Here is a 144,179-nt window from a genome sequence, read left to right as displayed (position 1 = left end):
TTGAGAGTGATTTTCTTTAGTTCATTTTAATAAATATCTGTTGAAATCTCTTGCTTACTCCTAGAAAATGCATTAATTAGCACATATATTAACTACCCAACAACAGAATACAGTAAAATTTGGTGAATTGTATATATTTATAACATTTATCCAAGATGTATTTTCTAAACATTATATCCACATTTCATCTGTAATTAAAAAAATCCCATTTTTCCTAATCTGCAAAATCAGTCCAGTTCCATATAAATATAAGCATATAAATATGAATTCTTTAAAAGTTCATTTTTCTTTGTAGAATATCTCTTCATTGGCTAAGAATGTACTCTTGTACTAACCAGTTCTTTCAGTGGGGAAAAAAATTCCTGCAATTAATCCTTTCATATATACTATGGTTACTGTCATCAAAATTATTTGTCATATGGCTCTCTTCAAACTTTAAAAAGGCAAATTTAAATAATGAATTTCTGTTCTCAAATCATATGCAGTTATTAGTAATCACATTGTCGAACATAAAAAAGACTTTTGCCCAAAGAATTTGTAATCTAAATTTACCAAATAGGTGAGATTCAAACTTTAGAAAAGGATGGAGCCACAGTTTTGATTTGTCTGAGTAAGAAAACCAAGATGGCCACAACACCTGTACTTGCTTAGTCCCATAAGTACTTCCCTAGATAACTGAACTTAAGAGGAAGTTCTACTTGTCTATATTCAGTCATTTTTAAGTGGTTCCTACTGAACAGTTGTATGCTGGCATAATTGGAAAGATTTAAATGCATATCAACAGAGTAAAAGAGTTTTATAAATAATTGCTTCTAGGGGATCAGTTGACATTAAGATTAAAAGATGAAGCGATGCTACACAATACATTCAACTTGTTTACTTTCAAAAAGAGTCAAAAAACAACAACAATCCCAGAAACATTTAATTTTGGAAAAAGTTAGCACTGTCCTTGAACCTTAGGAGTCTTCCCAAAATGCCAGGTCACAATTTAAATTGATGTTCTATTAGATCAGAGCAATTACTTGGTTTGTAAGAGGGGACAGAATGTATTATTGTTATTTCAGAAGACAAAGGAGCCCATGATAGTTTTTTTTTTTTTTAAGTGCTGTTGTGGAGCTGTGCGTCAGAGGATATTTCTATAATCTCTAAAGAATTGAAAATGAAAATAATTCAAAGAACACTGGAGAGGCATATACTAAATACAAACAGGCAGCAATACCTTAAAAGTAAAAAATTAGGAAGGAGTAGGAAGTCATCAAAGAAATGTCTAAATGAGCAAAAAGATGTCCTGTGGCAAGAATAAAAGATAACCAACTTTGTGATCTTTTGCTATGTCTACAATGATGTGAAGTGAGGAAAACTCCAAAACTTTGGGTGAATTTCCTTTACCTCACACCCATCAAACACCCTTAAGGAAGGAAATAGACATCAGTTTTAGAAAATGTATTATAATCTACATGTCATTTCCTGAAAGTAGCAGTTTTGTTTTTGTCTTCCTAGCCTAATGTCTAGCATATTGTAGGAACTTAATAAGTACTTCTTGACTGTTTTAATAAATGGGAAGGGGCAAAGGACAGACACATTAATGAGATTATAGATCTGATTCTAAAAGTTTTTGTGCTTTAGCTTTTCACTCCCCTCAATAAGCATAAACAGTGAGAATGTCAACTAAACTCTCTGTCTCTCTGTCTCTGTCTCTGTCTCTGTTTCTGTCTGTCTGCTAGGATTTCAAGGAAATGGAATGACTGGAAACTTCTAAGAATATATTAGAACCCTGAGAAGAAGAGTGAGAGAATGTTAGGAAAGGAAATTTTTCAAGAGGATAAAATTTATCAAAAAAGTTAATGACAGTAAATGTTTAAACTTAGTTCTAAAAATTCAAAGAATTCTAATTGCAAAATGACTGGTAAATTGGGTATACGGTATCTGAGGTTTTTTTTTTTTTTTTTTTAAAGCATATCCTCAAAAGAAGATTAGACTTATATGTTAATTATATACTTTAACCATGATTTACATTTATATTACATCTATAGACATTATTTATATTCTACTACACTTAGAATACTTCCTCCCATTAAGTAGGTGAATAGATTTCTCTCAAAGAAGTCTTTGCTATACAAAAGAACAAAAGGATATACAAAATTAGATAGTAAAGGAGAGGATATTAATTAACAAATTTAAAATAAAATACTACAGTTTAAGAAATTTGGAAAGCAAGAGGCCAACCATTAATAATGGTTTCTATCTATAAAGCCAGTTTCAATGATGAGATTCTCATTATTATATTAACTATAAAACTATTTTTAATGTTATGTTTTAATAAGCATGATACATGCTGCACATGTTAAAGATGTGTACATTAGTTGTTTAAATGTGGCTTGTGATGAGGTTTGGATCTAATGATGATAGCTGGGGAATTGGGAAGAGGTTGAGACAGGGAAGCCCCAGGCACTATTAGGCATTCAACTCTACTCTCTGAGGGGGCATTGGACTGGAATTGTATTTATCTGCCACTTTAAATATTGCTGATTTAGGAGTTAATAGATTCTGAACAAAACTGCTTTCTTTTTCATTATTGTTTAAAGGGATGTAGGTAGCTCCTAGTTTAGTCTCACTAGTTTCATTCTTTCTCACCAAATGCTAGTATAAAAGAGCATCACAAATATCAGATAGTGAATGAAAACCCATTTATCAAGTAAATATATATATAATTTTATGTTAGAATTCTTACAAGGTGCTGTCAGTGGAATTGATAGAGACAATGGTTGTTTAGCAGGGTGCTTAACAATTCTCTAGTTCATTAATATACTTAGTACTTATTAGAGTTCCACAAGATTCACACCTTTAAGAGAGCATATATAAGGAGAAGCTCCCACAAGCCCATAAAAGAGCACAAGCCCACTCTCAGAGGCAGAGTCAATTTCATTCCAATTTCCACCTTTGTGTTGGCTGGAGACTTTCGAAGGAGAGAGGCTGAAGCTGGCAGAGGCAAAGAATTAGCGGCAGGAGCTCTTGGAACTAAGGAGAGAGATAGGCCTCTAAGAAAGTTAACCAGGCCCAAGGAAGGACAAGACTTAGATGGATACAATAAAGGATTTGGACTTTAATCCCTGGCTACATTTGAGATGATTATTATTCTGAACTGAAATGAAGGCTGTCTCCAGAAGCCCCCCAAAAAAACCTGCTCCCAGAGAAGATTACACTTTAGAGAATATTATTACAGTTTTATATGTATATGTATGTATATATACATTTATTTATTATATAGTTTGCTATATAGTTTGGTGTTATATAGAAATGGAAAAGCACCTCAGTACTTTTGTTAAGAAAAAAAAAGGATTAAAAAGAGTTGGACATAACTGAAACAACTGAACAATAACAAAATAATGTGGATATGAATACACATACACATATGTATGTATGTATGTATATATGTTTGTGTGTGTATATATGTATATCAAATACCTGGCTATTTATATGTTTTACTTCTATTGACAGTCTGTGGCAAAGAAAAACACATCATAAGAAAAATACTTTCCTTCTCTTGAATCACCTGTACTTGGTATACTTGTGGGATTACTGAAAACATATTTCCCAATAGAACCACTACTAATTATACAGATATTTAAATTTTCCAGTGAAAACAAAGCCCAGTGAGGTCATTGCTGCTACAAGCTGTTTCAGGTGTCTTGACAAAGCAGTTTGAGAAATTTCTTAGATGGAGTAAAAGGCTCTAACTTGGCAGGAATAGCCAAATTACTGAAGGCACAGACAATCTCACCTATCTGCCTAATCGGGGCCAGCTTCGGGTGGGGCATACAAACCTTAGCACTAGAAACCTAAGCTTTAAATTGGAAAGAGTGACAACTCCTGCAGACTCAATGAAATTTGACATTCTAATTTAAGTATTCACATATGTCTGAATTTTTCACTGTTAACCAGTTCACCTGCTTGTCTCAAACCTGTGGATCCTGGCACTTCAAAGAAATTCCAATTACTGACCCAGCCTATCTTTTTGGATGACATCTGTTTTCCTTTTAACTCCTCCTAGCTTTGCCTCTCCTGCCCAAGGTGAAGATTATCCTTCACTTTACCCTAACCCTTCTCTGGGGAGGGGTGTGAAAAAGCCCTCTAATGAAGCTTCTTGACTAAAGTAAATTTTATTTTAAGAATAGTTTAAGACTAGCTCCTGGCCATTGGGATTGTATCACTATGTGTCACAAAGGCACCATCAAGTTCTTGCCAACTGGGTTGGTAACTATAGGAATTGTCTTCTCCAAAAGAGCTACAGATCATTTTAGGCACAGCAATATGCCAATACTGTTATGTGACAGTCTCTTTGAACTGTTCTACCTCAGTTTCCCTGCACTAGTTTCCCTGAATTGTTCTATCTCAGTTCTGTTTCAACCCCCTTAGTCGTAAAACCCCGATCTGGTCCATTAAGACTGAGGACCATTTGCTCTAAGGTTATAAATTGCTAGTAAGAATCAAGGTAAGGGGGAGTTCAGACTTCCTGACTCCTTTGGTCCTCAAGAATTTACTTCTGTTTATTCAGACATCCTGACTCTGGCTTTTAGTAGGAATTTATAGCCTCCCCCCATCTTGACAGAGCCAAATGGGTCTGTGAAGAAGTTTCCTGCTTCTGTCCCCTTCTTTGTCTGTAAAAGGTATTTAAGGATTTGGGATTCTCCCATTGTGCTGGATTCTTTGAGATGACAGTCTTGTCCAGCCCTGGGACGAACATGGATCCATTGGTCCCAGTATATCTCTCCATTGAATTTGAGACAAGAATCCTGTTCAGTCAATTATGTTCTCCAATTAATAAAATATTAAATAAACTCTCTAATCGCTCTCCTGCCTCAATTTCTCCAGCATTACAATATCTGCTCAGATTGGGAAGAATTACACTTAAAGATTCCAGGAAGCAGAAAATAGATTTTTGTAACAACAGTCATCTTGAGGAAAGCATACCATTTGCTATCAAAGCAATTCATATCACCTGGCATTGGAGTGATCTGATTTATAGCTAGTTCTCAGATTAGTATGAATAGTAGATCCCTTAGAGTGGTGGCATGTATTCTAATTTGCATTATTCAAAGTTATAATTACCTAAAATATGGTCACTGGTTCCAGCCCACTAGAAATATGCAGTGTGATAATGAGTCAGGACTTAGCTGTAATTAATTGAAAAGCTTGAAAGTTGTGTTGTGCACATATGGTCAATGGCAAGATGCTTCAGAACATTGGAATATTTTAAAAAGTTCTCACAAATGACTAGGAACACAGAACAGAAGCCAATTCTGGTTATGAGGTATCAATAACCATTAAAGATATATATCCCACAAAACTTTCACTATGTCTATTGCAAAGTTGGAGAAGCTCTTATATGACCTTCAAGATTTTAACATTAACTGATATAACAAATCATTTTTTTATTTAATAAATATAACATTTTGAAGGAAAATGGAGAAAAAACAAGGCCTAACAAGTCTTTTTAATGCACAGAATATCAGCAGATGTTACAGTTGGCTGGTTCCCCACTTTTCTCCTTTGTGCAGGTGAAGGTGGAGTTTCAAATCTATGTCAGCTCATAGGCTTCTGACTTGCCATTGTTTCTCCTCACATGACACTATTTAAGTGCCACCAAATCCTGAAAGCTCACAAAGAACCACAGGGCACCAAAAATAAACTTTCACTTCCATGGCATATGAATGGTTAATTGAGCCAGTGAAGGAAGCCTGATGGTGGCACATGCCAATCACAGGCAAGAGAAGGAGGGAGTCTCATCACATATCCAGAATTTGGGTAATTCAAGTAATGTTATCTTGTAATTATAACAGATTCCAGATTGATTGTGTGCAGGACAAGAGAAGGAGGGAATCTTATCACATCTCCAGTATTTGGGTAATTCAGATAAAGCTATCACAATCAATCTGGATTCCATACTTCATGTTGTTTAACTTCAAGAAACAGAAAGAGGAATGATTAAAAAAAAACCTCTTAAGTGCTGTTGGATGGAAGTCTTTCTATTAGCTTTCATAGAATCCATTCTTAGATGAATGCATTTGTATTTCTAGCACCTGTTACAAGACCTGGAACACAATAGGTACTTAAAGATATTTGTTGGTTTATTAGGCACCTACTACTTTATTCCTTGATTACAACTCTGCTGAAGTCTTATGAAAGTAAGAAATGAATGGGGATGGAAGAGAAGAGGAGAGTTTCAAAAGTGAGAACTCACTGACCTGGAGCATAAGTATTGCCTAATCAATCAACTAACAAGTATTTATTAAGCACCCAATATATACTAGGATTGTACTAGGAACTGAGGAGGTGCTTATAAGAATGAGATAGTCCTTGGCTCAAAGAGCATACATCCAAGGCTTGTAAACAAAATTGTTGCTTCCTGCTATCTAAGTGATTTTGATTCTTTGGATTTCAATTTCCTCATTTGTAGATTGAAGAGGCAAAATTAAATCTTCTCTAAAATTCTTTCTAATTTTAAAGTTCTAATTCTACAACCCTATGGCCTAGCAAGCTGTGGAGATAGCTCATAAGTTAATTTATTTGGTAACTTGACATCTCAAAACACAACTTCAGTGAAGTTAAGCAGAAAGAAAAGCATGGTTGAATGACTGCATATTTCAGCATGAATAAGCTTCGCAGTGAAAATGAAATCCACCAATCATCAGTTCTGGCAGTTGTGATTCTGTGGAATCCCTTCCTACCTGTTTCTGGCCCACAAAGCCTATTGACATTTCTGGAACTCACTTCTCTTTTTTAAAAATTGGAACATTTGCTTTTCCTAGGCCTGTAGCTTTTACTTTTAGAAGTCATTGACCAAGCCTGCTAAAACTTCAATAATAATGAAGGCTAAGTGGACCTTGAAATCATCTAAGACAATTAAATACTTTCTTCTTATGTTGGGTTTCAACTTCCTATTATACTGTTTCACATATAAAAATTATTCTCTCTGGCAGAGAAAGAAGAAAAGTAAATGTAATTGTTAAGGATTTTTGAAGGGGCAGGTCAATTCTCCAAGAGCCTCTACAGCTGTGAATCATAACATCTGAAGGAGTTGCAAAGCAGCCTTTACTGACATGGGTGTTGCTTGTGGATTGGGAATGAAATAAATTGGAGGCAGAGGGAAGAGGAGAGAGGTCAGACATCTCAATTGCCTCTCAAGAAAAAGTCAGACAACACAACTGCCTCTCAGTCTCCATCATCTACTCACATGAAAAGATTCATTCTATAGGTCTGAATTAGATTTCCAGCAGCCACTGGCAGTCTCTATATCACAATATGTAATAATTCTTCCTTCTCTCTTCAATCTTTTATCACAGTCCTATCTATTTGCGTTATAGTGCAATTATTTCTTTAGTTCTTCTCCCCCCACCCCCAACACTTATTAAATTCTATGATTCTGGTGAATATAGTCTAGTCCACATCACCCCAGATTGTGATGGCTTCTCCCATCTTTCCCTTCTCCCACTTGATTCTCAAAATCCATAAATGCTTCTTCACTTTTCAAGTACTCACTTCTCAATGATCTCTTCCTTGTGCTCTTTCTGATGACTCATTGTCCACTCCCAGTGAGTCATTCCATCAATTTGTGTTGTCAACCACTTAATGCCTATGCAGAAATCATTATGCCTATTTGATGTCCTGTGGGTGGGTCTCTAGGCCCTGAGAAGGTGAACTCTTCCCATAAGATCTCACTTCTCTGCTTCTAAGAATAGCTTATTTATGCTTCTAAATGCCTTGAGGCTAAAAAATAACCTTGTTGCTGCTTTACCAGCTGCTAGGTGGATGGATAGGCAGTCTTGTTTTTTTGCACTTAGATCTGCAGCAACTACATTCATGCTGAACAAGCTGGACCTCCTGGTTAGGGGTCACTTTTGTTTTTTCTTGCTAAGGAACACAGATTTCCTGGCAATCCTTGACTTCAACATCCAATGTATATAACTCATCAATGAAAGATATTATTCTGTTCCACATAAAGTGTATAAAAAGATCACTAGTATCTTTTTTAAGGGGGGTGTATTATTTTTCTGACAATGACACTATGCTAGGTCTGCTTATTAAAAAAAAAGTAATTACAAATTCATGGCCCAGTTTTTGTAGACTTATAAGCTACCCCCAACCTTTTGCTTTAAAAATCTCTCAGTAATTCTTGATGCCAACTTGGAAGGAAATTTGTAAAGTAAAACTATAGTGTATGTCTATTGAGCATGCAACAACTTCTTGGAGCTGCAGATGAGAATTGGGTGAGAAGTGGACATCAAAGAGGAAGAGTAGCACTGAAGAGGGCTCAGCAGCCCTCACATCCAGAAGAGCTAGTCCTCCTTGAATATCTCATGCACACCCCTTATACCTTATTCCTCAACATATATTCTTTCACTCTCCTGCTTACTTTCTGACTACAGACTACTTTAGCTTTCTTCATATTCCAATTAAAACCTTACCTCTAGAAGAAGCCATATCCAATACCTTTTAATTCCAGTGTTTCCCCTCTCTTAATCAATTATTTAGTTTAATAATTTAATAATATATTCTGCCTATGGCTTGCTTTGTTCATGTCTATTTGCATATTGCCTCCTTTATTAATTTGTAAGAAACAGTCTTTTGCTTTTTTTTTTTTTTGTTGTTGTTGTTGTATCACCAGTACTTAGCACAGTTCCTGACATATAGTAGGCTCTTAATAAACATTTATATGAATTGAAACCAGTGGCTTTTTCTGGATGCTAGCCACATCATGGTATGATGGTTACCATGACTTCTTAAAGGATATATAAGCAGTGCAGAAATTATCGAATCTGGAAAGTCTTTGATTATGAGCCTGTTGATGAACCATATGTCTGTCATGCAAGGGTTAGCCAGATACGTATGAGAAGCTTATTCTAGGGCTGGCTAAGGAGAAATTAATTTTTCAGTCACAGCAAATTTTAAAACTAATCTGCAAATTCATAGAAGTATCATGGTATACATGGATGGAGAGAGTACAAAGTTATCCAGATCCTTGAACTTGAATCATTATACTTTAAAGGTTATTAAGGTGTATAGAGCTGTTTGTATTGAAAGTCAATAAATTTTGATTATTAATGTGTGTGTGTGTATGTGTGTGTGTGTGTGTGTGTGTGTGTGTGTGTGTTTAATATAGTTCTCCTAGATTCTTTCATCTACTTTAGGAATCTTGCCATCTGTTTTCCTTCTGTACCCACTAACTCAGTTGGAACAGCACTCCCTGACCTGGACTCATAGAGACCACTATTCTCTTCCCTTTCCTAGGGGAAATATTTTGCTATGCTTTGGAACTCCTTCCTGAGGCTGAGCAGTCCTAATTAGTTAAGGAGGGAAGGCAAATTGATCTAGTTCACTCAATCTAGTTGGGCCCATGACAATGTTTCCCTATCCAATCACTGGGTCATCCATGGACCTTGCTTGATGTGTGAGATAATTTACTTTCCATTTCTTTTTTTGAAAATGGTTATCAAATCATTAGGTATCTAGGTGGTACAATAGGTAGAACACTGGATATAGGGTCAGAAAGTTCAGATCTGATCTCAGACACTTACTAGCTGTATGGCCAATCATTTTACCTTAGTTAATCTCACTTTCCTCAGTTGTATAATGAGCTGGAGAAGGAATTGCAAGTTACTCCAGAATCTTTGCCACAAAAATTTTCAGAAGGATCATGATGAGTAAGACATGTCTCCTTTTTAAATCATAGTTTTTTTTTTTCTTTCAGGTTCCTGCAATGTAACTTTTCTTATAATAAATTAAAATATGTAAGCAAAGTCAATGAACCCTAATAGCATATATAACTTTCTATAATCATAGTCCCTCACCTCTCTACTGAGAGAAAGAAGGCCATACCCATTACTTCTATTCTGTTTCTATTATGATCTAGGAAAATCTAAATGCTGAGGAGAGGATAATCTTCATTTTATACATAATTCTAAAATATAAAATTAATAACAAAAAACAAAAGGCATTTGTGTAGTGCTTTAAGGTTTGCAAATGCTTTACAAATATTATTTAATTTAATCCTCATAACAACACTGGAAGACAGAAGCTACTATTGATTACATTTTATAATTGAGGAAATTGAGGTAGGCAGAAGTTAAAAGCCTTGCCTAGTGCCATGCAGATAATAAATGTCTGAGTCTGTATTTGAACTCAGCTCTTCCTGACTCCAGACCTAACATTCTCATCTTTCTATGTAATGAACTTGAGAGTGATTCCTGACCCATTCTCCTTACAGAATAGAGGCATAAGCTAAATAACAATTTTCTTCAAAGACTTTCTCCCACTGACTTCAAGATTAATCTATTAAACATAAAGAATTTAAAGAAAAATCTGAAAACTACATAGGCAATTCAATTTTATACTCAAAAGTGGCTTAAATCAAACACAGGAAAACTTTTCATTAGCATTTAATAGCAACCGCAGCAATCCCAGCAACTTTGTCTCATTCTATGAGTATATAATCAAAAACATCAGTTATAGTTTCAGTAATATTCATTCTACTTTGTAGCTCCTGGATGTTGTTCATGTTGAGTTTAATATTATTTTCCATTTCCTCCCCTTAGATTAACTTCAATCATATGTGCTTTAGTGAAATCTGATTTAATGCTAGCATATTGGTCACAAAATCCATTCATGGAATCTACAAACATTACCTCATTGAAAAGAGATGGTAGGGAAAAAATAAAATTAGATTTCTCATTTTTTCCTACATTGACATATGAATGAGACAATGCCTACTTGCTCTAGTAGAACCATCTAAGAACCAGGTTTGGAAGTCAATCCCATTAGCTTTGGATGGACTGTGTGATAGGCAAAGAATCAGGAGCCAAAGCTGTCATGTAGGCAAAGATTGACAGTTAGTCAGGAAGTTACTACACAGTGATATGTAACTGTTCTACTATTGAATGGACAGAGGTAGCCAAAGTTAGCTTTACTGTCTTCCAGAAGCATTTTAAAATGATACTTAAGCTCAGGAACTGTTCTGTTATTCTGTTGACTTCAGCTATAAGGTTCTTTGCTGAACCTTTTTCCTTCTTCCACCTCCTTGCTATACACATAGACACACATAGAATTTTTTTTTTCCCAGTAAAACAGATAAGAACCAACTAATTCAGGGAACACAATGTAACATTCTGCATAGGTAGTCTCCTACTTCTCTTCTTAGAGGTGGGGAGTATTTTTCATTATTTGTTTTGAGACTGAGATCCATTGTTACAAACAACCAGAATTTTCAGTCATAACTTTGGACAAAACTAACTCCCACAGTCAAATATCAGAGATGGGAAAGCATAGGTTACTGTGATTATATGGTCCAATCCAAAATAAGTTATACTGAGATTTAAAAGTTGAGTTCATGTAGCACTTTATATGCATTATCATATTTGAGTTTCACAACAATCTTGCAAGGTAGATATTATAGGTAATAATGATATAAATTATTATTAGTTTACAAATGAAGATGCTAAAGCTGAAAGAGAGAGAGGCTATATGTTCATCATAACCCAATTAGTACATGTTTAGTACGTGTTAAAAGTCCAATTCTTTCTGGACTTTAGGTCAAATATTCTTCTACATAGAGAAGTTTAGAGAGATTAAGTCCAGTCACTGAGATGTACCAAATACACAATTCAGTAACCCCAGAGTATTAGTGCTGTTTTAAGCTTTAATAAGTTTAGTTGATTAAATATTTTTATTAAATATTATATATTATATATATATTATATAATCTAATGAAATATTATATAATCTAATGAAAAGAAATATTTTATTAATATTTTGTTTAAAAGAAATATTTTATTTAAAAGAAATACTAGTAACATACTTTATTTAAGACAAATATTATTAGATATTATGGTTATTAATGCTTAAAACTGCTTTAAAATTTTTGAGTCACCCTGTATATCTAAAGAGTAAAAGTATTTCCAATCTGATAGAAGTATTATGTGAGCTTCATACTTCAGAATATTTCAAAAGAACATTGGTTATGGGAATGGAACCTCAAACTCTTTATTTTTAAGTCACCCATCTACTGGATTAAAAGATTTGGTTATTAATAGAAGTAAAGTAGCCCTAATTCCCATTTCCCCATTTTCCCCCTACATAGTGAAGTCTCTCTGACTTCACATCTAGTCAATATTTCTATTTAATATAAATCCAATGTTTAAAAAAATCTCTTGGATGCTAGGAAATGATAATTACAGTATGACAGTATAATCATGTTTAATCATTTCTACCTTCCCCCCCAAATTATGTTGTAGCCTATAAAATAATGAAATATTTAAGTATAAACACAGTATACATAGATAACAACTAGCTAGCTAGACATTTTATGAATATAAAGCATTCTATATACAAGATATCCCAGAAGTCTCAATGAAGTTTTAAACTTAAGCTTAAAGCTTAAAACAATAAGACTTTTGGGAAATTTTCTATATTAATCTGAGTCTCACCCCAACCATGTGATGTAAGGAATACACCTATCATTGTCTCCATTTTATGGTAGGTGAATGGAATTTTAAAAGGTTATATTCCTATTTATAATTGACAGTTGAAAGAAGTAGCAAGGTAAAGAACTAAATGGTTAAGTTAGAAGGGATGTTAGTAGTCTGACCTCTTAAAATGGAGATACTAAGTTCTAGAAAGATAAAGTGATTTTTTAAAAAAAAATTCCACTTCTAGTTGAAATCAGACAAAAAATTTCAGATTTAAAACTGCTAACTGTGAAAATAACAAGATTAATTCTTGGTAATATTGTTAATGAAGTATCCCAGCATCACTGTAGCAAGCAAATCATCTCTTTAGGTAGGGATGAGGAGGGAATTTGTGGGACAGAGATGCTGTTGAGAATTTTGATTTGGGATTATTTTTTAAACAGATACAGAATAAAGTATACACATTTTTTGAGAATTGGGGGAGGGGGACAAATGCTAATTAGCAGACACATCACATTTAATTTAAGGTGGTTCAATGAAAATCATTTTAAAAGGTGATTATGACAATAGTTGCTATTTCTACATTTCCTAAAATTCCAATACAACAAAGCAATTTCATATCTCTGCCACAAGCCCCACAGAAAATCTATTGTATAATTTTCTTGTTAATTTCCCATTGAATTTTATAGGTTGCTTATAAGATTTACTTACCCTATCTCTCCCATAATAAAAATTATTCTTCATAGGATAGAATACAGATTCTTCTGTGCCTTCTGAAAATATTGATTTCATTTTCTCTCCTTGAATTATGGAAACAGTTGCTTTAAAAACAAAATGCCTGAGAACAGGAATGAGAGGGTACTCAGTTATATACTGTCTTCTGTTAACTCTAAAGGGATTGGGGGGGATCCCACAAAAAAGAAGATGCCAGCCAGAATCTGCAAGTAGTTTATTTTCATGCTTTCTTTTTTTTTTGCTCCTAGTTAGAGAAAAAGAAAACATTTTCATTCCAAGCAAGAAGTTCTGAAGATTAATACCAACCATAATTGAATAAGAGACGTAAATACTTAGAAATAACTTTAATTAAAAACTAGTAAATACTGCATTTTAAGGCACTATTAGAAAAGTCTACAGTGCCTAGACTGAGGCTTATCATGGTTTGGACTCTCTGCAGCTGAATGTGGAGGATGGGTGCACCGAATGACAATGGAGATACTGTTTTTACAACTTGAAATTGTGAGCAAAAACTAAGTGGTTTCAGAGAGCAAAAAACAAACAAACAAAAAAACCTCTTATCATGAGGTAAGCAGTGTTATCTGTTGTATTTCCACAGCAAAAATGAAAAAGAGGGAAATAAATGGAAGACAAATTCCCCAAGAGATGGTAAAATCATAAGTACTAGGAAAAGAACTCTTTGCAAAGGAAATCTAACATACCTCAGATGACAAGATAGGCACACAAATAACTTGAAGATATACACTTTGCTAAATGGTCTGGAAAATAGAGAAAGCGATTCATTGTTGGAGCCATGATGGCAGAGCACACAATGTCCAGTATTCTATTGCTTCATTCATCTGAAGCCAGGTCAGACTTGTATCACTGAAGATTACGTAGTTATTAAAGCGCGCGCACACACACACACACACACACACACACACACACACATATCCCAGAACTGGTGGTAAGCCAAGGAGAAAGGGAAATGTTAACAACATTCTTTGTCTAATGTATCCAGGATTTATTGAACTATAATGACATCAGATGCTTATAGCAAGCAGTATACATTTAAAAAACTTCTTGTATTTATAAAAAAAACTGTTTTTTCCCCCCAAATCATACCATGTGTTAAATATCAATCAAAGACAACTCTTCCAATTGGCACATGGCTATTTATAAAATATACATATGTTAGGTCTTAAGGAAATGTAAATATTTTGCCATTTTCCATTGGCAAAAATATCATATTATACGCACAGCCTTTTAATTGCTCATCTCCTTACAGCTGTTTTGCTTAAAATGTCTGAATCCATGCAATTTTTTTTTCAGAATATATGTCCCTCATATATGTGAAAGTGTGTTTTCTTAGTTTTCCTTCAGGATCCAAGCTCCTATAATCATGTCAGATTCACAGTGGATACTCAAGATTAGATTTGGCACATAGTTCAAGTTATTTTATGTCACTGATGATGGACTACTATTGATCTAGCCACTCTTTACTACCTCTTCTCTCTCTTTTTGTGACCAATGAGATGTTCAATTGTTAAAGGGCTAGATGGGATTAGCTAAAGATAGCCTATGGACATGGAATATAAAGAAACCTTAGTTTTATGAGCATATTATTCTAAGTGGTCTCTAATTCTTTTGATCATGAATCCTTATCAATAAAAATTTTGAAAATCATCCTTAATATGTACATATTTACTTTTTTTTTTTTTTTTGCTGAAGCAATTGGGTTTAAGTGACTTGCCCAGGGTCACACAGTTAGGAAGTATTAAGTGTCCAAGGTCAGATTTGCACACAGGTCCTCCTGACTTTAGGGCTGGTGCTCTATCTACTACCTAGCTACCTCTGTATATTTACTTAAAAAAAAATTCTGTGTGTACTACTATACTAATAAGTAGGTATAATGTAAAATAAACAAAAGAGATATTTTTAAAAAGATAAGATACAGCTAAGTTAACAATTGCTTATAGACTCAATAGGAAGTCACTGAAATTTACTGAGTAGGGGAGTGATATGTCAGATCTGTCATTTAATAAAGTTGTTTCTATGGAGAATAAATTGAAGAGGGAAGATACTTGAGTTAGGGAAGATCAATTAAGATGGTATTATATTAGTGCAGAGGAATGATTATGAAAATTTGAACTTGAATACCAAATGTGTGCTGAGAGAGAAGGGGACAGATATGACAATATTAGGCAACTGAAGTGGAGTGAAGAAGAGCGAAGAGTCAAAGATGAAACCTTGGTGATGAGAAGGATGATTGTGCCTTTCATAATACTTGGCATAATACTTGAGAGGATATTTTGTGAGAAAGATAATATGATTTGGGATGAAGAATACAAATATTTATCATGCCTGCTCATCCTATGAAATTTATGCTATTCCACCTTTTAAACACCCAAAATAATAGTGGAAATGAGATGTTTATTCATTGGCAAGAGCACAACTTCTGCCTCTGAAGACTTTTACCCTTTAAGAAGTGTTTATTTTAGCCACAAGGTAAACTGAGTGGCAGGGCATGGTTATACTGGGGGTGAGGAGAAGGGGAGTTGGATTTTCCCAACACATAGACATCATTGTTGCTAAGTGCTTGATAGCAGTTAGATTACAACTGTACCAGAAGATTGTCTGACTGACAGAGTTGGAAGTTGAGAGCTTTCACAGCAGAATGATGAGTGTGAGAATTATATGGTATGAGGGTAGATTTGACTGTGGTAGAAAAAAGACCTTTGACTGACTATTTTGGAGAAGGTGGAAAGTAATTCATTTTCTTACCCTCTAATTGATTGATTACATACACCATGGAGTAAAATCACTATACCTGAGATCCAAGAAATAAAGGCCTCTGGATATATCAATCTCAAAAAAAAAAAAGTTAACTACATTATTGTTCTGACTTGTGATAGAACAGACATGCACCAAAATACTTCAGGAATTATGAAAATAGTTGCATGTTTTCTCTATTTTATTATACTTCCATAAAGTTTTGATGAGAAATTTTGTTTGTAGACAGATTTTTGATGTTTTTTTTTTATTTTTTTCAGTTATGTCTGATTATTTCTGACACTTCTTGGGAATTTCCTTGGCAAAAATACTTGACAAAAATCAAAGGCTATAGTGGTTTGCCTTTTCACTTTCTAAATAATTTTTATGGATGAGGAAACTGAGGCAGTTAAAAAGACTTTCCCAGAATCATATATCTAGCACATGTCTGAAGTTGTATTATGAATATAGATAAAATGAATCTTTTTGACTTTAGATTACACTCTATCCACTATGTCATTTAGATGTCCATATAGGTCATATATACTAGATGTTACAATTAAATGATTTTATGACCAAAAACTTCAGCAAATACATGACTTTATTTGAAGAAAGAAAGTAACTAATTAAAGTGGGTAAAGATATGAGTTATGTGAAAGTTTAAAAAATATTAATTTTCTGCATTTCCCAATCTACTGTTTCTCTTTTCTCTAAAGGACACATCCCTTATAACAAAGGATAAAAAAGAAGGGGGGAAAGTTTAGCAAAACTAACCAACATATCTAAAAGTTTAACATTAGAGTTCCATACTTATAGTTCCCTCCTCCTGCAAAGAAGTGAAGAAGGTATCTTATATTAAGCATTTTTCATTATTTCACAAACATTTGCTTTTAATTGTTTTGTTGTTCTTTATATTCACATTGTTGTGCAAGAGAATTTTTTTTCTAGTTCTGCCTATTTCACTTTATATTCTCATGTAAGTCTTCCCTTGATTCGGTGTATTCATTATTTCTCATGTAGAAATAATTTAACATATGCATGGACTACAGTATGTTTTGCCATTTTCCAATTTTTGTACATTAACTCCCCCCAGTTCTATACTACTAAAAATATTTTGCTACAAATATTTTGTTATATATAAGGTTTTTTTTATTGTTGATCTTCATGAGATGCTTAATAGTAGAATCTTTGGGTCAAAGGCTATAGACATCTTACTCACTTTCTTGGCATAATTCTAAATTGCTTCCCAGAATTGTTGGACCAATTTGTAACTCCACCAGCATTGTCCTCATGTGCTCACATTTCTATAAGGCCTCCATTATTGATGCTTCCCTTTTTTGTCAATTGCTGGGAATGAGGCAAAACTTCAGAGCTGTTTTGGTTGTATTTTGCTTATTATTGATGATTGTGAAAAGTTTTTCTTGTGGAAGTTAATAGTTTGTAATCATTTTTTCTTGGATTTGAACAGATATTATTGTCATTTTTTTGAGATCATAATCCAGGATTACTTTTCTCACCTTTTTATTCTCTTTCTTCCAAGAGATGCTTGCTCACAACAGTATGTGTAGAGATCATATGAATTAAATTTACCCATTCCCATTCATTTAAATTCACTGATATCCAAGATGTCAATGCTTAATTTTTCCATCTCCTGTGTGACCACCTGGTTCATAGATTTTACATTCTAGGTTCCTATTCAATACTGAGTTTTATAGCATTAGATTTTTCTTTGATCACCAGATGCATCTACAGCTTTCTTTGGGCCAGAGCCCAAACAACTCAGTAATACTGGCGCTACTTGTAGTTATCCTTTACTCTTCCCAGTAGCATATTGGATACCTTCCTGAGGGACTTATCATCTGATGTCATCTCTTTTATCATTTTAGTATTGAACATGAAGTTCCTTGGCAAAGATACTGGAGTGGTTTGCCATTTCCTTCTCCAGTGGATCACTGTTAGAACTCTCTGATTGGTTTAATGTTAGAAAAGGAGTACAACAAGATTGAATACTGTTTCCTCATTTATTTAGCTTATATGTAGAATATATCATGTGAAATGCCAGGCTAGATGAATCAAAAGTTGGAATTCAGTTAGCTGGGAGAAATATCAGCAATCTTAAGACATGCTGATGATATTACTCTGATGACAGAAAGTGAAGAGAAATTAAGTAGCCTCATGATGAGGATGAAAGAGTATAAAAGCTGACATAAAAACATCCCCAAATAAACAAACAAACAAAAAACCCCTAAGAACTTGGCAACTGTTCCCATTACTTCTTGGCAAATAGAGAAAGAGAATAAATGGGAGAAACGATGAATTTCATATTCTTGGGTTCAAAGATCACTGCAAATGGAAACTGCAGCCAAAAAATTAAAAAATGCTGGCTCTTTGGAAGAAAATTATGGTAAATTTGGATAAAGCAGAGACCTTTCCTTGTTGACAAAGGTTCATATAAACAAAGCTATGATTTTCCAATAGCAATGTATGGCTATGAGAATTGGAATATGAGGAAAGCTGTACATTGCAGAATTGACTTTCAAATTATGGTGTTGGAGAGGACTTTGGAGAGTCCCTTGGATGTCAAGGAAATTAAATTAGTCAATGGTTAAAGAAATTAATTCAGACTATTTATTGGAACATTAAATACTGAAGCTGAAGCTTAAATACTTTGGCCACATAATGAGAAAATGGGATTCATTAGAAAAGATCCTAATATTGGTAAAGATTGGAGGCAAAAGGAAAAGGGGACGACAGAGGATGAGACAGAGTGTCATGGAAACAACAACTGTGAACTTGGACAGACTTAGGGAGATAGTGGAGGATAAAAGGTCTTGGCTTCTATAATTCAAGGAATCACAAAGAAGTGGAGGTGAATGAAAGACTGAACAACAAAGACAACAACAAAAGACAAAAACAATTTCTTTTGAAAATCATTTGTTCACATTCTTCACTACTTACCAGATAGGAAATGGGTTTTGATCATAGATATTTTGAGTAGTTACTTATATATCTTGGTTATTGACCTATAGCAAAAAATATCTGATAACAAGATTTTATGCCCATCCACTTTACTTTAATATCCTAATGGCATTAATTTTGTTCATACAAAAGCTATTAATTTCATGTAATCAAAATTGCCATTTCTTGTTTGGTTATGAATCTAGCTGCTTGCAATAGATATAAAAAGTACATGATCTTCTACACTGCTAACTTTTTTATTCTATGATCTTTAATAATCATTTTCAGATTATTTTATCACATAAAATATTGATTTAAAACCTAATTTCTAATAGATTTTATCTTCAGTTTTCTCATCAATTTCTGTCAAATAGAGACTTGTTTCATAGATAATTCATGTTTCAAAGTTTATGTGTAATATTCTTCTCTAAAATGTAATGTTCTTTGGGAGCAAGTTTCTTGGGGGCTTCTGGAGGCAGCCTTTGTTTCAGTTCATTAATCCCCCAAATGCAGCCAGGAGTTAAAGTCCAAATCCTTTATTGTCTCCTTCAAAGTCTTGTCTCCTTCGCTTGGAGTTTTTCTGCAAGCCTTCTGTAGTCTTGGTTCCGAGAGCTTAAGCTGCCTTCTCTGATTTCTGAATCTCCTGGACTGAATCCTGGCTGAGGGTCCAAGAGCTTCAAGTGAGCTTGCCCTTTCTGGCCCTGAGAACTCCTCCTTATATGTTCCACACTGAGTATACATCAATCATTATAACATTAGGAAACCATTATTTGTTGTAGGATTAAATCAATGCTAAACTAGATTTAACCATTGTCTCCTCAATTCCACTTAGCACCTTGATTCAAGTTCTGGCCCATAACATTTATGGAACATTAGGTTATTGAATTAAATTATTTCTGATTTTTTCTTTTCTTGTTTGTTTTACTGATAAACTTTTAGGGTTTTTTGGTTTTGTTTTAACCACTACCAAATGATTTTTATGATTATTGCCTGATAGCACAGTTTGACATCTGGTAATACTATTTTCTCTTTATTCCTACTTTTTTCATTATTTCTTCTGGTATTCTAGATCTTTTCTTTCACCAAAAGAATTTTGTTGTCATTTTTATTATTTGCATAAACTACTCATGAGTACTGAATATCCCTATAGTTATTTAATATATATATTCTTTATTTCTTTGAGGAGCATATTGTAATTGTACCAATATATGCTTTGATAAATAAACTTCCTGATAGTTCATGAATTTTGTAGTTCATTTGTTGTTTGTTTTTAGTGGGACTTCCCTTTTTATTTTTTCCCCAGTGGATTTTGTTATTGATATTGATTTGGTGAAGAAAAAAGAGGCAGCTTTTTTGGAAACTGATATTACTTCTGACATACTGATTATATGATCTTAGAAAACTATGATTATAAAAGCAGAAAATGCAATCTGTACTATTAAAGGCAGTTTCCTTATGCTGGAGCTCTCTATATTAATGAAATATAGATCAAGACTCTGTTAAAGAAATAGAAAGAATTAAAAGAGACAATTTCCTAGGCTTTTACAAGTAAATCATTACATCAGAAAATAATGATAATTTTGTTTCCTCCTTGCTTATCTATATGTATTTCTGTTTCTTCTCTTATTGCTATTGATAGAATTTCTAGAAGTACAACCAATAACAGCAGGGAAAGAAAGCATTCCTGCGTTACTATTCCTGCATTTATTTTATAAATACACACTGCCTACCATCTTTAGAAGAGGGGAGGGAAAGGAAGAGAGGAAGACAGAAAAATTTGGAACTCAAAATCTTATAAAAATTAATGCTGATTTTTCTTGACATGTAACTGGGAAAAAATAAAATACCATTAAAAAACAGAAATTTAAAAATATGTTTTCCATAGTTGTTTTTTTTTTTTTTTTTTTTTTTTTTTTTTTGCTGAGGCAATTGGGGTTAAGTGACTTGCCCAGGGTCACACAGCTAGACAGTGTCTGAGATCAGATTTGAACTCAGGTCCTCCTGACTTCAGGGCTGGTGCTCTATCTACTGCGCCACCTAACTGCCCCTTCCATAGTTTTTTTTGGCCCAACTCTCATATGCAGAAGTATCATACTTATTTGTAATAAGTACTTCTTTCTAGACAAACCTATAAATCACCTTATCCAGCAAATATTTGATCTCCTTGCCAAACTCTTTTCTCCAGGGATTACAATGGAACCAACATATCTGAATTCTAATTTGACATACCCAAATGTGCTGCTTGAGGAAGCAGAAATGGCTTTGACCAAAAACAAAGATGAAAAGAGTTATAAAATCATTTTGAGGATCGTGTAAAGTAGCATATGATCATTCTAGTAATTGCTTTAATTGTTTTCAGGGAATGTACTTTGTGGTTGGTTGATTTGATAGCCATAGAATAGTGTCTATTATGTCAAAATAGGTCAACAAAAATAATTATAAAAATAAACAATCAGTTTAGGTCTACTATGACTATTAATCTTTTATTAGATTTAGTACTTTCTGTTATTTAATTGGCCAAATTCTCTACTATGTTATTTCTTATCTAATTCCTTCTGTTGCTGAGAATTTTGAAGAGATTTAACTTTTTTTTTTTTGACATATTGAGGAGTGTTCTCTATTAATATCTTTTAACATACTTTCCTCCTACTTTAAATGGTTAATGGCTTATCAATTTTATTAGTTTTTTTCAAAGAACCAGCTTTTACTTTTGTTTATTAATTGTAATTTTTTCAGTTTCCAATTTATTTTTCTTCCAATTTTTAAGATTTACTATTTTTAAAATATATTTTATTTTGCTCATATGCTAAGTTGTTGATTTTCTATTTTTTTCAGCCACATATTCAATTTATAACCCTCTCTTTTTATATTTTCTTAATGCATATTTTTCCTCTGTGGACTTCTTTAGTTTATAGTATATTCTGATGGACATAGAAAACAAATCAAAATTAAATATACAAACATTTGCTAAGCAGCATGATTTACCAATCTTGGATAAGCCAATTAACTCCCAGAACTTCAATTTATTCTTCTATAAAATTAAGGGTTTTGTCTAAGTGATTTTCAATTTGTTTTTAATACAAATTTTTTGTGACTTGGAATTTTTGAGAGTGTTTGCAATAGCAGACCTGAATTGATTGTTTATTTCTTATAATTATTTTTGTTGACCTATTGTTGACATATTAGACACTATTTCAATTACTAAATTAACCAATTACAAATGTTTCTCTGAAAACAATTGAAGCAATTAATAGAATGATCACATGCTACTTTACATGATCCTCAAAGTGATCTTATAACTCTTTTAATCTCTGTTTTTGTTCAAGGTCATTTCTATGTCCTCAAGCAGCACATTTGGGAATGTCATATTAGAGCTCAGATATATTGGCTTTATTGTAATCCATGGAGAAGAGTTTGACAAGGAGGTCAAATATTTGCTGCATAAGGTGATTTAAAGATTTGTCTAAAAAAAGTATTTATTATAAATAGGTATGATACATCTGTATAATCTATAAACCTTTGATATCTCGTATTTTTGCACTCCTAAAATGTTTTCTAACTTGTACAAACTGATGTGAAGTGAACTGAGCAGAACAAGAAAAACATTGTTCACAGTATTAGCAACATTGTATGATGATCAACAACTGACCCAGTGCTTTTCAGCCACATAGTGATTTAACAAGTACAATGGACTCAAGAAGAAAAATGCCATCCATAACTAGGTAAAGAACTGATAGATTTCGAATTAAGATTGAAATTTTTTTTTCCACTTACTTGTGGGTTTTTTCTCTCCTAAACCATTTCTTCTTTTATAATTGTGATTAATTTGGTAATATGTTTTACATGATAGCTCATGTATAAACTATATCACACTGCTTACCATCTTTAGAAGAAGGGAGGTAAAGGAAGGGAGGAACAGAGAAAAATTTGAAACTCAAAATCTTAAGGGAGAAAAATATTATTTAAAAAAAGAAATAAAAAAAAATGTTTTCCTTAGTTTTTTTTTTGTCCCAACTCTCTCACATGCATCTTTACACTGAAGATATCAGTTATCAATTTATATTGATATATAAACTATGCTTATTTTCTTGGTAGTTGTGGAAATGCTTATAATGAGCACAACAACAAAAAAGAATCAAATATCCCATGGAATGGTTTTTCTTGTGGCCTGTAGGTGCACAATAAAACCAGCTGTGCTAACTCCTTTATTTGCCTCTAAAACAGAATCTGTCAGTCACCTTACCATTTATTTGCAACCACTATTTGTCTTTTGGGTTTACTTACAGAGAGAATGCCAAGATTAATAACATTTTCTTCATTTTCTTCAATAATATTTTACTAATTGATCACTGAAATAGAACCTCACATTGATAATGCCAATAGCTAATATTATAATAGATAATGCCTAGATGGTCTAAAAATTGTCTGAATCTTAGATTCTCTCTCTCTTTTTCCACCACTGATACCTTTACTAAAGAAGTTAAAGGAGCTATACAGGAGAATCATTTTTCATTTACTTTGTCTGATTGCTTGAGATAATCAATGACTTTATTTCTAAGCTGCAAGACAACTAGATAGCACAGTGAATAGGGCCGGAAGTCCTCATTCTCAATTCAAATTCAGACTCAAATGCATACTAATTGTATGCCAATCAAGTCACTTTATCTCAGTTTTCTCACTGCAAAATGGGATAATAACTCCTACTTCAACATGAGAGGATTGAATGAAATAATATTTTTCAAAATACCTAACACAAAATAATTGCTTTATAAATGCTCATTTCCTTTCCAGGCTGGTCCTTAAAAAGTACTTAGAGAAAATCTTTTCAGGAATCTCTCTGGAAGCTTTTCTGAAGTGGTAGAACAAATTGAAAGTGTTTAGATTTTGCTGCCATATTCTTGAAAAACACAGGGTATACTCCATGTCTCTATGAGGTATATAAGTAGAACTGTGTGGACTTTCTCTCTTTGTTAAGTTTAAAGAAAAAGGCTTTAAAAAGTGAATTGAGCATCTACCTAAAAGTACTAGAAGAACAGATATATTCCAAAGGAAAGTGAAAACAAAGATTATAAGATTAATAACAGAAGTAAATATAATATAATGAAAGAGTTACTCTGTCATTTAGTTGCCCCATGGAACATAGCAGCCAGGCTCTTCTATTTTCCACTATTTCCCAAAAGTCTGTCCAAATTCATGTTTATCGTTTTCATGATACTATCTATCCATCTCATCCTCCAACTTTCCCTTCTCCATTTGTCTTTGGTATTTCCCAACATCAAGATCTTTTCCAGAGTCTTATTTTCTCATTATATGACCAAAATATTTAAGCTTCAGCTTTAGTATTTGACTTTCCATTGAATAGAATGAATAAATTTCTTTAAATATTGACTGATTTTATTTCTTTTCTGTCCAAGGGATTCTCAAAAGTCTTCTTCAGCACCACAATTTTAAAGCTTCAATTCTGCAGCACTCAGCTTTTTTTTAATAGTTCAACTCTCACATATGAATCACTACTGGAAAGAATAGCTGAACTGATAAAACAAAACTCAAACAAACAAACAAACAAACAAAACAAACCAGGGGATTTTAAAAGATCAGTAGAATTATATACTAGCACATAATAAAAATGGAAAAGATATAAATTACAAAATTACAAATTATTAGTTAAAAATAGGCACAAATGAACATAAATGAACAAATGGACCATTCTCAGAATTGGATAAGTCATCAATGAATTATCCTGTCATATAAATAATGTCAAATAAACATGGACAAGATGGACTTAAAACCTTCCTATAATAATTAATTCCTAAAGGCTAGTGGGGAATTGTGTTACAGATTTGAATAGGTGATGTCTAAGGTCCCTTACTTTTCTAAAATTTTTGTATTGCACAAATAATTAATAAGTATAGAGAAATTCAATTCAATAATGTTTGCCCATATTTTAACTTTTTTATAGTATTAATTTTAAAAAAGAAATTAGCAAAGATCGGGCTAAATAAGAAAATTACATTCCATTTTCAATAAGGAACATGGATACAAAATTATTAAATAAAATACTAAGAAAATACAGTATTGCCCTTTAAAAAGTATTCATTGTCATTGAGATTTCTGCTAAGTATACCAGAATAATTCAGCATTAGAAAAACTATCAATATAATGTGATTCACATGGAACAAGACTTGTGATTTCATTGGAAAAGGGAACTCTTCAATGAGGAATCACTTCCTATTAATTCATTTCAGCATGTTTTCTTGGGCTTATGGTTTTAGAATATTATCAAGAATATTGAGAGGTTAAGTGACTTGCTCAAGGTCACACAATCTGTAACACAGGTTATATTCGAACCTTAGTCTTCTTGTATCTGAGATCTCTCTCTCTCTCTACCACACCATGGCTATCACTCAAACAAACAAACAAAAAAATTAAATAATTATGTCAATAGATGCCGAAAAAGTCTTTGATAAAAATTCAACATAAGTTTTAAAAAAATGTCATTTTGATGTAATTTGTTTTTATGTAGCCTGTCATTTCTGAAAATAACTCTTAACCTCTCATTTTGAATCTTCCTTTGTAACAAAGAAAAATGGTTGAGTTAAACCAGTACCAAATTGATGTAGTTGTATGATATTGTAGGTAATATTTTGTACCCACACTTCATTCTCCTTATTCTTCCAATTTAACCCACACATATTTGTCTACTTAGAGGAAAGGATATGTATTTCATTCTTTGGGACCAAGACTAGTCATTAAAATTATTCAGAATAAACATGCTTTTCATATTATTTATATGATTTTAGTTACAGGTATCTATTTTTTTAAATTCAGTAATATTTTATTTTTCCAAGTACACATAGTTTTCAATATTCATTTTTGTAAGAGTTTGAGTTGCAAATTTTTTCTCTCTCCCTCCATTACTTCTCCTCTAAACAAGAGAGCAAGCAATCTGATACAGATCATACATGTACAAACACTTAAAAAATATTTCCATATTAGTCATTTTGCAAAAGAAAATCAGAACAAAAGGTAAAAACTATAAGAAAAAGCAAACAAAAAATAGTGAAAATACTTTGCTTCAATCTTCAGTTAATATCTCTTTAATATATATTTAAATATTTTGATGTAATAACAATATAATTAAGTTAACCTTGGTCTTTTTTATTTTTATTCAGGCTCCATGGTTCTCTTTCTGGATGAAGAGGGCGCTGTCCATCCCAAGTCAATTGGAATTGCCTTGGAGCACTATATTACTGAAAAGATCCCAGTCTATCATAGTTAATCATTGTGAAGACCACATTGGCATGATACGAATGGAATGATGGTACGAAGTGAGAGCAATTGTGACATGAATCTGCCAGGAGTGACTGGTTTTCTCACTTCACAATCCTCCTCAATCTCTCTATACGCCAAACAGAGTAGTGGGCAGGGCCATTCTTTCTTCAAGCATATGCTAAGAGTATTGTCCAATTGGTAATTAGCCTTAAGTGCTTGGCCCTCAGTGCATTAACTCAGTTTCAGCCCATTACATCTCCTGCTTTCTTTTGTTTTAGAACACAAGTGGTCACACCATCCCTAACCTCTCAGAAAGGTGAGAACCCCCAAGAGGAGGTGATCACGACCCCTCCCCCCCCCCCCCCCCCCCCGACTTCTCAGGAAGGAAGGTGAAAGCACTAAAAAGGAGATGATCACGCTCTCCCTGACATCTCAGGAAAGGAGATGAAAAGCACCAAAGGGAAGTGGGGGTTGCTAGTGGGTTTCTGGGCTGAAGGGTCTTATTAGAAACAGGTATGCACAAACCCATCAGCATGGGAGGTATTACATAAGCACATACCAATAATGCACAGGCTATTAGTGATGACTCTCCCCATAGTCAGTGCAGGCTCAATGTGATGTAACAAACATGAATTGTACATGCAAGTAGTGATATAACAAAGAATGAATTAACATGGTGTTATAAAAGATTTCCAGAAATCCTAGAAGGAGGGTATGTAAACAACAGTCATACATACGCCTTCTTCAGCAGCCAAGGGATAGTCCAAAACCAATCTATTGTCCATTGCTTCATGTATCAGAGAATCCAATGGTCCCTGCAAGTTTCTGAAGTCCTGCAACAGTCTTATCATTTCTCAGAAAATCCAATGATTCCTGAGAGTTTTCAAGTCCTACAACAATCTTATCATGTCTCAGAGAATCCAATGATTCCTGAGGGTTTTGAAGTCCAACAAATCATCACATAGCCTTGCTATTACTGTATACAGTGTTCTCTTGATTCTACTTACTTCATTCAGCATAAGTTTATGCAAGTCTTTCCAGGCTTTTCTGAAAACAGCCCACTCATCATTTAATATAGAACAATAATTCTATTACATTCATATATCATAATTTATTCAGCAATTCCCTAATTGGTGTATATTTACTCCTTTTTCATTTTGTTGTCATCACAAAAATACCTCTCCAATACTTTTGCATATATGGATACTTTTCCCTCTTTTATGATCTCTTTAGGATACAGACCATGGTGTCTATTCTTCTAGTTCTATTTCACTCAGCATCTATTCATAAAAGTCTTTACATTAAATATTCACATGTGAAAAAAACAACTACAAACCACAAAAATGTTCAAATAAGAATAGAATTTCACCACAACAAGTTTCTACTTTAGACTAAGAACTAATATAATCTGAAATGAAGACATATTAGTAGCATTCTCACTAACAGAAAATGTACTGAACAGTGTTAGTAACTATTTCTATTTGACAAAATATCAGAAATAATAGCAATTGTTACAAAATGTTTAAAGATATTAAGGGCCTTAATATAAAAAATGATAAAATCATAATTTGCAGATAATATGATAGTTCATATTGACAATCCAAATATCTCAAACAAAAAATTGAAATAATGACTGTAAGATATATATATATATATATATATATATATATATATATATATATATATATATGTATTTACCTGAGGCAATTGGGGTTAAGTGACTTGTCCAGGGTTACACAACTAGGAAGTGTTAAGTGTCTGAAACCAGATTTCAACTCACATCCTCCTGGCTTTAGGGCTGATGCTGTATCTACTACACTACTCGGCTGCCCTATAGAATATATATTTTAACAGATAAACATTCTTCTCTAAAATACTATTTATTATAATTAGGAGCTATTTTGCCCAATTGTATGCCAATAAATCTGATAATCTAAGTAAAATGGATAAATGCACATAAAATATAGATTGTCCAGATTAACAGATGAGGAAGTAAATTACTTAAATAGTCCCATTTAGAAAAAGAAATTGAACAAGCCATTAATGAACTCCCTAAGAAAAAATACTCCAGGCCAGATGTATTTACAAGTGAATTCTACCAAACATTTAATGAACAATTAATTCCAATATTATATAAACTATTTGAAAAAAATAGGGAAAGAAGGAGTTTTACCAAATTCCTTTTTTGACACAGATATGATGCTGATACCTAAACCAGGAAGTGCCAAAATAGAGAAAGAAAATTATAGACCAATTTCTCTAATAAATATTGATACAAAAATCTTAAATAAAATATTAGTAAAGTGATTACAGCAACTCATCTACAAAATAATACACAATGACCAAGTAAGATTTATATCAGGAATGCAGGGCTGGTTCCATGTCAGGAAAACCATTGGCATAGTTTACCATATCAATAACCAAACTAACAGAAATCATATGATTATCTCAACTGATGCAAGAAAAGTGTTTGACAAAATATAACATCTATTCCTATTAAATACACTAGAGAACATGTGAATAAATGGAATTTTCCTTAAAATGATAAATAGTATCTATCTAAAATCATCAGCAAATATTATATATAATGGATATAAAGTAGAGGCATTCCCAGTTAAGAGCAAGAATGAAATAAGGAAGCTCACTATATCTACTACTATTCAATATTGTACTAGAAATTTTAGTTTTAGCAATAAAAGAAGAAAAAGTAATTGAGGAATTAGGATAAAGAGGAAACAAAATTATATGAGAATCCTAAAGAATCAACTAAAGCAGTACTAGAAACAATTAACTTCAGCAAAGTTGCAGGATATAAAATAATCCCACATAAATCATTAGCATTTCTATATATTATCAACAAAGCTCAGCAGCAAGAATTAGTAAGAGAAATCCTATTTAAAATAAATGTAGATAATATAAAATATTTTGGAGTCTACCTGCTAAGACAAAGCCAAGAATTATAATAACACAGTTACAAAACACTTTTCACACAAATAAAGTCATATCTAAATAACTAGAAGAATCTCAAGAGCTCATAGGTAGGCCAAACTAATATAATAAAAATTACAATTCCTCCTAAATTAACCTACTTATGCAATGCCATACCAATCAAACTGCCAAGAAATTACTTTATAGAGGTAGAAAAAATAATAAAATTCATCTGGAAGAAATAAAAGGTTAAGAATTTCAAGATAATTAATGAAAAAAAATAGAAAGGAAGGTGGACTAAATAGGCTATACTTAAAATTGTATTATATAGCAGCAATCATCAAAACCATTTGGTCCTGGCTAAGAATTATTAGCATTCTGTATATAATCAACAAAATTCAGCAGCAAAATCTAGATACAGAAATTTCAATTTAAGTAATTAGAGGAGTTATACAAAATTTGATAATGTATCTACTAAGAGTCACTCAGGTACTTGATGGAAAAATATCAATTGTTTATGAGTGGGGTGAACTAATATAATAAAAATTACAATTCTACCTAAATTGGTCTTCTTGTTCAATGCCATACCAATAAACTGCCAAAATATTATGTTACAGAGCAAGGAAAAATAATAACAAATTTATCTGGAAGAACAAAAAGGTCAAGAATATCAAGGGAGTTAATGAAAAAAATACAAAGCATGGTAGTCTAGCAGTACCAGCCCTAAAACTATATTATAAAACAGCAGTCATCAAAACCATTTGTTACTTGCTAAGAAACAATAGTGGATCAGTGGAATAGGTTAGGCACACACAACATAAATATCAACGACTATAGTAATCTGGTATTTGATAAATCCCCCAACTCCAGCTTCTGGGACAAGAAACCATTATTTCACAAAAATGATAGGAAAACTGGAAATTATGTCAGACACTCAGTTAGACCTACATTCATACCTCATACCAAAATAAGATCAAAATGGGTATAGGATTTGGTCATAAAGAGTGATACCATAAGCAAATTAGGAGAACAAGGGATAGTTTACCTCTCAAATCTTTGGAGAAGGGAGGAATTTATGACTAAAGAAGAACTAGAGAACATTATAAAATGCAAAATGGACAATTTTAATTATATTAAATTAAGAAAATTTTGTATAAACAAAACCAACAGACACAAGATTAAAAAGGAAGTACAAAATTGGGGAAAATTCTTTACAGTCAGTGTTTCTGATAAAGGTCTCATTTCTAAATATATAAAGAACTATTTCAAATTTATAAGAATAAAGGTCATTTTCCAATCGATAAATGGTCAAAAGATCAGATAATTTTCAGATGAAGAAATTAAAGTCATCCATAATCTTATGAAAAAATGCTCTAAATCACTATTGATTAGGAAATTGCAAATTCAAACAACTCTGAGGTACCACCTCATACCTCTCAGATTGCACGATGACAGGAAAGGATAATGATAAATGTTGTAAGGGATGTGGGAAAACACTAATACATTGTTGGTGGAGTTGTGAAATGATCTAAACATTCTGGAGAGCAATGTGGAATTATGCCCAAAGGGCTATCAAACTGTGCATGTGCTTTGACTCAATAATGCCATTACTGGGTCTGTATCTCAAGGAAATCATAAAAGAGGCAAAAAGACTTACATATGCAAAAATGTTTGTAGCAGCTCTTTTTGTGGCTGCTAAGATTTGGAGAATAAGTAGATGCCCATAAATTGGGGAATGGCTGAATAAGTCGTGATATATGAAGGTAATGGAATATTATTGTTCTATAAAAAATGTTGAACAAGCAGATTTTAGAAAGATTTGGAAAGATTTACATGAACTGATGCTAAGTGAAACAAGCAGAACCTGGAATACATCATACACAGTAACAGCAAGAATGTGTAATGATTGACTATGAAAGACTTGGTTCTTCTCAGCAGTTTGATGATCCAAGGCAATCCCAATGAACCTTGGATAGAAAATGCTATCTGCATGCAGAAAAAGAACTATGGAGATTGAATATAAATCAACATATGCTATGGTCAAAAAAAAAAAAAAAGAAAAGAAAAAAAAATTTAAATTTAGTTCATTTACTTTGGTGTAATAGGAATTTGCTTTGAATATACCCAGACTACTTAACATAGAGGCAGCAACACAGGATATGGCAGGGACCTGCTTCTGAGAAATGATATTCTGTGTTCCTTGAAGGAATGGTCTTTTTCCATTGACTGCATAGCCAGAACTGTGGCTATATCTTTAAAACTACCAGATTTGGACCTACACACACATACACACACCCTATATTAAAATTTGCCATGATGATCCAGCAGATAGGATTCTAGGCTGAATATTGCTTCTAATCCTGTAGAAAAGTCTTGAAAAGCCAGGTTATCCAGGCCTTGAATTGAAGGAACAGTTTAGACTTGGAAATTGGTGAGACTATTCTATATGGGAACTAAACTAAAGTATGAACCTAATTTCCCTCTTCTTCCCATAGACTGAGATTATATAAGTGGGGAGGATAATATCCTTGGAAGGGATGTATTTGCTGATTCTTGCTATAGCTATGAAATAACTACTCCTGTCAAAACTACTTTGGTTGTTAAGTGGAACTGGGAGAAAGAAGAGGAAATATGTATTTATATAGCACATAATATATATCAGACATACTGCTCAACAATTTACAAATATTATCTCAAAGAATTTAATCTAAATCCTCTAAAATATTTATAGCAGCTCTCTTCGTGGTGATAAAGACCTAGAAATCGCAAGAATGGCTATCATTGGGAAATGGCTGAACAAATTGTGGAATATAATTGTGATGGAATACTACTGTATAAGAAATGATGAGCTTAATGATTTTAAAAAACATGGATAGATTTGCATGAAATAATGAAGAGTGAAATAAGCAGAAGCAAGAGAATGTTGTATATAGTAACAACATTGTTTTAAGAACAATTTTGAGTGACTGTCATTTTGACTATTATAAATATCCAAATTAATTACAAAGGACACATAAAGGAATATACTATCTACATCCAGAGAAAGAACTGACATATAGAAGACATATGAAATGATTTTTCATATCTATCTATCTATCTATCTATCAATCTATCTATCTATCTGTGTGTGTGTGTGTGTGTGTGTATGTATGTATGTATGTGAAATGTGGAGATGACTTAAGAAGCCCCTGTGATAATCTAGGTGAGTGGCGATGAGCTGCATTAATATGATAGCTGTGTAAAAAAAAAAAGAACGGAATTCAAAAGATGTGAAGGCAAAAACAGCAAGATTTGGGAAATAAATTGTATATACTTGGTGAGGAACAGTGAGAATTCAAGGATGATGCCAAGGTTATAACTCTGTGAAACTGGAAGGACAATATTGCCTCTACATAAATAGAGTAGTTTAGAAGAGAAGAGGATTTCAGCTCAAGGATAATGAATTCAATTTTGTACATATTATATTTAAGATGTCTCCAGGTCACCCATTTGAAAGATTCAATTGATAATTGGTGTTGAGAACTGAAATCAATGGAAAGATGGACTCAATATAAAAAATTGAGAGTCAGCTGTATGGAAATGACAGTTATACCCATGGGACCTGATGAGGTTACCAAGAGCTAAGGGAAAAGGAATGCTTAGTATAGATCTTTGGGGAACACCTACAGTTAGCAGGAAAGCTGTAGATCATGAACTAGCTAAGAAGTCTGAAAAGAAGAACTTATGACAAGTAGGAGGCAAACTAGGAGGAAGTGATGTCATTAAAACCCAGAAAGAGAAAACATTCAGGAGGAAAAGATGATCAATAGTGTCAAATGGAGAAATAGGTCTAGGCACATTACAAGGATGGTAGGATCTAGTGAACCTTTTTTGCACTTATTTGATGATTATAAAAAATGATTTGGCTGAACAAAATGTTACTTACAAGATCTTACAAAAAAGGTTTCCCACCCATCATCAAAAACATTCAAGATTGATTAATGACTATAAAAACAAAGATAATCATGCTTAATGTTCCTCTGGCTTCAAGTACCAATCATCATAAAACAAAGACATGTGTACTCCAGAAGTGTTTGTTGATGTGATAGAAGAGATATGGAGCAGAGTCTAAAGTGAAGAAAGGCTCCTGCTGGATGGAGAGGTTCTCCAAGAGCTCCAAATTGTGGATAAAATTGTGATGATTGCATCAAGCTTCAAAACACTGTAATTTCCTGGAACAGATCTGTAACTACTCAAAAGAGTTTGGGCTGATCACCTACTGAGGAAAAAAATAAATGGAGGTCTCTTGTCCAAATGATTGCATGCAGGATGAATACAGAGAGGACTGGTGAGACTTACATGAACTGATGCTAAGTGAAATGAACAGAACCAGCAAATCATTATATACCTCAACAATGATACTGTTTGAGGATGCATTCTGATGGAAGTGGATCTCTTCAATAAAGAGAGCTAATTCAGTTTCAATTGATCAAAAATGGGCAGAAACAGCTACACCCAAAGAAAGAACACTGGGAGATGAATATAAACTGCTTGCATTCTTGTTTTTCTTCCCGGATTATTTATACCTTCTGAATTCAATTCTCCCTGTGCAACAAGAAAACTGTTCGGTTCTGCACACGTATATTGTATCCAGGATATACTGTAACCTATTCAACATGTAAAGGATTGCTTGCCATCTGGGGGAAGGGGTGGAAGAAGGGAGGGGAAAAATCGGAACAGAAGTGAATGCAAGGGATAACGTTGTAAAAAATTACCCTGGCATGAATTCTATCAATAAAAAGTTATTAAAAACAAACAAACAAACAAAACAAACAAACAAACAAACAAAAACCAAATGATTACATGCAGTTAGATGGACAACCTATAGATCTTGTCTATCATTATTCCCACAACACATAATACAAAAAAAAGTTGAGCCTAGAATTAAATAGGAGAAAGAGATGGGGTTGGATTGCCTGAAGGATACTGTAAAGCTTTTGAAATGATCACACGTTTTCCCCCAAAACAAAGACCCATCTTTTTAATAGTAAATTTTTATCAATGTTATGACAAGGCTGTGATTCATGGAATAGAGCTCTCTAAAACAGTGAAAATGAATTTTACACTAAGTCATGGAAAGTGCATGCTGCTTATAGGCTGCTTTATACTCAAGTTGAGGACCTAAAAAGAAAAATGATAATAAAAGATGTCATCAGGAAAATATATGACAGAAAACAGAGGATTGGTGAGATATTGAGGATGAGGGATGACAATAGCCCAAGTGCTTTAATGGTATCTTCTTGTGATGTGAAGAAAGTCCCCCTGCATTTTGGTTAGATTCTCTATTGCAAGCTTATGAAAAGGCATAAATAAATTTGAGTCATACAGAATGGCAGGCATGAATGACTTGTAATATGTTGATTATAGGGAAAATTCAAATTTATAAATTCACAGATAGACCTGAGCATTTCGGTAAAATGGGGTCATATTACTTTTCCCCCCAAAATATTGGGTCATATGATCAAATACGTGTTGGCCACTGGAACATAATTAGGAAGTTAATTATATTTAACTTCAACCACAATGACTGATTGTCAGTTTTCTGCATGACATCTGGTAGCAATCAATTAAACTGTTACAGAACAAAGGGCAGGTGGTTAGGTTCTACTGATCTATTATTTTCTACTAGTCTGTGCTAATTATATAAATTATTATGCTTTTTTTGTCATTATCACCACAATCACCACCAACACTATCATCATCATCTAAAAATCTCAGGTAGATTATACTGTTGGTTCTTGGACAACATATTAAGATTCTTTCTGTCTAATGTGCCTTCTCGATTTAAGACTCTTAAGACTTTTTATTTTTATATAAATTCTACTTGTTACATTATTACACATTTGTTGTTTTTTGCTCCCCTGTGTCTATGCATCAATATCCTTATTGTATAATTTTGGTATATCCAGTCACTAGCTTCAGGAATTGCAAAGAGATTTCTTGCTTTTCATGTGAAGTTTGGAGGAAAAACATTAGAGTATATATATATTTTTAAATAGGTAGCTTATTTCTAATTAGTAAGCATGCTGCTTGAGTACCACTGATCCCTGGTTGAACAAATTTCAGCCATGCTGTACCTAAGGAGAAAAACATGCCCTTCTGGCTCCTGTTGCTATAGTAACTGATACTTAGCACTCCTTTCAAGTTCCATCGAAGAGTATTAACTGTCTTTTGGAATTTTGGAAAAGTCGGTTTCATGGAAGAAACAATACCAAAAAGGGAGCATTTTATGAATGTTCCCCAATATTATGGATATAGGAAGCTTCTACTGTTAGATCTTATATAATTGACTTCCTTTTAATATATCTGTGTATGTTTTAAGGTTTGAAAAAAACTGTGTGAAGATCCAATATGATTAGGGAAGGATGAAGCTATTTGTGTGCTATCCTTTGCTAAAATCTACTCATATTAGGAAGGCATCCCTGCCTGAAAACAGAATCAGCTCCACTCTCTACATCCACAAAGGAAGAAGACTAAGAGACCGGTTGCTAGGCAACATCACACTGAAGATTGGAGCTCTTTGAAATTAACACAACTGACCTCTCCAACATCTCTAGAGCTCTCCTATTCAAAACAACTCTTTGAAGCAGTGAGATGAATATATAGCATATAAATAGTATATGAAACATACATATATAATATATTATTACATAGTATTATGCTAGAGTATAATAGGAAATACTATTGATACATAAGTAATATTATTGTTACACAGTATCTTATTACCTTATTGTACTATATATAATATTTACTGTTATATGTAACATATGTAACACAATAGCATTACACATATATAATCATGTGTGATATGCATATTAAAAAGTATTTATAGTATTATTTATATATATTTTACACATGCAGCAATAAGATGTAAGGGGGGAAACTATTATTTTCAAGAAAAAAGCTAGGAAACAGTTAAAGGAAGAGAAAAAAAGTAATTTGAAAATATAGTTGTGTAATGGAAAAGGTTACTATTTATTATAAATTAGAATTCTATTTTAATAATAATCGGGGATGAAATATTTCTTCAACAAAATAACTATTAAGGATATTGTATAGTACCTATGCAAACTAAAGTCAGACAAGAGTTTGGGGGAAACAAATTAATTTGAAGCTAAAAAAAATTAGGATTCCTGAAAATAAATTTTTAAAAATTCCTTTATCTGAACCTACAATAGTCAGCATGTTATATCATACTTGAACTATTGGTCTTGAAAACTTTTGCATCTTTTCTATAACATTGGTTAGTTTAAAAAGGAAAGGGAAATATTTGGAAGTTGAGGGATTTTTTTAGATTTGTCAATAAGAATGGTCAAAAATGGATAGGCTATTTTACTATTTAGTAAGAATAAATTAATATTTAAAAAATTATTGGTTTTTTAAAAAGAATTCTATTATTTTGCAACAACTTTTGACCACAATTGTCCTAACTAAAAATTGTTCATATTTAAAAAAAAGAATTATTGCTACTTTCCAATAATTTCTGACTACATCCCTCCCAATGAAGTACAGGGACTAGACTTGTGAGCTTATGAATATAGGACATTCTATAATGAGGAAATTCCTCCTATCAGTGTAGGTCAAGATCTGTTATGCAATTTATCGTCTTAAAAGAATGGCTGGGGGCATTGAAATAGAAATTGATTTGCTTATATTCACAAAGTATGTATATGTCAGATGTAGCCTTTTAACCCAGGTTTTCCTGGCCTCTAGGGAAGCTGACTATTAAACCATGTTGTAAGCAACACATTCCTCATATTTGAAAATGTATGCTTCCCTCTGCACTTTGCTTGAGAGGAAGATGGCATGTTTCACTGTCAGACAGCTGAAGACAAGCTTAATTACTTTATTGATCAGAATTCTGATGGCTTTCAATTGTGTTGTCCTTAATATTATGGCCATTTTGTACATTATTCTCTTGGTTTCTGCATACTTGCTCTGTGTCAGGTTACAAAAACCTTAAAAATTCTTTATATTTGCCATTTATTTAAATGATGCAATAATATTCTATTATATTCTTTAACAAAAATTTTCCAGATATTCCCCAACTATTCATTGCCCCCATAGTTTGTGCTACCATAAGAAATACACTATAAATATTTTTACAATTATTTTCCTCTGGCATATAGACTCAGTAATATTGGGTCAAAGGATATGTTTATTTTAATGTCTTTTCTAGTATAGTTATAAGTTGTTTTCCAGAATGTTTGTACCAGTTCACAGTTTTATCATCAGTGAGTCTTTGTCTTCTTACAGCCCTGTTAACATTGACCATTTTTATCCTTTGCCACCTTTGCCAATTTGATGCGTGTCAGATAAAACTTCAAATTTGTTTTATTTTTAAGTATTGTATTAATAGAAACTCAGAACATTTTTTCCTGGGGTCAATGATGGTATGCATTTCATTTGAAAAGTTATGGATTAACTCATTTGACTATTATCTGTTAGAGAGTGACCCTTGTCCTTTCTAGAGTTATTTGGTTTTTAAATAAAGACACAGTCAAAATCCAGTAATATATAATAGCACTAGGAGAAGCAATTAAATAAGGAAGCTAGGTAGTACAGTAGATAGAGTCCTGGAGTCAGGAAGAATTAAGTTCAAATCTGGCTTCAGATATTTACTAGCTATATGACTGGGCAAGTCACTTAATCTTATTTGTCTCAGTTTTCTCATTTGTAAAATGAGCTGAAAAAGGAAATGTCAAAATACTCCAATATCTGTCAAAAAAAACCCTAAATGGGGTCACAGTCAGGAATGACTGAAAAATGATTGAACAACAACAAAGTGGTTAAATGATTCAATATCTAAAAATCAACTAAGAAAGCAATCTATTTTTCACATGATTTGATAAAACAAAATAGTTTCATTAGAACTGGATTACTGAATATCTACCATTTTAAGCAGACCTATGAATGCGTCTTTAAACAGACCTAAGGGTCTTGATTTTCAGATACACTTCCCCTCTTATCAAAAGGGGATATACTCCCCTTCCACAATAACTATGGCTCTAGAACTTTGCCTTGCAGTCCTCTACCAGGGTATTAAGGCCATGACATTTCTCTTAGATCTACCTTTCTTCCAAGTCTCTTTAAAGTCATTTTTATACCTTCCTACCATAACCACTTTAATTGTGGGACTTCTTTTTGCATTGCTATTACCACTCCCCTAACTGAATTTCTCTGAGGTTTTGAGAGTCCTAATAATAAGAGCTTAGAGCTTGGAAGCTATAGAAAAGAGTTGTGGTTCATTTTTACAATTTCCTAGGACAGAGAGAGAATATGTAGGCAATTTATACTTGAATTTTGAAATTAGCCATCATGGTAACCATGACTTGTACCAAGAGAGAGCCTTCATAATTTTTCTTTCTGGCCTTGTTTAAAAGAAAAGCTGCTCCTCCAGAAGAGGATGGGCTGAGGACATAACTATGGAGGCAACTAAAAGTGACCAACAGCCATGTTTTCATTTCAGCATTACACTACCACACTAATGTTAGACATCACTAATGATGATGATGATGATAACAGCTAACATTTACAAAGTACTTAATATGTACTAGGCACTGGGCTAAGTGCTTTACAAATATCTCATTTGAACCATACAACCACCATAGAAGGTAAGTGAAATTATTATGCCAATTTTGCAAATGAGGAAACTGAGGCAGATACAGGTTAAGTGACTTTCCCAGCGTCCCATACCTAGTAAATCCAATCTGAAGCTGGATATGAATTCAGGCCTTTCTGACTCCTGACAGATACTACATCCATTGTGCCACCTAACTGCCCTGGAAACAAAGTTTTTGCTTTGCTTTATAGTTGTTTTTTTCTTTCCTTCTTACTAGATTATAACTTTTTTCAAGGTAGATACAAGATATTATGTCTTTTGATTTTTCCATAGTGTGATAAATTTTGTAAGCACCTAATGTTTTTTGAATAAATATTGAATAAAATTGACTTTAACTCTGAAATATATAATGGGATTCATTTTTAAGCAAGAAGAAAAGTCGCCATTTCACAATTTTCTCTTACTATTTTTAAAGTTTACATATTTAACCATTAAAAATGAAACTAAACTCTATTTGGAGGAAACTGAGATAGTAATTGACTTCTTCAGATGATACTATTTTTTTTTTAAAGTTTCCTTTCCAGTATAAAAGAAATTTGAGGAAGATTAATACTTATGCTATTTGAAGACAGAATGGTCTAAAAATTACCCTATATTCCAGGGCTGTACCACTCAAAAGGAAGACATTTAGAGTCTACTCATTACTCAGCTTTCCTCATTTATGGGATAAAATTGCCTTTATGGGCATTCTGCCAGTACCATTTATGTACAGTGTAAGGCAGATTGCTAGAAGAAAGTACTCTGCTACAAAAACATCTGTTCCTCATGAAGAATGTTAGACTATGTATCACCCATTATTTTGTCCATGACTATTATATACTTCATTACAGTGCTGCCTCATTTGTTTAGTGGTCAGACTTCCGGTGATCTTAACCACTGAACCACAGGCGCAAAAGTGGAAGGAAGTGAAAAAATCCCTCAGCAGCAGGAAAACAAATACCATAATTTTTAGGCACAAAGAGAGGCAGTATGGTCTTTCAGGATAAAGATTATTGATTTAGAAATTTTGTAAAAGACTCAGCCTGATGAATAGAACATTGCATTAGGATATGTTAATTCTAGTACCATCTCTACCGCTAACAAGCTGGATTATATTAAGCAAGATATTTCATCTCTTTGGGTTTCTCTTTCTCTGTAATAATAAATAGTATTTCTATAATACCCATGATACACCCAGATGCTGTGCTAAATTCTTTTCAAATACTTTTATTTGATCCTGATAACAAACTTGTGAGTTAGGTACTATTATCATCCCCATTTTACAATCGAAGAAACTGAAGCAAATATAGATTTGTCTTTATGACTTGCCTAGAGTCACATAGCTAATAAATGTCCAAGGCAGGCTTTGGATTTATATATATATTTATATATTGACTCCAGGCCCAGAACTCTATTCACTGTGCCTTCTAGCTTACCATTGTAAAAATTAAAAGATTGGATATGGCCTCCAGGATTTTCTAGGATTAGGATTCCATTATTCTATCAAAGTGCTTAATTGAATAAACTAGACTAGTTAATTTTTTCCGAACGCCTCTAGTTTTTTTCTGAGTTATAACTAATTTCTTAAGTATTTGTATTAGTGTATGTGTGTGTGTGGTATATAGGAGAGAATTCACTAGAAGATAAAACATTAGTGGTTAATATGGAAAAAAGGAAAGTGTAGTAGAACTGACAAAGAAACATAGGTGAGGGTTAGTAGAAATGTTGGTGGTTTGGTAAAAAATTAAGCCAAAGTAGATGTTGAATTAACTCAGAGGGCAATATCGCATCTAGCCACTAGGCGGAGTTCTATTTGAGCTATATTTCCTGGGATCATGCAGCAAAGGAGCAAGGCTGTGAAGCTTTAGTATCTCTGCTGGCCAGTAGAGAGAGATCAAAACCTTCAAATACCTTAATTGCCTCCTACCACAATGGCATGATTTTCTACATTCAGCTCAGAAGCAGATTTATGCCTTGTTAAATGCTATTAATTTTACAAGTAATGTAGGAGAGGAAATTAAATGAAATTGTATGAAATTTTGGCTCTACTCTCTACCCCTTGGAAGAATTCATCACCTCTCAGTTTTCTTGCTGTGATATCCACAGATTTAAATATAGGGCAGAAAAGTTGTCTGAAACTTTCTTGTACATAGGATCTTCACAAAAACACTGAAAAAAGACAAAATTCTCCCAGTCTATAAAATCATAAATTAATCTGGGGCTATCTTACTAGATGGGTAAACACTTCAAAAATTCTTGAAGGTATTATTGTACTCAGTAAGAGATACACATAATTTTGATCCCAAATTGTTAAGTCAAATTATGTTCAAAGTCTTCTGTTTAAGGAAGTGAAATGTGTAAAATGCATGATTTCCATTTTTTAAACGGACCTGTGATTTTTCTTAGGGTAAGGAATTCTCTAGCACAGTTTTCTGGGAGCAAAAGAGGTTAAATGACTGAGTGTTGGCAGCCATTATGTGTCAAAGATAGATTGTGAACTCTGATTATATTGACTTTTGAGTCTAGGCTTCCAACCACTAAGCACTATGGCCTCTTTATTAAACATTAGAAGAAAAAAAGTTTCTTTTGCTATAATTTTCCTCTTCATAGTGCCCCTTCTTCTTCCTAAAGTACCCAGCATGGTGTTCGATGCTAGTGTTAGCAGGCCTAGTGATTGCTTGTCAAATTAAGTATTGTTACTAATATTACCTATAATAACACATAGATTGAAAACTGGAAGGGATCTCCAAGTCTCAGAGGAAACCAAGCAAAGATTGGTTAAGTGACCAATACTCAACTGATAAACCAGGTAATCAAATCACAATAGATGGAGTTTTATAGCTGGACTTTTGATCATTAGGATGAAAGCTCCTTCAGGGTAGGGACTGCCCTTCTTTTTGCTTTCATTTTTATTCCTAGCATTTAGCACAGTGCATGGCATATAGCAAACACATAATAAATGTTTGATTTTTGAAGTCACAGACCAATTATAGTATTTCTGTAGTCTTTGCAGAGGTCCTGAGGTCTTGGTGGTGCCAGAGTGAGGGAGAGTAGATGTAAGATTAGATGAAAGAACAACTAGGTCCTGATTATTTTGAATAATGAATCCTGTGAGGTAGTCATATTATTCATATTCATACTCCATACAATGATTGGGCTGAAACCAATGATTTTTAAATGTAACTTCAAAAAATTTGAATTCTAATGTATATGCCTACTTTCATTCATTATTCACATTAATTGGAACTTATCTATAGGAGAATCTAGGAGACCTCACCCAGCATCTTTAATTTCATGGATATTTAGAAAAACTCAGGGCCATATTCCTGTGTACACATTTATCCTACCACTAAATAATTTTTCCCCATATAGCAGATACATAACTTTGTTTTTTTTTAAGTCCTTAATAACCAAAGGCATATTTTCTTTGTACACTGTACTGACATACTTCCCTTTAAACAATATTTGAGAAAGGATTTAGTTAATATGTTCAAACAATGTTATAAAATAAAAGCTGAAAGTGAAAACTGAATATAGTACCAGAAATTTCTCTTAAATAATAAAACTCACATTTTATTCCCACAATACAAGTAGAAACGTGTAAAACTCTAGTTATGTGGCTACATTTTGTTAACTAGTTTACAATTGTCTTAACACTTCTAATTTGAGATCTGAAGTGATTCTTTGTACTTTTCCATCAGCTAAACTTATTATTAGTCTCTATTCAGCCTTGGTATATTGTTATGGTGTTTTTGAGGACGGACATCAAGTCATATAAAGGTAAGTAGTATAACCTACATTTCATTTTTTTTGTTTAGTACTTCAAAAACAAGTAAAACTAAATGATTTTTAGGTGCCCTTCCATCTTCTAAAATACAAACAACTGGCAAGGTTTCCATTGGTGATTTATAAATTTATACTCTGATTTACTGGATTATTATGCAGTTTACTGCATCTGAAGTTTTGATGCAGTAATCTTTTAATGATTCTAAGATGGCAAATTCTTATGGAAGATATATAGCTGTCTTCAAGTATTTGAAGGGCTTCTATGTGGGGAAGGTTTTGGTTCCTTTTCCTTGGCCTTATGGGTCAGAACTAGGAGTAGTAGATGCAGGGGCAGATTTAGTAGGATGTAAAAAAAAAAAAAAGTCTGTTATAATATTACCACCACTACTGCTATTACTACTAAATGCTTTACATATATTCTTATTTGGCCCTTACATCATCCCTGAAAGTTAGGCACTTTTATTATCTCATTTTACATATAAGGCAGAAATCTCATGTAGGCTCATATAGCTAGTGAGGGTATGAGACTGCATTTGAATTCATGAAGAATGGACCTGACAGACTTGGTACTCTACCCACTGTACCATCTACTTCTCTTGGGAAAATTAGGCAAGTTACTTTCTTAGTAGAGATTAAGCAGAAGTTGATATGCCTTTTAGGGGATTCTTGTTTAAGATGGCATCTGAAGTCCGAGATTCTGTAATTCTATTTTTAAGTGTGGAAGTGCACATAGACAAAAAGATATGGTTACATTAGAATGAACAATTCCTTTTTAGCATATCTTGTTTCTTAGAAGACTAAAGAAAAATGCAGTGAAGATGAACACGATATTTGAATTAAAAATTTTATTACAACAAATTTATTTACAAATTACATTTGGATTTATGCCAACAATTGAAACTGCTTAAAAATATTAACAGAAAAGAAATCTCATTGTCTTAAGTGCATTTTCATGAAATAGACAAAAATATTACATTAAAAATTTTGGCATTAAGTTTGTTTTAACTTGATTGTCAAGAAATTTTAAAGAGAAAGGAAACAGCTCTTCAAATTGTGGAAGGTTATAGTTTTGGAGACAGTTTTTAATCAAAGATAGTCAGTAAAAGATTTCAATTAATTTCCTCTATGCTTGAATATATCTAGTTGAATGTTTCTTTTCCTATACAACAGCAGCCTCTGCTGGAGAATAATAACTATCAACGCTGAAAAAAATTTTCTTTGTAAAACAAATGAGTCAAATCTTAATAATAATAGAATTTAAAATCATATTTCTTTTTTAGTGTCTGTTTCAATTTAGTAATCTAGGGAGAATAAGGTTCAAGTTCTTAGAGCTGCACGTGCTTTGTCAAGTATATCTTTTCGGATTTTCGGATAAGTTGGATGTGTTTTGAGAACCTGTAAAGTTAAAAAAAAAATGAAAATAATTGCCAAGTGTATAGAAGAACTAAGAAATCAAGTGAGCTTTCTGATTATTCATTTTTACAAAAAAAGTTATGATTTTCTGGTGGATATCTTTCAAAAGATTTTGAAACCTAAGCATATTTGGAATCTAAAGAAAGCTCAGAGTTATTGAATATGAAGAAATTTCATGTCAGGGTAATAACAAAGGGATTCTACTGCATATTTTATGAAAAAGGGATAAAAATTTTCTCATACTACAACTATTTAGTCTTACATTAATTTTACATTTAACCAACCATAATTAAGGTTTCATAAAACCAAGATTAAATTAATGAAGTCATCTCAAGTCATAAGTGAAAAAGGTCAGTTCATACAACTTTGAATGTCCTTCAAATATATCATTACTTTATTCCTGACTCTGAAACTACAATAATCAAAACAATTTTTAATGTAGTAAAAACTTAATCAAACAAATTTTAAACAGAACTTTTTATTCTCCATTATATTTTCCCCACATTTAGAAGAATCAAATCCTAAGAAAATAATGTCAAAAGTTCATTTAAAAAAAATAACACAAAACTTTCTAGGCCATATCCTGGGAGCAGTATATATTGTACTTTTTTCTCTTATACATTCAACAACTATAGAACTGAATTACAAGGACTGTTATGAATAATCACCCTGGGCACTGAAAAGACCTCAGTTATTAAAAAGGAATTAATTATATTCATTATGCTGTACTTGTTAAAGAATGAAAATAAACTAATATTTTTAAAAAGTTTTAACAACAAGAATTGAAATAAAAACATTTGCCTTCAAATAAACATGTCAATTTGCTCAGATACTGTGATCCAACTTTTATTTTTCTATTGCATACTGTTATCATGTTTTTTTCCTTAGGAACAAAGCAGCATATTTAATAAGACAAGTTATTAGTAGTGTTAGTTATTATATGAGTCTAAGGGCATTAATGAGATAAAATAAGTGAAGGAATCACCATAAAATATCAGTCATTATGTCTCAATTTCATGATCTTAGGAATTTTTTTATATGAAAAAGATGAGTGATTTAGAAGTGTCAAATTCCTCCAGAGCCTGGATAACACAGCAAAAATGATAAACACTATTTATTTGTCATAATTACATTTCAGTACCACAAAGAGGAGTAATTTAATTTCAATCCAAAATATTACTAAAATGAAGCAAACTTTATCACCCAGAATTCTGTTCATCTGAACTTTGTTAACATTTAAGCACCTCAACAACAAAAGTGAAGAGCTTGAGATTCTACAATACGTTAATGATATACCTTTTGAATCTTCAAAGATTTATAAAACTGTGCTTAAGATACTTTTAGTGTTAAGTGCATTTTATCATATCCTAATCTTTGTGAAAATTTGTATTAGGTATTTAGGGAATATTGAGTATTTACGATGATGAGAATGTTCCATTTCCCAGCAATGATGGATAACAGTGTTTTACTGTGCTTACTTATGATAGTTATAATATAGTTAAAGAATGTAGCTAAAGTCTATCCTGAGGTTCACAAAAAAAGGTTACTGCTACTACACCAATGTTTCAATACATTAAACTGTAGGTAAAAATTATTTTTATTTTAAAAATAATTACCTTGTGACATATATCAATGGCATCAACATATCTTTTCCCTTTTAAATAATTAAATGCAAGTTTGTAGCCTATAAAGAAAAAAATGATAACAAATAAATATTAATAAATATGTCCCTTTTTAAAAAACTTGTTCTACCAGTTTAATTTTGTGGTATTTAAGGAACTACATTGAAATGAGCAAGAATGAAGTAACAAATAATACAATAGAGGAGGAAAACAATGAGAAAATCACAGCAGAGAGTATTTGCCATGGAGATAGAAGACTATCAGTCAGGCAAAAGGCATTTGTAAAGTGCTCATAATGTGTTAGGTACTGTCCTAGGATACAAAGAAAGGTAAAACCAGTCTCTGCTCTTAGGGATCTCTCAGTCTAATAGGGAGGTAGGAGCAAACAACTATGCATAAATAATACACACACACACACACACACACACACACGATAACCTGAGTCAAGGTTATTAGCTTCAAGGGAGGACCAGAAAAGTGAAGAAGGTAAGATTTTCACAGAGACTTGAAGGATACCAAAGAAGCCAGGAAAGGAGGGAGGAGGGTACTACAGGCATGGAGAAAACCTTGGAAATGTATGGAATTTGAGATGAAGTGTCTTGTGCAAGGAACAGGAGAAGGCCAGTCAGTGGACTACGGAATATGTGCAATAAATCTGGAAAGTTGGAAAAGGGCAGTTTATGAAAGGTTTAAAAAAGCAAACAAAGGCTTTTATTTTTTATGTTGGAGGTGAGAAGGAGCCTTTGGAGTTTACAGGCTAGGGGAGAGATATGGTTATTAGACTTTCACTTTGGGAAGATCACTTTGATATCTGAGCAAAGGATGGAATTAAGTGAAGGGAGAGTTGGAACGTGAAACTAGCAAGAGCAAATGGGCTCATGCATTAAATTGTTGCCACTATTGGAGAGATTTTTTGAGATTTCAAACTTCTCCTTTTGTGACAACCTTTTCAAGAACCTCCAACTTCTATTCTGGGAAATACTATATTATATAGGGAAAATTCATCTCAATTTAGAAAAATCTTAAGGTATATTATAAAGCACCAAAGAATTTTAGGATAAATCTACTATGCATCTTAATCACTAAATGCTTCCACAAATAGTGTCATATTAAGATACCACCTCTACTTAAGCAAAATTGAGGAATCTATCTCAAAGTGCCAAATTTCTACACAAAATTAAATGTAGATCAGAAGGAGACCATTCTGAGGTTTTTTTTTTTTTTTTTGGATGATGATGAATAATAAAATAAATGTTGACTTGACCAATGATTTTAAATGAAGACAAAATTTAATAGGAAAAGATGTAAAGTCTTACATTTAGTTTAAAAAAAAAAAACACATATAAAAGCAACATGAAAAATGCTTAAACAAGTAGCACTTTAAGTACAAAATACCTGGAAGTTTTAAACACAAGTTTAGTATAATTTGATCTGATATGGTTACTAAAAAGGGGGCAGTACAATAATGTGCTGCATCAATTCATTAAACATGTATTCAATGACCATAAGGTGCGAGGTGCTACAGATGAGTCAAAGGACAAGCCACAATTACTATTTTTATGAAGCTTAGTCTAAGAGTGCCTAGATCTGCAAACTGTGTTGATCAGAGTAAGAGTGAGTATTATGTTCAGTTCCGGGAGCTATATTTCAAAAGACACACAGACATAAGAGAATATTTATACAAGTAGTAAGAATAATGAGTATTCTGGAAAATATATCATAGAATAAATGACTGAAGAAATTGGGGATGGTTGCCTTTTATAAAAATGAGGACATGCTAGATGTTCTAAAGCACCTGAAGACCTACTGTCTGATAGAAAGATTAGGCATGTTCAGGATACTGCACAGGGAAAGAACTAGGATAAAAACCTAGGTGCTTGTGTATTGGGAAATTTTTTTTTTTTTTTTACTGAAGAGCTTTTTTAATGGCCATTATCAGCTTTAAGATTTTATGAACATATAACATGTTAAGACAGAAAGATGAAAGTTTTTAAAGAATTGTTCCTTGTAAGCATAAGCAGTTAAAAGATTAGTTAGGATATCAAAACATTCCCTTTTCAGGAGAGCTCTCAAAAGAGAGTTCTTTAACTTCATACTATAGCTTCTGCCATGGATAACAAAAATAAACGAAAAACTCCAAACTTATTTAAGTAAAGATTTAGGAATAAAATGTAACCAATCATAATCCCTTTACCCCACTCACCCACTGCTGGACTTATCTGATTGCCATATTTCCATGCCATTTCATAATTCACAGAGGCATCCTTATAAGCTTGTTCTTTCTCCATTATATATCCCATATATTCATAGGCTTTGCAGCAAGACTGAAGAAAAAGTTTAGAAAGATATATCTACCTATATCTATTTGTCTATAGTTCCAACATTTTATTCACAAGGTGTGAAACTACATATTTACAAGAAATAATTTTCAAAACTCCTATTTACTTTTGTTAATGCAGTCAATGACTTAAAGATTCCAAAGTATTAAAAAATGTTATAGTATAATAATTATAAAACAATTTTTTCTTTTCTAACCTCTTGGAAGGTTCCAATCTTCTATCAATTAATAAATGTATTGTTTTTGAGCTATTTTATTACAATCAGTACAAAAGTACATTCAAATGAGAGTAAGAGAAAATGTGAAGTTTTGAAGCTATAGGTTCTTGTTTCCAAATTTCGCTTTTTCTGAATCTATAAACATAAGAAACCAGTGAGCACAAATGCCATCTTAGGAAAAAACCACCATATCCAGACATATTCTGCCAACAGGATATCAAACTAAATTTTGGTGTGCCCCACATCTCTCATTGCTAAGCAGATTGTTCTTCTTGTACTATGTTACAGTAGGGACATGACCAGACTATATATTTCAACAGTTTTTTGGATTTTTCAAAGTTATATTTGTTAAGTCTATTTAAAATGCAGTATACCTCATCATTTGGGAAAGATAACAAACTGATAAATGATTCATTTTTAACTTCCCTAAGAACTTAGTAAAACAGTCTTCATTTGAAGATTTCACTTATAACTTTCTAGGAAAAGTACTTAATATGTTTCTCAGAAACTAGAAATGTAGTTTAGATTAGTGTAACAGAAATTCTGAAATAATTTATATAAAATTATAAAAACAAGTATCTCCAAAAAACCAAGGTAAATTCAAGGCACTCTTAGAGTAATTAGATAAATTAATTATGAATGAATCACATATCTAAAGTAATTTTGTCCCTTATAAGAGAATTCCATGTTTAAAAATAACTTTGTTAAAAGGGGCTTTATATTGTAAAAATCTATACTACATTTTGCAATTAAATATTAACATGGTGATTAAACAATCCAAATTAAAATCTGAAAAGGAATTTTTACAAAATTTATTTTGCATAGATTATTCTAATACATGGGAATGGCATCCAGCTGCAGTAAATTCAGTCAGTGTTTCTTTTAGCAAATGAGGCAGAAACCCACAATTGATATTTTTCTGCAATTTTCATTAGTTCTGGATAGGCTAGATAATCACAGGAAAACACTTGACATTCCACAAACACCTTTAGTAAGTAGTACATACTCACAGCTGAAACTTGAAACATGCATAAATTACTTATATGAATGAAAATGACTAAGTAGCATCTGGAGTTATTTATTTTTTAACTCTCAAAGATAAATTATTTCCTGTTTTTCTTGTTTATTTATTGATCATGACAAGAATAAGTATTCTATTTCCCACTTCATGCCTATTCTTACCAAAGAACACAAAAAAAACTTGAAAATGAACAGAATATGAACAGTACAGATTATTATAAAAACAATATATTTCATAGAGAGAAGCAGAATTATTTTTATTACTTACCCTATTATGACGCAGACACCGTCTTAGCAATTCACCTGCCATATCATATTTTGCTGACTGAATATAAATATCAGCAAGCAGCAGCCAACTCTTTTCAAATTCCTCAGCATCAATGGGATTCCAATTCATTTTTGAAATTCGTTTCAGTTGGTTTCTGGCTCGTGGTATCTGTTTCAAGATCATATATGCTGTTGCCATCCCCAAAAGTGCTGGAATGTGATCTTTCTGTAATTAAAGTTCTGAAATTGAGACTCTGTAGATACACATACAGATTATTCATTTTTAAGAAATTTGCTCATATGTTACTTGGTTATATGCAATATAAAATTAGAATTTGACAGAAAGATCTTATTTTGTTTTCTATCACTTCTCAAATATATGACTATTTGAAATGGTGATCCTTAAATGACACTTCATATTCAAAGGATAACACTAGATGCTGGATGAAGAAACTTTGGCACATATAATACAGAAATGTGCAACTAATCATGCTAGTACCATATCCTGATGCCAGATAATTAAACTGACTTTATTTTTGATATATTTTTTTTGTACAATTAAAAACAAGCATTTTAAGCATAGTCCATATTTTTCAAGTGTTTATGTTAAAAACATTTGTGTAAGTATTCTTAAAATATGGATTATAGCAAGAAATGGATTTGTGTACATGTAATTGTACACAATTCTCTCTTTTTAAATTAATCTCCCCTTGCTCTTTTTTCCTCATCTTTAATTTTGTTCATCTCTTATCCAGAGCATTTGACCAAAAGCTAAAATTGGTGCAGATTACCTTTTCTTTAAGTTGTTATGAGAAAATGCATAAGATTATAGGAATTTCAGAGTGCAAAGGGATCTTAGAGACCTAATCCAGTACTATTTTTTTCTGAGAAGGAATCTAAGTTTTAGATTTAGTAAGAATTCTAGAGAATTCAAATGACTTGGTTACATAAGTAGTGGTCAAGCAAGGCTTCAAACTCAGGTTTCTGTATGCCAAATTATAGGTTCTTTTCGACTATATTTCCTTTTTGAAATAAAAGTGAGAAATAATAAAGATAATTATTTATAATGAAGATAATTATTTATAATAATAAAGATAAAGTTTACCCATGAATAAATACACTTGCATTTTCTTGAAACATGGGCCAAAATAACAGACCATACAGAGGAACAGTAAATGTGTGTTTACCAGAAACACTGTTTTTGCACTATAATTTAATTTTGTGAAAGTGGCATATACTATATGGGTAAGCAGTTATAGGAAAAGATATGGAGAATAATTATTCAATTGTGATAAGAACATAGATCATGTACAACTAAGTGAGTTAGTATATTACCATAATCTATGTCATAAAAAATTATGACATTATTATTTATATAAGTACACATGAATGAAATTAATATGGGTATATCTGTCAATAAGATATATAGTTTGTTTTTTGGAAGGTGATTATAGTTGACCACAAAACAGTAGGAAGGCTATCAGGAACTGGTTCTCTTTTTCTTTTTTCACCTCACGGGGAACATAACAACCTTGGTCACAACAAACTTTCTCTGATTGTTACACACTTGAGTGCTGTTTTCCAGCATTCTGTAGCTATGGCATATCACTTGAAACTGTTTCATTCTGTTCTTACAGATTTTCTTAGGCTTGGCAAACTTTTAATTATCTTCCTTCTGTACTCAATATGGCAGATGCTATCATCCATCTGCCATACACATACATTTTAGCAGAGTAAAACTACTGGAGGCATTGTTTGAATGTTGGTGGAAGGTTGTATCATAGGACATTGCTGTTAAATAACAACTGCAATTTTATGTTTAAATATATATTGTAAGGGATAATGAAAGTGCTCAAGAATCTAATAATGTTCAAAATATTTGTGGCACTCCTATTGGGTGCAAAGCATTATACAAGAATCTGAATGAATGGAAGAAAATGACAAATTATTGGCAAAAGAAGAGGACCATAATATAAGAACAGAGGGAGGGCTGTACTCTTTTGAGCTCAGTCATATATGACTATCAGTATTTACTTGTGCAGGGTGTTCCAATAATTTTAATTTATTTTAAAATGTTAATAACTTCAGAAGTATGAATGCTACAAAACTAAAAAAAAAAACCCAGAAAGTTAATTATTTAAAATTTTATATTTAATTTTGTGAATTCTATTTTATTTTATGAATTTTAAATTTTAATAAGATAACATTGTATACTATGTGTTCTAAAACTTTCTGGATGATACTTTCTTAGAATTAGGTAGAAGAGATCATTTCGCATGGCCAACTCTAATCACTTGATCTATCTCCATTAAACTTTCTCTTGTGGGTCATCACATCAAAATTATCATGTATCTGTCAAAACCTTATTCTTTGGATGACCTTAGGACAGGGATTACAAAGACAATCCTTTTAGTCACTGAGCAGCAGTTGATTAAAATTTTTTAACTACAAAGTTTAAAAACTGAATATAGCAATGTATAATATAAGATGGTGATTATGTTGAATATCAGTATGAAAAATCAATATTTACAAATAATTTTCCAAATGTTTTTAAAGTTTGTAGCATTTATACTTTTTATAATGAAAATTAAAACTATTATTATTTTTGGCCATTGTATTTCAGTACTTTTAGAAGTGATGATTACATGGATGTGGGTTTATTCCTTCCATGATCCAAATTATAAACTCTTCATGTAACTTGGTAGCCAAAGGGACTAAAGTAGCCAAAATCACTCATTACATAGTAGCTAATTTTCTGATAGGTCTATGAATGTAATGTGGCTGATCTCCATATGACAGACTTAGTTAAATCTTTTAGTGCAGTAAGATCTACCAAAGCTTTTATTCTACTGGCATAGTCTTTGAGAATCCACAATGCCATAATGAAGCAACACAAAAGAACTCTCAATGGGGGCACTATTATTTATCAGATATAAATGACATAGAGAGTTTGATGGACTATAAAATATTTAAGAATTATAGTTAAAAGTTAAAACAAGGAAGGGCCAGTATTCATTCTCTTCTTATCTCCATACACATAAAATCTCTATAAACATAAATAAAAAGATAGGAGAATTAAAATAAACGAATAGTCCCAAGAAATATGAAAGACATAAAATGTCATAATAGAGAATTAAGAGTTGGTTAGAGATTTCTGGGGGTGGAGCCAAAATGGCAGAATGAAGCCAGGTCAAATTATTAGCCAACCCTCTGAACGGAGTCCAGAATAAGAGAGACTATGAATAAACAGAATGAAAGAATTCTCCAATTTAAGGTAGATTGGAAGGAATTCAAGAAAGAGCAATCTCACTGAAGTCAGAGTGAGGGTCTTAATCACAGAAGACCAGCAACTGAGATCTTTTGTCCTGACTCAATAAAATTGTAGCAGATCAGACCAGTGGGGCAGCCTCCATCCCCAATGTAGAAGGCAAACTACCAACTAGGGAGACCAGGCAACAACAGGTAGGACTAAATCAGGTTACCCTCAACACTGTGAGCAAGATGCTAACCAAATACATGGGGCCCTTGTGCTCAGAGCCAAAGCTCAAAGTAGCATAAGAAGCTTGGGATAGAGCCTCTTATGTCCCAGGAGAAGATCTTACCTTTTAAAGTCAGAAAATGGTGGGTGGGGGTGGGAGATAGAGAGAAGAAAAAAAAAATGAGTAAGGAACAAAAGAGAACCTTGACCATAGAAAGGTACTATGGTTACAGGGGAAGACCAAAATACCAACTCAGAAGAGAACAAATGCCCACATATGAAATTCCAAGGGTGGATAAGAATTGATTTCATGACCAAAGAACCTTCTTGGAAGAAGAGCTCATCAAGGATTTTTAAAATCAAATAAGAGAGATACAAGAAAAATTGGGAAAATAAATGAGAGGTGTGCAAGAGAAAGTCAACAGCTTGGAAAAGGAAATTCCTTTTTTATGATCAGGCTATATCTTTTTTTTTTTAAGCTTTTTATTTTCAAAACGCATGGACAATTTTTTAACATTAATTTGCAAAATCTTGTATTCCAATTTCCCCTTCCTCCCCCCCCCATACCTTCCTTAGATGGCAAGCAATCCAATATATGTTAAACATGGTAAAAATATATATTAAATCCAATATATGCATACATATTTATACAATTTTCTTGCACAAGAAAAATCAGATTATAAAGGAAAAAAATGAGAAAGAAAATAAAATGCAAGTGAACAACCACAAAAAGAGTGAAAATATTATGTTGTGATCTACACTCAGTTCCCACAGTCCTCTCTTTGGATGTAGATGGCTCTCTTTATCACAAGATCATTGGAACTGGCCTGAATCATCTCAAGCTAAAAGAGCCACATACATCAGAATTGATCATTATATAATCTTGTTGCCATGTACAATGATCTCCTGGTTCTGCTCATTTCACTTAGTATCAGTTCATGTAAGTCTCTTCAAGGCTCTCTGAAATCATCCTGCTAATCATTTCTCATAGAACAATAATAGGAAAGCAATTCCTTAAAAAAATATAATTGGTCAAATGCAAAAAAAAAAAAAAATGCACTGAAGAAACCAGTTCCTTAAAAAATACAACTGATCAAATGCAAAACAAATCTAATGAAGAAAACAACACTTTAAAAAATTTAATTAATCTAATGAAAAAGGAAATTAAAAAGCTAACTGAAGAAAATCATATATTAAAACCAAAAATTAGGCAAATAGAAGCTAATGACTATGAAAAATCAAGAATCAGTCTAAAAAAAAAGAGACACAAATGTAAATTTCCTCATTGGAAAAAAACTAACTTGGAAAACACCAGGAGGAACAATTGAAAAACCACTAGACTACCTGAAAACCATGACCAAAAAAAAAAAAAAAATCCTGGACAGCATTATACAAGAAATCATCAAAGAAAACTGCCCTGATATAGTAGAACCAGAGGGCAAAATAGTCATTGAAAGAATCCACTGATCACCACCTCAGAGAGATCCCACTAAGAAAATTCCAAGAAATACTGGTGAAAAACTCCAGAATTATAAGCTAAAGGAAAAAAATACTATAGGATGCCAGGCAAAAACAATTTATGTAGAGGGGAGCCACAGGATTATCTAGGATTTGGCATCTTCTACAGTTAGAGGCCCTGGAATACCATATTCTGAAAGGCAAAGGACCTTGGATTACAACCAAGAATCAATTACTCAGAATGAGCATCATTTTTCAGGGGAGGAGGTGGACCTTTAATCAAATGGGACTTTCAATCATTTCTACTGAAAGATCAGAACTAAACAAGGAATTTGATCTACAAATATAATATTCAAGAGAAACATAAAAAGGTAAACAGCAAAGGAAAAAACCCATTAAAGATTATTTAAAGGTTAAACCACTTACATCTCCACCTTGGAAAAAAATACTTGCAACTCTTGATAATTGCATCTTTCATTAGGGCAGTTAGAAGTAGAATACATAGAGAATGCAGGTATAAATTAACTCTGATATGATATTAAAAAAAAGATATTAAGGAGTAGAAAAAGGTTTATATTGAGGAAAAAGTAAAATGGGATAAAGAGATTACATAAAAAGGCACAAAAGACCTATGAGAATAGAGGGAAAGGAGAGAGGGTGATGAGATCTGTCTGAAGCTTAATCTCATCAGTTTTGGCTCAAAGAGGGAATTGCATATTGATTCAGGAGAATATAGAAATTTATTTTATTCTAAGTAGGAGAAAGGGGAAAGAAAAGGGAAGAGCTGGATAGAAGGGAGGTTATGTTCTAGGAGGTTGTAGTCAGAAACAAAACACTAGTGAGGAGGAACAGGATGGAAAGAAAAAAATTATATACAAGGGAGAAAAGATGAAGGGAAACATAATGCTGGTAATCATGACTATGAATGTGAATGGGATGATAAATAAATTCATAAAATGAAAGAAGATAGCAGAGTAGATTAAAAACCAGAATCCCACAACATTTTGTTATTAAGAAACATATTTGAAACAGAGAGATACACACAGAGTATGGGTAAAAGGCTGGAGCAAAATTATTTCATGTTTCAGGTGAAGCAAAAAAGCAAGGGTAACAATTTTGATCTGAGATGAGGCAAAAGCAAAAATAGATGGAATTAAAAGAGTTAAGGAAGGAAGCTATCTTTTTAAAAGGTAGCATAGACAATGAAGTAAAATCAACACTAAACATATATATGTGAAGTGGTACAGCATCCAAATTTTTAGAGAAGTTAGTCAGTTACAGGAAGAAATGGACAGCAAAACTACACTAGTGGAGAAACTCAACTTCCCCTCTCAGAATGAGATAAATCTAAACACAAAATAAACAAAGAAATTAGGGAGGTTAATAGAATCTTACAAAATACATACATTTTCCATAATACAATTATGGAGAAAATTGAATGGGAATAGAAAGGAATATTTTCTTCCCAGTGGTACATGGTACCTGTACAAAAAGTGACCATAAAGTAGGGCATAAAAATCTCACAATCAAATGTACAAAGATAGAAATAATAAATGCATACTTTTCAGGTCATGATGCAATAAAAATTATATTCCATAAGGGCCAGGGAAAAACAGATTAAAACCAATTGGAAATTAATCTAATCCTAAAGAATGAGTGAGTCAAACAACAAATCATAGAAGCAACCAATAGTTTTATCCAAGGTAATGTCAATAATGAGACAATATATCAAAACTTATGGGATGCAAAGAAAGAACACTGGGAGATGAATATAAACTGCTTGCATTCTTGTTTTTCTTCCCGGATTATTTATACCTTCTGAATTCAATTCTCCCTGTGCAACAAGAAAACTGTTTGGTTCTGCACACATATATTGTATCCAGGATATACTGTAACCTATTCAACATGTAAAGGACTGCTTGCCATCTGGGAGAGGGGGTAGATGGAGGGAGGGGAAAAATCGGAACAGAAGTGAATGCAAGGGATAATGCTGTAAAAAATTACCGTGGCATGAGTTCTATCAATAAAAAGTTATTAAAAAAAAAAAAACTTATGGGATGCAGCCAAAGCAGCTCTTAGGGGAAGCTTTATATTTCTAAATGCTTACATGAATAAAATAGAGAAAAAGGAGATCAATAAAGTGGGCACACAAGTAAAAAAGGACAAATTAAAACCTCCTAATTAAGTACCAAATTAGAAATTCTGAAAATCAAAGGAGCTAGTAATAAAACTGAAAGCAATAAAACTATTAAATTAATAAATAAAACTAAGAGTTGGTTTTATGAAAACAAAAACAAAAAAAAATAGATAAACCTTTGGTTAATTTAATTTGAAAAAGAAAAAAAATTACCAACATCAAAAATGAAAAGTGTGAACTTACCATCAATGAAGAAGAAATTAAAGCAATAATCAGGAGTTATTTTGTTTCAACTATATGCCAACAAAATTAAAATGACAATCTAAGTGAAATGGATGAATATTTAGAAAAATATAATTTGCCCATATTAATAAAAATAAATAGAATACTTAAATAACCCCAATTTTAGAAAAAGAAACTGAACAAGCCAACAATGAATTCCCTAAAAAGTGAATGCTACCAAAAATTTAAAGAACAATTAATTTCAACATTACATAAACTATTTGGAAAAATAGATGAAGAAATCCTATCAAATTCCTTTTATGTCACAAATATGTTATTGATACCTAAACCAGAAGAGCCAAAATAGAGAAAGAAAATTATAGACCAGTCTCCCTAATGAATATTTATGCAAAAATTTTAAATAAAATATTACCAAAGCAATTACAACAAATTATTAGCAGGATAAGACACTATGAATAAGTAGGATTTATAGCAGGAATGCAGGGATGGTTATTGAACCATAAGGAAAACTATAGGCATAATCTACCATATCAGTTACAAAACTACAGAAATCATATGATAATTTCAAAAAGTACAGAAAAATATTTTGACAAAATAAGCACCCATTCCTATTAAAAACACAAGGGAGCATAGGAATAAATGGAATTTTCCTTAAAATGATAAGTAGCATCTATTTAAAACCATCAGTAAGCATTATATATAATAGAGAAGTGCTAGAAACTTTCCCAATAAGATCAGGGTCAAATAAGAATGCCCATTAATACCATTATTATTAAATATTTGTTAGAAATGTTGGCTTTTGAAATAAGAAAAAGAAAAAGAAAAAAATTAGAATAGGCAATGAGGAAATAAAACTATCACTCTTTGCAGATGATTAGAGGATCCTAGAGAATCAATCAAAAAACTACCTGAAATAATTCATAACATTAGCAAAGTTGCAGGCTATAAAATATACCCACATAAAATCATCAGCATTTGTATATATTACCAACAAAGCCCAGCAGTAAAAGGTAGAAATTCTTTTTAAAACAACTGTAGACAAAATATTTGGGTTTCTACCTGCCAAGACAAACCAGAAAGTACATGAACACAATTACAAAACACTTTTCACACAAATAAAGTCAGATCTAAACAGTTGGAAAAATATCACTGCTTATGGGTAGTCTGAACTAATATAATAAAAATGGCAATTCTACCTAATCTAGTCTGCTTGTTCAGTGCCATGCTAATCAAACTGCCAAAAAAATTACCTTAAACAAAATTCATCTGGAAAAAGGAAAGAATATCAAGGGAATTAATGAAAAAAAAAAAAAAAAGCAAGCAATGGTAGCCTAGCAGTACCAGACCTAAAGCAGCAGTCATCAACACCATTTGATACTGGCTAAAAATAAGGGTGTTAAGTCAGTGGAATAGATAAGGTATATGAACACAATAATCAATACTACAGTGATCTACTGTTTGATAAATCCAAAGACTCCAGCTTTTGGGATAAGAACTCACTATTTGATTTGGGAACACTGGAAAGTAATATGAGTGAAACTTGGCACAGACCTTTATATCACACCCCCTAAGATCGGTACATGATTTAGGTATAAAGGTTGATATTACAAGCAAATTAGAAGAACAAGGGACTGCTTGTCTCTCAGACCTATGGAGAAGGGAGGAATTTATGGCCAAAGAACTAAAGACTATTAAGAAATGTAAAATGAATAATTTTTATTACATTAAATTATAAAGTTTTTGCACAAATAAATAACTAATGCAGACAAGATTAGAGGAAATTCCAAAAGGCTGGGAAACAATTTTTACAGCCAGTGTTTCTGATAAAGGCCTTATTTCTAAAATATATAGAAAAGTGAGTCAAAATTGATAAATGATCAAAGGATATGAACAATTTTAAGATGAAAGAAATTAAAGCCATCAATAATCATATGAAAAGATGCTCTAAATCACTAGTGGAAAAATGTAAATTAAAACAATTCTGAGGCATCACCTCACACCTATCACACTGAATGTTGGAGTGGAAGTGAGAAAAGGAACACTAATACATTGTTGGTGGAGTTGTGAACTGATCCAACCATTCGGGAAAGCAGTTTGGAACTATGCCCAAAGGCCTGTAAAATGTGCATACTCTTTTATTCAGCAGTGCTACTAGTAGGTTTGTATTCCAAAAAAAATCAGAAAAGAGGGAAAAGGACTCACATGTGTAAAAATACAGCAGCTCTTTTTTGTAGGCGAAGAATTGGAAAATGAATGGATGCCCCTTAGTTGGGAAATGGCTGAATAAGTTATGGTATATGAAAGTAATAGAATATTATTGTTCTATAAAAAATGATAAATGGGTTAATTTTAGAAAAGCTTGGAAAGATTGATATAAACTGATGCTCAGTGAAGCAAGCAGAACTAGGAAAACACTGTACACAGCAATAAGACTGTATGATAATCAACTATGATAGATTTGGTTCTCATCAATTCAGTGATCCAAAGCAATTCCAATAAACTTTGGATGGAAAACGCCATCTAAATCCAGAGAGAGAACTATGGAGACTGAATATTTTCACCTTTTCCCCATAGTTTTTCTTTTTCTTGTAATTTTTCCCTTTTTGTTCTGATTTTTCTCTCTCAACACGACTCATATGGAAATATGTAAAAAAAAATGTACCTGCATAATCTTAAATAAATAATTGTTTAAAAAAAAGTTTTGGTTAGATATTTCCTAGCCACAAACAGCCATACTCATACTTTGAGAAAACAGTGCTGCTAGAAACCTTTAGAGCCTTTAAGGGTTTGAACCCTTAAAGAACAAGCCTTGGTGTACCTTGTCTTTTTTAAGCTAGAATCAGAGATTAGGGTGATTCTGAAAACAGAGTTTTGAAACTGGATCCTTCTGGAAAAGGTCCAATCATGTAACTAATGATGGATTCTCTGTGACATTCAGGACTTGCTCTCAAAGTCTGGTGCTTTCCTAGGGCACTAAAAGTAGTATTTAAGCAACATAAAAATATTTGTGGTACATTTAAGGAACATTCAGTTGCTTCAGTGACAAAGTGTCTTGCTACAAATGAAAAAAAAAATCAGCAAGAGTCCAGAAGTCCAATTGAAGAGAGCAAATGACTAATTTTCAGTGATCAGCATTGTGAAAAAGTAGTACAAAATGGAGTATGTTTGGAGTTAGCTGTCAGCTGAAAGGAATAACTAGTATTTCCTCTGTCATTTTCACACAAAGACAAGAAATGTGGTAGTGTGGCTAAAGGGAGAAATAAAACACCAGTAACAAAGGAAGTTGTTTTTGTTTTACCTTAGAGTTGGGGAGAAGTTGGTATAGACTAAAAAGGAAAATGAGTAATTCCCTCTTTTAAGAAAAAAAAAAGATAGTTGAAATCCTCCTAGCAAAGAAGAAAGTATGAAGAGCTGAAAGTAAAAATCAGTTTCCTATGGTTAGAATTTATGCCACATTCCTATACAAACAAGTCATTATTTGCATAACTGATAAGCAATATATTCACACACTGTCAACACTGTACCTATTTAGCCTCAGAGTTGGAAATATTCCAAGTTTACAAGCTTGATAAGCTTGGATACCTTGCAGCAGCTAAATCTTTTTTCTCAGTGAGTCAAACTAGGACACCTTTATAATGTGGAAATTCTCCAGAGGATTCATTGGCAATTGTCCTCTGAATTAACTTGTGTCTTACAGGTTACACTGGAGATTTCTTGTTCTTTGTAACTTAACTTCAACTCCTAAAGAACATTCCTATAAATGATAGTTCTAAACATAGAGATAGACTATCTTCTGAAGTAGGGGTTTGCTGTGTGAATTTTTTGCCAAATGAATATTTATTTAATAAGTGCCAAGGATTGATTTTTGGAAATAAACAATTATTCAAAATACACACTTCTGTAATACTTTTGAAAGAAAATATTTGTGTACTAAATAAAAGAAAACTACTAACCTCTGAAGTTGCTATGTCAGTGAAGGTATTTAATGCTCGCTCAACATTGGCTTTCTGCTTGGTTGCCATCAGGCAATAGTTCTCCATTATTCGAAGTTGTGTCTGACCTTGGACTGTCTGAGGCTTTAGTTCTTTGAGGAGCTTTTCAGCTGTTTGCACAGCTAATCGCACAGATTCTTGCTTTGCAGTAGAATTTCTATATAAAGAAACAAATGGCAGCTAGAGCACTGGCCCTAAAGTGAGGAGGACCTGAGTTCAAATCCAGCCTCAGACATATAACACTTCCTTGCTGTGTGACCCTGAGAAAGTCACTTAATCTCAACTACCTCACCCTCCCAAAAGGAAACAAATAATATAACTCTACATACACAAAACACATACACACATATACTCCAATCACTCCCTCCTGATTATTAAATAAGGGAGATTATTTTAAGTGGCCTTGTTTTAAAAAAAACAGGTCACAATTCTTTTCCTAATATAAAGTATGATAGTTAAGAATAATAAACATTTTTTAAAAAAGACAAGATGAACCTAGCTTTTAATGAGAGAATGTTCATCAATTCTGATTTCTTATGGAATAAAAGGAAAATTTACATGATATTTGTGGGACATGACAATATCTCTTGTGTTATTAATGTTAGTTTAGCAGAAGTTGTAAATTAATGAAATTAGCAAGCAATATTATTAACATGGAAATGACAGGATAAATATTTATAAAAATGGTAAATTTCCTCATACTGTGACATTGTCAAATGACTACTTTATAAATAAAATTTATTAAAATTACTCTTGAAAAATGCCAGTAGGTACCAAACCCAATAGATATTTTTCAGTCCTCATTCTGTTTTGTCCAGTATTTAACCCTGTTAAAATACCCCTCACCCCCTTTGCTAAACTTTTTTCTATTCTATTTCTGGTGATGTTACCCAATCCAGGTTTTCTACCTTTCTGATTACTTTCTTGTTTGTTTGTTTTTCTACCCTTCTGTTTTTCTTCATTGTTTGCTTTACTTAAGGCTTGGTTCTTGACTTTTTGTTCTTTGCTCTAAACTCTGCATTAGGGGATCTCAAAAGGACTCATTTACTCTTACAACTTTAATTATAATTTATATGCAGATAAAAATCAAAATGCCATAACCTCTTTTTAAAAGGGTTCTGATTCTGCATTTACATCTAGTTACTGTACATTTCCATTTGGATGTTACATCACATTTAACATTATGCCCTCTCACATATATGTGATATATATATACACACACACACTTTCCCTTCTACTGCCAAGACTATGGTCTTAAGTCTTTACCATCTCATGACCTGAGTACTAAAATAACCACTTAATTGTTTTCCTTATTTTCAACCTTCAAACTAATATGCATATTATTATCAGATTAAGTTTTCTAAAAACACTGTTTTTATCCTATTATTTTCCTGCTCCTAGAATTCCCTGTCCTGCTAGTTAGTGGATAATTTTTTATGTCTCCAACCTGACTTTTCAATTTAATTTCCTATTATTATTCTTCCTCCCTGGTTTATTTTAATCAGGCTGATCTAGTTGGATTTCCCTAAACAAGGTTTCAGTCTACTCATTTGTGTGTCTTTGTCATTTCCCTCACTTGAATTAACTTTCTAATCCTATTATTCTCCAAAGTCCAGTTCAAGTCTACGTTCTGAACTCATTTTTTTTTTTTGTCTTTAGTTTTATTTGGGTAATTGATAGTTATCTTGCGATGTTACTAAGTTATTTCATGGATGTTAGAACTTAGCCTTCAACTAAATGAGAGATTCCCTGTGGTAGAACTGAAAACACATGATACTCAGCCTTTGTATATTGATATTTGGCTACTATGTAGCTAAGAATGCATTAAAAAATTCAGCAATTTACCCTGCATTTATTCCAAACTAATTAAATCTATTTCAATCCAACATATGATTGAATGCCAACTACGTAAAAGATAGTATGCTCAGTCATACAAGGGATAAAAGACATATATTTCACAGTAACTTCAAGTAATTTATAATCAAATAGGCAGTGGACAAAATCACAAAGAATTATAATACAAGTCAAAAGAAACTAAATCTAAAGAGATTAAAAAAAATGAGAGTTCTTACTTTAGTGGGGGTAGGAATTAAAGAAGGATTAATGGAAGAGATGGCATTTAGGAAGGTACTTGGAAGAGATATTGCAGAAAGAACATAAATAAAGATGTAAAGAGATGAGAGCTCAAAATACTCAGCAAGTTCAGTTTAACTGAAATGTAGAGTACTGAAAAGTTAAGTGGTAAGAAATAGGGCCAGAGAAACAAATCTGAATTCCAGGATGAATTCTGTACTTTATTCTATAGGCAATGGGAACCACTTTAGACCTTTGAACAAGTGAATATCAGGATTAGAGCTGTCCTTCGGGAAGATGAATCTGGCAATGACAGCTCATTTTTATAATTATAATCTGGTTCTTATTCAGTGAAATTCTAACTTCTTTCTCTGCTCTGTTCCAAAAACCAAAAGATCAATTATGTAGTTGAGACTAGTCTATAGTGCTCTTACTAGAACTTTACTTTTTCTAGTACACTGATTACATACCTCTCTCTTAACCAAGCAGTTAAAAATAAAAAGTGATAAATTGTGACTTACCCTAAGTCTCCATCCAGATTTTCAAATACTTCACCTCCTACAGTTTCATTATCTGGGTTCAAACAGATTTCTATCATGTTATAAACAGCATTTTGACCCCAGTCACTGTCTTTCCGAGCTTTATTAAAATGTCGAAGTGCCTCATTTGGTTCTCCAGTATACCTTGGTAGGGTTAAAAACAACAAATCACAAAGTATTTATTGTTTTTTTCCTTCACGTATATAACTACGATATTTAAACTTTCAATTAATTTTCTATATTTGTATCAAATATATAGTATAAGAACATTCCACAATGTTCAGATTGTGAAATAAAAAGCTAAGTTTCAATTTGACACAGTGGTAGAATTAAACAAAACTGTTATATGGGAAATTTATTTACCAAAGATAAAGTCCTCTACAGTATTGAAATCCTGGCTCCATTTTGGCTCTGGCACTATGTTTCTCAGCCATTGAAAGAAACCTTGGAACATCTTCAAATTTTCCAGCTCTTCTTAGTAAATCAATTAAGCGAGATAGAGTTGTATAATTATCTGGCAACACATAATATTTAAGATTTGAACAAAATGGTAAATGAAATTTTAAACATAATTGAAAATATATTTCCTTCTTTTTCCCCCATAGTATTTTATTTTTCCTAATACATATAAAGATAGTTTTCAACATTCATTTCTGTAAGAATTTGTATTCCAAATTTTTGTTCCCTCCCCAAGATAGCAAGCAATCTGATATGTAGATAAACATGTACAATCCTTCTAAACATATTTACAGTATATTTCAAAGGTAAACATGAAAGCTTATATTATGATGGATGGATAAAAATGTTATTGGATGAACTACTGGATGAGAACTAAGTTATATTGGTGGTTAGTCTGATCTTGGCAGTCTACACCATCAACTCTGAAAGATAACATTTTTTTGGGATTTGTTACTAATTCCTCTTCTAGGACCACTGGCATCTAAGTATATGAGCCATATTTTACTTTAAAATAATTCCTAAAATTTCCATGCTACATAATTCAAGATCTATGTGCTGTATCACTTTTGATCTCCAAGTTCTCTTTTATAATTACATGCATGTATTCATGTATTTATGTTTAGTATAGAATTATAAATGCAAATATATTTTAAAAATTTATACTGAGAGGAAAGATAGGGATGCTTGCTGTCTAGAAAGGGTTTGATAAGTAACGTAGCTGAAGATGATGATATTCGATAGCTGGCAAACTAAGAGATTTATTTCTTTATTTTCTTTCAGATATGTACATACAAAGTATACAAAGAGAGCTGAAATATGTAATCGATATTTTAGACATTTAGTGGTCTTAATTCTCCACATAAAATAATTAACTTTGTTTTCTGAATATAACAAATTTTCATTCCCAAGAAACTTTTCTTGATTACTGACATTTTTGATGACTATACTTTTATTTAGTGCATTCAAATTTTTTTAATACATTTCTTCAGCATTTAAACATAAAAATCTTATACAAGGTAAATTAGCACTCAACCATATTATGTTTGTAATCCTTAAGTTTTCTTCATTTGTGCATGTTGTGCATCTCTGGCTAAATTAAGTAGAAGATCACTGTTAGAATCCTTACGAAGTGTTAAGTCACTAGAGTTGATAGAAACAATGCTTATGTAATTGGTTCACACCTTTCGAGTTCATACCTTTGGGAGCGTTTATACATTAGAGACCACACATTAGAGCGCATACCTTTAAGTGAGTTTACACATTAGAGGTCACACTTCAGAGTTCACACCTTTAGAGAGCTTATAAAAACTAGAAGCCTCCAGGAAGAGGAGGAGACATCGGGAGATTCACAAGTCAAGAGTCAGTTGAAGAGATTGAGAGCCAGAATTCAGTAGGGAGAGGAGAACCAAGATTCAGAGGGAGCTGGAGGTGACAAAAGACAAGCTGCAAGAACTCTTGGAACCAAGGAGGGAGAGAGGTCTCTAAGAAAACTAACTGGGCTATTTTGGAAGAGACAATAAAAGATTTGAACTTTTATCAGCTGGCTGCATTTGGAGTGATTATTACTTTGACCTGAAACAAAGGTTGCCTCCAGAGAACCTACTTCCCAGAGAACCATCATATTTTAGAAAAAAGAAGAACATTACAGATCACATCTACTTTTGTATAAGCACCTTGTACAATATAGGATACAGAGATGATCCATGAACATAACCGATTGACCTGAAGCCTAGGGTGAAGGGTTTCTTTGCCATTTTAAAATGTAATGAATCCGTATTTGGCAATTTAATGAAGTCTATGAACTACTACTTAGACTATTTTTTAATGCATAAAATAGCACAACATAATAATATATAGTATAACAAAGGAAACTAACTTCATTGAAATTCATGAAACCTCTTAAATCTATGCACAGATGCTTTGGATCTATGGATTCAAAGTTAAGATCTACGGTATAGAAGATATTATTAGTCCTGATGATTCCTTTACTTTGAATTCTAAGCTGGATATTCCATGATAATGACAAATATCTTTGGTAAACATACATCTCCCTCTTTTATGTCTCACATGATATAAATAATCAAAGGTCAAACAAGATTATACTTGTTAGGTCTTTCAGTGATTGTTGTATAATTATGACCTATATGGGAGACATATTGTTGCAAAAAAAATTCTTAATGTGACCGTTTATTCTACAAAGCAAATAATTTTTAGCCAATAATCAATAAGCACTATAGGAATTTATATTTTTTTAAAATTTAGATCAGTTGTTCAGTTGTTAAGATATTGGTGATTACAGAATATTTTTTGTAAAAGCACTCCTGTTTTCTCCTCATAATTTCATCAAGGATGTTATGTATATATGATCTTTATATACATACAGATTATTCCCATAACATTTTGTAGTGGTGGATCATATAAAAGGCAATGAGAAATGCTTATGCATGGCAGATAGGAATATAATGTAACCTACTCCTCCCCAAGAATTGCACAAGAAAAGTAGTTTAAGGCTGATGGTGTATTAGATGGATCCCATGTGAAAGTTTTATAGGAAGACAGACACAAAAAAATCACATACAAATAAGAGATCATAGATTTAATGAAGATGCAAAGAAAAATTGTAGCTATCAGATTAAGAGGTCAGTTTGTAAAACATTTATTATACAAATGGCAAATATTTTAGGAATATTATGACCTCTGATTATTATAGCAACTTCATTAGATTGTGAACTCCTTGAGGGCAGGGACTATCTTTTGTTTCTTTTTATATCTCCAGTATTAAGCACATTGCTATTATTTTGGATAGTAGACAGTTTTGATTTCAAGACAGTTTCTGCCTATCTTCATTTTTATTTACTCTACTACTCTGCCATGCTTAGGCCCCTAGCTTTCCTGTGGTGTGACAAATATCATTAAGATTTTTAATAGATAATCATATAGTACTCTTTATGAAGAGCTCTGTTTCTAGGGGTCCTTAAGTGATTTACTCTCTGAATTCTAGGTTATGTAAAATCACTGATATTTCAAATCAACCCAAACTCTAGTTTCCTGAATTACTACAGCTTAGAATAAACAATGTAATAGTGAAAGAGCATTGGATATATACTTAGAAGAGCTGGGCTTGAGTTAGTAAGTGCCTTTACCACTTACTAACTAGCCATTTTGTTTGAATAAATTACTCTATCACCAAGTTTACTTAATTTTTTCATAGATTAAATAAAAGCTCAAACTGCATGTTGTTACAATTTCAACCTAAAGACACTGAAATTTTAGAGTTTATTTAACAACTAACCATGTCTGCAAAGCACTATGAATATTTTTTCTCATCTGACCTTCACAACAACCATACAAAACTGGTAGTTCAAATAAGATCTTAAATCTACATATAAGCAAATGGAATTGTGAAAAAAAAGCTATTAAACATTGTTGACATGGTGTTTGTTGCTGTTAGATGGTGTGCTGAAATAAGAAAGGAAAGCTCTTAGCCAACAAGAACATCAGATAGAAAATGTTAGAAACAGTTAAGTAGTTGGAGAAAGGCAAAATGGATAGAGATTGGCTGGGATGAACAGAATAGTTTGTAAACTTTTAAAATCCTATTAAAAATGTCATATTTATTTACAAATGAGTATTAACAGAAAATATACATTTCATGTCTCTCACATGTTGCCCAACACAGAAAAACATTAAAATTGCTCTTTCTGACATTTAATAAGATCATTTCTTTGCATGTTGGAAGATTCTAGGTATTAGAAAAAACAATTCTCTTCTCCCCCCAAGAAAACTTAAAATTTACTTAATCATTGATTCAGTAAGTCTGATAGATGCCTGGAGAAAAGTGTTTAGATTAAGGACAGCCTGTGCTGTCATGCAGCTTACAATTTAGTAGAAAAATAAAACACAAATTTCTCTAAGACAAAAGAATAAATGAAACACGCATTTGAGAGCAGGCAAAACAAAGCTGGGGAGGGGGGAGTTCCTTTCTGAAAAAGGAATAAGGACTTTTTTCTTCTCTGGGTTTTTGCAACAGTGCCCTGGCTCTGTACTCTATTTGTATGATCATTCTTTCTCTGTCTCCTTTACTGAATCTATCTCCATTCCATAAACACTAATATGTTTCCCTCGAGATCCTGTCCCTAATCCTCTTGTCCACAGTATCTTATTTGCTGATCTCATTAGGTTTTAATGATTTAATTAATATTTCTATGCAGATGATGCATATTCAGCCCTATCTAGTCTCTCTTCTGAGCTTTATTCTTTTATTACCAACTTTCTTTTAGATATCTCAAACTATTGTCCTAAAAAAAATTTTATACTTAAATATAAAAGAAATTTACCTTTCTACCCAAACCCTTTCCTTTTCTCAACTTCCTTATTACTGAAAAGGACACTAACATCTTTCTAGGCAGTTGGATGGCACTGTGGTTTGAGTGCTGAGCCTTGAAACAAAAGGATGAGTTCAAATCTTAGGTATTTATAATTATGTGATCTTAGGCAAGTCACTTAACACCTGCTTGAGTCAGTTTCTTTATCAAAAATGAGGATAACAGTAACTACCATCCCAGGATTATATGATAATACTGGTTAAGGTGCTTAGCACATAGCAGATTCTTAATAAATGGTGTTCCTTTTCTTTCCCCTAATCATACTAGCATCCAGACATCCAAGGTATCATCCTTCATTTCACACTTTCTTAGTATTAAATTTTGTTTCTACCTTTATAACATTTCTTCTTCATGTTCTTTCTATTCACACCACATTGGTTTAGGCGCTTATCACTTTCAACTAAACAACTGTAACTGTCTAATTGGTTGAACTGTCTCAACTCTTGTTCTACTTGAATAAAATTTTATTCCACTCAGTTGCCAAAGTGATTTCTCTATCATGTATTTATGACCTTTTAAAATAAACTTCAAGATCAAATGAACCCTTCTTCATAACCTGACACTTTTGTACCTTCCCAGTTTTCTTACATTTTATATTTCTCTATGCACTGTACAAGGGCCCACTTGCTGTTTCCACACACCATCTTCTATCAGTTTTCTTGGCTTCTTCTAGGACAGTTCAAATCCCACTTTCTTCAGGAGGCTTCTTCTAATCCTCTTGGCTACCTATGCCTTCCATCTACTGTTTATCCATCTTGCAAGTTAACTATTTATATACTATATTCTCCAAAGAATATGAATTCCTTGACAGAAGAGGCTAGTTTTGCCATTATTTGTATTCTTAGTATCTAAATAGCTGCTCAAGGCATATAATAAGCACTTCATAAATGCTTGTTGATTACATCTGAGGTAGTCAATTCATTAAGCTCATATTGTTAATAGTTGGAAGTATTTCTACCTGGTGGCAGATAATAAGATATAACTTCTAAAGCTGAAGTGAGGTAAAATTCCTAAAAAGATTAAAAAATGAGTTGCAGAGAATTATTATAAATGGTTTCTTAATGTACATTAAATAGGTCTGATTCTTTTAATTAAACAGTGAAGTCACATATTTTATTTGAAAAGAACATCTAGTGGATAGAGCACCAGCCCTGAAGTCAGAAGAACTTGGGAGTTCAAATCTGGACTCAAATACTTAACACTTCCTAGCTATATGACTCTGGGAAAGTCACTTAACCCCAAGTGCCTCAGCCAAAAAAAAAAAAAAAAAAGAATTAGGATAGATTAAAGATAAACACAATGACATTATGTGCATTCATCTACTTCAGAATTCACTGATATACTAGATGCACTATGGAAAAATGAAAAAAAAGGAAAAGAGAGGCTTAAAAAGGGAAGATGGCAAGAGAGCTGACACACTGGGAGAAAATGAAAGCTGCTTAAAGGTATTTAGCCTCACAAAGGGTAACTAAAATAAGAAATAATACTTAGATTGTAAATAATCCCCTATTAAAAACTGAAACAGTCAATCCTAAAGGCTTTAAAAATGACTTTCGCCTGCCTATTGGCATGTCAAATGATGTTCAATGATTAGGTATCAACAACATCTTTCATGAGGGAACTTCTGTTTATCTTATGCAATTCTTATCTATGTTCTCTCATAAGATTGCCACAGGAGGTCCACCCAATGTGCTAGAAGTCTTTCTCTCAAAGATATCAATGATATAGGAAATAAATAATTAGGGAAGTGGAGACTAAAACAATGAAATGGTTGATATTGAGCTTTGTTCCTTCTTAATATGTATTGTAACTGTACATTTTCATGATTGATGATAGAAGACAATAATGACCTATTTTGCTCACTTTCTCATCTCTATAAATTTTTAATAAAAAGAATCAATGTATTAATGATGAAAACATGACAAAGGACTAGGCTTTCATGGATTAATTTAAAAAATATTTTTATTTTGTTAAATATTTTCCAACTACATGTAAAAAACTTAATCATTTAAAATAATTTGAGTTCCAAATTCTCTCACTCTCTCTAATTATAAAGCAATTTGATACAATCATACATGTGAAATCATGCAAAACATATTTCCATATTAGTAACACTACAAAAGAAAAAAAATGAAACAAGAAAAATAAAGTAAAAAAAAATTATGGTACACTCTATATTCAGAGTTTATCAGTTCTCTCTGGAACAAGATAATCTCATTATGGGTGCTTTGGAATTGTCTTGGATCATGTTCTTCATCAGAAAAATAGTCTTCATAAGTGTTTCTTGTTACAGTTTTGCTGTTATGATATGCAATGTTACTCTCTGCTCACTTTACTTTGCATGAGTTTGTAAAAACTTTCCAGATTTTTCTAAAACCACTCTGCTTATCGTTTCTTACACAACAGTATTTCATCATGATCATATACCATTAGCTAAAGACATTTCTTTAGCCATTCTCAAATGATGGGTATCCCCTTTGTGGTGTTCTCTTCTTTTTGTAAAATATGATGGTTCTCTCTGGGAGCAGGCTTCTTGGGGAGGTTTTCTGGAGGCAGCCTTCATTTCAGTTCCAATCAATAATCACCTCAAACAGCCAGGGATTTAAGTAGTCTTTTATTGTCTCTTCCGAAATAGCCCCGTTAGTTTTCTTAGAGGCCTATCTCTCTGCTTGGTTCTAAGAGCTCTTGCAGCTTGTCCTTTGTCACCTCCAGCTCCCTCTGAATCTTAGTTCTACTCCTCCGAATCCTTCATTCTGCTGGACTGCAATCTATAGCTTGTCAATCTCCTGAACTCACTGACTTCTGGCTTTCAGTCTTTTTCAACTGACTTCTCCTGACTGATCTCAGCTCTTTTTATGCTCTTTTAGGGGTGTAGACTCAAAGGTTGACTCTTCCTCAGAGAGTGGGATTATGGGAGGTGTGAATTCATAAAGTTACAAAGTTAACTTTGTGTATCTCCTGTACTTATAAACTGCAATGTGTGAGCTTTAATGTGTAAACTCTCTTAAAGGTGTGAGCTCTAATGTGTGAATCAATAAACATTGTTTCTATCAATTCCAGTGAATTGTCACTAGGATTCTAACACCCTTATGTTCAATTCTTTGCATACAAAGAGCTTCTATTAATATTTTTGTAAAAAAATGGTGCTTTTTCCTTTTCTATGAGATACAGATCTAGTATTAGTATTTCTGGATCAAAAGATATGCACAATATATAGTCCTTTAGAAGCAATTCCAAATTGTTCTCCAGAAAGGTTAAACCAATTCGCAACTGTAATAATAATTATCAGTGTCCCTGTTTTTCCAACCCCCATGGAGCATTTGTCATTTACTTTTTCTCTCATGTTAGCAAATATGATAGGTATGAGATGGAATCTCAGAACTGTTTTCATTTGCATTCCTTTGATCAGTGATGATTTAAAGCATTTTTTTATGTGATAACTGAAAGCCTTTTTTTTCTTTTTCTTCTAAAAACTGCCTGTTCACTTTCTTTGATCACTTATCAATTGGGGAATAGCCCCTATTTTTATAAATTTGTCTTAGTTTCACATGTAACTTATCAAAGAAACTTGTTATAAAAAGATTCTCCCCCAGTTTCCATTTTCTTTCTAATTTTGCTGCATTAGTTTTGTTTGTTTTTTTTTTTTAATTTTTTATTTAATAATTACTTTATATTGACACTCGTTTCTGTTCCGATTTTTTTTTCCCCTCCCTCCCTCCACCCCCTCCCCTAGATGGCAAGCAGTCCTTTATATGTTGGATATGTTGCAGTATATCCTAGATACAATATATGTTTGCAGAACCAAACAGTTCTCTTGTTGCTTAGGGAGAATTGGATTCAGAAGGTATAAATAACCCGGGAAGAAAAACAAAAATGCAAATAGTTTACATTCGTTTCCCAGTGTTCTTTCTTTGGGTGTAGCTGCTTTTGTCCGTCATTTATCAATTGAAACTCAGGTCTCTTTGTCAAAGAAATCCACTTCCATCAAAATATGTCCTCATACAATATCGTTGTCGAAGTGTATAATGATCTCCTGGTTCTGGTCATTTCACTTAGCATCAGTTCATGTAAGTCTCGCCAGTCCTCTCTGTATTCATCCTGCTGGTCATTTCTTACAGAACAATAATATTCCATAACATTCATATACCACAATTTACCCAGCCATTCTCCAATTGATGGGCATCCATTCATTTTCCAGTTTCTAGCCACTACAAACAGGGCTGCTACAAACATTTTGGCACATACAGGTCCCTTTCCCTTCTTTAGTATTTCTTTGGGATATAAGCCCAATAGAAACACTGCTGGATCAAAGGGTATGCACAATTTGATAATTTTTTGGGCATAATTCCAGATTGCTCTCCAGAATGGTTGGATTCGTTCACAACTCCACCAACAATGCATTAGTGTCCCAGTTTTCCCGCATCCCCTCCAACATTCATCATTATTTTTTCCTGTCATCTTAGCCAATCTGACAGGTGTGTAGTGGTATCTCAGAGTTGTCTTAATTTGCATTTCTCTGATCAATAATGATTTGGAACACTCTTTCATATGAGTGGTAATAGTTTCAATCTCATCCTCTGAAAATTGTCTGTTCATATCCTTTGACCACTTATCAATTGGAGAATGGCTTGATTTCTTATAAATTTGAGTCAGTTCTCTATATATTTTGGAAATGAGGCCTTTATCAGAACCTTTAACTGTGAAAATGTTTTCCCAGTTTGTTGCTTCCCTTCTAATCTTGTTTGCATTGGTTTTATTTGTACAAAGGCTTTTTAAGTTGATGTAATCGAAATTTTCTATTTTGTGATCAGTAATGGTCTCTAGTTCATCTTTGGTCACAAATTTCTTTCTCCTCCACAAGTCTGAGAGATAAACTATTCTATGTTCCTCTAATTTATTTATAATCTCGTTCTTTATGCCTAGGTCATAGACCCATTTTGATCTTATCTTGGTATATGGTGTTAAGTGTGGGTCCATGCCTAATTTCTGCCATACTAATTTCCAATTATCCCAGCAGTTTTTATCAAATAATGAATTCTTTTCCCAGAAGTTAGGGGCTTTGGGTTTGTCAAACACTAGATTGCTATAATTGACTATTCTGTCTTGTGAGCCTAGCCTTTTCCACTTATCCACTAATCTATTTCTTAGCCAATACCAAATGGTTTTGGTGACTGCTGCTTTATAATATAATTTTAGATCAGGTACAGCTAGGCCACCTTCATTTGATTTTTTTTTCATTAATTCCCTTGAGATTCTCGACTTTTTATTGTTCCATATGAATTTTGTTGTTATTTTTTCTAGATCAATAAAATATTTTCTTGGAAGTCTGATTGGTATAGCACTAAATAAATAGATTAGTTTAGGGAGTATTGTCATCTTTATTATGTTCGCTCGGCCGATCCAAGAGCACTTAATATTTTTCCAATTATTTAAGTCTGACTTTATTTGTGTGGAGACTTTTTTATAATTTTGCTCATATAGTTCCTGACTTTCCTTTGGTAGATAGATTCCCAAATATTTTATGGTATCAACAGTTATTCTGAATGGAATTTCTCTTTGTATCTCTTGCTGTTGGGTTTTGTTGTTGATGTATAAAAATGCTGAGGATTTATGGGGATTTATTTTGTAGCCAGCTACTTTGCTAAAATTATGAATTATTTCCAATAACTTTTTGGTAGAATCTCTGGGATTCTCTAGGTATACCATCATATCATCTGCAAAGAGTGATAGTTTGGTTTCCTCATTGCCTACTCTAATTCCTTTAATATCTTTCTCGACTCTTATTGCTGAGGCTAGTGTTTCTAATACGATATTAAATAATAATGGTGATAGTGGGCAACCTTGCTTCACTCCAGATCTTACTGGGAAAGGTTCCAGTTTTTCCCCATTGCATATGATGCTTACTGATGGTTTTAAATATGTGCTCCTGACTATTTTAAGGAAAAGTCCATTTATTCCTATGCTCTCAAGTGTTTTTATTAGGAATGGATGTTGGATTTTATCAAATGCTTTTTCTGCATCTATTGAGATGATCATGTGGTTTTTGTTTGTTTGGTTATTGATATAGTCAATTATGCTAATAGTTTTCCTAATATTGAACCAGCCCTGCATTCCTGGTATAAATCCTACTTGGTCATAGTGTATTATCCTGGTGACAATTTTCTGTAGTCTTTTTGCTAATATTTTATTTAAGATTTTAGCATCAATATTCATTAGGGAGATTGGTCTATAATTTTCTTTCTCTGTTTTCAGCCTACCTGGTTTAGGTATCAGTACCATGTCTGTGTCATAAAAGGAGTTTGGTAGGACTCCTTCAATCCCTATTTTTTCAAATAGTTTATATAACATTGGAGTTAATTGTTCTTTAAATGTTTGGTAGAATTCACATGTAAATCCATCTGGTCCTGGGGATTTTTTCTTAGGGAGTTGATTGATAGTTTGTTCTATTTCTTTTTCTGAGATGGGACTGTTTAGGATATTTACTTCTTCCTCTGTTAGTTTGGGCAAGCTGTATTTTTGGAGGTATTTTTCTATTTCATTTAAGTTGTCGAATTTATTGGCATAAAGTTGGGCAAAGTAACTCCTAATTATTGCTCTAATTTCCTCTTCGTTAGTGGTGAGTTCTCCCTTTTCATTTTTAAGACTAACAATTTGATTTTCCTCTTTCCTTTTTTTAATCAGATTTACTAAGGGTTTGTCTATTTTGTTGGTTTTTTCATAGAACTAACTCTTAGTTTTATTAATCAATTCAATAGTTTTTTTACTTTCAATTTTATTGATCTCACCTTTTATTTTTAGAATTTCAAGTTTAGTGTTTGACTGGGGGTTTTTAATTTGTTCCTTTTCTAGCATTTTTAATTGCAAACCCAATTCATTGACCTTCTCTTTCTCTATTTTATACAAATAGGCCTCTAGAGATATGAAATTTCCCCTTATTACCGCTTTGGCTGCATCCCATACATTTTGGTATGATGTCTCATTATTATTGTTTTCTTGGGTGAAGTTATTAATTATGTCTATGATTTGCTGTTTCACCCAATCATTCTTTAGTATGAGATTATTTAGTTTCCAATTATTTTTTGGTCTACTTCCCCCTGCTTTTTTGTTGAATGTAATTTTCATTGCATCGTGGTCTGAAAAGGATGCATTTACTATTTCTGCCTTACTACATTTGAGTTTGAGGTTTTTATGTCCTAATATATGGTCAATTTTTGTATAGGTTCCATGAACTGCTGAAAAGAAAGTGTATTCCTTTCTGTCTCCATTACATTTTCTCCAGAGATCTATCATATCTAACTTTTCTAGTATTCTATTTACCTCTTTGACTTCTTTCTTATTTATTTTGTGGTTTGATTTATCTAATTCTGAGAGTGCAAGGTTAAGATCTCCCACTATTATAGTTTTACTGTCTATTTCTTCTTGCAGCTCTCTTAGTTTCTCTTTTAAGAATTTAGATGCTACCCCACTTGGTGCATATGTTTAATATAGATAGTGCTTCATTATCCATGCTACCCTTTAGCAAGATATAGTGTCCTTCCTTATCTCTTTTAATTAGATCAATTTTTGCTTTAGCTTGATCTGAGATCAGGATGGCTACCCCTGCTTTTTTGACTTCACCTGAAGCATAGTAGATTTTGCTCCAACCTTTTACCTTTAACCTGCATGTATCTCCCCGCTTCAGGTGTGTTTCCTGTAAACAACATATTGTAGGATTCTGGCTTTTAATCCATTCTGCTAACCGCTTCCTCTTTATGGGGGAGTTTACCCCGTTCACGTTTATGGTTAGAATGACCAATTCTGTATTACTTGCCATCTTGTTAACCCCGGTTTATGCTTTCCTCCCTTCTTTCCCCTTTCCCCCCCTTCCCAGTATTAAGCTTGTGAGCCCCACTTGCTTCTCACAGCCCTCCCTTTTTAGTATCCCTCCCCCCGCCTTAGAGTTCCTCCCCCTATCTTACCCCTTTCCCTCCCAGTTCCCGTATTCCCTTCCCCTTAGCTTATTCCTTCCCTTTTCACTTTTCCCTTCTCACTTTTCAATGAGATGGGAGAAGTTTCACCATAGATTGAATATGTCTTAAGATTTTTCACTTAAAGCCAATTCTGAAGGCAGTAAGATACCCACTATATTCATCCCCCTCCATTCTTTCTCTCGGATATAATAGGTTTCCTATGCCTCTTCATGAGATGTACTACCCCCACTTTACCCTTTTTCTGGTACAATGTCCTTTCCACATCAATTTCTAGAACAAGGTATACATGTATTCTTTATACATCTATATAGTCAAAATATAGTTCCCAAGATTAATCTTTACCTTTTTAGATTTCTCTTGAGTTCTATATTTGTAGATCAAACTTTTTGTTAAGTTCTGGTTTTTTCATCAGAAATAGATGAAATTCGCTTACTTCGTTGAATGTCCATCTTCTTCCCTGGAAAAAGATGCTCATTCTCGCTGGGTAAGTTATTTTTGGTTGCATACCAAGTTCCTTAGCCTTTCGGAATATCATATTCCAGGCCCTTCGATCTTTTAATGTGGATGCTGCCAGATCCTGGGTGATCCTTATTGTGGCTCCTTGATACTTGAATTGGGTTTTTCTAGCCGCTTGCAATATTTTTTCCTTCATCTGAGGGTTCTGGCATTTGGCCACTATATTCCTTGGTGTTTTGATTTTAGGATCCCTTTCAGTGGGTGATCGATGAATCCTTTCAATGTTTATTTTTTCCTCTGTTCCTATGACTTCTGGGCAGTTCTCTTTGATAATTTCCTGGAAAATAGTGTCCAGGCTCTTTTTTTCATCATGTTTTTCTGGGAGTCCAATGATTCTCAGATTGTCTCTCCTGGATCTGTTTTCCAGGTCTGTTGTCTTCCCCAGAAGGTATTTCACATTTTTCTCCATTGTTTGATTTTTTTGGATTTGCTTGACTGATTCTTCTTGTCTCCTCGAGTCATTCAATTCCACTTGTTCAAGTCTGATTTTCAGTGAAGTATTTTCTTCACTCACTTTTTAAAAATCTTTTTCTAATTGTCCAATTGAGTTCTTTTGTTCTGTGGAATTTTTTTCCATTTCGCCAATTTTGTTTTTTAGAGAGCTGTTTTCTGTTTCCAGTTCATTAATCCTATTTTTCAAGGATTTTACTTCTTTATCCACTCTCTCTTTAACTTTCTCCAGGCTCTTTTGCCAAGCCTCCCTCTCCTTTTCCCAAGCTTCCCTCTCCTTTTGCCAAGCCTCACTCTGCTTTCCCCATTTTTCTTCTAGCTCCCTTGTGAGAGCCTTTTTAATCACTTCTATGAGGTTCATCTGTGCTGAGGAACAGATGCTCTCTTCCTTTGGGGATTCACCTGGGGACTGCCTGTTTTTAGTCTCCTCAGGATTTAGAGTCTGCTCTCTATCTGTATAGAAGCTGTCAAGGGTTAAAGTCCTCTTCAGCTTCTTGCTCATTCTGTCTATTAATCAGAGACAAACTACCAAAGAAAAACAGAAAAAACTGGAGTCTTTCTTTGGGGAGGGGCTGGGTGTGTTATCAAGCTTCCTCTACAGACTGCAGGGGGCAGCAGTGAGGCACTAGCAGGACTGTGCTGCGCCTGCGCTCTGAGATCCCAAAGCGTGCTGAGTCACTGTGGGGAGGAAAGGGGGGCGGCCAGGTCCTGAGAGACTCCAGCTGTTTGGGGTTGTATTCTTCAGCCCCGGTGTTTTTAGCTTCTCTGCTGGGCTGCTGACTTGCTGCTGGAGTAAAGTATCCAAACCTGTAGCGAAGCTCTCCCCGCAGAGACGGCTGCGATCACTCTCCACCCCCTCTCCAGTCTGCTCCCGTGCTCTCACTGCCGCTGCCCGCCGCCTGCGCCCGATCTAAAACCGCCCCAGCCCTCCAGTAAAGACAGACCTTTCTTGGCAGATCTCAAGGATGGCTTCTCTTGGTAACTATATGTGGGTTTTTTTCAGTCAAGCATTGATTCAGAGGCTTGTAATGAAATGGATAGTGAGAGAAAGCGTGGAGCTTATGCAGCTGTGAGCCTCCTCTCCGCCATCTTAACCGGAAGTCCCCCATTAGTTTTGTTTGTGCAGAAATTTTAACATTTAGTGTTATCAAAATTATTCATTTTACTTCCTGTGAATCTCTCTATTTCATGTTTGGTCATAATGTTTCCCTTGTCCATAGATCTTACAGGTACATTTTTTCATGTTCCCCCCCAAATTTACTAAATAATTTATCCATTTTGATCTTACCTTCTTATATGGTATGAGATGTTGGTCTATGCCTAATTTTTGCCAAACAGCTTTCCAGTTTTGCCAGAAGTTTTTGTCAAATATTGAGTTTTTTACTCCAGAAGCTTGGATTTTTGGATTTATCAAACATCATATTACAATTATCATTTATTGCTTTGCATTGTGCACCAAATGTATTTCATGGATCTGAGACACTATTTCTTAGCTAGTGCCAGACTGTTTTGTTGATTATTGCTGTTAAGTCATTTCAGTGGTGTCTGACTATTTGTAGTCTCATTTAGGGTTTTTTTTGGCTAAGATACTGGAGTGGTTTTGCCATTTCCTTCTCCAGCTCATTTTACAGATGAGGCATTGAAGCGAACAAGGCTAAGTGACTTTCTCAGGGTCATGTAGCTATTAAGTGTCAGATCAGATTTTAATTCAGGAAGATGAGACTTTCTGACTTCAGGCCTGATACTACATATAATAATCTTATCTAGCTGTTTTGTTTTGATGATTACCACTTTGCAGTATAGTTTGAAATATAGAACTGCTAGACCACCTTTCTCCATATTTCTATTGAGAGATTCCCTTGATATTCTCAACCTTTTGTTCTTCCAGAAGAATTGATTTTTTTCTAGTTGTACATAAAAAAAAATTCTTTGATAGTTTGATTGGTAAGACACTGAATTAAATAAATCAATTTAGGCAGAATTGTCATTTTTATTATATTTGCTCAGCCTATCCATGAGCAATTAATATTTTCCTCAACTATTTAGATCTGACTGTATTTGTGTGAAAATAATTTTATAACTATGTTCAAACAATCCCTGAGTTTGTCTTAACAGGTAGATAGATTCTCAAGTATTTTATATTGTCTATAGTTACTTTAATTCCTCTTTCTAACTTTTGCTGATGGGATTTCATTATAGAAATGCTGATGATTTATATATTTATTCTTTTATCCTCCAACTTTGAGGAAGTTATTAACTGTTTCAACTAGTTTTATAGTTGATTTTCCAGGGTTTTCTGGCATACCATAGTATCACCTATCAAGTGACAGTTTCATTATCACATTGATAATTTTTATTCCTTCAATTTCTTGTTTTTATTTTACTTTTATAGCTAGCATTTCTAGCATAATATTGAATGATAGTATTTATCTCTGAATGAACTTATTAGGCTTTGCATTTATCCCCATTAGATAAGGTTTGCTCTTGGTTTTAGATAGCATGAATAATTTATTCCTATGATTTTTATTATTTCTAACAGGACTTTCCCTCCATTTAGTGATATAATTGTATAATTTCTGCTATTTTTATTGCTGATATGGTTAATTATGCCAAATTTTCCTAATGTTTAACCAGCTCTGCATTCATGGTATAAATTCCACACAATCATAGTGTATGCTCTTTGATATCTTGCTGTAATCTCCTTGCCAGCATTTTATTTAAAATGCTACATTGATATTCGTTAAGGAAATTGGCTTTTTTTTTTTTTTTTGCTCTCCTTGCTTTAGCTATCAAAATCATATTTGTGAAATAAAAAAAAATTGGGTAGGTGTTGTTTTTTTTTAAGTTTTCCCATAATTTCTTTACCTCATTTTCTCTCTATGACTCATTTAATTTTGGGAAAAAAAATTTTGTCCTTTCAGGAATTCCTGGTTAGCAAATCCACAATTTTTTTTTAAGGCTTTACTTGGAGCTATTTTGACCTAACTGGCTTCTGAATTTGTCTTTCTTGGTATTCCCTATAACCACAATACCTTTTCCTATTTTCCCACCCCATTTCTTTATTTTTAACTATAGGTTAATGTTGGGATCTGTTCCTGGCTTTGGGGGAAGGGCTAGACCACTGTCACTATTGAGATTTTTTTCACATGCTGTTTGGAGATTTGGAAGTTTTTGGTACTTCTAAGTTAGTGTGATCTAGGGAGGGGTGTAATCACTGTACTCTAGTTCTTACCCAGGAAGGGCCACTGATAACTTGGAATTACAATCAACTTGCTCCTCAGGATTCCTGATCCACTGGAACTGGAAGTGATATTGTTCATTAGGGATATTGATTCCTTGAGAACAAAAACGGTACTGTCCTTCAGGGCTTCCATTCTTAACCCCTGAACTATGGACCTAGAAATGATTATAGGTAATGTAATTTCCAAATGGCATCTGGTCCTCCATCCAGTAGTAGCATAAGAGTCCCCTATAATCTTTGACTAGTTCCTTTCTATCTCTGGCTTGAGAGCTCCTAAAGTTGCTGCTGCTGCTTTTGTTGTTACCACCTGGTTCTAACACAGTTGTTTCATTCATTTGGGTTCTGTAGTTTCCACATCTGTATCGCAAATCTGTTTTGATCCTAAGTTGTCTTGGGCTAGAAGATTGTCTCACTGACCTTTAATTGGTTCTGCTACTTCTGGATTTGATTTGAGCCATTATTTAAAAGTTGTTTGACAAGAATGTGGAGGGCCAGAACTCTGGAAAGGTATGCTTGAATCAAGGACAGCAGGGTGCTTACAGTTAAGCACCTACTCAGTGTGATTGATGGGATAATGGTTCTCTAGTTAAACATATACTTAATGTGATGTAATGATGTAATCACTTTAGTTGGACATATACGTAGTGTAATATGGTGATGTAATGTTCTACAGTTGGCACATGCTCAGTTGCTGTAGTGATATAATTGTACTGAGGTATTTAAGGGCTTGAGAGGACTGGGAACAGAGTCTCAGCCACAGACACAGAGAGGACTCCATCTTTGACCAGCCTCTGGTGGCTCTCCTGCCTTTATCACTTCTCCATCTAAAGACGAAGGCCATCCAGAGATGCTCCAGAAACCTAGTTTGGACATTACAAATGTTGGGCAGGGTCGGCTGAGTGTTTTCTTTTTTCCATTTCATTTAGCTCTACTCCCTGAAGTCCTCTCATTGAAGATTTTTTTGAATGGCATGGAGAATACAAGATTCTACTGTATTTACTATGTTAATAACAAACAAAAAAGCAAATTATTTTGCAGAACAAAATGCTATCTTTAAGGCTTTTAAAATATTTCTCCATAAAGCATCTTCCATGCATGTGTTAAGATCATACAAGACTCTTTGATAGATACAAACAGAGGTAACATTGTTCAAAGAATGTTTGAAGTGCTAATAACAAAAAAGAGTTCAAAAGTTTGCTAAAGATGTTCCCCAATGTCATAGAGAAAGTCTTGCTCAAGGTCCAAATGGGAAAAATTACTCGTGAATAGAGATGTCTCCAAATATTCTTGTATTCCTGTTTTTAAATGGCACTGACCTTATTAAATGAAGCCCCCAAACATTACAAATCACAGAGTTCTATAAACACACAAAACAAATTAAGCTCACAATTCATATAGGAAAATTTAAGCAGGTGAGAAAGTAGATGGACAGGCTTTTAAGTTAGTATATATCCCTTGGATGAATGCTGGCAAATGAACAATCGACTTGGCCCAAAATTTGTAAGAGGAAGAAAACAGGATATGTGACATCTGAGAAACTATTCAAAGTTTTCTATAATCCTGAACTATTCCAAGTCCTTCCTTGCCTAGGATTGAAAAGTTTATCTTTTCAATAAAATGTCAATATTCTCCTGATGATATATAGATTATGGAATGGCATATATGGATTGCCCCCAGAGAACACAATAAATTCAAGTATAAGCAAGAAGTAAAGTTAATGCCATATACCGTTGTCTAAATATTCAAAAGCATTTTCATTCAGTAAGTACACTATGTGGTATCATTTTCATGTCTCTGAGGTTGTCTATACATTAAAAAAAAAGTAACTACATTGGTTATACTATCTCAGGATCACATACTGCTTCAATAGGACCTTGCAACAAATAAAAGACTTACTGGACTTTACCGTCAAACACAAATTGTTTTCAATGACAGAAATTTCACAGTTATGTCTACTAAATATTATCTTAGCAACATTCCAAAACAATTAGGATAAAGTATTCATATGTAACATCTACCAGAACAGAACTATTTTTCACATTCTGAAAATACATTTAGAAAATATTTACCTGGTTTGCGTTCTAAAAGTTGTTGGAAATGAAATACTGCTTGCTCATAGTCCTGTTTTCTGAACATGAGATCAGCCATCATCTGCAAAAATTAAATGTTAATTGTTCTAAAAATATTGTCATATATTCAAAAGTATTTTCTGAAACACTGGATTTAATAACATGAAAAACATATCCTGAAAACATTAAGAAAGTGTAAAGATCTATGAAAAGGAATCTTTTTTTTAGTCTACAGGTAACCCTGGAATGATGATTCTAGTTCTCTTTAAAACAACAGAAGCTTTGCTCTGAAATTAGCATGGGGGGAGTAATAAAAGATGAAAAGTGAATGTCACTGTTAGCATAAAATTATATTTTCATTAATTAAATGTTTCTAGACTTAATTTAAAACGGCTGACTGCCTAAAATATTATGTCCAAAAGCATTGCAGACAACTATGTTTTGCTCTCATATTGTTGAGTCATACGAAACTAAAATGCTTCCCAAAATCGATAGTGGAAATAGGAAAATTACTATTGGCTACAGTTTTGACCAATACCTTAATAGAATTAAAAATGTATATCCTTATGTGCTCTCTTTTTTTTGTTTGTTTATTTTTAAAAGTGGGCTTGTCTTGTACTTTTCTCCTGAGATATTTCAATAAATTCATCTGGATCACTGAATATACAGATAATAGTGTTTTTGTCTTGAAAGATTGTAGAGATCATCTAATCTAAACTTCTTATAGGAGATTGATACCTAAAAAGTTAAAATGATTTGTCCACTCTCACATGGATAATAAGTGGCAAAAATGAAGCCACTAGTTTCTTTCTTAAAATTCTCAATTTGAATGATGAATTTTGTTGCTTCCTGGGTGAGATGGACTGGTATTTTAGAGACATGTTGACTTTAGGAATTCCTAGTGCTTTCTTTGTTTAACAGTGCTTCAATTATATGATAGTTCTTCTCCAAGTCAGAAGACTGAAGGAGTCCCTGTAGCTCCTCAGGGTGTGACAGGGATTGATTTTTCTATAAATACCAAATGTTGTCCCTTACAATTGAGTCCTGATTCTAGGGTCATTCATAAGGTAGACAACTGTTATTGGTTTTCTTGGGGAAAATGAGACTCATTAGTGCAGGAAAAAGAGCGTTTTTGACTGTGTATTGGCTCTTTGCTTAAGTCCTTTGTGTTTAGAGTTCTTTGCAAGGTAAAATAAAACCTATTCAGTATTCAATGTATTGTTAGCCTGAATATTTGTTTTCATGAGAGCTAAAAGCTCTTTTACTTTTTTTTTCTGCAGAAATCTAGACATGAGCTTATATTATGATATTCTCAGGGGAACCTTGAGTGACATAAGCTAAAGAGAAAATTACGTGAAACCATTTACCTTCTTTCCCAAAACTCTTGCAACAATCGAACCTAGTTTCTGAAAACCCAGACATTAGCTCTGGATTATAGGTTTTATCTATTATATCTATCATATCAACTGCAGCTTTCTTTGTATGAACTTCAATTAAAAACCCAGACCTCTTCCTAAACTCTAAAGAACATAAATCAAAACATCCTTTTCAAAACATGTATCAATCCTAAAATAATGTAAACAAAACATATAATACTGTATGAAAGTGCCATTAAAAATCAAATTGGCTTACTGTATCTGAATTTTAGTTTCTAATATATGAAAGTGGCCTAAGTATCCCTTTGTGAAAGAAGAACAATTTAATGCTGAAAAGACAAGTAAAGATTGTATCATTATTCAATGTTCTGGAATAATCTAACTAAAAGACCCTCATGTATATCACACAGTCATGAAAGCAAAAAAAAAATGTTTGAATGAAGGAATGCTGCAGATAAAATACTCTGGTGAATAAGCAAAATATTCTGCCAATATGATATATGAACAATTTTTAAACCAAGCAGCATAAACAGACTCTGAGAGTTCAGAGTTTAGACACTAGTTCTTGATCAAATAGATTAGATTATATGAGATTCTTCAACAAAATCAGATGAGAATTTATCTGTTAAGCTATAGAAACTTTGGGTATATTTTAAATCCAAATTCCTGAAATAAAATTTTGTGAAGAAAAGACATGATAATAATGATAGCTAACATTTACATAACATCTACTATGTGCTAACATTTACATAACATCTACTATGTGCTACTGTACTAAAAACTTTTTATTATTTCATTTGATTCTCATGACTACCATGGGAGGTGGTTACTATTATTATATCCATTTGACAGATAAGGAAATTAAGGCAAATCAAAATTCAGTGACTTGCCTATGGTCACACAGGATTCTGGTCCCAATGCACTATACATTGACCTGCCTACCTATTTTAGAAATACATCTTTATATTCTACTTGAAAAGTCAACAAATATTGTTTTCTAAACATAAATTTAGCGATAATAGTACAATTGTATTTATTCTTCAAAGAATAAACATCAGTTTTTTGATTATTATTAAAGAGTTAACTAATGAGACTATAATATCAAGTTTTTACATTACTCATTTAACTGTGATGCATTTTTCTGATTAATAGTAAGAATCATTTCAATCTTTGCAATGTAGGTAACTCCTTCCAAAGTTGCAGACTCTTAACAACACACATATCTTACTTGAATCTTGTTTAAGATCTTCTGTAAATCTTCAGCAGTGGTCCACCAATTTCCTGGAGATCTTCCTCTAAATCTTGATAAGCATATGGGCCAGCTATAAATTTTGCCTTTTCTGGTTACACCTTTATCTTTGATACCATCCTTTACAGAATGTCTACACAATTCTTTTAGCAACACACTGTGACTCAGTCATACCTATTCATGTATCTTTACAATGCCCTTTGGTTGGTCTATGATTTTCATTCCTATATACTGAATCAAACCTTAGCACCAGATAAATTTAAAAAGCCCATTTAAAAGATGGGCTTTTGTTTCAGAGAGAGGATTGAAATCTTTAAAAGATTTCCCAACTGTTATCCCAAGCACTATCTTTCTTTTCCATTCTGGAGCCAGTTCATTGTCCAATCAGGATATTTATGTTGATTAAAAAACCTCTAGGAGTTGTTCAGTTAAAAGCAAAAGAAAATATGGATAATGGGCATCTTTTATCTGCAAACTTTTTCCTGTAGAAAGCCAGTTTTTTTGAATGAATCATGCCAGATTCATTTTATATCATTTGAAGTAAGGTGGCTATAATAACAGATCAAGGGAATGATATAGATAAAATTTATTTAATTTTAATAAAATATTATAAGTCTCTCATACTGTTTGTGTGGAAAAGAGAAAGAGATAAAGCCTAGACTCTAGTATAATTATGTGTTCAGTGAGTGTTTTTATTATTATATGTATTCCATAATTGTTAGAATGTCTGAACCTGAAGAAAGTTACTAAAGATGTGATACAAACTTGGAAAGAGGTCTGCAGGGAAATGCTCTATAGACTGGTGCTTGGTTTTGTGTGGTTTTAGATTTCTATCAATGACTTAAATATAGGGATGACAAGGTTATTCAATTTACAGATGAACAAAGCTGGGAGTGATAACTAAAAACAATTAAGTGGCACCTGGGATTAAAAAAAAAAAAAAAACCTTGACAGAGCATGGAAATGAAAGAAAAAAAAGACAAAATTTAGCAGGAATAAATGTAAAAGTCTTATTCTTGAGAATAAACAAAACAATGTCACAAGAGCAAAATGGGAGAAGCACTGCAAGACAACAATACATCTAAAAAACATGGAGAGTGTAGTGTCCTTTAAACTCGATATGAGTCAACAAGATAATATGAAAGAAAGCTAAAGTAATTAGTTTACATGATAGTAGGTATAGTTTCTAGGAATAAAGAGGTAATTTGCATTGTTTCTAGGCAATGTCTAAAGTATTGTATTCAGTTCTGAATGCTCTATTTTAGAAAATACATTCCAAAATTTCCAAAAGCCAGCAGTAAGAGTCATGTGATCTTTGGTAGTGATGTGTTAGCTCTGTCATTTTTTTCCTTCATGCTATATGCAGAGTAACCCAAGAAAGAGAGAAATATTTTGGCTGGAGAAGGAAGGATTTAGTATTCTCCAAGTACTTGAAAGGCTATATCTGGAAGAAGTTTCTGCTTGACTCCAAAAGTAGATCTAAGAATAATACAAAGAGGAAAAGATAGGCTTGATTGAGGTGAAAGCTTCTTAATAATTTGAGATATAAGAGAGGTGGAATAGGCCAACTTAGGAGAGATATCTATTTTTCACTGGAGGTCTTCAAGCAAAGACTGAATGATCACTTGTTTGTTATGTTGTAGAACTGATTTGTCAAACAGGAGTGCCATGACACTCCTGAGTGTAGCCTGAATCAAATTAAAATGTAACTAGGAAATATTTAACCACAACAAAAAAAGTCCAATAGAATACAGTTAATGTCTATATGTACTTTTCATTATGCATCTTATAGGGATTCCTCTCTATACTTTACTGGCTCCTATCTCAGTTTGACACCACTGTTGTAAAGACATTTTTTTTTTTTAATCAAGTATGGGTTGAACTGACTGGCAACTGAGAAAATTTTAATTCTGAAATTTTGTTTCAAAATTTCCTCTTTAATTTTTTGTCAAGATTGTATTTACTACTAGAGAAATTGAATCATATCAATCATTAGTGACTAAAAAAGGAACTTACATTAAGAGTATTAACATTTAAATTAATGCTTATAGGTTGTCTAAAATGGTGCAACTTTTAGCAATTTTCTACCATTGCCAAAGATCTCTTACTTCATCCAAAGCCACTTCTGTCATCTTGATCTATATTTTCCCACTAGAGTCAGATGCCTTTGGAGAAGAAAGTGAGGCAGGTGACCTTGAACGAGCCCTTCTTTACTTAAATCCAATTCACTTGTATGCCATGACATCATCTCCTTGATGTCACAGTCTTCTTTGAAAAGGAAGGATGACAACAACCACTTAGCCAGCATCACTGTAGAAATGGAAGGGAGATCTCTCAGGATTTTCATTTTTCTTTATTTTATAAGTTGCCATTACTGAAGAATGTGCTATTAAGTGGCCTCTTCAAAAATTGATAACTTCTTGGAAAGCAGCCTTAATGTACTGCCAGAACTTAGCATTAACCACATGGAAGATATGATGGAGCCTCTCATCATTGGGCATCATTTTTTCGTACCAATGGTCATCTACATCACAGTGAAACATTGAAGTAAGAACTTAATTCACAGCATAAAGAATTTCCAAAATTTAACCTTGAATGATTATTTTAGCAAAGTTCTCTTCAGGAGATACAAAGAGAAACAAACACCTATATTTGTTGTAGTTTGGTCTCTTATAGCAAAATTCACTAACCATGGTAGCAGCTTCATTATCTTGGTCATTCTTGAGCAAGAGTGTACAATGACGCTGACAAGCAACAGGGTCATCTAATGCCAGGTACAAACGTGCAAGTTCCAACATTGCCTATATATGAGAAAAAAAAGTTGATTAAAATCTTTCTAATTTTCTGTATAGCCAAAAAATACCTGAGTTGAAAAATATAGATTAGTTCCTAAATATAAAGTGATGGTAGTAGAAAAACAACAGATGCTTTCCATGTGTTTTTTCTAATATTTCTAAAATTTAAACCCCACCCCAACCCCAGCAATTTCAGCTTTTGTAAAGGCAATGAAAAATAGCAGAAAAAGTACTTTGTAACTTGGAGTCAGAAGAGTTGGAGAAGAGACTAGTTTTTCTAAGAATTATAATTTTGTGACTTTGGATAATGCACAACTTCTTTGGACAATTTTCTTTATTTGTAAAACATAAGTTAGACTAGATAATTTCTAAGGTTTCTTTTTTCCCCAATATTTAACAAACTAATATTAAACCTTTGGTTACTCAGGATGGCAAGTTGTTAGCTTTTTTTATATTTCATTAATGCTAAAGAATACTTTATATTTTGTTCTCCCTTCTAAAAGTAATATATTAATTTCAAAACTTTCCCATACAAGCTTTAACTTCTCTCCTTTTATTCAAAAAACTTTATCTATGTAGCACATTATGGTTGCTAAGTTTAATAATATGCTTAACAGATCTAAGAATACTCAAATTTCAGCTAGCAGAAGCAGGAAAAAGAATTAAGGTTGCCCATATATTTTTATTTTAGATATGTCTGCCCAATACTTTCCTACCCCAATTTCACTAATCATATCTTAAATACAAAACTTATACATCTAGTCTTAAATGGTCTAAAACTGATTGCTGAATCACATGATGAACATTTGAAAACAATGACTTAAAGAGATAAACATATGGAATTTTCATCCTAATAATTTCCTTTGTTAAACATTTCCAATCTATGATACTAGTATCTTTGTTTTTATTCTGAATTTGTTTCCTAACAACATTTCTTTTAAAATGTAATTTGTGTTAAATTTCTTCTCATATTTTATAAACAAGATATTCAGAATTTGGTATTCTGATAAACTTGATAGTTGGTATCAAAGGTACTATAGAAAATTTATAAGAACTAACTTTGCTATCTGTTTCACAATGAACAAGGGCCTCTTTGTAAAACTTAATTGATTTCTCATAGTCTCGCTGAATAGCAGAATGTTTTGCAATCTCATTACAAATTTCAGCTGCAAACTGTTTCTGTGTGAGAACTGCATCTGGCTGCTCCATTTGAACACGTTTTAGTACTCGGGCTTGTAATTCTCGAGCCTGAAAGCAATAAAAGATAATGACATGAGGAAATGGAAAAGAGAAAAAAAAAGAAAAAAGTACATTCTAAGTAACTATGACATAAACATTTCATTTCCCACATTATTGGTCCAGTAGTTTGTTTGCAAACAAAATACCTTTACAATATCTTATTTTGCATTCATAATTCATTTAAAGTGAAAATGTTCTGCGAAAATTTTTGCAAGTGAGACAACCACTATTTTCTTTCCAAGTGCATAAAATGAAAAAGGCCACTTTTGAATGACATGAACTATAACAACAGTGTTATTAAATAAGAACTAGCATTATTTATATATCACTTAAAGTTTGCAAATCATGGCATTCATATTATCTTAATTGATTTTCCCAATAGTTTATATTTTTCTACAACCCTTCCAACGAAGAATTTTCCAAACTTTTGCTATCTTGTCCCTCTGCTGGGTCTAAGGTGGAAAATTTTACAATTGTTTTTATTTACATTTTTCTTATTATTAGCAAATTTTTCATATGGCTTGTTAATAATTTCCAAATCTTTTAAGAACTATTTGTTCATATCCTTTGAACATTTATCAATCAGGGAATGATTCAGTCTTAAATATTTATGCTAATTCTCTATATGTTTTTGAAATCAGAACTGAATCAGAGATTTAATACTTTCCCAAATGACAGCTTCCCTTCTTACACTAGATAATTCACTATGTCAGTGAAAATTTTTTATTTTGTGTAAGCAAAAATATTTTATAATTTTTAATAGTCTTGATTCTCCCTATTTGATCCACTACTTCTGACCTATGAAGAGATATGAAAAATCCTTTATTTAGTTCTCTTAAAAAAAAAGTTTGTTTCTCACATCATCATAATTATACCAAGTATTTCTTCCACTACCCTTTCCAAAGCCATCCCATATAAGAAATAGTATTTTTTTAAAGACATGATAGGTTGTCTCTATGCACCCTGTCTTCAAGATCAGCATGTTTTGCTTGAAAAGTAAGCATATTTCCTTTTAATGTTATTTTTTGTTTCTCTTCTTCTAGATTGTTTTTAATTTCTGCATATTTGCATTTCCAGTCTATTGCTGTTTCTTTTATTTTGTTTCTTTAAGATTTGCCACTGCAGTTTCCAGTTTTTCTAGTCCATATTCCCTATCTAGTATTCCTATTCCATTACTTTTTGATATGCAGGGCATAAATTCTGTCCTTTAATTCTCACTTCATTTTTAACCACTCAGAAACAGCATGTTGTAGTTGCATGTTTTTGTTACATTCCATAGGATCCCCTGTTTTATTAGGTGTTGGATCATTTTATTTTGAAGCATTAATTTATAGATGACTGAACTAATTTGCTAGAACTGAAGGTTATATTTCTTTCTGCTGTAAATGATTTTCCTGGTGATTTATCTGTTTAAGTTCAAGGTCAAGTTTTTCTCTTTTTGAGATCTTCAGTACTTTCAAAGCTCTTCTTCTTCCCTCCCCCCTAATACACTTTTTGAATCTCTCTCTCTCTCTCTCTCTCTTTCTCTTTCTTTTTCTGAATTTCAAAGTGTTTCAGCTTCCTTTTTTGTTAAGCAATTCTTTGTGCTAAATAATTCTCAGGATATCAGCCTTGGTCTGTGCTCCAGGTATCTTTTATATGGATACAACTAGCTGTCATAGATGCTAAGTACTTTCTCTCAGTCTTAGTGGAATGTTGCATAGACCATATATAACTGTGTCCTGTTCCTGTATCCTGCCCTATTCCTTCCATTCTTTAGTATTCTAGTCAGCCACTAACAATTCAGAGAGCTGCCATACTGGTTCTGTATAGGTCTCTGAGGCTCTGGAAGGAAGGGACGGTGGGATGTGGCAGTTAGTTCTATTTTAAGGCCAGACATAAGTCTTCCCTTTTCACTTGGTTTCTATCTCTCCTACAGACAGTTTTGCAGCACACAACGCTGCCTGTCACAGTGCTACTGTATGGCCCCAGTGACTTTCCTCAGTTTGGAATGTGACAGAGGCATGTTGGTTATTTGTCATGGCCAAACCACTTTTCCACAGCCTTGAGCTGAGATCTTCATGGCACTGGAAAGAAAGCCCCTTCATGGGCTAGGGCAGGCTCAGGGTAGACGGAGTGCAGTGTGTGACGAGTGAACAAAATGCAGAAATCAGTTCATTTCTTAAACCTCTTTTTGAGTTCCAATAATTCTAAATTCTAAATAATGAAGACAACTGAACCTTCTTTATCTTTGGTGCAAATTTTCTGTTTTGAGAGGCTAAGGGATCAGAAAAAATACCTACCTTTCCATTTTGTTTTGATTCACATCTATTTTATTTTTAATAGTGTGACTTTTAAAACATTATTCAAGTCACATATCCATTTTCGGTTTATTATAGCATATGGTGTGAAATGTCAGTCTCAACGTTAATTTCTACTACAATGCTTTGCAGTCTTCCCAGAAGAGTTTTTTAACAAGTAATTTATGTTTTCAAGTTTGTACAACTCTAAGTTATTGAGTTCAATTTTACTCAATTCTTAATGTTTTACTGATCAAGTATTCTATTTTGTTGTTACAGTTGTTCTATTTTTAATCAATAGCAAAAAATTTTGAACAATGTTTTGTTTCATAATAATGAAATGTTGATGTCAGTAAGTATTAATCCCCTTTAATTCCTACTTTAAAAATTATTTCCTTGAGATTGTAGTTTGAACAAATTAATCTTTTTGTCATTTTTGTGTAGTTCAACAAATTCTTCCCTTGGTAGTTTGATTGATATAGTAATAAATCTGTAAATTAGGTTAGGTGGAAGTCATTTTTTAAATTAAAATTGATACAGCCCAAATATAAGAGATGAATATCCCTCCAATTGTGGAAATCATTCTTCATTTCTTTAAAGACTATTTCATGACTGTATTTGTATATATGTTTTGGTAAAATAACTCAAATATTTAATGGATTTTGCTATTATTTCTGAATAGGATTCTTTTTCTATTCCATATTTCTGGATTTTTGTCATTTATATATAGAAATGTTGCTGATTTTTTTATATACTATGATTTTATTAAAGTTATTTTTACAATTAGTTCCTTTCTTGCTTCTCCGGGATTGTATTATTTTGAATTCTTGAAGCATCTTCTACCTGGTGCAATTCTAAAATCAATTTTGTATTATATTTTTTTTGTATATGTAGTCTTTTTTCTTCCTGCTGAGCTGTAAGCTCCTTGGAGTTATTGAGATCATTCCTTCACTCTCAATTGTTAAGCATGATATTTAGGAATTTTTAGCACAAATTCAATAAATAGTTGTTGAATTGTAGTGCATACTATTTCAAAACCAAAGTTTGAAATAGAAAGTTCAGTCTATTTACTTAACTGTTTTGTGACTGTTTAAACAATTTCCATAATATTCTAACACCTCCTGTTTTTTTCTTTAGAAAATTCAATTTTATCCAAGAAGAAAAATCAGACTATTATCCTTTCAACTAAGCTATGAATTCTATCAAAATATTTTGATATCTGGCTATACTGAAACATGTCACAATACACACAAAAAGGTCATTTATATTTCGTATAAATGGTAAAGTGGCAAAAAGAAAATTGACTTTTTAGGTGACAAAGACAAAACAGTATATATTCTCATTTTTTATGAGCAAAGCATTGCCTGATTAGTAATTATCTATGTATAGAACTATAACTTATTATAATTAGCTTACAATGGTCATGTCACTTAATCATATCTTTTTTCTCTAAAAGTTTATCATATGTAGTAACTACACTGAGGTACAGAATATAAAAAAGGCCTAACAGTTATTTAAGCAATATCTCAAGAACTTTTAGTTATCATTTTTAGTTATTCAAAATTAAAAGTAAAAAGCCTACATAATGTTAAAGTTAATAAAGTTAGTCTCTACCATGCCTTGATGCTTTCTGTCTCTTTTAAAAGACTAAGAAATTGAGGCCTTAAGAGATGAGTTACTCGTCTGAGGTCAAATAGCTAGTCAGTGGTAGATATGGGATTAGAACTCACATTTCTTGACTTGAAATCCAGGGTTCTTTTCCACCACTGTGCTTGTTTCAAAACAGTTATTCAAAATATTAAAGCCAAAATGACTGTTATTTTATATAAATGTTATATTTTCTGAATTTTCTTTTTAAAATTGAAAACATTCAGGCCCATCAATTGTTGGAAGTGGTACAGGAGATGACCACATTGTTTCCCTGCATTTATACATGCAGTATATTTCCTCCATCATTACCTGTTGCAATGCAATGATTGCTTCAGCAGGCTTTTCCATTTTGCTGTAAACTTTTGCTAGGAGAACTTGATAACGTCCATCTTCTATTAGAGTAGAAAGTTCACTTACTATCAAAAAATAAAATGTTGAAAAAAAAAAGAAAAATGTTTTAGCTAAATAAAAATAAAAAGTATTTTTAAAATTTTCAATTTCTTTTTTGAGGAATGATTAATTCTCAAAGTATGGAATGATAATTACAAAATGCCCAACCAGAGTTTAGGTAAAAGATTGCTTAGAATCAAGGGAACAAACTTTAGATGACAACTAAATGCAACTGCTACATTAAGAACAAAAATTCTATAAATATAAATGGAAAGCTTTAATTTACATCTGATCTTTTTTCATCTTTCTCCCTTTTTCAACTCTTTCCCTTGCTTCTATCAGAACAATCCTTATCTTTCTTGCCAATGTATTCCTGCCCATCAGTCCTCTTGACTAGATTCTATTCAATACCTTTGCCTCCCTCCTCTCATCCCTACCACAGTAGAAGAAAAAAATCAGAATTTCTTTCAGTTCATACCCTCAGGCCTTAAAGTCTGTGTTGAGCAGATCTCCAAGCAACTTAGTAGTCTTCAATAACTACTCACACATTTTGAATGAACAAAGAATCACTATAATTCTATTGATAAGATGGAAAACTTCTAGTTTTTATCAAGTATCCTGTCATATCCTGTCATAGCATCCTGCCAGGACTTATCCTGCTGATGCACCTTAAGGACCACTGGCTTTTCCATCAACTATTTCCATCAAGTCTTTTATATGTTATCTCTTCAGTTAGAGTGTTGAATTCCTTAAGGTCTGGGGCAATTTCACTTTCCTATTTGTATTCCCAATGCTTAGCATACTGTAATGCTTTAATAAATTATTTTTCAATATTTGTAAGAGATTTGATTACTGTTTAAACAAAAAAGCAATAAAACGTCCAAATATTACCCATAAGAAAAGAAGTAAAAGACACACTTTATGTAAAGTATAACAGTCTAATTTATAATTTCCATAACTACTATGGTTGAAACAACTTATGGTTAAAAGTGGGGAAAAAGGCTATGGCTTGAATATTATGTGAAGAAAATCTATCTACATTATTGCAGCCAAACATTGCTTCTCACCATTATCCAATTCAAAAATATTTCCAGTATTTAACATTAAAATGCTTAAAAACAAATAAAGGAAAAAAAGTTTGAGTGAAAATTAATTTAACATTTCATACTTTTAGCATCACTTCAAAATTATGATACATTTTGTATAAAATTGTACTATAGGCATCAGGTGTATTTTTGAAAAATATAAATTTAAGTCTTATAAATTGAATTTTATTTTAAATGCACTCAAGGTGCTAGCCATTTCCGAAAGAGAGGTCTTCTAGAGAAGAACAAATCATTCTATCATATAAATAATTATCTTCTCATAAATTTGTTTTGGATTTTTCAAATATGATGTTTTAGTACAGAATTATACACTCAAATATTAACTAAAAAACTAATAGTATACACTGAGAGTAGTAGGATTTATGTTAAAGCAAAAATATAAAAAAACTAAATTAAACAACTATGGTGTATGTTATTTTAAATCAATAAGTCATTCATACCAGGTTCATGGGCTAAAGCATGTTGAAGAACTTTCTCTGCTTTTTCATAATGTTTCAGTTTCAGTAAAAGCTCAGCCAGATCACAGCAAAGAAAATTCTGTTGACCACTTTTCAATGCAGCTTCATAATAAGTTATTGCCTAAACAAAAAAACTCTTTTTAAGGGACAAAGGTAATTTAAAAAGCATTCAGCAATAGTTACTTTCCATGTACCACAAACAATACATTTAAAATAACAAACAGGCATAACTAACAAGAGGATAATCTTATTCATAGACACATTTCCTGAAATAGCTTAAATCTTGTGAATTATATATTATGGAAAAAGGGTTTAAAATTTCAAATATAATCATGATATCAAGCTGACATTTTACTTTTTTTTTCTTTTGAGACTAGATGTATTACTCAAGCTATAGGTACAGCAACTACTCATGAGCCCATTCAATACTGTTCAGGATGGAAGCTTTAATTTGCTCCATTTTTCCAACCTAAAACATCCCTCCCTAGGCAGCATGCTGCCTGCTGTCACTAGAGTTTACCACATTTATGCCAGACTCAATCTAGACACCAACTGCAGCTCAGAAATTCTGAACTCAAGAGATATACTTGCCTTCATCTCTTTGAATAGCAGGGATTACAGACTATCCTATCAGCCCTAAAATCCTTTGTGTGAACACATTTCATTTACTTAAGACAAAATTCAAATGAAAGTTATGGATTCAACTTCATATACCAGTTGATCCCATTGTGCTACAACACTAGATGCAGAATAAAATTACAAAAGCCTATTGAGTCCTGAAGAAATTTTCCAAGACTATAGACTGTATATTTATAACCAAAAACAAGTCAAAATATTTATTTCTAATGAATCAAAAGAAAGCAGGAGGATAAAGAACATTCATATTTATCATATATAAGTAGCAACTGTAATGTAACTTCAAAAATTATGGTCTAGGTCTTAGTTTATTTAGTACTTAGGGAGCAAAAATCTATTTCACAAAACAGAAAAAATTCTATGTATTCAAAAAATTCTGAATATAATGACAGAGCATTTAAGGTCAATCAGTTAGTCTGTATTGTGTACACAGAACACCATCTCCAACACTGTGGAAAACACAGTTTAATTAAGATATGCTCCTGACCCTAAGGATCTTACCATCTAAGCATGGAATAAGTTACACAGGTCATTGTAGAATAGTAAATGCTTTATAAAATTCTTTTAAAGGGAAAATGTTTTACCAAAAGCAAGCTAGTCTTGTTGGACTTCCCAGAGAAAGTGGCATCTGACTTGAACTTTAATCAGTTAGTATTTATTAAGTGCTTACTATATGTTAAGCTTTGGGGAGTCAAAGAGAAACAAAAAATCATTCCTGTTCTTAAGAATCTCAACATTGGAGAATGGTGAGAAATTTTGCAGGTGAAAAGTATGAGAAAAGATACTTCAGGATATGGAAGAGAATGATAAAGGTGAGAAAACACAGGATACAAATGGAGGTAGGTGACAGAGCATAGTCCAGTTGGCATATAGTACAAGAAAAGAAATATGAAATAGCAAGAAAAGATAAGAATGGAGATATTTCATTGAAAGGTAAAGCAGTCTAACCATTATTTAGAGCAGATATTCTTAAAATTTTTCCCCTTTCAACTTTTTTTTGACCCAGAAACTCCAAGTATAGGTACATAAAAAAGCATACAAATCAAACATTGACTGTTAATAAATTATAATTTTATGATTCCCACATTCACATGAAGTTGCACCTCACAATTTAAGAAGAAGCAGTAGAGAGCCACTTAAGATTTTTCAGCATGAAGTGACATGATTACAATTTGCTATCAAAGAAAAATTCCAGTTTGTGAATGCCAATTCAATTTTTCATATATCAGGTGTGTGCATGCAATTTGTTGAAGGGCTACTCTATGACACATGGCTTGGAAAATTGGATCCTATGGGTTTATAACCCACTACATAATATGTAAGTACCTTGGAATAGTTATGCGTCTTAACCAGGGCTTTCCCAATCTTACTTGCCAGAATACCATCTTTTGGGTTCTGCTTGAGAGCTTGCTCATATGCTTCTATGGCTTCTTCAGGCTAGAGTTGTTAGAAATAAGAAGAGATAAAGAGTAATTAACTAGGTCAGGCAAATTAAAACAAGTCTCATGTTTCCCTCATTAGTTTATTAATTTGGATTACTTTGTAGAGCTAATTATATGTGTAGCAATATCAAGAAACTATAGTTGACTGACAGGCCAACTTTCAAGACTTAAAAGGGATCAGTCACCATTATCAGGGCTATCTGCATGTGACTCACTAATAAAAACTCAACTCATATTGAAATGGATCACAATTGACAAGTTGTACTCTTCCTTATCAATTAGTCAGATCACAACAAAGCCTGGAACTCAATAATGAAGGATACTTTACTACCCATGGCAGCTGACTGCCCTATTACTATGCCTAATCAAAAGAGCTGTTTATTGTGCTTTTGGTGGTCTTTTCCATATTCAATAAAAAATAAAATCTGTATACCTGGGCTCTCAAATAAGTGCTAATCATCTATTTCTTATACTACAATTTTCCTTTTGTAATAATCTGACATTTGTAACAATATCAAAATTTTATCATTAATATGGAAGTGCTCCTTGAATGATGTTGAGCATAATTACCCATGATCCTAGATCCTATACAATTCACACTGATGCTCTCAGATAAATTCATGACTGAGTTCACTCTACATCTGTTAGAAGCCTTATTCCCTGTTTTTTCTTCATACGATGAGGATACTGACTAAACATACCAGCAATTTACTAATTATTACTTGCTCCGGTCACATGACATGTGAATATTCATCTTGTTCAATTATCTATCACCTATGACATTTTATTTCAATTTATTCAGATAAAAAATTTTCATATTTTTTTGTTAGTATGTTAGTATGCTCACTCATCTCTATTAGTGATATTTATTTTTACTTTTTGAAGATTGTAGTATTCCATGACCTGTAGCCATATAAGAATGCTAGAATTAAGCAGTTAGATGACACAGCAGACAGTGCTAAGTTTAAATTCAAGCCCTTCAAATTCTACCTCATATACTGCGCCTGGCTATGTAACCTGGACAAGCTGCTTGTTATCTTTTAGCCTCAGTTTCATCATTTATATATTAGGAATGATAAAAGCACCTATATTATGGGGCTGTTGTAAAGATCAAATGAAATAACATATATAAAGGGTTTGGTTTCCCCCAAAAAGATTCTGATTATTGATTGTAAAAGTTTCACTGAGGAGATCCTCAGTCTCGTGTGCAGATTTTAATAAATATTTTCTATAGCCAGTAGACTGTTAGTTGATAAGTTCTTTTGTTTTGAGTGAGGAGGAAGTCATGCTGAATATTGGCTCCAGCTGTTTTTTTTTTTTTTTAAAACATGAAGCCTTTCCAGATTCTCTACATAGCTGCTAGTGTCTTAGGTTCTCAAACTACCTTATACTTGACTTATTTTATTTATATTTTGTAAATATATGCATATGATCTTAATAAAAACCCTTAAGCTTCTTAAGGACAGAGACTGTTTCATTTTTGTCTTTTTATCCTTTATACTTGGCACATGATAGGCACTAAATACATGACTGTTGAATAAATGGAATGAAGTTAACAAAGAATGAAGGGTTTTTTTCCTTACTCCTTTGGTATATATTTTTAATATACATTTTGGGAGAGAAAGATCAGAGCAAAAAGGAAAAATTATGTGGGAGAAAAAAAGACAAAGAAGAACATAGTATGTGTTGATTTACATTCAATCTCCATAGTTCTTTTTCTGGATGCAGATGGCATTTTCTATCCAAAGTCTATTGAGATTTCTTTAGATCACTGAAACAGTGAGAAGAACCATTTCATAGTTGATTATCCAACATTCTTGTCATTATTGTATACAATATCTGCTTGTGTCACTCGACACCAGGTCATGTAAATCTCTATAATCAGCTTGTTCATCATTTTTTAATAGAACAATAATATTCTATTATCTTTATACACCACAACTTAATCAGCCATTCCCCAATTGATGGGCATCTACTCATTTTCTAATTCTCTGCTACCACAAAAAGAATTGCTACAAACATTTTTGCACATGTGGGTCCTTTTTTCTCCTTTATGATTTTCTTGGGATACAGACCAAGTAGTGGCACTGCTGGGTGAAAGGATTTACATGGTTTGATAGCTCTTTGGGCATAGTTCCAGATAGCTTTCCAGAATAGTTGGATCATTTCACATCTTTACCAATAATGCATTTGTGTTCCAATTTTCCCACATCCCCTCAAACATTTATAGTTATCTTTTCTTGTCATTTTAGCCCATCTGAGAGGTGTGAGGTGGTACCTTAAGAGTTGTTTTAATTTGCATTTCTATAATCAATAATGATTTAGAGCATTTTTTTAATATAACTATAGATGACTTTAATTTTGCCATCTGAAAATTGTTCATATTCTTTGACTATTTGTCAACTGGGGGATAACTTGTATTCTTACAAATTTGACAGAGTTCTTTATATATTTCATAGGCTGTAAAGATTTTCCCCCAGTTTTGTACTTCCCTTTTTATCTTATTTCTGTTGGTTTTGTCTATGCAAAAACTTTATAGTTTAATGTAATCAAACTTGTCCATTTTGTCTTTCATAATCTCTAGCTCTCCTTTGGTCATAAATTCTTCCCTTCTCCAAAGATCTGATAGGTAAATTGTCCCTTTTTCTCCCAATTTGTTTATGGTATCATTCTTTATGCCCATATGATGTACCCATTTTGACCTTATTTTGATATGGGGTGGGAGATGTAGGTCTATGTTAAGTTTCTGACATATTATTTTTCAGTTTTCCCAGCAATTTTTGACAAAAATTCTTATTTCTGAAGCTGGAGTTTGGGGGTTTATCAAATATGAAATTATTATAGACCTCGATTATTGTGTAGCATGGATCTAATCTTTTTCATTGATCCACCACTCTTATTTCTTAGCCAGTATCAAATGTTTTGATGACAGCAGCTTTATAATATAGTTTTAAGTTTGGTCCTGCTAAGCTACCATCCTTTTTATTTTTTCATTAATTCCCTTGATATTCTTGACCTTTTTTCTTCCAGATAAATTTTGTTATTATTTCTTCTAGTTCTATAAAATAATTTTTTGGTAGTTTGATTGATGTGGCACTGAACAAGTAGACCAACTTAGGCAGAATTGTCATTTTTATTATATTAGCTTGGCTCCTTTGGTATATTCTTTTAATATACCTTATGAATTCTTCTTCCAATACCCTCTATAGATACTTGGTTTAATGTAAGTGTTTTTCCAATCTATTCTCTTTAGTGCCATTTCTATATCCCCAGAAATTACATTTGGAACTATTCATTAGTATACAAGTGTGGTGGCTATACTGTTGACTACTTAAAAAGTTTGTTACGAAAATGACTGCAAAATTGCTTAACTTTGTTGTCTTCTATTTTCATCCTTAAAAGCAGCATTTGCTTAATTTATTGGACCTCTTACTAAGCTTTATCTAAACTGGTTTATAGTTTAAAATAGAAAAGCATAAATTTTAAAACATTATGACATCTTTTTCTTATTTTTATTCTTCCTTCTACCTTTGTACTTGTTTTAATCTGTGTTCTAACAAAGGGAGGATACTTTACACAGGTATCTGATTCAATGATGACTTCCCTACAAGTCACATTTTCATTTTTATAGTATGTCATCTTAATACTTAATTGTTAACATTGTTAATTGTCTAATAATTCTACTTTATCTTAACTATCTTGTGTTAATTCTTAAGAATATTCAATTAGAGTCAGAAGTACTGCAAGTTCTTACCTCTTGTATGTTCATGTATGCATCACCAAGTAGAAGAAAAGTATGAGGACTAGGCAGTTTTTCTACAAGGTCTCTGGAAGAAAAATTTTACTAATTCAATTATTTTTAATATGTATGTACAAATATCCCTCTAAATCTAAAATCTACTTGTTTTCCAAATCTTTTTAGGTATATGATTTACATAAACTACTATTGATTGTACTTACTATATGTTTTACATTGAACTATATTTACAGTATAAAAGTTACAAAGATCATGGTCAAAATTTATCATAAAGATAACATCTAATGTCTCTTCTTAAATAATAAAAATACTGAAGTATAATAATAAATATTTATTCAAACTGAGGAAATTGGGCAACTTCTGTTAAAATGAATTAATTTTATTTTATTGAATATATTCACGTCCAAGACATGTAGACAGCATATGGTAATATATAGATGTAAAGACCTTAGAACTTGTTTTCTTGGAGGAAAAAAGCATGATTATCTTTTTATGTTTGGTTATTTATCTTTCATAGATATGCAAAGAATCTGAGTTCCTCAATGCTACAGCATGACTACTTTTGTGCATAATTAGTGAATTAAGAATGAAAGTAGCTTTCCCTGTGATTTCTCTCACTCAGATTTTTTTTCTTCCCTATTCGAGATGTCTTTTGATAGGTCAAGAGTATTCAAAATATTATTTCTGCACTGCTAAAAGAAAGGACTGCAAATTTACACTAACATCCAATCTTGTTTCACATTTACAACTTATTCATAGGTATAAAGTAGTATTCTATGTTAAGAATTTAAACTATGATGTCTTGGAGACAGTAGTAGATGATAAAGTTTACAAATTCTGGTGCTTAGTTTGCCAGTTGATTGCCAGCCAAAAATAATTTATTAAGTACCTACTAAGTACCAGATGCTTGCAAAGAAAGGCAAAAAAAAATCTTTGCTTTCGAGGTGCTCAGAGAATAATAAGGGAAACTGCATGTAAACAGTTATGTATAAATAAGCTATGTACAAGTTATCTAACCTTGCTTAGCATTTTTGCTTCTTAGTCTGAACTTGCCCAAACTACCCAAGACTTTTGAAAGAATTTCATCCTTACGCTAAAATACTGTTGACTTCTAAAATCTCTAAATTTTTCACTTAATGATTAGGAAGCTTCCCCTTTCCCTCCTCCTCCCCAGTCATGCTATCCCCATTTCAGTGATTTTGAACCTCTTTAGATCAACAACAAAATTCCACTACTCATCCTGCACTGCCCAATTACTTATTCCCATTTCCCTCAACTCCCTTCTACTCCAACCAAAAGCTGCTTTTTGAAATTCCTGCTTCACAAGGCAAAAAACTTGCTTTCATCTTAAATCCTTTCCTCTCTCATTTCTTCCTTCTTCTTGATGATAACAGACTCCTTGATCACCGTTTCCAGCAATAGCTGCACTTCCATTCATTCCTTCCACTATAGTTGTCAAAGTGGGAAATTGTTTATTTCCCACTACCATTTCTAGTTCTCTTCCAAATATGTCTTCTTTGAGATTCATGCAGTTCATATCTATCAACCAATCAAAGCCCTGGTAGCTGTTGCCAATAGATCTCCCAAACGTTCCTTTCCTCAATGAATTCAGTAACTGGCTCATAATCTTTTTCTCCTCCTCAATACCCACCCCCATACTAAAAAATTTCAATATACAAACTGATATTCCCTCAAACGCCCAAACTTTCTATTTCCTCAACTTAATTCTTTTCTATTACTTACTCCTCCATCTCACCCTAATCACATAATACAGATGATCATAGAGGCAGCTGGATAGCACAATCCATACAGTGTTGCAGAGCATGGAGTAAAGACTTAAAATCTGGCCTCAGACACTTATGAGTTGTATTCCCAGGGATACCAAAACAAGTGGATCTCTTATCAAAAGTTGCTTTGAAGCAAAATGAGAAATAAAAGGAAAAGGTATTAAGAATACAAGATACTATTTTCCCATTTGTTTTTACTACCAAAAAGCATTAGATTTGGTAAAGTAAAATGTTGTTTTAAAAGCTCTCCTGTGCTAGAATAAAAAGAATACTTGAACTAAAATCAGATGGCCTGAGATTTGACACCTATTTTTTTTTTTAAACTATGGGAGTCACTTTACCTTTGTATGAAAAATTCTTTCTTTTCACATCTTTTATTTTTATATCTTCAACATTCAATATATTATAGAAAACGAACAATTGCTTGCTGAATGAATAAATTTAATCTTTAAGTTTAATTTAATTAATAAATTTAAGGTTAAAAAAATAAAAATCTTATTTTTCCTTGTTTGTCATCTTCCTTCCACTTCCACTGATACAACATGAGTTCCTGTTGTCTTAATTATTTCTATTTGTGTATCTTTTATGTTTAGCACATAGTGCATAATACCTAGTAATCACTTAATGCTTGTCAACTGATTTATCTTTGCACAATATGACTTTACCTAGTAATCACTTCATGCTTGTCAACTGATTTATCTTTGCACAATATGACTTAAGTCAGCAGACTGTCAACGTTTCTGAAAACTTGTTTTCTTCTTCCTTTCTTCTAGCTATTTTAAGGAGTATCACTCAATCTTCAACTATCCTCTTCTAAAGGAATTTGTAAATTTATTTATATTCTAAACTGGCTTGTCCACAGCTGCCATTTCTCTTTGGTTGACAAGAAGATCAAGTACTTTTTGATTTAGACTGTGTTCTCCAACTCTAAATCCTATGACTTTTCCAAAGCATAACTTTGCTTGCACATGATAGCTCTTCAACTATTTACAGATAGCTCTCATCCCCCCAACACTCCCAAAATAGCTTCTAACCTGTAAATATACAAAGTTAATTCACCTGAACTTGCAACTTGCTTATGATATTTTTTTAACCTTTTTAATTAATAATGAGTGAAGAAACACTTTATAACCTTTAGTGAGAACCATTCATATAAAAAATTTATCTAGGTGCTTTTATTTATCTGGGTGCAAGTTGCAAAACTATTCAATGGCATTAGCCAAGTCAGAATCTTCAAAAAAATTTCAATAGCCTTAATCCAATAGTATGTCGATCTATAAACATTTATGTGGATTACAAGATAATAATTTTCTTTACATAATACAGTGAATGTATCCTCTATACAGCTAAACTACACATTGCATGGCATGCAGAAGTGAGTGTGAACCATGATTCTGATGTTTACTAGGAATGTTACCATGAGAAAGTCACAACCTTTCTGAGTCTCAATCCCTCATCTCTTCCTTGGATACTCCCTGTAGTGTCTATTCCCCAGAGTTTTTGTGCAGAACAAATGAGATAATAAATGTTAAGTACTTTATAAACTTATAAAGCACTAAATAAATGTTGGTTATTATTACTAATTACTCTATTTATATTTTAAAGTATTTGCTACTTTGCCCCAGCCTTTCTCTTTTATTTTCACTATATATTAATCCCTATCCCACACTGCATGGCCTGGCCAAACTGGCATATTCTTTGTTCTTCCCATGCAGGATGCCATCTCCCATCTCTTTGGTTTTGTAAAGTTAATCTCCCAGGCCTGAAATGCAGTCCTCCATCTTTGCCCCAAAGAAATCCTTTTTTCCTTCAAGATGCAGTTAAAATTCTGTATTTTATATGAAGGCTTTATTAAATCTCGCCATGTTCTTCTTCTACAGTTATACTATAGATACTTACATAGATGGTTCATTTAACAGAATGTTAATCCTTGAGAAAAGGGGCTGTTTCATTCTTCATCTGTGTATTTAGTCCCCAGCATCTAGTGCAGCATTTAGTATGCAAGGATAGGGATAGAGATTGGATTTATGATTCCAGGGACTTATTAATATAGGTTAACATCTCTGCAATTCCCAATATGGGAGTCTTGTAGAATACTGGGAGACTATTAATTGACTTTACCAGTGTCACATATTTATCCATTATTTGTCAGAAAAAGAACTTCAAGTTCAGGCCTTTATCTAACTGTGCTATGCTGGCAAATAGTAGGCACTTAAAAAATGCTTGATTAATTGATACAATCAAGCTAATCAACATTAAGATGCAAATGAATGTTTTTTTAATGCCCTTTCTGTTCCATAGAGGATAGAGAAGTCAGATGAGATACAGTACACTGCTTTTCCCATGAAAATACTACTCTATTTTTATGGCAAGCTCTTTTCTTCTCTGATATCAATAGTGTCTGGTGTTCACTGACCCCATAACTTTCTATGGTTCTAATCTCTTACAATCTATTCCCTTTTTTTATCTCTTGGGTCCCATGGTGTTTTTACAGGCTTCTCAGTTTTCATTTGAGAAAGCTTTGTTTGTTACAGACAATACAAGCCAATCTGCATGTTTCTTTCTCTTTGGTCAATGGATTGTTTTTGAGTGTTGTGGTTATAATCTTAGACTCTTCAACATTATTTTGTAGTTTTCATTGTTTCTTAGTGCTTTAGGAATCCTATTTCACCACCAAAAGTTTTTTTTTTTTAATCTTCTAACCTACTTCTAAGCTCTGTGACACTTCCAGATGGCTGGCCTCCAAAGCAAAGCTGAGTATAGCTGAAATGAATCTGAATCTGTATTGTTATAATAATAGCCTCTCAATATTGCTTTTTGAGAACTATATTCCTTATATTCAAGCATTTTGCTATCACTTGCTTTTTTTTCTCCTCAAAAGGCATAACCAAAGCAATTCTACTTAAGGATTCCAACTAGCTGAACCCAGTTAACTGAGGATAATTAATGAGGATAATTTTCTATTATAGTGTTATTACAGTAATCCAGTGGATCCATGATTTCACTGATGTGGATACCCCCTTCATCAGTGGATATTACAACTTATTCATGGATTCTTGTCCTTGTTTTTCAATAGGTCTTCCATAGAAGATCCACCCAATACACTGAAAAACTATGGCTTTTTTATATTTCTTAAATATAAGTGGAATACATTGGCTGTTACCCCTCCATGATTTCACAAGTTTGTTGTTTTTCTTTCCAACAGTCCTTTATATCACTGGCTAAGAATGGACTATGAACAGGAATAAACTACAGCCAATTTGTGCCTACCATTCATGTTCCCATTATTCTTTGGTAATGTGTAGTAACAACCTGAATTGTTGATGATTCGTAGAATATGGTGCTGTGAAAGTTGAAATCATATGAATGTAGCCAGAAGAACATTTGGGTTTTAAAAATGGATCATTGTGTTAGGGTGAATCTTTGAATGATTGAAAATATTTTATGCATTTTCTTAAAATGCAACTTAATTTCTCTATTCCTTTATTTTTTTTTCTTTTTTCTTTTTTTTTTTTTTTTTGCAATCCCCGAAGGGAAATGCACCGTTCCCAGAAGTACTGCAATACTGGGTCGATGCGTGGAGTGGACGGAGCAAACTCCTATTCCATCTCCTAAGTTCAAAAATCCATTTAATATATTGTCCTCAGATAGAGGACATATCAGATATTAAACTGATAAGAACAGATACTACACTTGATCTTAGCCAAAAGGCCGAGAAGCGATTCTCTATTCCTTTAACTTAACTCAAACTCTGGGTCCAGCTCACTGTACACATGCAATGGCTGTCTCAAACCTGTATACAGATATATTCCTGCATCTAGCTAGATATAAAACTGAAAAACAGGCAGTTTTCATTCATTTCATTTTTTTCCAAATGGATTGTCAACTAGATCTTATGAGTAAACATGGATCCCCCTGCCATGTTTTAGAGTTTCATTCAATAGGTTAATGTTATTCAAAAATAGTAGCACTTAGAAGTCTTATAATCTATACAGGCATTCTTAACATAGAGTTGATGAACTTGTTTTAAAAAATATTTTGATAATTTCCTTTGTAATCTTACATATTTTATGAACTTAAAAACATTATTTGGAGAAAGTATCTATGCTAAAAGATTCCTTGACCATAAAATCCCTCTTCCAAATACATGAGATAATATATGTGATAGTATATTGTTATATTATTTTGCAAACCAAAATGTTGCAGTTTTCTAGAATTTTCTAGGTAACTAAACTTTTGGAGTGATGTTTCAAAAATGTTAAATGACTTGAATTTTTTTTTTCAAAACTGATTCCCTACTTATCTTCTTCAGTGAACAAAATACATTAAATGTTTATCAAAGACTCAGTAGTCTCATTATAAAAAAATTACTGAAAATGTGTTTGAACAGTATTTTTAAAAAGCTACTGGGGACACTTGGGCTTTACAATGACCTTTCCCTGAATTCCTGTAAATGATTATGTTTTCTAGGATGAAATGCTATTTTCCTTTTCTTACAGGTGAACTGTTTTCTATGGGGTCAGTCTTTTGTCTTTATCTACTTCTACATGTAATTTTGGTTGCCACTTTAGCCTTCTCCTGTCTCTTGCTCTTTTATCTCCTTTTGGCTATTACTGTTGGCTGTTCCCAGAAACTGTTTTACCTTCTTACAGATTCGTGGCTATTTAGGTGCTGGAATCTGACATCTAAGATAACTGAGGCATTACTATACTATTTTGAATTGCAAAGGCAACAGAATTATTATCTTTATTAAAAAAAAAAGTTCTATGTTAGAAAAGTTCCAGCAATGATGGTTCGTAAGGAAAAAAATCAGAGTCTAGAAGGAAATTTTGGAATGTAGCATTAGTCGTAGGAAGATGTTATAAATAAATGTTGTCATAAAGGGAAATTGGGGATTGGGGAAAAAATATAACCATGAGTAAGGGAAAATGGGGAAAGATAACCAGAGAAGACTTTGCCTTAAGGAGAAACACTTGAGAAACCAGTTTCTAGGGACAACTTGATAATTTAAAAGAGACTGTAATAATTTTACCTGTAACAGCTGGCATATAATTTTTTCTCTTTTCTATGTTTTAGATAAATGTCTGCCATTTTCTCTTTGGTTTCAATAAAATAAGGCTGCTCTGGTGTGACATTTCGGAGCATGCTTAAGGCTCGTTCAACTTCTCCTTGAGCAAGAGCTAGGTCTGCATTAGCAATAGTAACACGCAATTCTTCAGGTGTTCCAGAAAATTCATTGATGGCATCTTGCAAAATTTTTGCTGCTTCATGCTATTTAGATGAAATGAAAACATCATCTCAAGATGTATAAAAATAAATGTACATCAGAAGGGGTAAATTTTCAATTATGATTAAATTACATAAACTAAACTAGATAAATATGGCATGGACAAGAATGATTTACGATGTCAGAATAAGATAAAAAGAAAATAAGTTGTTCATACCCTACCAAAAAAACCCCAGAAAGACTGACATAAAATAATTTCTTCCTCTGAAACAATTGAAAAGAAAGGAAGACAGTGATAATACTGGGAAGAAGCATGAGAGTTTAACTCTCATTCATTTCCAGTGAAATGGTATAAAAGTAGGTAATCTGTGACAGTCAGATGAAGATGATATTAGGAATCTGAGAAGATGACTATGTCTACAATCTCTTTTATAAGGGAAAGATATAGAGAATTAATATGTATGGAAGAGTATTTCTAAACAGTATTTTCCAGTGAAATAATAAGGTATAATGTAGAATTTAAGGAAGGGGAGTAGTAGGTCATGAAGGGATTTGAAAGCCAAAACAGAATTTCTTATTTGAACCTACAAGTCATAAGGAGTCAACTGAGTTTACTTATTAGAGGCATAACATATATAGACATGCTTTAAGAAGATAAGTTTGGCATATAAGTGAAAGATGGACTGCAGTGGGAAGAGTCTGGAGGTAAAGAGACCAAACAGTAGGTTATAATAATATTCTAGGCATGATAATATGAGGGTCTGAACCAGAATGGTAGCAGTATCTGAGAACAGAAGGTGTGAAGTACGCTAGAGATATTACAAAGGCAAAACAGTTCTTAGAAACACATTGGCTATGGCGGTTGAGAAAGAGTGAGTCAAGTATGATACCTAAATTGTAGGTGTAAGTAACTGGTAGGACAGTGGTAATCTTATTAATAATGGGAAAGTTAAAAAGAGAATTTGGGAAAAGAGTTTTTATTAATTTTTGGCAAGTTGATTTTAAGATGTAAGACATCTAGTTCAAGATATACAATAGGCAGGTAGAAATGTGGGAATGTAGATCAGCAGAGAGTTTACAGTGGTAGATCATGAATTTAAGAATCATTAGCATAATCATTAGCAGACCTTCTCTTCTTCCTTTATGCTATTTCACTTGATAATTGAATTCATGGGAGCTAAAGAGTTCATCAAATGAAATTGTATAGAGTGATAAGAGCTGAACAAAATTCTGTAGACTACTCATATTTAGTGATGTGATCTAGAAAAAGATACAATTAAGGAGCCTGAGAAGAAGTGGTCAGATAGGTAGGGGGAGAAATAGAAGAAGAGTAGTAGTAATATGAAAATTTATAGAGAATAGAGTATCAAGAAAAATAAGAGGGTTATTGACTGTGTCAAAGGCTGTAGAAAGGTCAAGAAGAAAGAGAATTAAGAAAAGGATTTGGAACTAAAAAGATCATTTGTCAATTTGGAAGGACTAAGTTTACTTAAATGATGTAGTCAGAAGCCATAGTATAGACTTAAAAGAATCTAAGAGGCAGTAGAGAAGCAGGCAATAGTCAGAAAGAGACTGAAGTGAAAGAGTAAAGATGACAGAGGAGACAATCTGCTGGAGAAGAGAGGATGGAGTGGGATTACTTGTTCATGTCCAGGAGTTTGCCTTGTTAAAGAGAAGGGCCATCTCATTATGGAATGAGGAATGAAGGGGGAAATAGTAACTTCTGGGAGATGTGACTTGAAGAGGAGGGAAAAGAGGAACACATTGATGAAGTCTCAATTTTTTCAGTAAAATATGAGGCAAGATTCTTAGCTGAGAAATTAGTAGACGAGGAGCAATGGGCTGTTGTGGTGAGTAGAACAGTAAGTCAATCAGACAGGAAAAAAAAAAAAAAGATTGCCTTGCTGTAATGAGGGTCCAGTTGAGTTTACATAATATAAGTTTGAAATGGATTCAGTAAGGATGGTTTTGTGACTTTCTCAAACTTCATTTGGCAGTAACAGAGTAGAAGCAAAGGCATTGGATGGGAATAATCCAGGACTGAAGCTTAGTAGAGCACACTGGTGATAGCATAAGGGGGAAAGGGACTTAAAGAGAAAAGGACAATGTAGAAGTGAACTGGTTTACCACAGGATCAGAATAGGAAAGGAAGGAAAATAAAGCCAGTGCAGGGATGATGACTTGCCGAAGAATAGTGAGGATGAAGGACAGGACTTGGAATTGCAAGGCAGAGGGAATGACAACATATTTTAATTAGATGAGAATATCAAAATTCATAAACCTGGAAGTGAAGCATTTATAGATGAAGGCAAGATCCACGTAGTTAAGATGTGGTAGAATGGTCATGAGAAATAATCAAGTTGAGGAAGGAGGAGATAAAGGTTTGAAGAAGTATCAATATTATATGTTCAAGTTACCTAATATGAGGGCAAGAGTTGAGGAGAAGAGAAAGATAGGATTTGGCAAATGATTAGATATATTGGGAGAGGAAGAATGAGGACTTAAGGATGAAAACCAGGGAGATCAAAGGATGGTGGTAAACTCAGAATAAACAGAGAAGTAAGCATTTGTTGAATTGAATATCATAGAAACATTATAATATTAATTTGTTTAATCAATAGTAGCTAAGATGGTATAGAGACCCTATCTGTCTTCACATTACTTAAAAGTAATGTGCTTTTAGATAAGATTCAATATGATAAAGTGATAAGAGTATCAGTTCTAGAGTAAGAGGGCTTGGGTTAAAATTCTGTCTGACGTTGACTTGGACAAATTTTTAAACTTTCCTAGAGCTCAGTTTCCTCAACTATAAAATAAAAGGATGGACTACATGACATTTGAGACTCCTTCCAATTTTAAATCTACTAAATTATTCAGAATACTTAGTAAGTTTCTCCTAAAATAAAATGCAAGTGGCTCTAATTAAAGGTAATAAAAAAAATTCTTGAATCTGTTGGTAGAAAGGAATGATTCTTGTTTTGTGCTTATTGTTAAATAAGATTGTCCAATTACACTACTGACCAGTTTCTTTGAATTACATCTCTACCTACCTGTTCTCCATTTAAGCGATGAGCATCTACCAATTCAAGAAAGATTGACAAACGATGACTTGCATCAACCTCATACTTTTGGGATTTAAATTTTGAAGCTCCAATTCTTCTCATCCCGGGTAAACTCATTGCCATATGCAAAGTTTTAACAGCTTCTGCTATTTGTCCCATTTTCTTCTGTGCCTGGGCTTTTATTAAATGATATAAAGGATATTCTCTTATCTGAAAATATTTTGATATGCTTTAATTATTTGGAGATAATTTAAAAATTTTGAAATAACAATACACATTACACATTTAAGATGAATGAAATTATTTAGGAAAATAAAGTTTACTTTTTTTTTTGGTAATGAGATTTGATTTCTTTCCTCTTTTTCACATTTATACACTATTCACTTAGGGAAGACAAATATAAGAAAATCATCACTACTGAAGATCTCCAAATGTCCATCCCCTACAGAGCAGTAAGATTGTTTACTTTTATTTTCAGACTAAAAACATAAGCCCCAACAACCTTTAATAGAACTATCATTCATAAATTGCTATTGAGTTTTATGGGTTCTCATGGTAAAGAAGCTAAGTATACAAAGTTTATGCTGGAGGTGATAAAGTCCTTAAAGATAAAATCTCAAGATATCTTGAAGAGAAGAAAATTTAAAAAATAGAAAAAAGCTCATGTACAACATTTTCACTTAAGAAGACATTAACAATTATTGACCCATATGTCTGCTTTCTCATCTTTTTATATAAAACCTTTATGAAAACTGTTTAGGCACACATTGAAGACATTCCAAATGAAATCATAAGGGAATATAAGACAAGCTTTCATAGGAAGTTTGCTAAAGCCAAGTGTATTTTTATAATCATAAAGATGACTGAGAATTACAGAAATAGATTTTGAGAAAGCATTTGGAACAGCTCTCTTTTCAGCAGCAAAGTACTAGACATAAATTGTTTACCCACTGATATAAGATCATAAAAATATTATTTTGTGGTGTGAAATGACAAATTTATGTGAAATGATGAAAAATGAAATGTGAAATGATTACAACAAAGTAAGTAAAAAAATAAAATCACTAAAAGGAAGATGAAACTTGAATAATGGAAAAATCAATGTAGGTACCTAGAGAAGAGATAATGAAATACACTTCTTAATTTCACAGCAGACAGATTTGCTCCATTAGCACAGAATATCCTATATACTGTCAAACACAGTTACTGTACTGGATGTTTTTATTTATCTGCTGTTGTTTTTTGCCCACAACTCACCCATTCTTGAAAACTTTCACTCATGATCCATCCATCTTCATAAGCTTTCACCCTATATATATCTCTTTCCTTTCCTGGTTAAATTTCTGGAGAAGCACATCTACAATTGCTATCTCAACTTCCTTTCTTTTCTTTTTAACTGTCTGCAGTCTGCCTTTTGACTTCATCATTCAACAAAAACTGAAACAAGTCTCCAAAATTACCAATCATCTCTTACCTGCTAAATTTAATAGCTTTTTCTCAATTTTCATCCTTCTTGACTTCTCTGAAACTTTAAGATCATCAATCAGTCCTTTCTCCTTGACACTCTATTCTCTGATTTTCACAACAATGCTCTCTCCAAGTTTTCTTTCTCCCCAACTAGCCTTTTCCTTTGAAATAAGTTTAAAACTGAACTCACTCTTCAATGCCAGGGGACACAATGTTAGAGGATAATTATATATAAATAACCAGGACAAAATATCCATCTCTCTATATTCATATATAATATACATCTCTATTATATATCTATCTATATATAACAAAATATATATCTACATATCAGCTCCATATATCTACATGCTTACTTATGCCATGAAATGATGACAAAATGACAAGAAAATATGTGTTAAAAATAAATAAATAAAAAGTTTCAAAACAAAAAAATAAAGAAACAAAAAACCCAAAATGACAAGACAGAATTTAATTATGACATCATTCTACAAAACACATTATACCACAATTCAAAATTTCTCAGTCATACAAAATCTGTGACAGGATTTACCAACATTTTTTTTTTATGGTTTAATTAATTTAAAAATTCTTACTTCACTCTAAAATAAAATGTATAAGGTAAATTTAAATAATAAGTGAAAAAATTGCTTTAAAATTAAATAATTCTTAAAATTTACTTTAAGTTCCATGGAGAGTAATAGTCTTAACCATTTAAGTCTGGAGAACTCACCTCAAAATTATAACTCAGACAAAGTTCAAGAGATTGAGAGCACAATTTAAAATTATCTTGAGATAAATAAACTTGAGCCATAAGAAGATGAGCATCTGCATAGGAACGATTGTGCTCTAGACAGTGCTGTAGGTTACTATAGGATGCTTCAATATCACCTAATAATGCAAACAAAACATTACAAAAAACTATAATTGAAACATTTAAGAATTTAGGGATATTTCTATAGGAGACAACTGTTAAATTCAAAACATATCTCCGAATGATTGATTTTTTTATCACAAAGACAAAGCTACAGGTTGGTCAGATTTGTTCTATACTATAAAACTATATCTTTAATTCACATTAGTCAAAAGATAAGTATAAATAACTATCATGAGCTCCTTTTCAGTTCTGATAAGAAGGTTAGAGCTTGGCCTAAAGGTAACAGGTTGGTGATAATTCTAGGAGTAAAGGGATATTGAAGACTTTTATCTACCATTGACTTAGTAGAGTTCACAAATGATAACAGCTTATGAAAATATTTTTGCTCTGAACAGTTGTATTCAATGCTCCTTTAGCTGGAACACATGTGAAAGTTTTTGTTTTCTGGAGGGAAGATATGGTACCCAGGGAATCTTTAATTAAATGAGCTTGATTCCTACAAAATTCATTAACTAAGATATCACTAGATTGTGGTAAATATATATATTAATTTTTAGGATAAAGAAAAAATGCTGAATGAATTAACTGAAATGAATTAACCTTTAATGAATTAAAGGAGTCCTCAGTTTTATCATACAAAAATAGCTCAATGAAAATAACATCAATGACTATAACTGATGAATAAGAAATTTGAGAGTGAACCCTGAGGGATGAATCTTAGTATCTAGTCTAGGGATTTCAAAATGAATTTTTCTAAGTCTGGTCATATGAGTATATAATTTAATTAATAATTATTGTGAAGATAGAGATATCAATAGTACTGAGAAAATTTGCTGATTCTTAAAACTTTCCATTTGCATTGCACTTTCACTTTTATAGAAGAGAAAATGGATACCCAAAGAAGTTATGTAACTCCCAGTATACCATAGAGCTACTTACTAGTGGTAGAGCTAGACTTTGAAACCAAATTTCCTGATTCACAGTCCAGTGTGCTTTTCCTATTCCACATAATAAAAATTACTGGATTAGATGGTAAGCTCCTTAAAACTAATTTCTTCCCTAAGAGCTCTTAGGACTAATTAATTTTTATTTAGCATACAAACCTGTTTGAGCCTAAAAAAGAAGTATTAAATGCTATCTGTGTTTATATTTATACCTACATAGCTTCTGTGATAACTCTGCTATCTTTAGAAGTTAAAAAAGCTGGTCAAAGAAGGTAACTACTTAATGTATTCCAATTATCTACAAAACAATACTTGTAGTCACAACTGCCTGTATCTGAAGTACCAATCTAGACTTGATGTTCTCATACAGTCTCTAGCCTGATTTAATTGTGTTCTTCCCAGAATCTATTTTATGATCAATGTTTAGTACTAGTTAATCAAATCTAAAGATATGATTATATACTTTATTTTAATTTTAATCAAATATACATACATATACACGAAGGGCAACCATATAATTTATTTAACCCATTGAAAATTCACCTTGTCAATTAATAGGCAAAAATGTCACTTAAGGAAATTTAATTTTAAAAAATATACACATACACACACACATACACACAGCTACCTGATAAATATTTCACTTTTGCAATTAGGAAAACAGCTTGCAGAAGACCTGGTACGGTTCTTACAATAGTCTCTAAGACTGAGGCACAGTGTCTGAGAAGCAGAGAAGGTGGTTGTCCAGGGCTTGCAGGCTAACAATAAAAACAAATTAGAAGATTAACTCTTACCATACATTTATAATGCTTTCCTCCAACAGAACATACAAATTCTTATTCTCTGCAAGAAGACTTTAGTTCAAGTCTTACCTCTGAAATATATTGGCTAATATATTTAAGTTCAATTTTCCCAGAAATTTTTGATAAACAGTGTTTTCCCCAATAATTAGTGTTTGGGGGTTGATTTGAATTATGATATTGTATCTTATGTTTCTGTTTCACTGATCAATTTCTGTTTTTTAAAATATATATCCATTAAAAAAAATCATCACTGTGGTATAGCCTCATATGATTCAGTAGTGCTAGATCCCTTCCTTCCTATGGTTTCCTCCTTCTGATTTCCTCCTCATGATTTCCTTTGAGATACCTTTTGTTTTTTTACTTTCTTGTTGTTAGTATTTTGTTTAGTTATCTAAAATAATCCTATGGTAGTATGATTAGCAGGACAATGATTTGTAAATTAATTTATGTAGTTTTATCATAAATTATACTACTTATTTTTTCAATTAATTTTAGTTGAATATTTAGATGGTTTATTAGTAAAATAACAATCTGCAAAAAGTGATCACTTTTTTCTTCTCTATGCTTATTTACTCAATTCTTTTTTCTGGCCTTATTGCTAATAAATTTCTAGAATTATTTCAAGAAATAGTGGCAATAATACTCTTGATACAGAAAATCAGATACATGGGCTCAGTTTTACTATGAACTAACAGGGAGGCTAGATACTTTTCATGAGTTTCAGCTAAATCAATCACTAAAATAAAAGGAACCAATATTACTTACCTGAGTTGGACAGAAATTCAGATACTCTGTAACAATTTCTAATAAAAAGTCAGGATTTAACTTTTCAAAGTATTGTATACCAAATGGTAAGGCTTGCAAGTCAGAGAAATGTGTATCCAGGACATCATTTAACAAATTAATAACCTCTTCTTGTGGTTTATGTTCCTTCATGGCTAGTACTGCATGCAAAAAGGTCAATTCCTAAAAGAATAAGTAGTTTTATTTAGGAATATTGTGATTGAGATTTGGAGTAGACATGTAAAATGCTATTAATGAGTAATTTTTATGCTCTAATATAATCATTAGCTTCCATATTTGAAGTTAAAAAGCTTTCAGTCATATATAATTTTGCACATAGCTAATAAACAAAGAGCTTGCTTGATATTAAATAAAAAACTATTATGCATTGATAAAATACTGTCTTTACTAGACAGAAAGCTTGATTTTTAAGTCTCATTTTTTCAAATTTGCATTTGCCTTGCATTATTAACTATAAGTACCTAGCTGAAATAAAATCTTACCGCAGTTTTCCCAATGGACTGCTGAATTTCATTTAGGAATTCAAGTTGATGACCTGCATCCTGTATTTGCCCTTCTATTAGCTGACATCGAATAATTCCTATAAAAGAGGAAAACTATTCAAACTTAGTATCATCTTTGCAATATCTCCAAACTAAAATTAACTCAAGGGACTTCAGATTGAAGTAAAATACTATTTTGTCACATTTTGCCAAAAAGAGAGACTGGTATGGTCAGTTTCTTATTATTTAGTAGCTTACACAAAAGAAAATGGTATCTACCTTGAGATTATTTAATTATAAATTAGATTAAAAAGATTTTATATTTGGAGAAAATAATATTTTGTTGTATACAATAAAATATTATTTTCTCCAAACATCATTTTGAAATGTTCTTTGCTATTTGATTATAAGGAATTAGAGAATTAGATGAAAAATAGTAAAATAGTAAAAAATAAGTAAAATAAGCATCATCCCCAACTCCCCCCACCATGTATAAACAATTCAAATTTTACAGAAAAGAATTTAGAACTTATAGAATTGATAAAATAGGGACCATAGCCAGCTGCTATACATGCCAATAATTCTATTTTCCCATCAACTGTTATATAAAAATGGAAAAGTTTCTTTCAGCCAAAATGACTTGAATATAATGAAGTATATGTAAGAGAACTTGCATAAGCATGCCCCTACATGATGTTTATATAATTGCCTCTCAAAATTATCCTCCTCTGTTGCTTAGGCAGAACAGAGAAAAAAGAGGGGGGAAAACATTAAAAAAAATTAAAACAGAAAGCTATTCAAAATTATTACATTTTTCTATTAGCTGTGATTTCATCAGTGCAGATGAACTTCTGATGAGGAAAACTTTATCAATACAGATTAGCAGCTTATCTATAATTAAGGGTATGTAATAAATACTTTTATGGGCTCTAGCTTTTAAAATTTTCAATATATTTATACTTCAGAAATCATCAAATGCTACAAATCGGGGCTTGATTTGTTATTTTGTTGATTGTCTAGATTTTAAAGTGTTGGGAAAACTCATTAAATATGTAGTTTAAATTTAAAAGCGTATTGTAGTACATTTCTCTCTCTCCCCACTCCTACCCTACTACTTAGAGCTGGTTGTTGCACATTTAGGAGCATATCATTATTTAGTTTTAAGAGTTCTGCCTGAGACATTGAGAGGGTATGTTATTTACTGATAGTAACAGAGCTATCATATTAGAATTGGCACTTGAATACAGATCTTCCAGATTCTAAGGTCATTTTTTCTCTCTTAAAAAGTAACCTAATTAGAAATACTCAGTGAAAAAAGTATGCAGTTCTGTTTCTATACATTATTTATAAATATTCAGAGAACCTTATGGAGTACTGGTAAAAGCAAAAGCAGTTCCATATCTTTAACCAAATTTGTGACTGAAATAAAAGTTCTCTACTTATCTCAGTAGTAGTGAATGAGTTGCCTCTACTTATTGGAAAGACTTTATATGTATTAGTAAATTTCCATATACTTGGAGGAAAATGTCCACAATATCTTTAAATATATTTATTTATACATTCACTGCATCCTGTATTCAGCAACAAAATATTATTTTCTCCAATCATGTTCTTTATAACTTTTTATGAAGTATTCTAATTCAATATCTAATTCAACAATGATCATACTATTCCCTCTTTTGGCAAAATATGACAAAATAATATTTTACTTTAGTCTGAAGTCCTTTGAAAGTTCTTTAATGCTTTAGTCTAAAATCCTTTGAAAAGAGTATACAGCTACATGACTTTATTTTCCGTGGCACTTAATATTAAAGATTAAGGGTTATCTTTATTGTTTTGTTAGTCAGTAAATCATATGTAATTCTGACATATTTCTTTAACTCTCCTGAAACAATTTCTTGTACCAAAATCTTTTTATATCATTCTTATCAAATATAAAAGATGATGCCTGATCAGACTAGGATAATGATTAGAGTAATAATAAGAATATGAAAATAAGTTGCATCTGTCAATTCCCCATATTAATGAAATCATAGGTTTAATGCCTATCCCTATCTCTTAAGATGACTATCAGATTTGCTTTTCTGAATTCATTTGAGATGTGATTCATTTTAACAACTCATTTTAATGGTGTCAATCTTTATATTTCACAAATATTTCTAGAAAACAATGCTAGCAACTTTCTGATCCATTTGTTAAAAGAAATATCTCCAGAGCTCATCTCATTTTTAACTGGTGGGAGAAGAGAAACCTTAAACGGAGTAGTTAAAGAAGAATTTGATGATTTTAGGAAAGTAATTCTCAGAGTCCACCAAAAGTTAAGTGATTATTATTTTTTAATCAATTGAGTGGTTATGTGAACTTTCTTACTATGTTTTCTTACTATGGAATTCTATCTTTTTGGAGAAAATACTATAAGTTATGTGAGAAAAATGGCTTTGATTAAGAGATTTGCAAAGGCATGATGGATTTCTGTACCTCTAGATTTTCCATATAGGGAAACTTAGAATTAATCTGAGATTTCAGAAATGAGTTAATATTTTAAATCTTCACTAAGATATATTTTAGGTTCTTTTTTGTGTCCAGTCACTTGAATAGAAAAGAAAGCTTAATAGTTCACATTTCTATTTTACAGATATGAAAACTGGAGACCAAGACTAAGTAAATTGTTATAGTATGTTAGAGATAGAAGGGATTTTGCCAATCATCTATTTTATATACCTTTGTGCAGATGGGGAAATAAAGGTGGGGAAAAATGGTTTGAACAAACCAGTGTTTTACAAGTCATTCATTAACAGCAGAGATGGGATATGATTTTAGGTTAATCACATTCAAGTCCAGTGCTCTTTCTCTTTGGTCCTTTATTGAAATAGTCTTCTGATTAGTTTCTCGGTATCCAATTCCCTTTCCAATCCATCTTCTACAAGTGTGCAAAACTGATATATTTCTAAATCATAAATGTAATCACAATACTCCTTCTCAAGAACAATAAGAAGCTCTCTTTTGTCTTTAGGATATAGTTATTCTTAGATTTGAAAGCCCTTCACAATCTTACTCCAGCCTACTTTTCCATGCTTAATGAATCTTATTCTCCTTACTTCACTCTATATTCCAAGTCAGACTAACTTACTTGCTATTGAGGACATTCCATTTCTCATCTTGGTGCCTCTGAACAGCTCATTCACCATGTTCAGAATGTATGTTCTCCTCACCTCTGTCTTAAGGAATCTTTGGCTTCAAGACAGACACCCTATAAGAAGGTGAAACTTTTCCCCCCCAACTTCTAATACCATTCCTCCAACAATGACTTTGCATAAACTTTACATTTAATTTTCTGTGTACATGGCTTTATTCCCAAGGGAATGTAAATGCACTAAGAGCAGAAATGGCTTTATGGTTTTTTCCCCTTTTATTCATAGTGCCAAGCACATGTACACAACAGAAACTTAATAAATGCTTATTGACGCAATAACAGTTAAATAATTATGAAACTACTCTAATTGTTATCAATAAATCTTCCATCTATTTCTCACTTTCCAATACCAATAATTTGTTTAAATAGATCAAGTAGGAATTGTATAAATTACACATCTTTTTTTCTCACTTTTATTCTTCAAGTTTTTGTATTAATTTTTATATTTGCTCAAACAAGTCCGACTATAACAGACAGATGATTAAGGAATAATCCTCTATTGTGTATCTCATTATCTGTGTACACACTACATCCCTATGATAAACTTCTTGAGAGCAAAAGACAAGACTGTTTTGTGGTTGCATTCCCAATGCTTAGCATAGGTCTTATACATTGTATCACTTAAATTATTGGTGAATGAGTGACTTCCACATCCAAAATGGGTCATTTCTTCCCTGAAAAGATATAATCAATGCCAATGACTTTCAAATGATGTTAGTTGATGCTTGCTCTGTTCCATGTATTCAGATTGTTTTCTCAAACATTAAGTCCATGATGCACAGCTGTGAGGCTTCTGTAGTCTACAAAAAAAGATCTTGGTGTTTTTTATTCCTTATGCCCTCAAGTTTTACAATATATTTTTCATTTTTCTAACTATTCCCACTTTGGCATGAAATCAACAATGATTTACTGAATCTTACTTATTAGGTTTTCCATTTAATTTTTCTATCTCTTTCTTTCCATAATAAGATATATCGATCCATAAGGTTAAATTATTTTCATGTTGAACTTTTGGCAAATTTTAAACTACAGTAAGAAACTAAAGAATATCCAATTAAATGTTTCTTACTGCTTTTTATTGCATAATAAAACCAATTCTGCCAAATTTTTCTTCTTTGCTTCTTCAAAGAAACTGAGCCATGCTTCCATTTAACTATGGTATTCTCCTATCTTCTGGTTTCATTTATAGTGATAATGCCATGATTCATATGACTAATTTCTGTAATGATACAAGTACTCATTGTTTATTGGGAAAGGATCTTAATATTTTAGTGCCAATAGCATAAATTATTATTTTAGAATATTAAAAATTTTATGATCTTTTAGCAAATTCTATCTTCATTTTCTGTCATCACTATAAAATATAAGTGGCACAAGACTAAGGTCTATTTTACATTTTTTTTTTTGGTTTCATAAGTTGTCATGGATTCATCATCAAATGGACAGTCTACTAGCAATGATCCTCTAAAAACAGACACAGTATATTGCTAAAAGTATATCTGAATTATTTTCTGCATGGTAGACCTTCCCAGGATTTATACTTTGCTAGTGAAGAGGGGATCCCGAAACTCTAAAAATACTTGAAGGAGAAAATCTCCTTCAAATCTGCCTCAGTGAGGGACCCTGCCATGTTAGCTATAAAAGGAATTCCAATCCTACAGAATTGAAGAAACTCATTGAATTCTATTCAAATTCAGCTCAAGCTGAATCCCAGATTGTAGAACTCCACCCATGAGTTCCTTTCAGCTTGTAGCTAAAGCTCCTATTATAAAAAGAGCCAATCTAAAATCCTCTCTTTACAGAGGTTCCAAACATGCCAGCTAGCTGCTTGCTATGCCAAGGAGCCTCTGTCCACTGGAATATTCTTTTCCAGTGTCACCCTCTCTTTACCCTCACCTATTTCCCTAACCAGACTTGACATCTCTCTGTCAGGATTTCTAACCTTACTTCCCAATTCCTATAATAAACCTCTTTCATCAATCTAGGTTTTCAGGTCTATAAATTCTTTTATAGAGAATCTCTGTGCTGCCAGAAAGGAGTTCCCCCAAAACTCCCTACCCTTGTACTGAATCCCAAGGGGGTGCAGGGGAACCAAACCTCTCCATTTGGTTCCCTGAATCTCGAACCTTCCACTCTTCCACTAGACCTTATCATTTAACTCCCTGACCACCAGAAACTCTAATCTCATTTTGGTTCCCTAAATCTAGAGTTTATCAGTAGCACAGCCTTTGAGAATTTAGATTACCTCTATTATCTCTATTATGTAATAAAATATTAAAGTAGGACTCTGTGGAGGCACTTAAGGTCTTTTAAAATTATGAATAAATGTATTATATATTATGAATAATAAGTATTACATTTACTCTTTTTAAAGAATTTTAAATGGAATATTAAGCAGTACATAATTCTTTGAGTTGATATTAAGAAAAAGTTGTGCTATCATACCAATTAGTGCAGACACACTGGTCTCATCAAGTGTCATTGCAGTTTTATACCATTTAAGTGCTTCTTTAACTTTTCCTTGTAATATCATTTGATATCCAAGTTCCGTAGCAAATTCTGCATCGTGAGGAGTTAAACCAAATGCTCTCTCAACTAGTACTTGAGTTTTCTGAAGAATAAATTGATTCCTTCCACACTAAAACAAAATAAAACAGTAAGAAAATTTACTATAATTACTCATGTGCAAAATTCTCTTAAGTATATATGTTCCAATGAAGTAATTTGACTAGATTTTTAATGATCATCCTAGAGGTGATAAATTTGAGAACTATCCTTCAAAGTAATATTTATTCCAAGGACGCTGCCTCAAACTTATTATACCATCTTCACGATCAAGTTGGACAATATTATTTACAATGGTAATATAGTTCTAGATTAAATGTACCACCTTCCAAGGTCACTAAATATTACTGTAAAGTAATATTTCTAAAACTATACAAATGTTAAAAAAATCATTTAAAATTACCAACATTTTAAAAAATATATTAGGTTGTGATTAATAAAGAAAAATTTTAAACTTGAATTAACTGAGTATACCCCAATTTGCTAATAAAATTTTGGAAAACTGAATACGTTTTTGCATACAGATTTCCTCATTAGGGCTACACAAACTCTTCCAAACATGAAATTTATAGTAAAGACATGAAAACCTCAATGATGATATTTAAAAATCATTTTCACCTGTAAAATTTTTAAATTTAAACTATCATTGTCCTTTGAGGTTCAGTGCAAATGCTGTCTCCTTCATAGAGCTTTTGGTGAGTTAGCCAACCAAATTTAAATTTTTCCTTCTGGAATTTTCATAAAACTTTTAAATCATCCATACATTTTTACATTCCGTATTTATTTAAATATCATTCTTCCTTATAGTGGAACTCTTTGAGAGCAAAGACAATGTTTCATTCCTCTTTGTATTCTTCCTTCCTGCCTCACAGCTTCTCCCAGCACAATGCTAGAATACAATAGGCATTTAATACATATTTTTAATTGAATAAAAAGGACATCTTTAAGAGGAAAGAATGTCAATAATGTTGTCCTTACAAGTTAAAAGTGTTAAATTACTGCTAAAATATGCATCCTATTTTTAAATCTTAGAGAAAAAGAAAAATATACATATCTTGATTTAGAACATAAGAAAATCTAAATTCTTACAGTTCTGCAGAAAGTTAATGCCATGTTGTAAAAAAGTTGGGCATTATGTGGTTCCATTATATCCAATGCTCTAATTAAATCTCCCAGCTTGTTAGTAGCCTAGAACAAAAATGTAAATAGTAAAATTGTAAAATATATACCAAAAAGAAGTTATAAGTGTACACATATTTAGGAAATATACAATTATTGCCACATTATAGTTTGATGTATTATATGTATATTAAGTACATTTAAAATCATTTTATCAGTGTCTCTTAAATATAAGAGATTGTCATTTTCACCTTTTTTGATGAGGTTTAAAAAGAAACAGAATAGAGACAAATTGTTATCCTGCTTTCATTCTTTTATATTCAATATTTTTAGATTTTTGTACAAGTGAACAAAACAACTAGTTTTTGTAGTTGAACACAAGTTTTAGGATCTAAGTTCATCTTCTATAAGCTCTCTTAAAGCACCCTTACTAAGAGAAAGGACAAAGATAACATGCCTATCATCTTGTTTTCTCCATGATTTTGGTCTCTTTCTGATCTCTAAAACATAAAGCATTTCTTTTCATTTCATATGGAGATTAAAACATTAATATCCTAACATCTATTAAATCTATTGTTCTAAAGTTTTTATGGGTTGATAAGAAGTCTAGGCAATTGTGAACAATGGTTTAGTTTGTGAAAACAGTCTGGTTCTAGAAGACTTTTTGATTGAACTCTCCAGAATATTTTGAAGACATTTCCTTAAAACAGATTTTTTTGTGTCAGATTTAAATAATTGGAAAAATATTAAGTACTCTTGGATAGGCCGAGCGAATATAATAAAGATGACAATACTCCCTAAACTAATTTATTTATTTAGTGCTATACCAATCAGACTCCCAAGAAACTATTTTAATGATCTAGAAAAAATAACAACAAAATTCACATGGAAGAACAAAAGGTAGAGAATCTCAAGGGAATTAATGAAAAAAAAAATCAAATGAAGCTGGCCTAGCTGTACCTGATCTAAAACTATATTATAAAACAGCAAAACCAAAACCATTTGGTATTGGCTAAGAAACAGATTAGCTGATCACTGGAATAGGGTAGGTTCATAAGACAAGATAGACAATAACTATAGCAATCTAGTGTTTGACAAACCCAAAGATTCCAACTTTTGGGATAAGAATTCATCATTTGACAAAAAAAAAGGTTTTTTTTTTTTTTTTTTTGTCAGTATATAAAAAACCAGAGATATTTTGGCATATAATTCTAGCCACTAGGTCATATTTTACCAGAAATTTGGCAAGTGACAAGTTTTTAAAAACTTGGAGAGATATGATACATTTTCTATTTCCTTGCCTAATCTACATTATTATAATCTAAGATTAGTTCATAAAATATTTATAAGTACTTAAGTTTATAGATTGTTTTGATAAAAAATTTAAAAGAAAAGCCTTTAAAAATTATTTAAATTCAAGCTTTTTAATTAAATGCCCTGATTCTTCTGTAATTTCTGGTGGCAATGACCTAGTCTTATATTGCTATTTTAAATTTTTTTCATAAATACAACTACAAACCACTGTTGACAGAAAAAGGTGGAATATTAATTGTCCATAGATAATCCAAGTTAACATAACAAAAATGACATTATCTAAATTAATTTAAATATTCAGTGTCACAATAATCAAACTACCTAATGATTACTTTATAGAACTAGAAAAAAAACAATAACAAAATTCATCTGGATGAAGAAAAGGTCAAGGCTATCAAGGAAAATAATTTTTAAAAAGAGAGGCTGAGATATCAGGCAGTCAAGCTAGTTACAAAGCAGTGATCATCACAATATTTTGATATCGGTTAAAAAATATAGGGATTGATGAGCACAATACATTAACTTCACAGCATATGGAAGCAAATGAACCTATTAGCCTAGTGTTTGGAAAAATCCAAAGACCACAGCTTCTGGGGAAAGGATTAAATTTTTGATAAATAATGCCAGGAAAACTGGACAACAATCTGGCAGAAATTATGTGTAGACTTCACACCATATACCAAAAAGAGCTACAAATGGATATGTGATGTAGATAACGAAAGGTCATATTTTATATTTGTATTTAGTGGAAGAGATCATGATTAAACAAATGATAACAAGATAATAGAAGATAAAATGGACAATTCTGATTACATGCAATTTTAAAAGATTTTGCACAAATAAATCCAATGTAAAGACAAAACAAGAGCTAGAGCATCACATAAGATAAAATAGAAAATGTTGATTATACAAAATTCAAACTTTTAACAAAACAAACCTAAATAAAATTGGAAGGGAAAAAGTTAACTAAGAAAAATATTTGCAACAAGTTTCTCTGATAAAGATCTCTCTTCCAATATATAAGGAGTTTATTCAGATTTATAAGAATAAGAGTCATTCCTCAAATGATAATCTTAAGAATATGAAAAGGGAGTTATGACGGGAAGTCCAAGCTATCTATAGCATATAACAATTTTAAAAATCACCAATAATTAAAAGAAATTAAATTAAAGCAACCCTGAAATTCTACCTCATATGTATCAGAATTGCAAAATTGATGAAAAAGAAAAATAACAACTGCTGGAGTGGCTATGAGAAAATATGCACAACGATGTATTGCTGATAGAGCTGTGAATTGGTTCAACAATTTGGGAAAGTAATTTAGAACTACAACTATAAAGCTGCTAAACTACGAATTCTTTTGTACTAAGCTTATGCTGAAAAAACATTAAAAAAGAAGAAAAGATCTTAAATGTACCTAGGGGGTTTAGTGTGCTATCTGGTTTCTGAGACTTACTAACTCTGTGACCCTGAAGAAATCACTTTCTCTCTGTTTGCATCACTTTTCTCATCTATAAATTTAGAATATTAGCAGCTATTTCCTAGAATTGTTGTAAGGAATAAATGAGATAACTGGAGAGTATATACTACAGTGCCTAGCACACAGCAAGAACTATATACATTTTAGTTATTATTACCTATTACAAATGTGTAAAAATGTTTATAGTTGTTATTTTCATATTGATAAAGAGTTGGAAACTAAGGTGCTGCCTTTTGGGCACTTGGGGAATAGTTGGATAAATTATGAATATAATGGAGTACTATTATGCCTCAAGAAATGCTGAAAGATATAGTCTCAAAAAAAAAAAAAACCTGGGAAAATTTGTATAAACAGATAGAAAAATGAACAAAGCAGGAAAACAATTTATACTATTATAATAACATTGTAAAAATGAATAATTTTGAAAGACTAAAGCAGCCTGATCAATGCTATTTAAGATCGGCCATGATTCCATAGAATCAAAGATAAAGTAAGCCATGGATACTGTGACAGAAAGATTATAGTCAGACTAAACATGCAGAATCAGACGTACACTTTTAGACATGGCCAATATGGAGATTATTTTCCAGTTCAGAGAGGGAGGTTACGGAAAGAGAAAACTTTGTTTAATTGTTGAAAAATGATTAAATGAAAAAACACAACAATATATAAAATCTGAATAACTGTATTTTTCATTTAATGTTTGTCAATACATTATGGGTGGGGTTCATGTGCATTTTATCTGTGGAGGGCCTTTTGAGATCACTATTGGATTTTAGCCGTTTCATAGACTTCACCTGGAAGGAAACTATGTTACATTTGACAAATCCGCCTGTTATCATCCCAGGCTAGTAATGTGTTCAATTAGTCCTCTTTCTCCTTTTTGATAAAGAAATGTTTATCTTTCTATAACTGCCTTTCTATAGCTGTATTTAGTTTATGTGATAAAGATTTCTGTTAATTTGGCATACTTCATTTAAAAGCTAAAAAGTGTACATTAAGTTCCATTTTATTATGGAACTATTGTTTTAAATGACTTTCTTTCAACTTAGATTTCAGAGTATCAGTAAGTTGGTTTTTTTTTTTTTTTTTTTAGCCATAGGCTTCTCTTTGATATTTTTGTAAATATCACCTTTACCTAATGATTTAATATAAAATTTAGATTCAAGTAAAAAATTGTCAATCTCTATTAGTTATTCATGTACATTGAGATTTTATCCCAGTGAATCCAAATGTTTTTATATCATTAGAGAAAGATTTTGTGAGATAAAAGAGATGTTCAAAGTATTTTAGTGTGAACTATATAATTTGATATCATTCATATAGATATTTTATTATAATTTAATAATATGCTTTGATTTAACTTCTTGATTTTGGAAAAACCTATTTAATTTTATTTAGGAAAAGTAATAATGGATTTAAAGCTAAAAAGAACCATAATGGGCTTAAATTGTCTCACTGAAAAGTCGCACATTTTCTAGAAATTATTCTTGATATTATTGTACTGATTTTTAAAGAGAGAACAGTTTTCCAAGTGAATATCACAAACTTGTATTTTCACTAAACAGATCTATTTTTATACAAATAAACCATGACCGAAAACACAAGTCAATAATTTTACAATAATCAACAACAGCAATATAAATGTCAGAGCATTTTAAAAAAATCAATGAAGGAATTATAAATGTTATCTATTATTCTGGTGTTACTTTTGCAACAACAACAACAATAATGATAATAATAATAAGTAATATGTAACAATTTTTACCACTAGAACTTTTTGGTAAATTAATTTTGTTACTTAGCCAATATGTTGTGTTATGGTAGATGTTTATAGATTATGCTAATAATATGTAAAGACTTTGTATGGAGTATATAAATAACTACCCTACATATGAAGAAGTTGGCCAGTGTTTTCGTCTTTTTGATAATAAATATTTCATGTCTTCTGTTGGATGAAACATCTGAGATTAAGCTGGATGATATTGCTATTGATGATGATGATCATGATAATGATGTAGCATCTAATTAGATTTCATCACTGATAGATTTGTCTTAATATTAATTTGGCAGTTGCATGGAGTATATAAATTAGAAAGGAAAGAAATTAGAAGGAAACCAACTAGGAGGCTATTCAAAATTCATTTAGTCCATAAGGTTAAAATACATGGATTACAATGAAAGGCATCAATATTTAATCAGTTGCTAACTAGTACTATTAAGTACTTTAAGACACTTACCTCTTGTATATTTCCCTCCCTACATAAATGGTAAAGGGCTAGCATCCTCAGGGATTCCAAATTTTGGTTATCTTGCTGAATTATCCTGTAGGAAAATATTCCAATCATTATTAAAATAAATGTGCTTTCCCTTTACTTAGGGCATGATTATATGGGTCTTTGGTTATATTGACCCAAATCCATAATTTTTAATTGGTAACACGACTTCCCAAATAGAGAGAATAGAACTCGCAAATGAAATTAATTTACTAGTGTTAAAGGAGAAAAGTATCAAGAGGCTGCTAATGTTACTTTGTTTCAAACACATGGAAAATAAAGCATGCATATAGACATTTTTCCTCATTCCTCTATATGTAAACAAAATCAAAGATGATATTTAATTCTATCTTTACTTAACCTTTGTGCTGTCTCAACAGTCTGATCCCAATCTTGCAAGGCTAATTGCAACTTCATTTTCTTTACAAAAGCAGGAAGAAAGCTGGGCAAGTTTAATGTTATCTGGTTTATAGCTTCCAGAGCTCCTGAATAATTCTGGCGTATTTCAAGGTAATGGGCCTAATGGAAGAAAAAAAGGTTGGAAAAAATTAGTTATCTCTAATAAAGAGTTAAAATTATGCTAATTTAGAAAAATTAAATATTTTATTTAATGAATTTGCTTGAAACTACAGGGTTTTAAAAACGTTACTGCAGAAGGAAAATAAAAACAAAAAGCAAATTAAAATGTATTTTAAGCACCTTTTCTAGAACTAAAAAAGTTTGGGAAAAAATTACAATTTTGACAGATTTTTTATCTTCTATAGGAGAAAAATGTGACATGAATTTTAAAAGTAATATAATATAAATCTAAAATATGGAATGAAAACTTTTAAATGCAAAGGAAAGAACCATTTTGCATATATTACATTATATTTGCTTTGATACTGATGCCCATTTGGTAAGCTCAGTAGCTTTTAGGGGTTCAATTATTGTCTCTGCAATTGATGACCAGGAAATCTATGCAAACTTCACTTATCTCTCTCCTGAATCTATACCACATTGACAATTACTCATTAAATCTCTCCATCACCATTTCAAACTCAACATGAACAAAAAAGAACTTTGTATCTTCCTTCTTAAAAAACATTCCTTCTTGTTGGAGGGGATGTGGGAAAACAGGGACACTGATACATTGTTGGTGGAACTGTGAACACATCCAGCCATTCTGGAGAGCAATTTGGAACTATGCTCAAAAAGTTATCAAACTGTGCATACCCTTTGATCCAGCAGTGTTTCTACTGGGCTTATACCCCAAAGAGATACTAAAGAAAGGAAAGGGACCTGTATGTGCCAAAATGTTTGTGGCAGCCCTGTTTGTAGTGGCTAGAAGCTGGAAAATGAAAGGATGTCCATCAATTGGAGAATGGTTGAGTAAATTGTGGTATATGAATGTTATGGAATATTATTGTTCTGTAAGGAATGACCAGCAGGATGAATACAGAGAAGACTGGCGAGACTTACATGAACTGATGCTGAGTGAAATGAGCAGAACCAGGAGATCATTATATACCTCAACAATGATACTGTTTGAGGATGTATTCTGATGGAAATGGATCTCTTCGATAAAGAGAGCCTTAATTGATCAAAGATGGACAGAAGCAGCTACACCCAGAGAAAGAACACTGGGAAATGAATATAAACTGCTTGCATTTTTGTTTTTCTTCCCGGGTTATTTATACCTTCTGAATTCAATTCTCCCTGTACAACAAGAAAACTGTCCGGTTCTGCACAAATATATTGTATCCAGCATATACTGTAACCTATTCAACATGTAAAGGACTGCTTGCCATCTGGGGGAAGGGGTGGAGGGAGGGAGGGGAAAAATCGGAACAGAAATGAATGCAAGGGATAATGCTGTAAAAAATTACCCTGGCATGCGTTCTATCAATAAAAAGATATTAAAATTAAAAAAAAAAAAGAAAAAGAAAAAAAAAAACATTCCTTCTTCTACTCCAAAATTCCCTATTTCTACTTAGGACACAGAAAAATGCATTATTAACCTGGAGAATTCACTCTGACACATCCAATGAGTTTTCAAGTCTTATTGATTTTATCTTTACAAATGTGTTCTTTTTCTCTCAATTTAGAAGGCCATTACTATAGTTCAGGTATGTATTACCTATTTAGTGTCCCTAATTTTAATCTCTCTTCCTTCTCAGTTATCAGATTAATATTCCTAAAGCACAAGGCTATGTCACTCTGCTTCTCAAAAATCTTCCTATTACCTTTGAGTTAAAATGTGAATTATTTAGCCTGGCACTTAAAAGCTCTCTCTATAATCTAGTTCACACTTACATTTCCAAACTTATTCCATATTATTCCATATCCATATAGATATTGCATATCTGTATTTCATGGGAAAAATCCCAAAACAAATAAATCTAGTCTACTAGCTATCAATGAAATCTGACTTTACACAATTATGCCAGTTTAAAACCTTGATCCTTAAATCTGAAATATACTTTTGTATTCACCAGACAAGTTTTTTTGAGGCTCAATTTATGTCACTTTCTAGCAAACCTTGATTGACATTCCTTTAATTGTTAATACTTTCTTCCTCCTAAAATTATTTCATCTGTTTGTCTGTATACATACTTCCCAAGAAGACTGTAAATTCCCAGAAAGCTGGAATTATTATTTTTTTCTTCATTTCCAGAGCTTAACATAGTGCCCTGGATATTATAGAAACACTTTCCTCTTTCCTATCTTAACTGTCTTTTACTCTCAATTCCTTTGCCCCCTTATCCTACTGATACTCATGTATTATCAAACATCAATCCTGGATTATCAATTGAATTTTAGTCTGAAATTAATGCCTCCTATTCTCTTGAGTGAGTCTATGTAGGGGAATTAGCATTAACCCCAAAAGACTGTGTTAATTGGGCCCAAATGAATTATTAAAATTCTCAGTTAAGTTTTCATTACTAGCATACACATAAGACACCCACACAAGAACATCCCCTTTATATTGTACCACATATACATTAAAGCATATATACACAGAAATACCTGGATTTTTATTTTCAGGCATATGTTATATAACATTACTTTGATGAACATTGCATTGCAATACTAACATTAACATATAAGCAAACCCTATTATATAACACTGCTAATTTTGTAACACAATTCAATTCAACACACATTTAAATAAACTTTTTTGTTACAAGGCACTGTACAAAACTCTGAAGACATAAAAACAAAAAACAAACAAAAAAGATTAAAGACTGTCTTGTTCTCAAAAAGTTTATATTCTACTAGAGGACACACTGTAAACAGTTAAGCAAATATAAAAAAGCTGTTCCTTTGGAATTTAACTAGTCTTTTAAACCCTGTATTATCTAATGCCATAATTTTGCAGAAGCAAGTATTAAGTATAAATCCAAATGTATATCTAAATCTCTCAGCAGTTGACATAGTAGGGGGCATATTGTAGAATGTATTTACTAAATGCTTATTGACCATGATGAACCAAATACATTTAAAAATGTATAAAAGCTACAAATACTTCACTCGATTTTTATGAACTCACCTTACCCAGCATAGCAAAAATGTCATTTCCATCTTGTATACTTTCCTCAAAGTTCCTCAGTGCTTTTTTAACATAAGCTTCTTTTCCATTAGTTATATTAGTTATATCAATCCATGCTCTCAAAACCAGTCCCTGTAAAAGGAATTATATAGTCAGATTTCTCTCTTTTTTTTTTTTTGAAATTAATAGATATTTTGATAAAAAGGAAATCTTTTGGAAATCATAATACAGAAAAAAGGTCCTTTAACAAACTCATAAAAATATTTTTTCATGCCACAGAGTTAGATTTTGGAAACTTGCCAGATATGAATCAAAGAAACTATAGATTACTGTGAGTCCCAACAAACACCAGTTCATTGTACCTGGCATTAAGAAACATGAAAAATATTACATAATGTTAAAATTGATTTATTGCTGTGTTTATACTGATTTGGTGATTTACCATTATAATTTCAGCATTTGTCTACTTTTCTACAACATGTAAAAAAAAGAAAAAATGTTTGATCATCTAAACAGATAAGGAAAAGTAGATCAGTGACAGTGTTGTTACATCCATTTTAGGTAAAGATAATTTTGACTTGAATAAGTAGCCAAACTGCCAAGGATTAAAATAAAAAGATAAATGAGGTGAGAAAGAATGAAGCATTACATTAACTGATATTACTGATATGATCATTAATGTACAATATAAAGTTAAATGTTAGCTGATAATTAAACAGCTGATGTGAATCATTTATTCTAGAAAAATGAAATAATTTTAACAGAGGGAATACAAATACACATACACATACACTCTCACGCACATACTCTCATTCTTTCCACTGATGCCTTCTGTAATTTAGTACATAGCTGTCAGGAGGTACTAGGGCTGAATGATGTATCATTCTGCATTTAATATTGAAATGAGCCTTTTATGAATTTGGGTAGGCTGATTCACAGGAAACAGACATAGTTGTAAATGGACTTGTCAATGCAGCCATGCAATAAGTCTTTACATTTAGATGAGAACTGTCAGTGCTTCCATTTGGGTAGCATAGTCTACAAGTCACTCTGATGCCATATTGAGGTAGCAGAGTGGGACTTCGGTGGAAGAAATGATTAACCTAAGTTTCCTCATCTATAAAATAAAGGAGTGGTACTAAATGACTTTTAAAGCTCCTCACAATTTTCAAGCTACAAACCTAGAATTTTCAAGCAAATAAAATTTAACTTGTCTCTATTCTTAACATTTTTCTTAACAAAAATATTAACCTGACCACAGAATTAAATATAAACAAAAATTAGAAAGAGACTAAGAACTCTTTTAAAATATTTAGATTGTCAATTTGGAATTAGGCAATTAGCCTTTCCAATTAAATATTAGGCCAATTCTTAAAATAAGAAACTTTTTATTTCTATTGTAAACTTTCTATTTAACTACTAGTTTGTTTTCCATGAAAACATAGATAAGTTCCTTCCACTGACTAGGGCAGATCATGCTTTTCACTTAATGGAATATAAAACTTTACAAATTTTCCATTAAGTAACACAAAATGAAAACCAATTTTTGTATCATTTGAATATAAAAAAATGAGTTAAAACATTGTTCTTTATAGACATAAAACAGAAGGCACTAATATGTTGTGATCTAGTTCAGATGGATCTGAATCGGCCCCACGTTGGGCGCCAAAATGTGGTGAGCTTTTTCTTCTCAAAACACAGCCAGGTGATAAAAGTTCAGATCTTTTATTATCTCCAATATAGCCCGGTTAGCTTAGAGGCCTATCTCTCTGCTTGGTTCCAAGAGCTCTCTCCAAATGTCTTTAAATCCAAAGGTCTGGTCCTTCAGCCTCTGCCTCTGCTTTCTTCAGCCTCCAGCCAGCTCCAGTCTTCATGTCATTCCGGTGAAATCTCGACTTGTAGCGTCTTCCTCTGAAGAACCTCTTTGACTGGCCCATTGGCCTATTTATGCTCCTTCCAGAGAGAGGGATTATGGGTTTTCTCCCATAGTGCTCTCTGGCCCAAAGAGCTTCAAGGGAGGTATGAACGCATTGAACTACAATGAGTAAAGGTGTGAACACAAGCCTTGTATTAATTAGTTCTACTTAGTACCTTGTTTCAGGTTCTGCCCAAAACATCTTCTTGTAAGATTAGATCAACTCTAATTAGTTAACAGTTAGTAAGGATTCCAACACTAATAAATATAGATCTTAAAAAAAAAAGACCATATTTAAAAAATGTAGCAGTTGTAATCATGGATTGAAGATCTTTTGTTCTTGCAGTGACAATTAAGAAAACCAATTACCTCTTTACTACCATTAGAAATTTTGATCATTCTGTCAATATATTCTCGAGCCTTATCATGAAGACCAAGATGCCACAAAAATAATCCTGCATAGTAGAGAGCCTTTGATCCAGCTGTTTTACGATGCTCTTTCATGTTAGCATCCAGTTCCAGGATAGCTTCTTGATCTGTAAGAGGGGAAAAAAGAACCCTAAAATGAAAATCAATTCTTCTAAATTTAAGGTTTAAAGTTTTCTGAACTACCTCAATAAATATTTAAATCTAGAACCATGATTACTGGATATACATATCCACTTTCCCATATAGAAAGGATATATGACTTATATTTAATGAGCTTTACAAATAGTATAGGGCAGGCAGTTCCAGATTCACTATTCTTACAGTTAATAATCAATAATAGCAGTTACAATCAGTCTTTTATCCACAGAATTGAGTAATCTTAAATCTTTGAGTTATTACCATTAGCAGAAAATTAATGATATAAATATACAATATGAGCTTGAGATTCTAAAACTAGCTTATGCCAAAAGTCTAAAATAGACATATTTTAAAGAATTTTTTTCATTTATAATTCATACTTTGATATTTAAGTGACTTTGTCATTAAATATACCAGTTTACCCACTGAAACAATGTAAATATTAACACAACTATGCCTTTTCAACATGTGCAATTTTTGTATTTGTTTTCACATAAATTCTTCACAAGGGGTCTACCTAATTTGTTGAAGAACATAATGGAAATCTTCAACCAGAGGACAGATATCCATTTAGTGGATATATCTTGAGAAGAGTTTTTTTTTTTTTTTTTTTTTTTTTTTTTTCAGATACAGGTTGGACTAGATGGCTTCTTGTGTTCTACTCCAATCCTAATATTATGTAATTCTGGAAAAAAGTTAATAAACTTGGGTTCTAGGATAACTAGTATGATGAGGAAACAAAATCATAGGGGAAAGAAATGAGTTTTGTTTTGCACATCAGTTGAAGATATCTATTAGACATTCGGTTTAAGATATCTGAAAGGAAGTTGAAGATACAAGGGCAACAGAGAGCCTGGGGCAGGAAAGGTAGATTTGAGAATCATCAGCATAAAGACAGTAATTATATCCATGATAACTGATGAAATCACCTAGGGAAGTAGTGAAAAGGGAAATGAGAAGACGACCCAGTACAGAACCTTATGATTAAGGTATGTGATTTGAAGGAAGATCCAGCAAAAGAGACAGAAAAGTGGCCAGATAAGTAGGAGGAAAACTAGGAGAGAGTGGTGTCCTGAGAACCTAGAAAAAAGAGTATCAAGGAGGAGTGATCAATAAAATTAAAGGCTACAGAGAGGTCAAAGAGAGTATAAGGATTGAGAAAAGGCTATTGGATTGAGAAAAGGCTATTGGATTTGGCAATTAAGAGTAATTAGTAACTTTGAAGGCAGCAATTTCAATGGAATTGTAATGTCAAAATCAGATTATGTGGATTAAAAAGAGTGAGAAAAGAAAGAAAGTAGAGGTACCTATTCTGGTCCTTTTCAAGGAGCTGAACTACCAAAGGTAGAAGAGAAATAGGATGATAGTTAGCAGGGATAGAAGAATCAAGTGGGAAAATTTTCAGGATAGGGAAGACCTGGGCATGTTTGCAGGAAGTAGGAAATGAGCTAGGAGAAACAAGATGGAAAATAAGTGAGAGAATGAGGTTACAAAGGGGGCAATATATTGGAGGAAACAGGATGGAATGGGATCATGTGAACAAATTGTGGAGTTAGCTTTGTTAAGGAATAAGGTCACTTTATCATGTGAAATGGGTGAAAAAAGAGAAAATTATCAAAGAAGCCTGAGTGATAAGAGAAAAGGGAAGAAGAGAAAAATGGTCTTTTTGTGTGTGTCTAAAATATGAAGCAAGGTTCTCTTCTGAAGGAGCAAAGGGAATGAGAGATATGAGGCTTAGGGATGGATAAAAAGGCTTGGAAGAGTCACTGTGGAGAATATATCTGAATGAACATCCCACAAAACTTTTCTAACAACATGTAAATTCTGGAATAGACAATACAATAGAATGTAAACTAGACACAGATTTGGAAATGAGGAGAAAAATACTGGATTGCATTTGGGAAATTTTACAAACCTAAAACTTCCCTATAAGCAAAAGCCCAGCTTTTCAACACAAAGATTTTACTGTTGTATTATAAGAGTGAAACTTGGAATATCATTGCCTTTGAAAAATTGAATATTACGCAAATAGTGATGGAAGCCAGCTGTAACATATAATAAGAATGACAAGAAAGTAAAAAGAGGGGAAATCCCAAATCAATGAGATCATGATGATTGAGACTAAATGTAGAGGGCTGAAACTATTGAGTTGATTCTCTGAGGTCAGGACTGCCGAGAACTTGAGGCTAACTACTAATTGGACAATACTCTATGGGCATATGCTTGGAAAATGGTCCTTCCCCTTATCCTGTGCTGGCTCAATGATTGGTGTATACAGAGGACTGAAGGAGGGATTAGGGGGTGGAATAAGACTAGCCAGGGTCACTCTTCCGGCGGTAGAGGAGGGAGAAGGAGGTTGTGGAGATTCTGCTTCCATCCCATTCAATCCTGCGTCTAAAGACCAAGAATAAAGGCTAAGGACTTTTGCTTATCCTGACTACTGCTGATTCTAAGGTATCCAGGGTGCTAGCATGGTCATCACAACTAAAAATACCATAAGAGTCAGAGAAAGCTCAATGTAAATAGAATAGGCCAAAAGTCAGTATACTGTGATAAATATAATGTTGATTATATACTCTACCTGGATTAGAACTCTTTTTATGAGCATAAATCAATGCAATTAAGGAGCAAAGGGATACATCTTGCTTGTTTTTAATAGCCTCTAATTCTCGAACAGCATCTTGGTTTTTACCTAAAAGTCAAATAAGATTAAGATATAGTCAAAGCTTGTATTAACCTAACAACAATGATTTCAAGCATAAGGAACACATTTATCAAAATAGTACATACCTTCCATTAATGAGCCATATGCATGGTAAAACCTAAAAACTGGGTCACCAGCATACTTCTTAATCCCTTCATTTGCAGCAATTACTACATGATGAAAAAATCTCTCTTGACAATAATAGTCAATCAAAGTCTGAAAAAAACAAATTTAACAAAGAAAAAGACATTATATAGCATTTAGGGAAAAGAGCACTGAATTTGGATTGACAGGCTCTAAATTTGAATCCTGACACTGCCACTTACCTGAGTGATTTTGAACAAATTAGCTAACCTTACTGTACCTCACCTTCTTCATCTTTCAGAAGAGAGAATTGAACTAGATGAACTCAAAGATCCATTCCAGCTCAATCTATGATCCAAATGAATGACCAAATAGCCAGAAATATTTTTCCCCAAGAAGTGCCATGGTTAAGTATGCTGATTGTCATAGGAAGGAAATCAAAAGGAAAGATACACTTAATTAAAAATTGTAGGTCTGTTTGAAAGAGGTGAGACCATGTAGTTGAAACTCTTCATTTGAGAGCTAATGAAATGGGTCCACAGGAGAACTCTTACTGCCAACAAGGAATAAGAAGGAACACCAAAGTATAATCTCAGTTTCCTTAACTGAAAATTCTATTGTCTTTCCAATGAACCACATATTCAAGATCAATGTCACCCCTTCCCTCATCATTGGCTATTTTGGTCTAACCCACATCTCCACTTTCATCACTACCTATCCCATTTTTGGATCAAAATGCATTGCAGAAAAAAGAATAGATGAGTTTGGAAGTTGGCTACTATGGAAGATATCGGAAAACTCAGCTATCATGCTAGGAAAATGTTGGGTAGCATGATGTATTATCTTTATGCTAAACAATCTCAGATTTTTTTGTGATACAATATAATAAGATCAGTAGGTTTGGAAAATCAATATTGAAGTGATTTTGACTCAATGCTGTAGCAAGTCTTTCAAAACTTTCCCATCTTTTCCATTCTTCTTAGCTTTCTATTCTTCTATTCACAACTCGATTTTCACAATGGACAAAGCAATGTAGACTTTTTCTCCTTTCTGTCTTAGCAATTTCATAAAGAAATATAATCACAGAATGTCAATGTCAGAAGAGCCCTCATAAGTCATCTATTACAACTCACATTAGACCAAAAATCATAGGCAAGGTATTATATAACTTCTATTTGAAAACCTTGTGTGAAGAGAAACCTAACACCCCCACAGGCAGCCTATTTTACTTTGGGACAGTTATGATTATTAGGAATTTCTAATTTAAGCTACATATTAGACTTAGTTCTGGTTCTTCTGGTCAAACAGACCAAATGCAATTCTTACTCCATATGGCAACTCTGTACTTTAGTTGAGCCTTGTATGACTCAAGATCCCTTTTGATCTTCTTAAAAGTTGTTAATATTCTTTCTAAATGCAGACACTTTTGTTAAACATAATGTTCCAGATTTTGATTAGAATATATACATAGGAATTACCACCCTTCTGCTTTAAACAGAAGGGTGGTAGTTCTGATGAAGAATCCTAGATGTAGTTAGAAAAGAGGCATAATAGGTACTAAAAAAGATTGAGATTATGAAAGGTCTCAGGAAAATAAAACTCAAAAGTACTAGAATGTAAGAAGATAAATCAATATGGAAAACATTAACAATAGGAGGGAAAATGGTCTTCAGATCTAGTAAACAAGTCTGGGTAAATATGAATACTGCAAAATAAAGGAAAATAATCCAACATCTTATGACACAGGACCCTATGGAATTTGTGAACATGGAACTACAATACATATTACAGTAATGAATTATGAATAAAATTCACGATAAATGATAACATCAAAGAAATATCTGATCAAAAAAGAAGATAGCTACATAATGGGGAGGCAAAAAACAACAACCCTGTTGGATGACCAATGTGGTCCAATGATTATCCCCTCTATAGCAAGGGAAATTAAGAAAGTGTTTCAACGTGTGTTAAACCTATAAGGATACATGATAGAACTGCATGAAGGAGTTGCGATCTGCATCACTGGAAGGAATATCCACAAAGATAAAAGATATTCGGGTACTTGAGAATATTCACTTCTAGATAAAAGGCTAAATAATAACCATACTAATGAATTTAAAGCACAAATGAAATCATTTAAATTAACTACAAGAAACATTTATTAGGCACCTTGTATAGATCTTGAGCTAGGTTCTCAGGAACACTATTCTCTCATCCAGAATTTCATAATCCACTAAATTAGTTTACTGTTTAGTGATGGTATTACAAACAACCAGATATCATGTAATATTGTGTATTAGGATAACAAAGTAAATCACTTTGTTAAGTTAAGGGAAGTTGACAGAAAGTGTGTGAGATTTTACTAGGCAAAGTTTGTGTTGGAAGCCCAGGAAAGAGCCTCAGAAGAAGCAGAGATTTAAGAGTACATAACACATAAAGACATAGAGATATCCAACATAGCTAGAATTTGGAATACAGGGAGAGAGGAATAATAAGTTGAAAGACTGAAAAAATATGGTGGCATAGGGTTATAAAGGGGATCTTGAATGCCAGGCAGAAGAACTTGAACTTTACTTGGTAGATAATATGGAACCACAGGAAGTTTTTGAGCAGAGGAGTGATGTGACTAGATCTGCATATAAAGCACTTATCAAAACACTTCATTTTTTACTTCATTATTCTCATTCCTGCTACCTTCAACCTTGTGAGAATAAACAAAACCAGTCACAATCCTCAGATTATATCTATATCGTTTGATTTTCCAGCTGCCAAACAGGCATCATATCATTTTGTTTTATACCTATTTCCAAAGTATAAAATTCAATCTCCTTCTAATATTCCTCTTTTTTTTTTTTTTTTTCAGTGAACCTTAAAGGAAAAAAAACTATGCAGTCCTAAATTGAGGGAAGGCCTGCAGGCGTGGCAGGGAAAGAGTCCAAGAAATCAGCCTCTTCTGTGTTCAAGCACAGCCTCAGAATTAATTCCATTTCCCCCTTCCTCCTCAAATACATTTTTATATTAGGAGAAGAATTAGTTTCCTTCTCTCCAATTATACAGATAGTGGGAGTGATCTACGTATGTTAAAGGAACATTCATTCTGTTATCATTTCAAACCTCCCATGTACAGCACATAAAATCGTTTTGAGGGTTAAGAGCCAAAGACTGGACAGGGCCCATGATTTTATCCCGGGGGAGATCCTGATGTGGAAGCCCCTTCCTTGATTATTGAGGACAATAGCTAGCTATCGTTTATATTAGCGCTTCAAAGTTTGCCAAGCACTTAAACAAAAATTATCCCACCTTTGATCCTCACAACGACCTAGTGAAGTCTTAGTATTATCCTCATTTCACAGATGAGTAAATAGAGGAAGCTTATATTCTTATATTCCCATGGGACTATGTGTATTGTCACAGGGTCACAAACTAGTAAATGCCTGAGGTCGAATTTGAACTCAGCCCTCAACCCTTCCAGACTCTCTAGTCACAATCCCAGGGCATAAAAACTTGACGTTGTCCCAAGATCACTTAGAATCAGAGACAGCACTTGAACCCGAGTCTTCTTCGCAATTTCAGGCACAAATAACAGGCAATTCGAGAGCAAGGAAGTGTTTTGCCTCTCTTAGTATCCCCAGCGCTTAGCACAATGACAGGTATACAGCAGGAGCTTTGACTGAATTGAAGTCAATTCACTTTAAGACCCGCAGGTATCCTGTGGTCTCGGGGTCAAAAGATGGGGCCAGGTACTATATTCAGTAACAAAGACCCCATTTACAAGCATAGGAGTGGAAACGTTACAGCCACGATCCATCCCGTGGAGATGGGAGCCGCAGGGTCCCCAAGGGCCCACCAGCACCACGCTTCAAATCAAACGGCGTCCGCGGCTCCGAACCATCCCCCTCCCGAAAACCCCTAACCCCAACCTCTGCCTGGCCTCACTCCACCCGCTGCCACCTTGCCAGCAGCTCTCGCTCACCTTTAGAGTCTGAGCGTCCATGGTTCGCCAGACAACGGAGGAAACGGGCGACTGCCCCCAGGATACCCGGCCGAAGACCCGCCCACCCCGCTGGTCCAAGTTCCTCCCACCAGCTTCCTCTTCTCCCGCCTCAGACTACAGCAGCGCGCGCGCTCTACCCATACTCAGAGGTTGGAGGTAGAGGAGGAGCCTCTGCAGCCTCGCTCTCAGTCCGGAGACAAGGACGCGTTGGAGCCGAGAGGTTGGAGTGGGGGTGGAAAAGAGGTTAAGGGCGGGACTCAAGGCGAGAATGCTCTGGTAGTAGCTCGGAGTGTGGTCCAGAGATAGGCCACGCCTCAAGAGCTCGAGCTCCATCCATTGGCTATCAATTCAAAGGGGAGGTCCCGCCAGCTCTGACAGGAAGAAGGAAGGGATTTAAGTCGGATTAGGAGCTGGCCCAAAGGGGATTAGTGTAAAAGACTGGGCTGGCAATAAGGAAGGGTTGTTCATTAAGAACTACTGTAGAATAGTTATGATAATAATGATTAAAAAAAATAAGAAACATTTCCTAAAAACTCTTAATTCCAGTGCTTTTTCTCTCATTTCCTTTTTATTCTGGGTATAATTTACCTTGTGGATATTTGCATATTGTTTTCCCCATTAGATTGTGAGCTACTTTGAGGGTGAGAATTGTCCTTTGCTTCTTATTGTATCCTCAGTGCTTAGGACAATCCCTGCCCATATTAGGCTCTTAAATGTTTATTGAATTGAACTGAAAAAAAAAAAAAAAACAACAACCAACTTTTATATATACAAGTCAAGGTTTTCAAAAGACTTTGACATATTATATCCTTTGATCCTAACATTAAACTGAGAAGAATGAAGATAGAAAATGTGACTTATCTTCCCTCATTTTTCTCACTCCTTTAGCTTACTGTGGGAGCTAATTGTAGCCATCTGTGATGTAAGTTAAGAAGTAATACTTTGTTCATCTCTAATGCCAAGTACTACTTAATAGCTAGCTGGGGCAATCACTAAATGGAAGGGATTGGCTTCTTTAGATTTAACAAATGGGAAATAGTTGAGCTCTCTCTACAGGTGGAGCAGCTAGATTGCACAATCAATAGGGTCAGGAATCAGAAAGACAGTTTTCTTAAATTCAAATCTGGCCTCAGACCCTAGCTATGTATCCTTGGTCAAGTCACTTAACTAACTGTTCTCAGTTTCCTCATCTGTCAAATGAACTGGAGAAGGAAATGACAAACCACTTCAGTATCTTTGCCAAGAAAATCCCAAATGGGATCACGAAGAGTTGGATAAAACTGAACAACATTCTGTAGGCAGTAAGACTTTCTGTACCATAGGAAGCTATTGAAGACTCCTCTGCCTTTATTCCTAACACATCTACCTTTCTTCTACCTTTTTTCTTTTTTATGGAAATGCCATTAATATATTAGTGATTCTGCACTTCTATTATGAGGAAATTATTCCCTTTTCACTTATTGTATCTATTATAGTGTTTCACTTATTTTTCTTTTTTCTTCATTGGTAATAATTGGCATAGAGAATTTATGGTGAGGAAATTACACATAAAGGGACTGTCCTTTATCGATGCAAATCCGCAACTGTTCTGCATTCTTAGAAAGTTGCTCAGGGACACAGAAATGAAGTAGTTAGTTAATTCAGCCTGAAAGTGTGAGAGGTGAAATTTGAAGGTCTTAGTGACTCAAAGACCAGCTCCCTATCCACGATGCTCCTATTTCTTTCAGTGCTTTATTTTTATACTGAAAATTTTTTAGAAATATAGGCTTTCCCCCCTCCCAGGTTAAATCCTTGACTGAGGTCATTTGTGGAGAATAAATTAGAAAAAATTCTGATATTTTGAAAAAGCAAGACTGATGATTTAAAAAAAAAGTGGAGTTGGGATGCCTTCAGTTCTTTCTTTTTATTCAAGTAATCAGGAAGACAAGGCAATTGAATTGTGAAATAGAAAATCATCAAAAGCACCAAACACTTTGACAAAGATAAAATTCTCTCTTCCCTTTAGAAGCCAGTCTATTGAAGAAGGGTAGTCAAGCTTCCTGGAGGTTTATGAACTGGCTTTTATGATACAGATCTAATTGTATTAGGAGCGAGAAAAAAAGAGAGATGAGACCTTCTTGTAGAAGAGCAATATAGTTCTGAGAAGTCTGGTCATTCAGGTGACTTCCCTTAGGGATCTGTGTTTGGGTTTTTCTATGCTGTAGATGTCTTTGGGGAGAGGCTTGAATAATGGACTATACTAAAGAGAATGCTGTAGGAGAATTGGTTTAAGAAAATGGAGATGTTTAACCTGCAAGTATTTGAAGATCTGAAAAGGGGGAAAATCTCAATTCAGTGGTGAAACTGAAGAATATTCCCATTGTGAGAAGACCACTAATCTGTAATAATCCATAGAGACTGTCAGTGGGTATAATTTGTAGAGATTTTATACTCAGGGAGAACACTATCTTTGGAGAGTTGTATACTTCAGTTGGTAGCAACCTTCCTCAGAAGAAAAATTAGAACTACTAAGGGCAACTGTCATCCAGGTGGTACAAGGACATGGACTCAGAGAAGAGATTTCATGGAAAATGGGAGGAATTGATTGTGAGGAATAGAGACGATAGTAGTGAACTACACAATCAGTGTTATAAAAATTTCTGCCATGGGATAATACTTCTATTCTTTCTATCTCTTATAGGAATTTATACATCTAAAAATGAAGAATACTCATCGGATTAGTAAAATCGACAGAAATGGAAATTGAACAGTGTTAGAGGGAGTTGTGGTTAAACAAATTCATTACTCCACTGTTAGTGGAATTCTGAATTGGTCCAGCCATTATGAAAAGCAACTTGTTACAGAGCCTTCAAAATAATAAAATGTGATTATTTTTTACCCTATTATACAGTCACTAGTCTATACTCTGAAGAAATTAATAAAAGAGGGGAAAGGCCCATTTGTACAAAACTATTTAAAGAGGCTTTTTTTGTGGTGGCAAAGAATCACTTTATCAAATGGGGAATAATGCACAAGTGTAATGAATACTATTGTCCTTAAGAAATGATGAAAGAGATGATTTCAAAGAAACCTAGAAAAACCTAAAAGAAGTGTTGTAGAATGAAGGGATCAAAATGCGAAGAATAATTTATAGAAAAAATATGTTGTAAAGATAAACAATTTTGAAAAACTTAAGTACATTGATCAA

At 32.7% G+C, this 144,179-nt stretch overlaps 1 protein-coding gene, 1 long non-coding RNA gene and 1 other non-coding gene across 3 annotated transcripts; 1 reads left to right on the top strand and 2 right to left on the bottom strand.

Moving 5' to 3' along the window:
* Positions 1-43,361: 43,361 nt before the first annotated feature.
* Positions 43,362-141,048, bottom strand: TTC21B (tetratricopeptide repeat domain 21B). The gene is made up of 29 exons (XM_051986237.1): positions 140,972-141,048; positions 137,001-137,130; positions 136,792-136,902; positions 134,013-134,179; positions 131,729-131,860; positions 128,558-128,715; positions 128,161-128,245; positions 123,097-123,195; positions 121,888-122,080; positions 116,250-116,347; positions 115,729-115,929; positions 114,789-114,918; positions 113,073-113,230; positions 110,861-111,082; positions 107,616-107,854; positions 100,794-100,866; positions 96,924-97,034; positions 94,944-95,082; positions 93,317-93,423; positions 88,899-89,087; positions 87,735-87,845; positions 82,420-82,501; positions 63,693-63,843; positions 63,312-63,473; positions 60,679-60,874; positions 49,411-49,635; positions 47,770-47,890; positions 45,561-45,628; positions 43,362-43,926 (listed from the first exon to the last, which is right to left on the bottom strand). Exons 1-29 carry the CDS (start codon positions 140,990-140,992, stop codon positions 43,849-43,851), a joined length of 3,957 nt encoding a protein of 1,318 aa, XP_051842197.1. The 5' UTR covers positions 140,993-141,048; the 3' UTR covers positions 43,362-43,848.
* LOC127558573 (U2 spliceosomal RNA) lies at positions 106,116-106,306 on the bottom strand. The gene has a single exon (XR_007952942.1). It is a non-coding gene; the product is annotated as a U2 spliceosomal RNA (small nuclear RNA).
* Positions 141,049-141,104: 56 nt separating the features above from the next.
* On the top strand, positions 141,105-143,874 carry LOC127554593 (uncharacterized). Its single transcript, XR_007952016.1, has 2 exons — positions 141,105-141,212; positions 143,673-143,874. It is a non-coding gene; the product is annotated as an uncharacterized LOC127554593 (long non-coding RNA).
* The last annotated feature ends 305 nt before the right edge of the window (positions 143,875-144,179 follow it).

This window comes from Antechinus flavipes, chromosome 3, assembly GCF_016432865.1.
Source record: "Antechinus flavipes isolate AdamAnt ecotype Samford, QLD, Australia chromosome 3, AdamAnt_v2, whole genome shotgun sequence".
Taxonomy (NCBI): Eukaryota; Metazoa; Chordata; class Mammalia; order Dasyuromorphia; family Dasyuridae; genus Antechinus; species Antechinus flavipes.
The sequence above is the reverse complement of the archived record's forward strand: the minus strand, read 5'-3'. Positions and strand labels throughout refer to the sequence as shown.

Bases quoted from the DNA above. Each gene is read 5' to 3' on its own strand.
- TTC21B (XM_051986237.1), bottom strand. From the start codon at position 140,992: ATGGACGCTCAGACTCTAAAG. The intron at 123,196-128,160 runs GTAAGTGTCTTA...TTTTTGTTCTAG, and splicing joins GGGAGGGAAATATACAAGAG to GCTACTAACAAGCTGGGAGA. The intron at 43,927-45,560 runs GTAATTATTTTT...TTAACTTTACAG, and splicing joins CCATTGATATATGTCACAAG to GTTCTCAAAACACATCCAAC.